Source organism: Phoxinus phoxinus (genome assembly GCF_949152265.1).
Source record: "Phoxinus phoxinus genome assembly, chromosome: 7".
In the NCBI taxonomy this organism is placed as follows: domain Eukaryota; kingdom Metazoa; phylum Chordata; class Actinopteri; order Cypriniformes; family Leuciscidae; genus Phoxinus; species Phoxinus phoxinus.
The window spans coordinates 19961960-20083855 of NC_136882.1; the positions used below are offsets into that span (position 1 = coordinate 19961960).

The 121896-nt window shown below is 40.7% G+C and overlaps 12 protein-coding genes across 12 annotated transcripts; 2 read left to right on the forward strand and 10 right to left on the reverse strand.

Annotated features, from left to right (window-relative positions):
- Positions 1–1351: 1351 nt before the first annotated feature.
- On the reverse strand, positions 1352–2304 carry LOC307001782 (gamma-crystallin M2-like). The gene is made up of 3 exons (XM_079618704.1): positions 2216–2304; positions 1868–2110; positions 1352–1677 (listed from the first exon to the last, which is right to left on the reverse strand). The coding sequence occupies exons 1-3, from the start codon at positions 2225–2227 to the stop codon at positions 1405–1407; spliced, it is 528 nt and encodes a 175-aa protein (XP_079474830.1). The 5' UTR covers positions 2228–2304; the 3' UTR covers positions 1352–1404.
- An 8438-nt stretch (positions 2305–10742) lies between these two features.
- On the reverse strand, positions 10743–11745 carry LOC307001785 (gamma-crystallin M2-like). The gene is made up of 3 exons (XM_079618707.1): positions 11682–11745; positions 11338–11580; positions 10743–11050 (listed from the first exon to the last, which is right to left on the reverse strand). Exons 1-3 carry the CDS (start codon positions 11691–11693, stop codon positions 10778–10780), a joined length of 528 nt encoding a protein of 175 aa, XP_079474833.1. The 5' UTR covers positions 11694–11745; the 3' UTR covers positions 10743–10777.
- An 11621-nt stretch (positions 11746–23366) lies between these two features.
- LOC307002224 (gamma-crystallin M2-like) lies at positions 23367–24334 on the reverse strand (the record flags this gene model as incomplete). The annotated part of the gene is made up of 3 exons (XM_079619594.1): positions 24271–24334; positions 23927–24169; positions 23367–23639 (listed from the first exon to the last, which is right to left on the reverse strand). The coding sequence occupies exons 1-3, from the start codon at positions 24280–24282 to the stop codon at positions 23367–23369; spliced, it is 528 nt and encodes a 175-aa protein (XP_079475720.1). The 5' UTR covers positions 24283–24334.
- A 6558-nt stretch (positions 24335–30892) lies between these two features.
- On the reverse strand, positions 30893–31706 carry LOC307001292 (gamma-crystallin M2-like). Its single transcript, XM_079617595.1, has 3 exons — positions 31643–31706; positions 31309–31551; positions 30893–31200 (listed from the first exon to the last, which is right to left on the reverse strand). The coding sequence occupies exons 1-3, from the start codon at positions 31652–31654 to the stop codon at positions 30928–30930; spliced, it is 528 nt and encodes a 175-aa protein (XP_079473721.1). The 5' UTR covers positions 31655–31706; the 3' UTR covers positions 30893–30927.
- A 21870-nt stretch (positions 31707–53576) lies between these two features.
- Positions 53577–54495, reverse strand: LOC307001295 (gamma-crystallin M2). The gene is made up of 3 exons (XM_079617598.1): positions 54435–54495; positions 54090–54332; positions 53577–53851 (listed from the first exon to the last, which is right to left on the reverse strand). The coding sequence occupies exons 1-3, from the start codon at positions 54438–54440 to the stop codon at positions 53579–53581; spliced, it is 522 nt and encodes a 173-aa protein (XP_079473724.1). The 5' UTR covers positions 54441–54495; the 3' UTR covers positions 53577–53578.
- Positions 54496–59716: 5221 nt separating this feature from the next.
- On the reverse strand, positions 59717–60610 carry LOC307001294 (gamma-crystallin M2-like). The gene is made up of 3 exons (XM_079617597.1): positions 60495–60610; positions 60154–60396; positions 59717–60028 (listed from the first exon to the last, which is right to left on the reverse strand). Exons 1-3 carry the CDS (start codon positions 60498–60500, stop codon positions 59756–59758), a joined length of 522 nt encoding a protein of 173 aa, XP_079473723.1. The 5' UTR covers positions 60501–60610; the 3' UTR covers positions 59717–59755.
- Positions 60611–65852: 5242 nt separating this feature from the next.
- LOC307001217 (uncharacterized protein) lies at positions 65853–81850 on the reverse strand (the record flags this gene model as incomplete). The annotated part of the gene is made up of 7 exons (XM_079617440.1): positions 81776–81850; positions 81329–81571; positions 80900–81171; positions 80232–80251; positions 68344–68372; positions 67994–68236; positions 65853–66125 (listed from the first exon to the last, which is right to left on the reverse strand). Exons 1-7 carry the CDS (start codon positions 81782–81784, stop codon positions 65853–65855), a joined length of 1089 nt encoding a protein of 362 aa, XP_079473566.1. The 5' UTR covers positions 81785–81850.
- LOC307001290 (gamma-crystallin M2-like) lies at positions 71101–71946 on the reverse strand. The gene is made up of 3 exons (XM_079617593.1): positions 71834–71946; positions 71486–71728; positions 71101–71409 (listed from the first exon to the last, which is right to left on the reverse strand). The coding sequence occupies exons 1-3, from the start codon at positions 71843–71845 to the stop codon at positions 71137–71139; spliced, it is 528 nt and encodes a 175-aa protein (XP_079473719.1). The 5' UTR covers positions 71846–71946; the 3' UTR covers positions 71101–71136.
- Positions 81851–94683: 12833 nt separating the features above from the next.
- Positions 94684–96240, reverse strand: crygm5 (crystallin, gamma M5). Its single transcript, XM_079617592.1, has 3 exons — positions 96225–96240; positions 95753–96001; positions 94684–95664 (listed from the first exon to the last, which is right to left on the reverse strand). Exons 1-3 carry the CDS (start codon positions 96231–96233, stop codon positions 95389–95391), a joined length of 534 nt encoding a protein of 177 aa, XP_079473718.1. The 5' UTR covers positions 96234–96240; the 3' UTR covers positions 94684–95388.
- A 5391-nt stretch (positions 96241–101631) lies between these two features.
- crygm3 (crystallin, gamma M3) lies at positions 101632–104102 on the reverse strand. The gene is made up of 3 exons (XM_079617596.1): positions 104020–104102; positions 102397–102636; positions 101632–101966 (listed from the first exon to the last, which is right to left on the reverse strand). The coding sequence occupies exons 1-3, from the start codon at positions 104026–104028 to the stop codon at positions 101691–101693; spliced, it is 525 nt and encodes a 174-aa protein (XP_079473722.1). The 5' UTR covers positions 104029–104102; the 3' UTR covers positions 101632–101690.
- A 4315-nt stretch (positions 104103–108417) lies between these two features.
- Positions 108418–109317, forward strand: LOC307001509 (gamma-crystallin S-1-like). The gene is made up of 3 exons (XM_079618118.1): positions 108418–108546; positions 108637–108879; positions 108975–109317. Exons 1-3 carry the CDS (start codon positions 108532–108534, stop codon positions 109248–109250), a joined length of 534 nt encoding a protein of 177 aa, XP_079474244.1. The 5' UTR covers positions 108418–108531; the 3' UTR covers positions 109251–109317.
- A 1102-nt stretch (positions 109318–110419) lies between these two features.
- LOC307001218 (gamma-crystallin M2-like) lies at positions 110420–111612 on the forward strand (the record flags this gene model as incomplete). The annotated part of the gene is made up of 3 exons (XM_079617441.1): positions 110420–110437; positions 110518–110773; positions 111485–111612. 3 exons carry the CDS (start codon positions 110420–110422, stop codon positions 111610–111612), a joined length of 402 nt encoding a protein of 133 aa, XP_079473567.1.
- Between the last annotated feature and the right edge of the window lie 10284 nt (positions 111613–121896).

Sequence of the window (121896 nt, forward strand, 5' to 3'; positions counted from 1 at the left end):
AAAATTACATAATCACATAATCCATATAAGGATCGCACTGTCAGGGAGTTTGGGAATACTTAATTCATAATTCATACACATAATTCATACACATAAAAACACGAAATTTTTCGTGGAGTCGGGAGTTTTAAATTCAAACATTTTAAAAGAGAACAATACATCACGGTTGTTTAAACCAATGAGCATTAAGCTGTGTGTTCAGCAAGTCGTTTCCCATCGTGCTTTTGATCAGTGCAGTCGATCGAGAGCAACTGCGCGCAACTGCATGAATCCAAAGTTTGTGAACTGGATATGAGAGTGACGATTTATTTATTGGATTAAATTGGTTCAGGTTTGCCGCTAAGTCAAAATGCCACTGACTAAAGGGAGGCGTTTGAGATTTTTTTTCATCATGCGGCAAGATGTTATGTCAGCTAGCTGCATATCGCACCCTTTATTTTCTTAATGCTGTTGTCTGTGACTAATATGTCATAATTATTTATGTTAAATCCATTGCTAATGTCTCGTGTGTTGAACTTGCCTGATTAGTTGCGTCATTAGTAGGACATGTGTACATGCTAGTGTCAAAAGTGACAGCTGTCTGGCCCCTGTAAAGGAGTGTCGTTCTCACTTAATGTACTGTGGCTAAGTGATCGAGCTGCATGCAGTGGAGAAAACACTTGTGTGTGCATGTGTGAAAAAGGTAAGAGACTAGGGCTGTAACGATTAATCGCGATTAATCGAAATCCAAAATAAAAGTTTGTGTTTACACAATAAATGTGTGTGTATTCTGTATAATTAAGTTCTATATATAAACACACACATGCATGTATATATTTAATAAAAATGTGTTATTTATATATAAAATAGTTCTATTTATATATAATATAAATCATATAAAAATATGTATGCAGTATATAAATGCAAATATTTCTCAAATATATACAAGCATGTGTGTGTATTTATATATACAAAATAATTATACACAATACACACACATTTATTATGTAAACACAAACTTTTATTTTGGATTTCGATTAATCGCGATTAATCGTTACAGCCCTATAAGAGACAGATGGATTTACGACTGTATTTCAGTTCTCAGCCAAAAAAGACAGGTCAGGATGAATTTCAGTTCAGTTAAAACCAAATGCATTTTTGTATCGATGATTGTAATTTGATTATTTTATATACTATTGTTAATATTTGTATTTTTAAAATGTTTTTGATTGATGTTTAAAACAATTGTAGTTTTCTTTTTAAACTATGTGCCTGCCCGAAGAGCTACCAGGGATTTTTAAATTTCGCAAAATTTCTTTTGTGGACTGCTCATAAAAATATTATTGCCATTTAATGATGTTTTAAGACAGTGTTGTAGAAGAATTACTTTATTAATTTAAGAAATGCTAGAAAAATGCTAGAAAACTAGTAAAAGGAGTCCATGATACGCCTCATGCTCATGAATCTCATGCCACCCATATTGCTGAAGTTCCTGTACTCTCCAGGCCTGAAGTAGGACATCTTGCCTCTGTAGTGGGGCTGATCATACATGAGCCAGTGGCCGTCCATCACATGACAGGACTGGCAGTGAGACATGCGGTAACGGTCCATGACGTTGTCACAGTCATCCATCATCTCGTACATCTGACCCATGAAGTTCTCCCTCTCGTAGATCCTCATTCTGTAGGAGCCTTTGTACTGTAGTGGAAGAGAAGTCAGTTATGTTTACAGTGTAGCGAAACTCTCTGAAAGTGTCCTTTTTTTGAGATTTTAACATTTTCCTCAATGTCCCAAATTGTTTTATCGGCTCTCAGCTTTGTGTATTTCCAAATAAAAGTATTTTATTAAAAAGTGTTTATTACAAACAACATTTTTTTATGTAGCTCACCATTGGGATCATACGGCAGGACCTGATGCAGTTGCTCATTCCAAACATAGACATGTAGTCAGCATACTCGCCCCTTTTAAAGAAATACTGATTTCCCATGTAGTTGGGATGATCATACATCATCCAGCACCCGCTCTCCACTCTGCAAGAATGACAACGGTTCATGTGGGAGGAGAAGTCACCACTGTCGCCCATACACTCATAAGAGCGACCCTGGAAGTTCCTGTCCTCGTAAAAGATGACCTGCAAATTCAAAGTTGATCTTTTGAGTTGTTTAAAGTGAAAATTAGCAAATCAAATGTTTTTGGTGTTAAACTGGTTGGAAATCTTAGCTGTAATGAAGTTTACCTTGCCCATCATGGTTGCGTTGTCTGATCCTCAGTAGTTCCACAAAGGAGAAGCTGAAACTGATTCTGGTTGTTGACTGATGCTTTCACCCGTACCTTTATACTAGACCAAGACTAAAGACTACACAGCACCTATTGTTAGTCAGTTCCTGACTGTGCAAATTGGAAAAGAGGCCATTCAAGCTGAAGCACAGTATCTAGACCTTACCACTCAAATTTGTCATTCTAGAATTTCTGAAGTTTAAATTGTAATTATGCACTACTATACTATACTAAACACACGTGAAAGAGGTTTTAAAGTATTTTGTTAATTGTACCTCATTACAAAACTTACCTATTGTTTTAGGATTTTTTTATTTTATTTTACTTGAGGACTACTGAAATAATCAAGTTTTTACTAATTTACTTATTCAAGGAAGAAATTATACTTACAATTTCATAATGAGGTCATAATGAATACAAATATTGTTAAATACAATCTACTCTATGAACAGTTTATTTTGCCTGTAGGTAATTGGCAGATAATAAAATTAATCATTTTTTGTTTTGTTAATCAAATAATTAATGTTTATAGTTGTGTAAAATCACTGGACGCTGAACAGACAAGAGAGATGATTCTTTTTATTTTTATTAAAGCATTTTTATGATTAAACGTTTTTATTTAAGATGTATTGTTCTAAAACGTCTTTGAGGTAGGGTTTATTTTTTAGGTTCAAGAAATTCTGTTTAATTATTGAGTTTATTTCTAATAAAAAAAATGCATTTGTTACATCATGCCCTGCCCTCCCCACTCATTTCCTTGCTATTTTCTAGTATATTTGCAGAGTGATGAAGTAGAAGTGACCATGTTTATTTTTTTAGCATAGTTAAATTGAATGCATCCAAATTTTCATAGTATTCATCCGATTTAGTATTATACAGCTAACATTAGATTAGAATTAGTGTGTCAGATCATAGTACTGTACATAGTAGGGCTGACCCCTAATAGGTGACTAAGCGTTAGTGTAACGGCAAGTATAGTCAGAGAAGAGAAGCACAGATGATGTTTAACCATTTATTTTAAGCAGCAGCAGAGAACAAACAAAAAGGTAAATGACTGAGACTTTGAGCCGGTTGAAAGGTGAATTTAAATGGATTAATCAGTCTCTTATCTTTGCTGGATGCTTTGGAGATTGTGTTGGCTGGTTAATGGAAGCACACACAACTTGGTTGCTGCTTGTAGGTAAAATCGTCTCGGTTACTAACGTAACCTCGGTTCCCTGAGATGAGGGAACGAGTGTTGTGTAAGCTGGCTTACGCATCGGGAAAACCCCTTTTCTCGAGAAGATTGAAGCCTAAAATTATCCTTATAATTTGCTTTAATTTAAAACGCACTTGCTGCAGCAAGCAGACCCAGGCGAGACGGCTCGCGCGCTTATTGGCTGTTCTGCGGCAATTGCTGCAACCTATGGAGAGGAACCTCATCTCAGGGAACCGAGGTTACGTTAGTAACCGAGACGTTCCCTTTCGAGAGTACTCTTGTGTTGCGTAAGATGGCTTACGCATCGGGAACCCCGTGTAAAACGCTGTGTGTGCTCACAAAGACTCTATTCATCAACGTCCCAGGGCAAGTGCCCGGGGATCATAAGACGAGTAACTAATGTTTAGGCCAAAAAGGGGGCCTGAACAGGGAGTATGTAGGGGTGGGGCCGAATGTGATTGGACCCTAAGTGCAGCCCATAGAGCAGCCAATAAGCGTGCGAGCCGTCTCGATTGGGTCAGCTTGCTGCAGCAAGTGCGTTTTAAAGGGGTGGTTTACTGCTTTTTTTATTTGCATGATTGTGTTTATGGGGTGCAATATAACATGTCTAAGTCTTTTTTTTTTTTTTAAGCCTTATTTTTCATAAATTTCACCTTTATTGTAAGACGCTTTCTCCTCTGTCATTTGAACGACCGGTTGACTTCCTGATTCTATGAAACCACTCCCTCAGAAACAGACAAGGAACTGTGTTCCTTTCTTGAAAGAAATGATATCTGCGAGGATTTTCAGTCCGGATTTAGACCGTACCATAGTACCGAGACAGCTCTCGTTAGAGTCACAAATGATTTGCTCTTATCATCCGATCGTGGTTGTATCTCTCTATTAGTATTACTGGATCTTAGTGCTGCATTTGACACCATTGACCACAACATCCTTTTAAATAGACTCGAACATTATGTTGGCATTAGTGGAATTGCACTAGCATGGTTTAAATCATACTTATCTGACCGTTATCAGTTTGTAGCAGTAAATGAAGAGATGTCTTATCAATCACAAGTTCAGTATGGCGTACCACAAGGCTCAGTACTAGGACCGCTGCTGTTCACTCTGTATATGCTACCATTAGGAGATATCATTAGGAAACATGGAATTAGCTTTCACTGTTATGCCGACGATACTCAGCTGTATATTTCTTCAAAACCTAACGAAACCTACCAATTCACAAAATTAACGGAATGCATAGCTGATATAAAAAATTGGATGACTAGTAATTTCCTACTACTAAATTCAGAAAAAACAGAGATTCTAATTATTGGACAAAAAACTTCCACACGTAATAACCTAGAGTACTGTCTAACACTTGATGGCTGCTCTGTTAAGTCTTCGTCGTCGGTTAGGAACCTGGGTGTGCTCTTTGATACCAATCTTTCATTTGAAAGTCATGTGTCTAGTATCTGTAAAACCGCTTTCTTCCATCTTAAAAATATATCTAAATTACGTCATATGCTCTCAATGAATAATGCAGAACAATTAGTTCATGCGTTTATGACCTCAAGGCTAGATTATTGTAATGCTCTACTGGGTGGCTGCCCTGCACGCTTAATAAACAAACTACAGCTAGTTCAAAACGCAGCAGCTCGAGTTCTTACTAGAACCAGGAAGTATGACCATATTAGCCCCGTTCTGTCAACACTGCATTGGCTGCCTATTAAACATCGTATAAATTTTAAAATATTGCTGATCACTTACAAAGCACTAAATGGTTTAGCTCCGCAGTACTTGAGCGAGCTCTTAACTTATTATAGTCCTTCACGTCTACTGCGATCTCAAAATTCCGGCCAGTTAATAATACCTAGAATATCAAAATCGACTGCTGGCGGTAGATCTTTTTCCTACTTAGCACCAAAACTTTGGAACAGTCTTCCTACCATTGTCCGGGAAGCAGACACACTCTGTCAGTTCAAATCTAGACTAAAAACACATCTCTTCGGCCTAGCATACACATAACACATTATAGACTTATATAATTAGGCTGCATAGTTTAGAACAGCCGGGACCGGGAACACTTCCCGTAAATCCTGATGTACTTGGTACATCATAATAAGGATGGCGTCTACGCTAATATTAGTCTCTCTGTCTATCCCGAGGTTTACTGCTGTCCACCGGAACCAGTCCGTATCCAGATCTGATGAAGGACCAGCGCCAGGACACGACGACGACGCCGCTGACCTGAAGTGTCAACCAGTCTCTCCTCCTCTCCACTCCGACTTCAACCAACCGGAACTGGACAAATATGTTTGTTTGTTTGTTTATTTATTTATATAGCACAGTTTAATACAACTCACGTTGCCCAAAGTGCTTTACAGTCCACAAATAAACAACACAGAACAAAAGGGATAAATAGAAAAACACATAGCCTAACACACATAGACAATAAGCAGTTTACAGTTTTTTTGCATAGGAATTTAAAAGATGTTGCTTCAGCATTGGTTTGAACATGTATAAGGATGTGACTGATCTAATGGACATAGGCAGGTCATTCCACAGTTTAGGACCTACTCGAGAAAAGGCTCTGTCACCTCTATGTTTATACTTTGTCCTGGTAGTGCACAGCAGTTGTTTGTTCTCCGATCTCAGGGATCTAGGAGGGATATAAAGAGTGACCAGGTTTGACAGATAAACTGGAGCTAGATTGTGCAGCGCCTTAAAAACTAGTACCAGGATCTTGTAGATAATTCTGAAACGTACTGGCAACCACTTAAGTGAAATTAGAAGTGGAGTCACGGCATCATATTTTTTTGCCGACTTTAACATTTTTGCTGCCGCATTTTGGACTTTCTGAAGACGCATAATTGCTCCAGTATCCACACCGAGATAGAGGGAATTACAGTAATCCATTTTTGAAAAAACAATGGATATGATAGCTTTCTCGAAATCAGAGCTAGAAAGAAACGGTTTCGTCTTAGCTAATAGCCGTAGATTGAGAAAACATGACCTCACCACAGAGCTGATTTGCTTGTCCATTTTTAAATCACTATCTAAAACAAATCCTAAATTTTTAACACTAGACTTTATAAAATTACTAAGGGAAGTTTTATTTATGCACTGAATCACGTCAAGTTTTTTTGGACCAAAAACAATGACATCGGTTTTGTTCTCATTTAGCTTCAGAAAATTTGCGGCCATCCATTTCTTAACGTCATTTAGACATGCTAATAAAATATCGAGAGAGTTTGGATTTAGTTCTTTCACAGGCAGATAAATCTGCGTGTCGTCGGCGTAACAGTGAAAAGACACTTTATGTCTCCGAAAAATCTCCCCCAGAGGTAACATGTAAAGGGAAAAGAGAATTGGCGCAAGAATTGATCCTTGCGGAACTCCCTGATGAAGAGGACCTCTTGCAGAATCACGACCCTCAAAACTAACCGAAAAAGATCTCTCTGTGAGGTAAGATTCAAACCACTTGAGCACATTTCCCTTTAGGCCGACCCAGTGTTCTAACCGATTTATTAAAATCTTATGGTCCACCATGTCGAACGCAGCGCTGAGGTCAAGTAAGATTAAAATTACACTCTCACCATTATCCAGTGAAACAAAAATGTCATTTAACACTTTGACTAGCACTGATTCCGTACTATGGCAGGGCTTGAACCCTGACTGAAAAGGCTCGCTAATTGAGTTTGCCGAAATATGTGCTTGTAGTTGCTTAAAAATCACTTTTTCTAAAACCTTCGCTAAAAACGGCAAATTTGAGATCGGTCTAAAGTTATTTGGGTCCTCTATTGCCAAATTTTGCCTTTTCAATAGTGGAAAAACTGTGGCATGCTTAAAATCTGCTGGACAGATGCCCTGACTAAGGCATTTGTTAATCAGATTCAAAACTATAGTGCCTACACTATTAAAAATCTGCTTAAAGAAACGGGGTGACATAGCATCATCTTTAGAAGAAGAAGGCTTAAGATGTAAAACAATGTCCGCCAGAGCTGGAAGAGTAATGAGATGGAATTTGGACCATTCTGTGCTACAAGGCACAGCCAGGTCACTAGACGGAGTCACCTGTTTCTGTATTGTAGATTGTAAAACCTTAGCTTTATCATTAAAAAATTTCAAAAAAACTTCACAGTTTAAGATAGATGGATCAGGATGTCTAGCTTGTCTAGGATTTATAACTGAATTTATTGCCTCAAATAAAATCTTAGGATCATTAAAATGTTTGGTAACATTTACCAAACACTCTGATTAATTCTGAACTTCATACACTGTTCACTCATTGGCCAGAGGAGAACTGGCCCCCGACTGAGCCTGGGTTCTCCCAAGGTTTTTTTCTCCATTCTGTCACCTGATGGAGTTTTGGTTCCTTGCCGCTGTTGCCTTACCTTCTGGCTTGCTTAGTTGGGGACATTTAATATTCAACAATATTATAGATCTGCCTTAAAGGTGGATGATGATGAAATTGTTTTCATGTTATCACTGTGAAGCTGCTTTGATACAATCTGTATTGTAAAAAGCGCTATATAAATAAAGATGACTTGACTTGACTTGACTTGACATGGGCTCAGATTGGTTAGTTGGGCCGGTGTGTTGTAATTGGCTAAACTGCGAAATGCACGTTGTCCGGAAACTTCACGCCCATCACCTTTACGGGCGAAAGTTGCATGTGCTCCGTCAATGTAAATAATGGTGTCAATCCTGCCATACAGTTTGAGCCAGAATCAGACCCAGAAAGCGGCAATGAAGAGAGTCAAGCAGAACCTCCCCAAATACGGCTCTTACAAAATGTTTCTGAATGGAAATTTTTTTTATTATAATTATTCTATTCTATTCTATTCTACTATTATTATATAATAATTTCGATACGCTGTTACTTAAAAATGCCACTGCTGCCACTTGTTAGCTTTTGAGATACGGTTTTCTCCTGATTAAACATTTAATATAACAGATAGAATAAATGACTGAGTAATACCGCAGCTGAAGTTTGCTGTTGCGATTACATATCATTTTTTTTACTTTATACACGTTTGTCTTATACATACAAATAGCATCGAACTAACTGGCTACTATAAACAAACCGCGTTGGCATTGGTTTACGTTCTTGACCAAATCGAACAATTACGTCATAAAGTATACATGGAAAACACATTTACAAAATTAGTACAAATTCAGGTTCAAAATGTTTACGCGTTTGTCATTGACACACGAAATAGCGGCTACTAACGCCAGCGCTGGCATTTGTTTACGTCCTTGATAAAACTAAAACATTACATCTGAAATTATACATGCAAATACATTTAAAATTATTAAGTCTTACTTACAGGTTGTGGCCAAACAACGGCTGCCTCTGGGTTTAAAGTTGGAACTGCTTCATGTTTTAGTCACAGTTTCTTGTTTAATCCGGCATTGAATTCGTGGAGATTCTGGAAGCTGTCTTCCGTAAAATGTGCAGCACAGAGAGCTAAATTACGATTGTAATTTTCAGGAACATAATCAAACATACATTTTAGCCATTGTTGACGAACTACAGCGTCCGTAGGAAGCCGAACACAGAAGACCTGACAGCTGGGTGAAAATCGCGGCACTGCTGCTGACGCGCCGCTCCTGCTTGACGCTCACGCGCTGCTCCTGCTGCCGGTGTGAATGCACTCATTGATTAACATGCACGCCGAAAAAAAACGTGCTGCTCACGCGCCGCTGACGCTTGTGGTGTGGAACCGGCGTCACTCTCATTTAAATGCAAAAAAATTCAGAGACATCCATGATCGTACATCTTTTCACAAGGTTTCTAGGTCTTGCTTGTCATTGCATGGGCCCTATCTTGCACCCAGCGCAATTGACTTTGTACACCCAAGCATGTATCATTCCTATTTTGCACCCGCGCACAGCTGACTTTTCCCTACACAGACGCATGTCGGTAAATTAGGGAATTAACTTGCGCTTGCGGGGGCTGTTCAGCGAAAAGAGGAGGCGTGTTCCGGCGCAATAGTTCCCTGGTGCTATTTTGCAGTTTTAAAAAACAATTCCGCCACTGACCAGGAAAAACCTAGTGCTTGTTTATGTAGCGTGTGAACAACGCGCATAAACTTTGATTCTCTAATCTAAACAGACGCAGCAGTTTTCATTTTTGCAAATCATACATTATTACAAGGAAAAATATTTACACACGAGGGAAATCATTGTTATGTCCATGAAGATGTGGAAAAAATAGGCATAAATCTAGATTACACATTTACCCACATTATTATAAGCCTGTTTAACCGAAGCTATTTTGGGTGGGTTTCTGCCATCCCCATACAATGTCACTTCTCTCGATCTTTTACGGCCCTGACGAGAACGTCGGTCTCCTCGGCTGTGAAGCGCTCCTGTGCGCCTGGCAAATCCGCCGTTATAATAGCAATCCACCATGGAACAAGCGCGCCTGCTCTTAAAGGGAATGTGAGAGGAGCTCTGATTCTGTTTATTTCACGTTACGCCCAAACCACACCTATGAATAATGAAGCTACTTCAGACCAACTCATTTTAGATTTGCGTTGGGTGCAAGAGTAATTTATCCCGGGAGTATAATAGCAAATGCGTTTCGCGTTTGATACTTGCGTTTCAGATCGTTAAAATAGGGCCCCTTATGTTTTAAAGGTAAATAGATTTGGGTGTCATCTACATAAAAATGAAAAGACACTCCATGCTTCCTAAAAATTGACCTAGTGGAAGCAAGTAAAGTTAAAATAAAATGGGAGCCAGAATAGACCCTTGAGGAAAACCACAGGTAACACATCCTACAGATGAAACAGTGCGACCAATACCTACTGAAAAGGTTATATTACTAAGATAAGATTTGAACCAGCTAAGGGCAGTTCCTTGATTGCCCACACACTTTTCAAGGCGTAATAAAAGAATGTTATGATCAACTGTATCAAATGCCGCACTCAAATCTAAGAGCACTAAAATGACTGAGTCCCCAGAATCAACGAATAATAAAATGTTCTGCCGTAAGAACGAATAATAAAATGTTCTGCCGTATGAAATAAGCATTTGTAATTTCACCAGCTATGAGAAACAAGCTTTTTTTCATGCAGTCTGTAGTTTCTCAGTTATAAACAGGGTTTTAGGTTTGACTGGACCTTGTCATTTGAAAGCCTGCATCCCTAATATTTACAGTAGCCAATTATATTTCTATCTAACAATAGTATAACAGAATTCAGTAAATTCTTTGTAGATGTTTAATTTATGAGGTGTTTGTGGGCTACTAATGCAAATATTATTGACATCAATGATTTTCAAGACAGAATGTGTAGTGTTGTAGATAAATTCTTTTATTGAAACATTTGAACACTAATACATGGAATCCATGATACGCCTCATGCTCATGAATCTCATGCCACCCATATTGCTGAAGTTCCTGTACTCTCCAGGCCTGAAGTAGGACATCTTGCCTCTGTAGTGGGGCTGCTCATACATGAGCCAGTGGCCTTCCATCACATGACAGGACTGGCAGTGAGACATGCGGTAACGGTCCATGATGTTGTCACAGTCATCCATCATCTCGTACATCTGACCCATGAAGTTATCCCTCTCGTAGATCCTCATTCTGTAGGAGCCCCTGTGCTGTTGTGAAAGAGAAGTCCATTATTTTCAAGTTTAGCTAGTAGAAACAACATCTAATGTAAACAAATAACAAGAACTGTGTAGTTCTGCCTCATAAATCATTTTGAAAGGATGCTTTGAGTTGATGGATTTTAGAATTGTCTTCTATATCCTGCAAATTTATGACCTACAGGTTTTTGCTTCTTGATTCTAGATAAATATAAATGAAATATTTAATTAAGAAATATTCTAAAATGATAGGATGTGGCTTTGGGTGTATTACAAAACAGTACATTCATGGAGCTCACCATGGGGATCATACGGCAGGACCTGATGCAGTTGCTCATCCCGAACATAGACATGTAATCAGCGTACTCGCCCCTTTTAAAGAAATACTGATTTCCCATGTAGTTGGGGTGATCATACATCATCCAGCACCCACTCTCTACTCTGCAAGAGTGGCAGCGGTTCATGTAGGAGGAGAAGTCACCACTGTCGCCCATACAGTCGTAAGAGCGACCCTGGAAGTTCCTGTCCTCGTAGAAGGTGACCTAAAAGAAAGTTAATCTTTAATGAAATTTTCACTTTATATAAATTATATCAAAGTAATTTGAGTGAAACTGTATGTAATGGGTACTGGAATGAAGTTTACCTTGCCCATCATGGTTGCGTTGTCTGATCCTCAGTAGTTCCACAAAGGAGAAGCTGAAACTGATTCTGGTTGTTGACTGACTGCTGTCACCCGTACCTTTATACTAGACCAAGACTAAAGACAACACATCACCTATTGTTAGTCAATTCCTGACTGTGCAAGTTGGAATAGAGGCCATTCCAGCTAAAGCTTGGTATGTAGATCTCAGTGTTCATATTATTAGGTCTGTATAATTTCTGAAGTTTATCCTTGTGAGGCCTGGCTGTATTATACAGTACATTACAATTGTGCGGTCTGATTATGAGGCCTAATTGTGGCATGACTAGTCTGATGCATATTTTACATAAAACCAGAAAGCAGTTTCTTGATCTGGCAAGCTCTCATCTGATTGGTTGGTTTTACCCCATCTATGTGAGAGAGAGAAAAAAAAGAAATGTAATTAGCCTTAAAATTGAATGATTCAACAAAACCAGGTTGAGACAATAAGTGATTTTGAAGAATGTTTAAATAATACTTTATTCAGACCAATCTATTATTAGTAAGTAGTCTAAGGGATGGTATATTATGCATTCCTTATATTATGAGAGGATGAATTGGTATCCTATAGTACAAGAGCACACAATAATTAATTACTTTGGTAACACTTTATTTCGAAATCGAAATAAAGTGTAACCATTACTTTTCACAATTCCTAACCCTTTGACAAAAAGGATTTGAAAATCTGAAAATCGTATACATTTAATTTAAATGTGTAAAACAACTTCAGTCTTTTCAGCCGCACAATATTTGTAATATTTAGGCTATGTTACAAATGTTCAAAGAATCACAGAAGCACTCAGATTAATTTTTTAAAGTTTGTATATATGAGGGAAAACACTGATGTGTAAAAATCTAAATCACAACATTCCACTCCTCCTAGAGACCTTTAAACAAACAGCTATGCTAATACGATCATTATAAAAGTATTAACATCATACCTTTATTAAAATATATTTAAGGACCTGTGTGAGTGCGCATTGTCAGAATTTCAGTCAACTCGCTCCGTGTCCACTAAAATTAATTCACATACACCGTTTTCTTCAGGTAAATCTTCCTTTAATCCAGACTCGTTAGTAAATTGAACAAATAAAATAAAATAAACAAAATATAATATTAAATCCTAAATATCACGGATGCGGTAAAGAAAACTGTGCGACTCCACTCTATTTCCTATAAAGGACGCTCAACCGCATCACTTACAGTCGCAATTCTTAAAGGGCCAGTGCACAGTTTTAACATATAACATATTTCAATGTAAATATAGAGAATATTTATCTAAATAGTACACACAAATAAAGAAATTTTACAATCAAAACACAAATATTCAAATACTGAAATGCAACACATAATATGCAATAATTGTCACTGAACATAAGCATAATTAGGCTCCTACAACCTGGATATAAGATATTTCTTAATCTAGTGAAAATTCTAATAAATACTTTGACATATCAGTGTGCATCAAGTAATTTTATAAACAATAAAATGTTCTTGATTATATATATATATCTCTTACGAGAGTACTCTCGTACTGCGTAATATCTTACGCTAGGGGAAAAACTCTTTTCCACGAGATATTGAAGCCAACAATTATCCTTAATTTTGAAATAATGCAAAATGTGTTGCGGCAGCATGCAGACATAGGCAAGACGGCTCGCGCGCCTATTGGCTGTCCTGCGGCAACTGCAGCAGCCTATCGAGAGAGGCCTCTCTTCCCGCCCACTACGTCACGTCCCGCCGAAACAGGCGTGGCTTAGGCCTATAAATATAGCTCGACAGGCTGATATACTCTGATTTTCATCTCTTAGAGCGAAGCTCTCGCATCGCTGGATCCTGAGAGGAAGAAGCCGCGCCATCTGAAAAAGCTTTCTGCGGGACGAGCCTTTGCATCTGAAGCCGCTGGTCGACAACTCGCCATCATCTGCGTTTCCTGCCTGGGTGAGGATCACGCAGCTCTCGCGCTCGCTGACAGCGGATGCCCTCACTGTGAGCAGATGCCCATGGTGACTCTGAGGACTCACATGGCATCTTTAGCCGAGACTGCACCTCCGCGGTGCCGTGCCGCGCCGTAAAAAGCGTTGTGCTCAGCAGGCCCCGGAACCTCCTCCAGCCCGCGAAAGCTCGCCGATTCGCCCGCCGGCTTCGCTCGAGTCTCTCACTGACGGACAGCGGCCGCCGTCCGCCGCCACTTCCACCATAGATGACGAAGAAGGAGCCGCGTCTGTGGAGGATGACAGGTGCTTGATTCTGCCATCTGACGGTGAGGATTGGTCGAGCTCTGTGGATCTCGCCTTCTCTGCTCGCCAGCCTTCAGGGAAAAGAACAGGCATTGAAGCAGAGCTAATGCGTCTGCTCACTCAAGGCCGTTGAGAGCCTCTGCCTTGAGTGGTCGACGCCCGAGGTGCCCGTGCACAACCGGCTGGATAGATGTTTCCTGCAAGGGGACCGCGTTTCGCCGTCCTCTAGACCCGCGCCTTTTCTTCCTGAGCTTCATGAAGAAGTCGCGAAGTCCTGGAAAGCCCCCTTCTCAGCCAGAATGCGTACCTCTGTCTCAGCAGCATTCTCCGTGGTAGACGGTGCTAAGAACAGAGGATACCATTCCCTTCCTCCAGTGGAAGAAGCTGTAGCGGCCCATCTTTGCCCGCCCTCTGCTGGACGGCGTGCCAAGATGGCGCTACCATCAAAAGCCTGCCGCACGACTTCAGCCATGCACAGTCGTGCTTACACCGCCGCTGGACAGGCTGCATCTGCATTGCACTCGATGGCCATCCTCCAGATCTTCCAGGTCGACCTTCTCCGTAAACTGGATAAAGGAAGGACCAGAAGCTATCAGCGTGCCGGATTTAAGGAGTGCCACGGACCTAGCTCTTCGCGCCACAAAATCCGCTGCACAGGCCATAGGGCGGAGCATAGCCTCTCTCACCGTTGCAGAGAGACACTTATGGTTGACGCTTTCTGAGATGTCGGAGCGCACCGTGTTCCTCGACACCCCCATTTCTTCTGCCGGTCTCTTTGGATCATCCGTCAAAGATTTTGCGGATAGATTCGCTGAGGTGCAGAAAACGTCACAGGCCATGAAACACTTCCTGCCTAAGCGCTCCAGCTCCGCAGCAGGCCGCTCAAAACAGCCGTCTATTCGAATCTCTCAGCCGCAGCTTCCCAGCGTCAACAGGCCCGGGACCTGAGACCACGCTCTCGCTCTGCTGGCTGCCGCCCCCCTCCGTGTGGGCCCCGGCCTAAGATTGTGATAAAGCCCGAGCCCTCAAAGTCTTCCTAGCCCGCCTAGGAAAACGATGGTGTTCAAGTCCCGCTGCGGCCAGACTTCCACCAAAACTTCTCTCTCGTTCAGTTCCAGAAAATGCGACTGTTCCTGTGTATCTTGCAGTAAACAAGCTGTTACCACAGCCCGTTTGCCTGCACACAAACACCGTTTTTACGGCGACCCAGATAAATCCCATAAAGAGTGTATTTTCTGGTGTTCCGGCCACGGCCGATGGTGTTATGAGTGTAGTAAAAATGTGCACAGCCCAGTGCTCATTCCTACACACAAGCACAGCCCGCCACATTCCAGGGCCCACACACATAAAATCGACTCATGTGGATTGTGCATTAACTGTAGTGAATGTGCCCACGTCCCAGTGCCCACAAACACTACACACTGCATATCTCACGGTTTCTGTAAAAATGAAACCAACACACATTCAGTCAGCTTAGGCCGACGGTGTTTTCAGTGTAGTAAATGTGCCCGCTGTCCCGCGCCCACATTCACTCAGGGCAGGCTGTCCGCTGTGATCAGCGCGCCCCCCGCCTCGAACGCTGCAAGCACGGTGTCTATGTTACAGCATACCGAAGCTCTCCGGTCACCACTATGTCGCGGCATTCAACCCCTAGCTATTCATGCAGGTGCATGGGCAAAGCTTCCCGGGGTATCAGAATGGGTGCTGAACATTATAAAGAGAGGCTATTCGCTACAGTTCGCTCGACGTCCCCGCCATTACGCGGCGCAAATCGAAACTACGGTAGAAAAGGAAGTAGCACTTCGAGCCGAAATAGCGAAACTGTTGAGTAAAGGGGCCATAGAGCCTTTATATCAAGCTCAGAGTGAAGGGGGTCTATACAGCAGATATTTTCTGGTACCGAAAAAAGACGGGGGTCTCAGACCCATTCTGGATCTAAGACAGCTGAACAAAGCGCTTTCGAAACGCCAGTTCAGAATGCTCACAACCAGGAAAATTCTCACGCAAATTCGCCGAGGGGACTGGTTTATGTCAATAGATCTGAAGGACGCGTATTTCCAAATACAAATAGCGTCACGTCACAGGCGATTTTTGAGATTCGCCTTCGAGGGCCAGGCATATCAATACACAGTCCTACCATTCGGCCTGTCCTTAGCACCCCGTACATTCACGATGTGCATGGACGCGGCGCTTGCACCCCTGAAACTTCAGGGCATGCGAGTTTTTAACTACTTGGACGATTGGCTGATTCTAGCTCGAACACGCTTAGAGCTCATAGAACACAGGACCATATTACTCGAACATCTCGAGAATCTAGATCTCAAAGTCAATTGGGCGAAGAGTTCACTGTATCCCAGTCAGGGAATATCTTTTCTGGGCACGGAACTGGACTCGCTGCCTATGACAGCACAACTATCGCCACAGCGCAGACTGAATATTCAGCGCATGACAGAAACCTTCTGCTGCAGCGCTATAGTCCCACTAGAAAGATAGAAAGTTTAAAAAAATGCTGGGTCTCATGGCCTCAGCATCATCAGTATTCCAATTGGGCCTGCTTCACATGCACCCACTGCAGTTCTGGCTAAAAGCACGAGTACCGTGTCGAGCGTGGACCTCCTGTCTTTTTCGCCTCAAGGTCGATCAGAAATGCGTCTCAGCTCTGAAATCTTGGAGAGCGACAGATTGGTACCGGTCAGGAGTAAGCCTGGGCACTTTCTCGAGTGTGAAGGTGGTGTCTACGGACGCCTCCACCTCGGGATGGTGAGCGCTGCTCGAGGGCAGACCGTTCTTCGGCCAGTGGTCAGAACGGGAAAAGCTTCTACACATAAACTACCTGGAAATTATGGCAGACGACAACGCGCTGAGGCGCTTTTGTCCCCAGATCAAAGGACACCACGTCTTGGTCCGTTCGGACAACATGTCGGTGGTGACCTATAAAAATCACCAAGGAAGTATCAGGTCCCGAAACCTTTACAGGCTGACGGAACACCTCCTGGTCTGGGCTCAGCACAATCTGCGCTCGTTGAGAGCAGCACACGTGCCAGGCCACCTGAATGTGGGACCAGACAAACTGTCCAGAAACAATGTTCCGGCAGGAGAATGGTCTCTACACCCGCAGACAGTCCAACTGCTGTGGAAGACATTTGGCAGGGCGAAGGTAGACCTGTTTGCGTCTCAAGAAAACGCTCACTGTCCTGAGTTTTTTTCCAAGAGCAGGGATGCGCTGGCCCACGTCTGGCCCCGCTGCCCGCTCTATGCTTTTCCCACTGTCGCGCTCCTGCCTAAGGTATTAGACCAGGCCTGGTTACCCGTTCTGATGCGGCTGACAAGCACTGTCCCATGGCCAATACCAGTGAGGAGGGACCTCCTCTCTCAGGCAAAGGGCTCGATCTGGCATCCTCACCCAGAGCTTTGGGCCCTACATGTGCCAACTAGTCTCTCCCTATGGAGGATCCCTTTATCATTCTACAGATAAAGCATTGTTGAAAATTCGCGTATCTACCCCGTAGTGATAAAATACAATCCTGTATCAAATTTATAGGCAGGACAAGTAGTTTGTATAGGCTTGGTTTGTAGAGAATTACAAACATGCGCACATATATTCAAACACACATAACTATAGATTTAATTCTTGATGCGCACGTGAGCGCCATCAGTGTTGTAACGTAAATGACTCGGACTCTGGGTCCATGAATTAGCTCAAATGATCTATAGGGAATTTTAACAACTAATCATGAATATGATTAATATATTGCATATTACAGTTACATTAAATTATCGAAATTGAACATAGATTATATGAATATATGAATAATCAATCACAACGTCTTATAATTCCTCATTCATATATCAATAATCTTATTTCAGATCGATTATGAGATAATCCTTAAGGGAAATTAATGTAATTATCAAATCGGTGTTCGTCCAGCGAACGACCAAGATTAATTTATCAATTTCTCAATAAAGTTATCCCTTCTGATAAACTCCAAGGAATATTAACTTTCCGGCCGGGAACATTAATTTTCCTGTGTTTATAAAATTGCAACTACTCAATGTAGTAATTAATAAGAGCTTGGTAGCTCTTGGATCGCTAATCTCATTGACCTTGTATTTTTACAAGCATTTTCACAGAAACAGTCATATAATATGGGTTTAATAAATGCAAAACTACAGAATATACGGACTACACAATATACACTGATTATACGTCTATGTACATAACTTACTACTGAGTCGGAGGGGAGTGCGCGTTCTCGTGCTGAGGCGCGTTCTCTCGTGAGTCCTCGGAGTAGAGCGCGTGCTCTCGTGTCTCCGGAGCGCGCAGATCGCGGGAGATTTGAAGGCTTCTTGAAAGTGAAGTTGCTGAGGAAATTCAGGCTTAGTTCGTTTGACTCTTAGGTGGAAACGAACAAAGGAGAATTTGAAAATGAAAATAAAATACTTAGATAATGAAAATAAAAGGGGACGGAAACTCCCAAAGGAGTTCAGAATCGTAGACTTCACATGACAGGCAGGGATGAAGGCAGGAAGAGCAGAGAGAGTGCAGACAGGGAAGTTCCAGCTTTTGAGGGGAATCCTTTCTCCGCCCCGTTTTCGGGAAGGACAAATCATCTGCCTGAGACTTGCAAGCGGGAAGATTCCTTTGTTTGCTGGGAACATCCTTCTGGCTTGAATTACAAAAGTGTGTGGCTTAAACCTTTCGGCTCCAGAAATATGAAATGTGTAAAACAATGTACATTACTGCATTCTGCTATCAGAATGCGACTAGAATTCGTTAGATTTCAAGATTCAAAATGATACTAAACACATCATGTTCAGATTATATGAAAACAAAGTTACATTATTATGCATTAGTATAGGCATTTAAAGTTTGATTAATACATGCTAATATTGTAACCAGTCCCAAATCGGTCGTGACACAGAAATGGCGACACAGAAAAATATCATATACATTTGGTAAAGTCTTAAATATGATTCCTTTGAAGAAATGTCCTTTGGTGTGTGTGTGCGCTTCTTTGTGGAAGACACGTGGGTGTCCGGTTACGTGTGTGTTGGAATGGGAGTTTGGGGGCTGGTTTCTTTGGCGATCCACAAAAACCTCTTGTCTGTTCAGACAATGAATGAAGTGTTTGGAGAATCACGATTCACTAATTTGACAAGCAGCTGGCCGGATGTCATTGTCGCTACAGTGTTTCTCACAGGTTCGCGTTTAAAGTCTGTGTAGAGAGAACGGTGTCGTCTTAGTGGCCCCTAATTTAATAACAAATTATCCTTTCGACGGAAGTGAATCAATCAAAACTAACTTTAGCTAGAAAGTAACATTATTCAAGAACCGCTATAAAGCCAAAACAATCCGTTACCTTAAATTATACGTTTATCTCTGTAAAGCATTTTTGAAACAATCTACATTGTTAAAAGCGCTATATAAATGAAGATGACTTGACTTGACTTGACATGTGTGGGCCGTCAACGGGTACCCGCTAACCTCCCGGTGGGAGTGTTAAACACGATCATGCAGGCTAGAGCCCTGTCTACTAGACGGCTCTATTCCTCAAAATGGTCTGTGTTTTCTAGCTGGTGCACAGCTCGTGGCATATCACCCCCAGACCGTGGGGTGACGGAGGTTCTCTCCTTTCTACAAGAGCTACTGGATAAGGGCAGAACCCCATCCACGCTCAAGGTTTACGTGGCGGCCATAGCAGCGTTTACTAAATCGACGCCTGGCCAGTCACTTGGTAGGAATGATCTGGTCAACCGCTTCCTTAGAGGAGGCTAAGAGACTGAATCCTCCCAGACCTCCCTCAGTCCCCATGTGGGACCTTTCTACGGTTTTGGAAGCCATGAAAGCCAATCCAATCAATAGATATCAGACACCTGTCTTTCAAGACAGTGTTTCTTCTGGCTCTCACTTCGGTAAAGCGTATAGGGGACTTGCAAGCGCTCTCAGTAAGCGTGACGTGTATGGAATTTAGGCCAAATGACTCGAAAGTCATACTCAAACCAAGGCACGGGTACGTTCCTAAATCCCTCAACACACCGTTTAGGGCACAGGTGATTTCCCTGTCGGCCCTGACGGTCTCTAATGAGGAAAAGGACGCGAGCTTCCTTTGCCCGGTCAGGGCATTAAGGGCTTATGTGTCTCGCTCGACTGTCTTCAGACAGACGGAGCAGCTCTTTGTTTCGGGACTAGCTGGGACTAAGGGACTAGCTGCGTCGAAACAGAGTCTATCCAGATGGATAGTTGATGCTATTGCACTGGCTTACGCCTCTAAGGGCCTGCAGTGCCCGTTAGGTGTCAGAGCGCACTCCACAAGAAGCATGGCCTCGTCGTGGGCTTGGTTTAGTGGGATTGCCTTGAAAGATATCTGTATGGCGGCAGGCTGGGCCTCCCCGTCTACATTTATAAGGTTTTATAACCTAGAGGTTCCCGCCTTGCAGGTTAAGCTGCTTTCGGTCAAATAAATCAGTACTGTCTGCCTCGATGCTATCGGCTCAGAATACTGAAACTGCTTGAGCGCCGCTCGCTGATCGATAAAATAACTCTATGGGCAGTATGTAAGTCCCATAATATTCATCAGTCCAGGCAGAGTTTTTTCGCCCTGGCTGTGTGAAACACTATTTTTATAGTTTGCTCCTTATAGGATGCTACTTATTACGGGAATGATGCTGTTTGAGCCCCTCTTCCCGGACTCGCTGCGAGTCCCTGGTGATCATGCACTATATGAGCCCCGGGCACCTGCCCTTGGGACTTGGGACTTGTTGGATCTCAGCACCGACGGCGTTTTACACTGTGTTCCCCTAGCGTAAGATATTACGCAGTACGAGAGTACTCTCGTAAGAGAACGTACTCGGTTACTGACGTAACCTAAGCACCCCCATTGGATCTGACGTCACGAGAGGCGTCTCTCGATAGGCTGCTGCAGTTGCCGCAGGACAGCCAATAGGCGCGCGAGCCGTCTTGCCTATGTCTACATGCCGCAACGCGTTTTGCATTATTTCAAAATTAAGGATAATTTTTGGCTTCAATATCTCTTGGAAAAGAGTTTTTCCCCTAGCGTAAGATATTATGCAGTACTCGTTCCCTCTCTAGAGAGAACCGAGGTTATGTTAGTAACCGAGTACATATTTCCCCACCAGTGATCCCTAAATAATGTCTACTCCACACTATACATATTTGGAAATAGATTTGGGATAGATGTGAAGTAAATTAAATTATTTTTTAATAATAATATAAATAAGTAAATTTAATTAAGTTTACCTTGCCCGTCTGATCCTCAGTAGTTCCACAAAGGAGAAGCTGAAGCTGATTCTGGTTGTTGACTGACTGCTGTCACCCGTACCTTTATACTAGACCAGGGTTCCTCAATTAGTTTTTACCAAGGGCCAAATTCTGACGACAATATAAAGCCAAGGGCCACCGACCACAATGTTATGACCTCAATGTTTGCTCTGCTATTATTGTTGTTGTTTTGTTAAAAGAGTCACAAATCACAATATAATTATTCTGATTTTATTTATGTTTATTTATTATTTTCTTTTTCTCATTAGTCTTTTTTATTCAAGCAATTATGAGAATTTTTCAGATACAGAAAACTAAAGAACTTTGCATGGTGGATATTAAAAACAAATGAACAAACAACAGCTCTGGATCTCCATGTCTGCATGGGAGTCGACTGATCCTGCTCATCACCATACTCGATCTCTTCTCATCAACTTCCCTAATAGTTTTTGTTAGTTTTAGTCACGTTCATACTCTTTTTTTTTTTAGTCTAGTCAATTTTTAGTCGATGAAAACTGATGACATTTAGTCTAGTTTTAGTAATTGAAAATTGTATTTTAGTCTCTTTTAAGTAATGCAACCCAGTCAATATAGTATTTCAAACAAGGTTATCTTATTATATTTAGGGCTGTGACGGTGGCAGTCTTTTTTACCACCTCGGTGTTAATGGACCAACTACCGGCGGTGGTTGGGGGGTTGTAAAAAAAAAAAAAAACGTTTTATATTACCACACAAAGACGCGTGATATAGCCTACCACTATGTGAGAGCTTTGAGAGGGATGTGGGACACGAGCAGGAAAGACACCATCTCTTTTCTGATATCTTCATGTTTTCTACTTGATGTAAAATGGTCTTAAGAGCGAATTTTATCCTCCACAGGGGCGAGACATTTAGACTGTTTGATATTGCGCTGCTAGAGAAACTGAAACAAAAAATAACCCGCGTGTGTCATAACTTTAGCCTAACTTAACACTAAACTTGCAGCATTTACGTTGTGTCTCGTCTCGTTTTCGTCAGGCGATAAAGGTTCGTTGACGAAGATATTTCGTCATAATTTTTGTTGACGAAAGCAACACTAGGCTGAAGCAATAGCTCTGATGAAATGGGGTTTGATATTATCAGCCTTACAGACAGCACGATCTGTCTATTGAGGAACCCTGTACTAGACCAAGACTGAAGACTACACAGCACCTATTGTTAGTCAATTCCGGACTGTGCAAGTTGGCACAGAGGCTGCTAGTAAGCGTAGTATCTAGATATAAATGACGACAATTAATATTTGGTTTTCCTTTACCCACAGAGGGCCCGAAGACAATTGCTTCAGTCTTACTCTCATTTAAATGCAAAAAAATTCAGAGACATCCAATATCGTACATCAGCTAAACATGCAAGCAAGGTTTCTAGGCCTTGCTTGTCATTATGTTTTAAAGGTAAATAGATTTGGGTGTCATCTACATAAAAATGAAAAGACAATCCATGCTTCCTAAAAAAATAACCTAGTGGAAGCAAGTAAAGTGAAAATAAAATGGGAGCCAGAATAGACCCTTGAGGAAAACCACAGGTAACGCATCCAACAGATGAAACAGTGCGACCAATACCTACTGAAAAGGTTATATTACTAAGATAAGATTTGAACCAGCTAAGGGCAGTTCCTTGATTGCCCACACACTTTTCAAGGCGTAATAAAAGAACGTCATGATCAACTGTATCAAATGCCGCACTCAAATCTAAGAGCACTAAAATTACTGAGTTCCCAGAATCAACGAATAATAAAATGTTCTGCCGTAAGAACGAATAATAAAATGTTCTGCCGTATGAAATAAGCATTTGTAATTTCACCAGCTATGAGAAACAAGCTTTTTTTCATGCAGTCTGTAGTTTCTCAGTTATGAACAGGGTGTTATGTTTGACTGGACCTTGTCATTTGAAAGCCTGCATCCCTAATATTTACAGTAGCCTATTATATTTCTATCTTACAATAGTATAACAGAATTCAGTAAATTCTTTATAGATGTTTAATTTATGAGGTGTTGTTTGTGGGCTACTAATGCAAATATTATTGACATCAATGATTTTCAAGACAGAATGTGTAGTGTTGTAGAGAAATTATTTTATTGAAACATTGGAACACTAATACATGGAATCCATGATACGCCTCATGCTCATGAATCTCATGCCACCCATATTGCTGAAGTTCCTGTACTCTCCAGGCCTGAAGTAAGACATCTTGCCTCTGTAGTGGGGCTGCTCATACATGAGCCAGTGGCCTTCCATCACATGACAGGACTGGCAGTGAGACATGCGGTAACGGTCCATGATGTTGTCACAGTCATCCATCATCTCGTACATCTGACCCATGAAGTTATCCCTCTCGTAGATCCTCATTCTGTAGGAGCCCCTGTGCTGTTTTGAAAGAGAAGTCCATTATTTTCAAGTTTAGCTAGTAGAAACAACATCTAATGTAAACAAATAACAAGAACTGTGTAGTTCTGCCTCATAAATAATTGTGAAAGGATGCTTTGAGTTGATGGATTTTAGAATTTCCCTCTATGTCCTGCAAATTTATGTCCTGCAGGTTTTTGCTTCTTGATTCTAGATAAATATAAGTCTAAAATTCTATTAAGAAATATTCTAAAATGATAGGATGTGGCTTTGGGTGTATTACAAAACAATACATTCATAGAGCTCACCATTGGGATCATACGGCAGGACCTGATGCAGTTGCTCATCCCGAACATAGACATGTAATCAGCGTACTCGCCCCTTTTAAAGAAATACTGATTTCCCATGTAGTTGGGGTGATCATACATCATCCAGCATCCGCTCTCCACTCTGCAAGAGTGGCAGCGGTTCATGTAGGAGGAGAAGTCACCACTGTCGCCCATACAGTCGTAAGAGCGACCCTGGAAGTTCCTGTCCTCGTAGAAGGTGACCTAAAAAAAAGTTAATCTTTAATGAAATTTTCACTTTATATAAATTATATCAAAGTAATTTGAGTGAAACTGTATGTAATGGGTACTGGAATGAAGTTTACCTTGCCCATCATGGTTGCGTTGTCTGATCCTCAGTAGTTCCACAAAGGAGAAGCTGAAACTGATTCTGGTTGTTGACTGACTGCTGTCACCCGTACCTTTATACTAGACCAAGACTAAAGACAACACATCACCTATTGTTAGTCAATTCCTGACTGTGCAAGTTGGAATAGAGGCCATTCCAGCTAAAGCTTGGTATGTAGATCTCAGTGTTCATATTATTAGGTCTTTATCATTTCTGAAGTTTATCCTTGTGAGGCCTGGCTGTATTATACAGTACATTGCAATTGTGCGGTCTGATTATGAGGCCTAATTGTGGCATGACTACTAGTCTGATGCATATTATATATAAAACCAGAAAGCAGTTTCTTGATCTGGCAAGCTCTCATCTGATTGGCTGGTTTTACACAATGTATGTGAGAGAGAGAAAAAAACTTAAATTTAATTAGCCTTAAAAATGAATGATTCAGCCAAACCAGGTTGAGACAATTAGTGCTTTTGAAGAATGTCTAAATAATACTTTATTCAGACCAATCTATTATTAGTAAGTAGTCTAAGGGATGGTCTATTACGCATTCCTTATATTATGAGAGGATGAATTGGTATCCTATAGTACAAGAGAACACACTAATTAATTACTTTGGTAACACTTTATTTCGATATTGAAATAAAGTGTAACCATTACTTTTTACAATTACTAACCCTTTGACAAAAAGGATTTGAAAATCTGAAAATCTTATAAATTTAATTTAAATGTGTAAAACAACTTCAGTCTTTTCAGCCGCACAATATTTAAGCTATGTTACAAATGTTCAAAGAATCACAGAAGTACTCAGATTAAAAAAAATGTAGTTTGTATATATGAGAGAAAACACTGATGTCAAAATAATCTAAATCACCTATTTGAAAATAATTTGACGTTTCTAACCAAGACTAGAAACGTCTATAACTAGATATTCCACTCCTCCTAGAGACCTTCTACAAGTTTTTCATAAATAGGGTGGGAGAAAAAAAAATGTATTCTCCAATGCATTGCCATTCTTATAGTTACACTATGTAGAAATTGTGTTTTTGTCAAACAGCGACCCCTAGAGTCGCTGTGGAATACTGCACTATCGTAAATACCCACCCTGTACACCGGGTACCTGTTCGGTAGGATAGAAGCGTCAGGCATGGAACAGGCACAGATAGACTCCGAAGATATTGACCAGGTAATGTTTCACGATTTCATACAAATATTAGTCTACTGCATACTGCATAGTCTACTGAACTACTGGTGATGGTAATAGGATAGTAATAAGTTTATGTCAAGTGTTAGACTACTTTATAATAATAAATGTATAATTTAATTTGTGTTTTTTGATTGTAATGTAAACATTACAAAATGCCAGATGAGATCAATAAAGTTAAATGTAGGCTACGTCGCATTATTTCATAACATTGGCCGTTATGATGTCATTAGACATGATTATTGCAATCTATCATAATAATTTGCTAATTGTGCTCGTTTACACTATTTACAACCTCTAGGCTTATTTATGTCCTGATAATTATGTGAGATATTGACAACTGTTCTCATGATAATCGCAGGAATCAACGACAACAGCGTCGTCTGATATAATCGATGAATGAAAAGCATCGTAAAAAAATTACATAGCCTACTACAAGCTAGCATGGACGCGGGAACTAGGGGTGCTGCAGATGCTGCAGCACCCCCTGTTGGCAAACTGTGATGACAATAAAATGATAGCTTATAAATATTTCTGGTTGTTGTTTCTGTTCCACGACATTTTGTATGTCACGTTTGGTGTGTGGGATGAAGAGATTGATCATTTTAGTTATTATTTAATTAAAAATTATTTAATTTATCTTCAGTGTGTAGTATTAGCCAATCAGATGTGCCTTGACGCGCCTAAGCAGCACGCACACTCACGGCCCACACACAAGTTGCGCAACTACTACGAGCAGGACAAGCTACTGTAGTTCCCGCCGGCGAACTTGCCAGTACCTTTGGTGTACCGAAATCATCGTAAGGTAGAGACACGGTGTCTTACATCTCTGCGTCTTTTTCCTGCCGCCATGCAGGCCCAGATTTATATAAAGGATCGTTAAGCGTTTAAGAATGTCCCTCGGATAAGACAGATTTGCATAGTCTGTTACTTTGTGGCACTTAGGCCTTTTTTTGCCTTTATGCGGTTTATGAACACTTAATCTACTTGTGGTTGTTTTAAAATAAACATTCCTGCGCGACAGAAATCCATGTCCGCGCGCGTCTGTGCATGTTTCCTAGCGACCGCAGCGCGCGCACATCTGAGCACACCGAAACGCTATTGAGCTATGAAAACATGACGAAACAAAAGTTTGTACATAATACAAATAAACGTATTTTTATTCATTATTTGCTTCTATTGTATTCCAATTTGTTGGCCTTCAAACACCTTAAAATGCACATATGTAGGTCCGAGAAATCCAAAATTTCTCGGGGGAGCATGCCCCCGAACCCCCCTAAGCTGCCTAACAACCCACCCTGTTTTATAAACAAACGCCCCTGCCTGCAGAACTGTATAGCACGGGGAATAAACTGTACTGTCTTTGAATGTGTGTCAGTATCCCCACCCCGCCGCCAGCACCCCCTGTCGAAAATGACTTCCCGCGCGCCTGCAAGCTAGCGCAACAACATACAACATAGAACGCAAACAAGTTTACAAATAAGAGATTTATTTACTAGTCCATCAACAAGATCGCCAGGGCATCGCTGTTGCATCCAGTGCTGCTTTTTAGCTCGCGCCAAGTTAACGAGTGAAAGCCTGAAACATAAAGCCGGTCAGATTCTCTTTTGCTTTTCCTAGTCTCTTCCGACCGCGTTTTCTTTGCTTTTTCCATCATCGAGTATCACGTCTGAAATGCGCACAAGTGTCTTCATGCTTCATATGTTGTTGTTGATGTGTGTGACGTCGTTGCCGTAAAGTCGTGATTCTCGCAAGATTTGTCGGGGGCGCTCCTCTCAAACTTGCATTGCTGTTTTTTCCAGCGGCGTCCCCCCCAAGCTTTACTACCAGGATGATTCGCCCTACTATGAGTTTGTTTACCACCGAAATGACTTTGAAGCTGTTATATAATTTGGCCGTGGGTTGGTTTAAAAAATATTTATTGGATAGAACTCAATGTGTTGCTGTAGATAATTACACCTCATCCATGGTAACAGTCAGGAAGGGTGTCCCGCAAGGTTCTTTACTGGCACCACTTCTTTTTTCTATTTTTTTAATGAATTGGGGCAGGGAATACAATCGGCAAAGCTAAATTTTTATGCTGACGATACAATTAATTATTCCACTGCATCCTCTGTGTCTCAGGCTATTGAAATTCTTAAGGATTCTTTTTATACTTTTCAGCTTACTTTGCTAAAACTGAAATTAGTTTTAAATGTAAATAAAACTAAGTATATTATTTTTACACGCAGCCGTTCTATGTCCACTGTCCCGCCTATTATGACTATTGAAGACCTACATATAGAAAGAGTACCAACTTATAAATATTTGGGAATATGGCTAGATGAGAAGTTACCCTTTGATGTTATTAATTACTTAGTCAAAAGGCTTAAACCAAGATTGGGTTTTCTTTTTCGGCAAAAAAAATGTTTTTCCTTTACAGCTAGAAAGAGAATTATACAAAGTACTTTTTTACCTATTTTAGATTATGGTGATGTTGTTTATATGCATGCTTCTACATATTTATTGAAAAGGCTGGATGGTGTTTATCATGCTGCACTGCGTTTTATAACAAATTATTGTTCACGTACTCATCATTGTTTGCTGTACAACTATTTGGGTTGGTCATCTTTATATCAAAGAAGGAAATCACATATTTTAGTATTTATTGTGAAGACATTGATGGGTATGCTTACAAATGACATTACTAGTCTTCTTTGTTTATGTAGAAAGAACTATATAGCACCAGATCATCTAATGGGATTAAATTAGTTGTACCTAGGGTACACACAGAGCATGGAAAATCATCTTTCTCTTACTATGCTCCATGGCTGTGGAATGAATTTCAAGCCATTGTTCCACTAGAAACAATTCCTCCTTTGAATATATTTAAACATTTACTGCAGTATAAAATGAATGAATCATGTTGCTGTTTTACTTAATTTATTGATTTATGATAACTATTGTGCTTTGACTGTCTAGAATGTCTTATTTGTGTTATATGTTTAAGTGTACCTTGTAATATGGCCATCTTGGCCAGGACTCCCGGGAAGAAGAGATTTATTTTAATCTCAATGGGACCTTCCTGGAAAAATGAAGGATAATAAATAAATAAATAAATACATATTAAGGTACAATTTCCACATAGTGTGCCTTTAAAAAATTATAAAAACTTCAGAATTTATTCTTTCTGAACATATTTTTTTTCTGCATGTGTGATAGAATTGTGTGCACTAGAAACAACCATATACTTCTTGCTGCCAATAACACACAAACACACACACACACACAAAACCATCAGAACAAGTATAGGCTACATATATTTGCATAAGATTTCCTGGTTGAAGTGAAAAGAAGGGCAATTGCTTCTTTGCACAGGACATGGACTGAGAAATGTGCACTTTGCTTGATAATGTGCAGTTTTGCTGGTATTTCAGTGTTTTCTCTTTCAAACAGTCTACAAAGGTATAATTTATACAGTGTGAAGAATAAATTTGATACCCAAAACTCACTCACTGAGAGGCGTCTGCATTTTAATTTCCACATGCTCTTTATACATTCGTTTTAAAGAGTGTCCGCGGCATGTGGCTGTCTATGACTTGGTGTAAGTTGTTGAAAAATGTTAAATGCACTTGCATTTCCAAATGCTTTTATTGATGCAAATTTAATGTAAACAGGTATGTCTTCTAGACAGGACAAAACATATTATATGTTCAAATAGATCTGGGCATTAGTGTGAATGCAGCGTATTGCGGTCTGTGATGTAGTCATTAAAAATCAAAGTGCAATAATGCAGAAGAAAAGATAATTTAATAAATAAAAATAAGTAATTTGTTCAAATTCAACACATATATTTGATATTATTTGTCAATTATTTTAAAAGTTGATTGTGATTCCCAGAATCAGATTCAGATCTTGAGGCGGCCTAAAAATGAGTAACTAATTTTCTTTCCTTCCAGGACAAAAAGTGAGTGAGTGAGCCAGTTGGCTAGAAATATATTTGCTCTTAAAGGCTTTCAAACACAGCATTTCAAAGTAAACAAACAGCTATGCTAATACTATCATTATAAAAATATTAACATTATACCTTTATTAAAATAGATTTAAGGACCTGGATATAAGATATTTCTTAATCTGGTGAAAATTATTTTAATAAATACTTTGACACAGTGTGCATCAAGTTATTTTATAAACTATTACATTTTCTTGATTATATAGGCCTATATATATATATATATATATATATTTCCCCACCAGTGATCCTTAAATAATGTCTACTCCACACTATACATATTTGGAAATAGATTTGGGAAGATGTGAAGTAAACAAAATAAAATAAACATGTAGGCCTACAAAACTGCAAACTTACATGTCGTCACCCTGCTCCTCTACTTTGAAGTGTGATATTATATTCTTTGATATTGTGCAACATGCAATGAAAACTCAGGTTAAAAGAATCTATCAGTGTATTTTAAAGTTACATGTGAAATTCTTAATTTGTTTTATATTTTTATTGACAAACTTGTGAAGGGTTTTTGTTGAGTACTTAAGCAAATATTAGTGGCATTGATGATTTTCAAGACAAGGATTATTGTTGTAGAGAAATGATTTTATTGAAACATTTGAACACTAAACAAATTTTTTTTTCATGCAGTCTGTAGTTTCTCAGTTATGAAAAGGGTTTTATGTTTGATTGGACCTTGTCATTTGAAAGCCTGCATCCCTCATATTTACAGTAGCCTATTATATTTCTATCTTACAATAGTATAACAGAATTGGTAAGTAAATTCTTTATACAGTAGATGTTTCATTTATGAGGTGTTGTTTGTGGGCTACTAATGCAAATATTATTGACATCAATGATTTTCAAGACAGAATCACATTAACAGCTGTCTACATATGCATTTGCACTTTATCTTGATAGGATTATGCTCAATTACACTGCTGACTGTTTAATACAGTAACAACTGTTTACATACGCATTTTGCACTTTATCTTAACGGGATCATGTCAATTGCACTGACGAATGTTTATTTTTAGTACCAACTGTTTATATATGCATTTTGCAATATCGTATTTTTAACTGTAATATGTAATCACTTTTCACTGCACTTTATTCGGATAGCTTGTGTCCATACTTTATCTGTACTATTTTAAATTTATTGTTATACTGTTATACTGCTCATCTTAGCCTAATTATCATTGTATATCTATCTGTAAAATTATATTTATAGTAATAGTCATCTGTTTACTATTAATTATACATATCTATCTGTAAAAATCTATGCAACCATTATATCTTGCACTTGCCGCTATTGCACTTCTGGTCAGACCTAAACTGCATTTCGTTGCCTTGTACCTGTACTTGTGTAATGACAATCAAGTTGAATCTGAATCTGAAACAGAATGTGTAGTGTTGTAGAGAAATTATTTTATTGAAACATTTGAACACTAATACATGGAATCCATGATACGCCTCATGCTCATGAATCTCATGCCACCCATATTGCTGAAGTTCCTGTACTCTCCAGGCCTGAAGTAGGACATCTTGCCTCTGTAGTGGGGCTGCTCATACATGAGCCAGTGGCCTTCCATCACATGACAGGACTGGCAGTGAGACATGCGGTAACGGTCCATGATGTTGTCACAGTCATCCATCATCTCGTACATCTGACCCATGAAGTTATCCCTCTCGTAGATCCTCATTCTGTAGGAGCCCCTGTGCTGTTGTGGAGGAGAACTCAGTTTAATTTAAGTTTGTCAGCCAGATTAAAATGTTAACATGTAAACACAGATGTATCTTTATCTCATATAAGCTTAAATTAAACTTACCATGGGGATCATACGGCAGGACCTGATGCAGTTGCTCATCCCGAACATAGACATGTAATCAGCGTACTCGCCCCTTCTAAAGAAATACTGATTTCCCATGTAGTTGGGATGATCATACATCATCCAGCATCCGCTCTCCACTCTGCAAGAGTGGCAGCGGTTCATGTAGGAGGAGAAGTCACCACTGTCGCCCATACACTCATAAGAGCGACCCTGGAAGTTCCTGTCCTCGTAGAAGATGACCTGAAAATTCAAAAGTTAAAGTTATATATTTTTTTCTACTTTTATTTTCATTTGAATTAATCTTTGAAATTGTAGCTTTAATGAAGTTTACCTTGCCCATCATGGTTGCGCTGTCTGATCCTCAGTAGTTCCACAATTGAGAAGCTGAAACTGATTCTGGTTGTTGACTGACTGCTGTCACCCGTACCTTTATACTAGACCAAGACTAAAGACTACACAGCACCTATTGTTAGTCAATTCCTGACTGTGCAAGTTGGCACAGAGGCTGCTAGTAAGCGTACTATCTAGATCTTAGTCCTTAGTAATTTGTCATGATTTTCTTCTAAAGTTAATATTTGTCCAAATTAAAGACTAGAGCAAGACTAGGTTGTGGATAAAATGTATGTCTTTTATTTATTTTTCTGTACAGCACTTTGGTCCAATTCGGTTGTTTTAAAGTGCTTCATAAATAAAGTTTGATTGATAGATTGATAAATTGAGGTTATATTTTTAAATTAATTTCTTTCCTAGAATAGATCTATTAAAAAAACTATAAAACAAATACAAAAATAATTTTTATCTTTCAACGTTTTAGTTTCCATATTCCCACCTTTCCCACATAGATTTGGTTTGTTTTTGTTTAGTATACATTTTGCAATGGTGTACTTTCTAATTTCTGAGCACTGCTACAAAAGACTATTTCTTGTGAAGCTAAGTCTGTTTTTATTATTGGAAAATGTATAGGTTACAACTGTAACCATGGTTCCCTTGTTCCCTAAGATGCTGCGTCAACTGACGGTATGGTCAAATAAGAGCTGGTGATAAGACAGAAGCCTGTGACACTCCACAAGCCAGATTTTTAACAGAAAAAGTGTCGTTTCCTATTTTAACTGAAAATTTTCTGTTATTTAAAAAAAATTGACAAAAAAAAAACATTAAAACATGGTCTGATTGGTAGTCCTTCAACCAATCAGACCAACGATCCAGGTGACGTACTTTGCAGCGAAAACTGGTTTGGAGCATTGATCAGCGGTTTGTAGGAGCAGCAATGGCATCAAGTGATTTTTGCAGGTTGTGAAAAGTGAGTGGTATTTACACCCTCTAAAGTGATTTGTTTGCTAAACTAAAGAAGCCATTGAGTATGGTCGAGAGGTTAAAATGAATTGAAGTGGATTAAACCTGCCAAGCGCGCCAGGTGGATAAGCCAGTTTGTGATTGGTCCACGCAAATTTGTAACGGAAGAAGAATAGAACAAGGTACAGGTTTCGAAAATCAAATCGCCGGCAGATCGGGCTGCCAGTCGAATGAAACCCCACTGTTTTAGCCTGGTCATTCACACCTCAGAGTTTTAAAAAAATCTCAAGAAATTGGCGTGCAAAGCTGTTGAAAAGTGGGAGTGTATGAGTGAAGACAACCAATAAAACACAGCCCAGATAGTAAGGTGAAATTGATTCAATTTTGAAATTCCATCAGAATCATTTTGGATGAGGTTGAAAAATCAATGCTAAATAATATTGGATCAATGTTGATTTTTGGTCAGCTTCATTTCAACTTGATGACCTCGCGTCAGACGTTTTTTTGACGTCATGACACACGAGTGTCTTGAACTTTCTCAAACCGTCAATTGTCATATTCTCTCACTAGGATGAAAGGTAGGTTGAACTTGGAAATTTGTTTTAATTAATATACTCGATAATGCAACGTGTGTTTTAGAGTTAACCCTTTCGCACGTACGATCACACCGGTGTGATCAGTCTTGGGTGGTCCCTGGAGCGTACGATCACACCGGTGTGATTAGAACGGTCAGCGCATCACGTGATCAACTGCTAAATTCAAATGTGCTTTCGCGCGTTGGCTGGCGCTGAGCCAGAGATGGACGTGCTCGCGCTTGTCATACATCACAACTATTCAGTGTTTTCAACCACATAATGTTTATTTTAGGTTTCAGGGATTTAAAATCACATAAGTACTAGCAAACCAATGAATTTGAGTTTGTAAAATACACACAGATGTCTATGGAAGCGCCAATAATAATCCTTTCCATTATAATAAGACGACATGTTTTATTCATATCAGATACACAATGTGTAAGTAGCTTTACATTTTACCCTATTATTTTCCCAGTTAACCTGCCGTATTTCGTGAGAAGTGGAGGAATTGACGTGTTGTAAATCCAGCACAAACTAACATGGCGCCGCCCATCGCGCATACAGCTCAACTAACGCGATCGTTATAAAAGTGTTTAAACAACCAAACACATCCACATGCACATATTTGACAATCGGAATATCTGTGTTTCATGCTATATCTAACATATTTTTGAATATTTTGAATCAAAAAGAGAAAATTACATAAAAGCAGATCATTCATTCAGCGCTTTGTTGTGTTTGCGCTGTGTCACGTGACAAGCAATGACGCGTCACCATGGAAACGATAAAGTGACAGGTTCTAAATAACGGTCGCCTTGAAAAACTCACGTTGGGGGGTCAGTTCGAATATTTTAAACTTACGTGTGAAAGGGTTAATTAACGTTGTTTGTGAACATGAATACGTCGTAGACTAATTAATATAATTTTTTAATTTGCTCGCCCGTTTGCGATAGGCCATAACGTTACAGGTTAGCGCCAAGCTACGTTACTGAATATTTTTTATTCAAGATGTTGCCTTTACTCTTTTATTTTCTAGAAATGTATTCAGTCTAGACCATGGGTGTATGAGTATAAAATATTTTTTTTAATAAATGCCTCCTGTAGCGTGTATGCAGCGCGACATCATTTGAAATGCTGTGGGCAGGAAGTGTGCGGGGAGCTCAAAACTCTTGAGGCTGTGTGAATTCATGCATTATAATATTGAGTTTAGTTTTTAAACTTGTCTGTTCTTTCATTTGTCTGTCATGCTATCTCTGATGTATGCATCAATTTGTTGCCCAAAATAATGATAAAGTAAAGACAAAGTTGTGGAGTGCGATACAAGAGGAGAGAAGAGACGGAGATGCGTCGAGTCAGCTTTACTCTCCACTTCAATAATAAAGAACTGTACAGCATTGAGTTCGACACAACAACGTTCAACCGGAAACTGTAACTCACTTCCCTTTCCCCTTAAAGGTATATTGCCTTGGTGAATGTCTCTTCAGTCTTATTTGTGGGTCGCCACACAGGCCCCCCCATAATTCACCCATAAACAAGTCTAAACTGAACAGGTACCCCCAACAGAACATAGGACACTAGTCACCAGTGCCAAACAGAACAACCCAGATCCTAACAGTCCCCACGAAAAGTCAACGTATAGGGGGGCGGACCGGGCGGCCATACCGGCTGCGCTTAACAAGAGAGGGGCAAGGGGCTAGGGGCGGGGCAGCGCATGGTTCGAGGCTGCCGCAAGGGGGGCGCCCCCGCCGTGGGGGCAGGGCCAACTGCAGCGGTTCGCCAATATCCACATGAGCAGGCTTTAGCCGGTCTATAGCCACCCGCTCAGGCCTGCCCCCCATATCCACCACAAAGTTCTTAGACCCTCCCGTCAGGACACGGAAGGGCCCATCATAGGGGGGGCGCAGAGGAGTACGATGTCCGTCGTGGCGGATGAACACATACTTGGCTGACAACAGATCCTTGGGCACGTATGTCTGGAGGAGGCCATGGCGTGACGTTGGAATGGGAACGAAAGCGTCAACCATGTCCCGAGACGCAGCACGATGGGAACAGACCACGGGGCCGTGGCATCTGGAAGAAACTCCCCCGGGACGCGCAAAGGCTGGCCGTACACTAGCTCGGCCGATGAGGCTTGAAGATCCTCTTTGGGGGCAGAGCGAAGGCCAAGCATAACCCATGGGAGGCGGTCAGCCCAGTCGCTACCCGTGAGGCTGGCCCTGAGCGCGGCCTTCATGTCCCGATGAAACCGCTCACAAAGTCCGTTGCTCTGCGGGTGATAGGCTGTGGTACGGTGGACCTTCACTCCCAGGACCTCGGCGACCGCAGTCCAAAGCTCTGATGTAAACTGCGGACCCCGGTCTGAGGAGAGGTCGGACGGTGTGACGAAACGAGCCACCCAAGCCATAATAAATGCCCGAGCCACCTCAGCTGATGTAGTGGAGGCCAGGGGCACCACTTCCGGCCACCTGGTGGTCCTGTCCACCATAGTGAGGAGGTAGGTGTAACCACGGGAGGGGGGAAGTGGGCCCACCAGGTCCACGTTCACATGATCAAAACGCCTCTCCGGCACTTTGAAGGGTGCCAAAGGGGCCTTGGTATGACGAGTCACCTTTGCGCGCTGGCACGCCACACAGGCAGCAGCCCAGGACCTGACGTCCCTCCGCAGGCCCGGCCAGACGAACTTGGCTCCCACCAGCTTGGTTGAGGCCTTCACCCCTGGGTGGGAAAGACCGTGTATAGTGTCAAACACCTTACGCCTCCAGCCAGCAGGTACCATAGGGCGCGGTTAGCCAGTGGAGACGTCGCAGAGGAGTGTAGAGTTGGCAGTGTCAAACACCACATCCTCCATGAGCAGTGCCGTGGGAGCTGTCCTGTAGGCTTGCACCTCAGAGTCCGCGGTTTGATCCTCAGCTATAGCTGCGTAGTCCAGGCCCAAGTGGACGGAACCAATGAGCGCCCGGGAGAGGCAGTCGGCAACAAAGTTGTCCTTGCCGGCCACGTGCTGAATGTCAGTGGTATACTCGGATATGGCAGAGAGCTGATGCTGCTGGCGACCAGACCATGGCTCCGAAGACTTGGCCATAGCAAACGTCAGCAGTTTGTGGTCAACAAAAGCCGTGAACCGCCGCCCTCCAAGAGGAAACGAAAATGACGGGTGGCGAGGAAAAGACCCAGGAGCTCCCTGTCGAAGGCACTGTATTTCCTCTCGCTGTCCCGGAGCTTCCTGCTGAAAAAGGCCAGCGGCTGCCAGGCTCCGCCCACCCACTGTTCACACACAGCCCCAACGGCGTAGTCCGAGGCGTCCGTAGTCAGAGCCACTGGGGCGGTAGGAGACGGGTGCGCTAGTAGAGCAACGTTGGCCAGCGCGGTTTTGGCAGCATCAAAAGCACCAGTCATCACCGGGGACCAAGCCAACACGTCCGCCGCCCGGCCCCCACGCAAGGCATCGTACAATGGCCACATGAGCTGGGCCGCATGGGGAAGGAAACGGTTGTAGAAGTTCACCATGCCCAGAAACTCCTGCAGGGACTTTACAGTGCGTGGGCGTGGGAAACTGCCGACGGCGTCCACCTTGGCCAGGAGGGGAACGGCCCCCTGCGGTGTGACGTGATGGCCGAGAAAAGTGATGGATGACCGGCCGAACTCGCACTTGGCCGGGTTGATGATGAGACCATGCTCACTGAGCCTGCCGAACAGCTGCCGGAGATGTGTCAGGTGGTCGTCTGCGGACTCACTGGCCACGAGAATGTCGTCCAAGTACACAAACAGAAACGGCATGTCTCTCAGCACAGAGTCTATAAGGCGCTGAAACGTTTGCGCCGCCCCTTTGAGGCCGAAAGGCATCCGTAGGAATTTGAAAAGGCCAAAGGATGTGATGACCGCTGTCTTGGGGACATCCTGCGGGTGGACAGGCACCTGGTGGTAACCGCGCACCAAGTCCACCTTTGAGAAAATGGTGGTGCCGGCTAGGTGGGCAGAGAAGTCCTGTATGTGCGGCACAGGGTACCGATCGGGGGTTGTAGCGTTGTTCAGGCGACGGAAATCACCACAGGGACGCCAGCTGCCATCGGCCTTTGTCACCATGTGCAGGGGGGAAGCCCAAGGGCTGTTGGAGCGGCGCACAATGCCGAGGTGCTCCATGGTGGCGAACTCCTCCCTGGCGATCGCGAGCTTGGCAGAGTCGAGGCGCCGAGCTCTTGCATAGACTGTTGGGCCCACCGTGGTGATGTAGTGCTCCACGCCATGCTTAGCCACCGCCGATGAAAACGTGGGCGTGGTGATGTCAGGGAACTCAGCGAGAAGGCGTTGGTAAAGGTCCCCTGTGGCAAGCGTGTTTGACAGACAAAGCGCCCCCGTCCCACCCAGTGTACAGGGGTAGGAAGCAAAAGAGAGGGCATCGATCAGGCGGCGGTTTGTAACGTCCACCAACAGCCTGTAAGCACAGAGGAAATCCGCCCCTAGGAGTGACGTAGACACAGCGGCCATGACGAAATCCCAGCCGAAACGCCACCCACCGAAACACACTTCCACATACCTTGTGCCATAGGTACGAATGGGTGTGCCGTTGGCGGCATCCATCGGGGGGCCATGCCCGCCAGCCATGGTGTCCACTGGCTTCGCCGGCAGGATACTTTTTTACTTTTTTACAGAAAACCGCGGGACGTGCAGTGTGTAGTGGTTGTGGGCACTGGATAGTGGGCACGCTCACTACATGTGATGCACAATCGATTTCTTTCGTGCAAACCCTGTGTTGTACGGGGCTGTGCTTGCACGGGTTGAAAAACCGGGCTCTGGTCGCGAAATGGCGGCGACACGAGAGCAGCCGTGTGCTGTAACATGGGCGCCATTGCAGCGTATGATGCGGGGGCGCACTTAATCGAGCGGGCAGCCCGCGCGCGCTCAGCTCTCTCAGCTGAGAGAGAGAGCACGCGGTGCGAGCCCCGTACGGCTCGGCATGTTTGAGAATAAATGTGGGTGCGTGAACGCGGGTACATTTATAGCACTGGGAGTACTGTCTATTAGAACTGACTGACCGTGCATCGGTTTCGTTTCATAGAAACCGTGTGACATGTAGCTTGTAGTGATTGTGGGCACTTGAAAGCGGGCACGCTCACTACATATGATCCACAATCGACATGAGTCGATTTTATGTGTGCAAGCCCTGTATTGTGTGGGGCTGTGCTTGTGTGTACGAATGGGCACTGGGTCGTGGGCATACAGTTACACACATTACACCATCGGCCATGGCCGGGACACCGTGTAGCACTGAGAGTACTGTCTATCAGAACTGACTGACCGTGCATTCGTTTCGTTTTTACAGAAACCACGGGACATGCAGTGTGTAGTGATTGTGGGCACTGAAAAGCGGGCACGTTCACTAACTTACATGTGATGCACAATCAACATGAGTCGATTTTATGTGTGCAAGCCCTATATTGTGTAGGGCTGTGCTTGTGTGTACGAATGGGCACTGGGTCGTGGGCATTACGGATACACACATTACACCATCGGCCGTGGCCGGGACACCAGAAAATACATTTTCAGATTTACCTGGGACGTCGTGAAAACGGCGTTTGTGTGCAGGCAAACAGGCCTTGATGCCGGTTTGGTGACTGCAAAATACACTGGCACGGTCACGTATGTTGGGACTGTGCGAGCGAGACATTTTAGTGAAATCCGGCCGTGGCGGAATTTTAACACTGTAGCTTTCCTCGAAGCAGAAGTGCGCATCCTGGCTGAAAACGGGCTTTCCGGGACTCCGCGATTTCTTCGTGAATTCAGGAAGAAAAAGGCGTGGGTCGTGAGGACGGTAACGTACGTTCCTCTGCAGAAAAGCAGCCATCCAGCCGGTAAGTGCATCGATGCTGGTCTTTCTTCGTCGACGCTCACGAGTGGCGGGGGAGGGGAGATCCTCGGAGCTCGCCCATCCCTCGCTACCCGAAGCGAGGAGAGAACAGCAGTCGTCCTCCACAGACGCGGCTTCACCTTCCTCGTCCATGACGGACGCAGCGGCACACAGCGGCACACAGCGGCCCTTGTCCGTCGGTCAGAGAGTCCAGCGAAGCGGGCGGAGAAGCTGGCGGCAGCAGCGGCGAGCACCTCGTGGTGGAGGGAGGTTCCGGGCTCCGCTGAGCACGGCGCTTTTCACGGCGCGGCACTGCAGCGGGCGGAAAGATGCAGCTTCAGTAAATAAACGCCAGGCGAGTCCGCAGAGTCACCGTAGGCATCAAATCACAGTGATGGCAGCCGCCATTGACGAGAGCTGAAGCTGCGTGATCCTCACCCAGGCAGGAAACACAAGCACGTGGTCCCCGTCGCTGAGCGGGGCTCTACACGAGCCACAGGAGGTGCGAGGCATCTTGAAAGGCATCTCTTTTAGTGGTGGGAAAAAATGTGTGACGCGACGGCGAACACACACACAAAACACACACACATAATGTAAAGGATATTCCACGCCGGAGAAGCGCAGCAGGGAACGGCGGCTGAAGGCGGCGATGAATCAGCGGCTTCAGGTAAGAGGCGCGTCCTGCTGAGGTGCTTGTATCTGACGGCTGTGGCGGCTCGAATCCAGTCCTACGATGCGTGTAGCTTCGTGAAGAATAAGAAAATCAGAGTGGAAGACAGCTATGCTCGTATTTATAGGCCAAGACCACGCCCGTTTCGGCGGGAGGTGACGCAGAGGGCGCAAAGCGCCCTCATTGGTCAAGCGTCACTGGCCTCGCATAGGCTGTGCTTTTCTGGCGGAGCAGCCAATAGGCGCGCAAATTGCTCCGCCTAAGGTTGTATGCTACAGAAAAGCGTTTTACAAATTTTACAAAATTAAGGATTAATTTTTAGGCTTCAATCTCGGAAAATAAATCTTTCCCGTAGCGTCTTTCGACGCAGTACGAGAGAACTCTACGTAAGAGAACCACTGTACACTAACACAAAAGTCGAACTCACTCGCTCATTTCTCTCTACCCGGCCTTTCCAAAACTCCCATAAAGATCATTTATGATTTGTTGATGCATGTTTTATTTTCAGACTAAATTATAAATGCAACCAATGACTGGTTCAGATGTATTTCTTAATTGCAAATCTGACCACTCATTAATACTAATTATTTTAGTTTTGTAAATTTTTATATTTCCCTGTCCTTTGCTATCACATCTGCAAAATCTGATTCCCTAATACAGATTATTTTGATTTTTTTAAATAAGAAAAATAATCACAATTGCTGAAAACCCAATTGCTTCACAGACTGAAAACATTCACCTGAGAAGAGTGTGTCCTGAAGGCCCTAATTTTTTTCTTGAGAGAAAATCCTGAAGACCTCATCAAGAAGTACCTTGTGAGTTCAATGTCTGCATATTCTATTTTGATTTATTTTTCAGAACAAGTCTAAGTGTGTATTTTGTATGATAGCAAAAAGCAATTAAACTTTTTTGTTTTATGTACACTACTTTAGAATAACCAGACAGATGACTGTGTGATGGTGGCCTTGAGCAGCTCACCAGCAGTGTTCATTATTCGGAAGGCAAGGGAGAACTTCGTGAACCACCTGATGACATTGGCTTTGTGATCGAGGGAGTTAAAGTTTTGAATCAACTTCAGCTACATCAGCTTGTGCCCTGCTTCTAGTAATGATATACATCATCAACCTACAAAAATATTAAAATAAATAGCTATACATTTGAATTCAGTGTTTGAACTTAAAGGGACAATAAGTAGCAATTACTCCCATCTTGTGGTGAATTTGTATTTTGCATTCAAAATAATTTTGCTCTCCAGCACCTCGCTTTTTCAAATTCGCTGTGCATCTACGGTAGGCGATATGTACCAAAAAGCTTTGACAGGATGTCTTCTAATAGCACTTCGTCGAGTTTTCCTTCAGGTGAACAGGTGTATTATTTCAAACAAACTGCAACATGACAACAAACAAACGAATGTTACAGTATGAATTACTGCCCAGGGTGCGATTTGTGAAAAAAAAACAATATGGGGGGGGGGATGTTTTGAAACATTGTTATTCATAAAAATAAATCATGAGAACATGAACTTCACTGTAAAACTGTTCAATTGTAAAATCTTTTTAACTGAAGAAGCCTAACGCAATATTTTAAACAGCTTATCTTTCCCCACACATATGAACTGTGATCATGCAATAACGTTAACTTTTCATCACGATGCTGAGCTACAGTGAAATGATAGAAAAGACATTATCTGTGATAGCAATTCGCCTCATTCGCGCAAACTGGAGTAGAATGAGGCTCGCGTCTACCGCGCCGCGGGACCTCAGACGCGCATAAACGCGTCTTTACATTGAAGTCACTCGCGCCAGACGCCCAAGAGTGAGTGAGTAATCATTTTAAAATAAAATTGACTTTAATCAAACCACGGATCCGTGATAAGTTTTGTGATCCGTCTCGCCACTATGTAGTAGCATGATCACTTTGAGGGGAGGATAAATTTATCCCCATCGGGGATAACAATAATTAAGCAGAGGCAGGGAAACATTGACCAGAAAGGGGGAAATCCCACGCATTTAACGTTCTATTTTTGACTTTTTTGGCGACGATGTTTTCTTCTCCCGTGGCTTGGCATATATATGGTCCATAACAATGCAATCCAGACTTTTAAACTTGCCGGTGCAGTTTCAAGCGCCTCTCACTGCTGCGTTTCTGCTGGTTTCGGCTGGCTCTGAACGAAAACGCGTTGTGGAAACGCGTTGGCTTAGTACTTTTTGTCCCTCTCTGCTATTATAGTTTTGCAAGATGGCGGAACTACATGGAAGCCTCCGTGGACCTACCCGTCCCATGTATATAAAGATAATTAATTCTTCATTTATAAGGATAAGTCAGATAATTGGCCGAGGTATTTGTACACCATTGAGGACATATTTATGAATAAAAATATTGATTTTAGATAATAAAATACCTAAAAAGATACTTAGTGTCCCTTTAAACACATTTTTTTTTACTCTAATTTCAAGTTAATTTAATTGATCAAGCACTTAATTTTGTACTAGGACCTACATTAATTGCAACAGTCACATTTCCAGATATTTATGTCCAACCTTCTGCCAGTCATACACTACCGATCAAAGGTTTTAGAACATTGTGCAGTTCTAACTTCCTGTTTGTTTTTGTATTCTTTAGATGCCTTACAACAAGTGATGGCTGAGAAAAAGGAGGCCTCAACTTAGTTTGCTGTTACTGCAAAAATGGCTCCGTTATGCCCCTGATCTGCTTGGGGACATTGCTCGTGGTGTAAACACCGGAGTTCATCAGAGTCTCAATTTAATATGGACATCCTTTTTGCATCAGAAGAGTATATATATATAATATTATAATATAAGTTGTGATTTATATAATATAACATAATTTAATCATTGTTTCTTCAACTTATTAAAATATCTGACTTTACTGCCACTATCTCTTTCTGCTTCTCTATCATATAGCTATAGTGTGTGATTTGCAAAATACCTATCATAGCCTATACATATCACATATCATAGGGTGACGAGACGTTCCCGATGACAGTCCCTGTTCTTGGTTGCCTGTACCTGGCTAAATACAGAAAAAAACTACCTCTGTCTTGTTTTGTTTTTGAAGACACAAAATTAGGTTTTTCAATCAGATTGATAGTCAAACTGGAAATGTCCCTGTTTTCCCCCCTTTTTCGGGGATTATGTTCCCAGTTTTGATCTTGGATGTCTGGTCACTTTATATCATATATCAGAATATTCTATTACTGGTAGGCCCATTATGAATATTAAAATACGCCGTCGCCGAACCATGTGTCCTGTAGCTACATGTATGACCTTTGCAGCAAAAAAACCCATGTGAAAATCAGTTCGGTATTCAGTTCGGTATGATTAATTAAATGCGCTGACAGCTCATTGCACCTGCCAAACAGATTACACTGAGTGGAGCAGGTGACCGGTTCAAGTTGGCAGCCCCACGTCTCGTCAGCGCCAGTAGCGGTCAATTTAGCGTCTACTCTAGGTCTATGCTGCCACGATACTGCCGTGATGTTGCTTCGACTTCGCTTTCCAACCCGGAAGAACGAATTTGCTCGGAAACGCAAAAATAACCAACTTCCACTTAGGCCTATTGCTAAAATTTATAAGTGCTTTTAGTAATTTCAGTGATGTGCAGCCTGTATCTGTTCACTTCTCAATAAATGTGTTTTGGGGTTCCATGACCCTTTAAATTTCCTGTGGTTAAATGCTAGCTTTCTTAAAATTTACTTATTACTAAATTTATCTCCTTATGTGAGGAATTTGACAATTCTCTCAGGTTCAATAAACATAATATCTCTGTGATTGGTTCTAGTTTCTTTTATCTCCACTTGTTAAAGTTAAGCCATTTCTCTCTGAGATGTCTTTGGAAGTTGCAATCCATGCTTTTATTCTGACGAAGCTGGATTATTGTAACTCCCTTTATTAAAGTACATCAAAGTCGCAAATTTCTCATTTACAAGTGGTTCAAAATGCAGCAGCGAGATTTCTGAAATGTAAAACAATGTATGCTTGTCACTACCCTTCTGAAAGACATGCATTGGTTGCCAGATACTTATAGAATCGAGTTTAAAATTGTCTATAAATCTTTATATTAAAGATTTTTTAAGAGTTAGCCTATGTGTTATGGAACAGAGACTCAAGACAGTGATAAAGTAAAATAGAAGTTTCTTTATTTGATGAGCAAAAGATAATTCAGGGGGAGTATGAGCACAACGGTGATAGTAGATTGAAGATGAAATCAGAACGATAACAGAAGATGAAATCAGAACGATAACAGTCTATGTATTGCAGATGGCGTGAGATCATGGATGGATGAACAAATGACTGAGCACACACCACAAAGATGAACTGGTAAAAATCCAATAGAAGACAACAAGGAATAGGAGACGCTGGGGAACAGGACGACAATGAAAAAACTACAGGAATCCAGACTCAACGGGTAAGTAAATCCTTAGCTCAAAATGAGACCACAAAGTGATTTTGTGAGGTGTTAGCTTATATGCAGGTTGGGATGATGAGGGAATGAACTGCAGGTGTGGGTGATTAGTATTCCAATTGATTGAGAATGTTGTGATTGGCTGACGGTGGAGCCTCACTGTTCAGCTGTGACCATGGCCGTGGGCAAACCCTTATCACATGGATTAATGAGCTGATGAGTTGAATCAGGTGTGTTTGATTAGGGAGACAAAGAAAACGTGCAGTGTTTGGGGTCCTCCAGGACAGGTTTGAGAACCACTGGTTTAGAGGAATCAGACGACAAGACTTTGTCACCACAGATCTCGTCTAATCACCCCCACAACAAACAACTCTATGATATATTAATTATATATTTTTTATTTAAAACAACCCAAACACACCTATATACATTTGGATGCTGCATTAAACAAATTCTTGAAAGGGATTACAAAAATATAATAATACATCAACTCCACTGATTCCAAGTGATCAAGGGCTTAGGACGTTCCAATTCAGCCCATTGCAGTTTCCACCAGAAGTGGGCACTCGTGCAACGTAAGCAATGGCGTACATCCGAGTGAACGAGACGGAGGGAAGTTAGCGAGTGAAGGGCATGACAATTTTGGACTGGAACGCAGCACAGGATACATGTGTTACCATCAGAGGGAGGCAAGTCAGTGGTGAGATCCACCAACGCTATCTCACGACCAATTCGTACGAATTTGTACGAGTGATTAAAAGGTGGCTAATTCGTACGAATTTGTACGACCTCACTCGTACGAATTTGTACGATTTGTCTAAACCCACGTGACGGTTGGGTTTAGGGGCGGGGTCAGGAGTAGGTCATTCGTATGAATTCATACGATTTGGGCAAATCGTAAAATATGTACGATTTAGCAAAAAACTTACAAATTCGTACGAGTGAGGTCGTATGAATTGGTACGAATTAGCCACCTCGTAAAATTCGTACGAATTGCCGTGAGATCGGGTTGGATCCACTCCTGGGTGTGGCCAGGGGCCTCATTTATAACCGTTGCGTACGCACAAAACAGGCCCTGAAAGAGGCGTACGCCACTTCCGATGCATAAGTTGTGATTTATAAAAACAAAATTGACGGGAAAATGTGCGCACCTGCACACAAACTCTGACCTATGCGCACGAGTGAATTCTGCGCAGGTTCTGGCGTACGCGCGGTTTTATAAGTCAGATTTTTTTTTTTTTTGCCGTACGCCATTTTTGGCTTTCGGGTGCACGTACACTTTTAGTAAGGATCCCACGCACAGTTTTATAAATGAGGCTCCTGGAGCGTTGGGGAAAAGGCAACGGGTGGAGTTCAGTGTTTCCCCTACAATGTATTCAGTAGCGGCGCAGCGCCGCCGCTGGATTTTCAGCGCCACTGCATAATCTTCACATGATCAGTAATATTACGACATTCACTTACACACTTTAAAAGCACAACAGTAAAGTAGACGCCTCCGTCTCTCTCAACATACTATACGCGACCGTTGCGACGTATATTCACATCAAATGTTAACGCAGAGGAACTGGACACTGCAGTTCACAAAAGTTCATTATTTGCATGTGATTTAAAGCTTTGCCGGTTAAACATGTCATTCACGCGCTTTTCTGAGCGCATACACCCGACGCGCACATGCACTAAAAGCCTGTCAAACAGCGCCTGTTACTGGGCTAAGTTATCTTTCGAGTCTTACTGCGCTAATACTGGCAAATACACACAAGGTTTACATAAACAAAGTTGGTTATGTCTAAAGTGAAAGAAAACAGGAAATGTAGAGAAAATCTGCTTGTTAAATGCGTGTATATTATTAGACGCGTCGTGTTCAGGTCTTAAAGAGACAGTACCCATATAATAGTAAACACGCTGCCGCTTGTCCTTAAAGGGATAGTTCACCCAAAAATTTAAATTATGTCATTCTTTACTCACACTAATGTTGTTCCAAACCTGTATTAATTTCTTTCTTGTGCTGAACACAAAAGATATTCTGAAGAATTTCCACAGGGCTCTCAATAGACGTAGAGTTAACCAGAAATGGATGTACTGGTCAAGAAAGATGAGGGAAATATCCTGGGAAACAACTATTGCCCCACTTCATGGCTTGTCCAGTGGTCCAGGATAGCGTCGGCTGACGTGGCATTGCGTTCCCTTCTGAGGGAACTGTGGGTCACTTTTTGGGTTTGTGTAACGAGGGTAGATGTTGTGGGAAGGAGACGGGAACCGGCGAACATTTCACAACTTAAATAATCATAAAATAAAACAAAAACAAAATGCCTATAAACCTATAACCTATCAACCTATAAACTATGACAAGGATAATCTCAGGTATTGATTAGGTGCTTTATTTAATGTTATTTAATGTATTTTGTGACAAAGATTGATTCAGTCACTCAGTATTTATTTTAATTAGCCTATGCTAAAATGGTGTAATGTTTATGAATTTGATTATGTAGGCTACTTATCCTTTTCAATGCGAGTGCAGTGCGCTTGCAAAGAGTGCTCCGCCTACACGCTCTTCTGATTGGCTGTGATTTTTGATGGATTTCGTCACTTCAAGTATTCGTGTCTTGTCTGGTTTGGACAGAAAAATTGTTTGTTGCAGAAATCGTATTACATCGCATCTGCTTAGGACAAAGTGTTATGCCTGTCCATCCGCAGAATAGGGTATACAAAATGTGATTAGAGAATTGGTGTGACTGTGCAGACTGATACAGGACATGTATTCATAGATATTCTCAGCTCCACTGAGATGACTCAAAATGTCAGTGATCCTTTCTCATTTGCCTAAGAGCACATTAAATGTAATTTTGTCAAATGAATTCGACATTGATAATATAGTTCTGTCAGGACCTCTAACGTCAAATATGATTGACAATTAGCATACAGTTAGGTTTGGCGGTATGGTTCTGTTCTGGGCAAGAACTCCCTGCGCATCCATGCAGCCTAGCATGGATAAGAGCAGGGAGAGCAGCATTAACCCCCCTTAGGGTAAACAGAACAGAACCAACATGAATGTATTACAGATATCATTAATTCAAGAATTTAAAGTACAACATATTTCGATCATTTATTCTGATTCAAAGGGCAATCAGAATGTCAAATGCTGACTGCACAAGAAGAGGAGCTGGGGATGGAGGAGGGTAATTAGCTCCTGAAAAACGCGATAGCTGCTGATAATACTGAAGGAGCTTATGTTTACAGTGATAGGTATTGTATTCCTATAGGTAGACATGGATCAACTGAGAGTCAACTGATGCGAGCTTGACTAATGTGACATCCCAGAACTGACTAAACAGACTGAACTGAACAGACTGATCATATTTCAAACCACTGTTACTCTATACCAGCTAAATCTACCAAATGTTTTGTAGACTACATTTATTGATTTGATAAAGCAATCACATTCTATCACTACATTCATTCACTAGTCAAGTATTTGATGCAGTAATCGAGCATGTGTACAACTTTTTCCACTACACTGTAGATTATTGCACATCTACAAAAAAATGAGTTAGAGTGGAATGACTTGCATCTTGGTATAACAGCCAAACTCAGTAGAGCCTGGTTGCACATATGCACTTGCAGTTTACTTGTCCTCTTTGCTTTCTGTGATGTATTTTGCACTCTGCACAAGAACTGGAAATAAATTGCAGTCCAACTAAAAGTTAAATAGATTTAATACTGAATAGTGGGGTGCATTATAGGAAGTTATGGCAAGCCTCAAAAACGGCAATATCAGCATAGTGCATTAAATATTTTTTTTAAAATCAGTATGTAAAAGATCATCAGAACTGTACAATCTACTTTTTTTCGCTGAGTTGTGCCTGTGAAATAATCTACATGGTTGTCATGAACTGCTCCAAGACACGAAGGTGGAGAATCCAAATGCAGGTTTATTAAGGGGTAATCTAAAGAACAGGCAAGGTCAAACACAGGCAGGCAGTCCGTACAAACAAACACACAAAATAGGCAGGGGTCGGAGGCAAAAGAATAATCCAGGGAACAGGGCAAGAAATCCGAAAACCAAAAGACATGAAAACAGGGAAAACGCTTGGAATTGCAGTGTGACACTAAAACAAGACTTTGCATGGAATGAATGTAAAAACCAGGCTATTATAGGGTGAGTTAAACAAGGTAATGAGAAACAGGTAAATGCAAACAGTGATGATGAGTCCCGGCAGTGAGTTCTGGGAAATGTAGTTTGTGAGAATGACAATAGTCCGGGCTGGAGTGCCCTCTGGTGGCTCTCAAGGGCACTCCAGCTGGTAACCGTTACCATGGTATTGTACGAGCAACTATTCCAATCACAGAATATATGCACTTTTGTGTTTTATGTACAACCATTCACAAAGACTGTGCAAACCACAAACTAAAACTGTGTGGAACAATGATAGTATTGAAACCTTAAAAGGATGCTTCTCCTGCACCAACTGGAACCTCTTTCAAAGTTTGGACTTGGGGGAGGCTGTAGAGACTAGCCTATTACTGATTACATACATTTCTGTAAAGCTAATTGAATTGAATTTAAATTAATATTTATTTGTCATTGTAACAAGTACAACGAAATTAAGTACAGTACTTGTCAAGTGCCAAAACATCTTAAAATACAAAAATACTACTACTGCATACATATTAATACTAAAAGCTGTGAGAGCTGTGAAGTTCTTCCAGAGAGGGGAGGGGGCAACCAGTGATTTTCTGTGCTGCCTTTATGACACCCTGGAGCTTTTTCCTCTGTGCCACAGTGCAGCTTGAAAACCACACACAGAGACAGTATGACAGGAAGCTCTCAATTGAGCAGAGATAGAAGGACGCTAGCAGTTTTTTGGGGATGTTATTCCTCCTGAGAACTAATAGGAAGTAGAGTCTCTGCTGGGCCTTCTTCACTAGCTCAGTGGTGTGGATGGCACAGGTCAGGTCCTCCATGATGTTGACTCCCAGGAAGCGGAAGTCAGAGACCCTCTCTCTACACAGGTTCCGCCTATGAACAACGGCTGGATAACCGTTTTCTTCCTCCTGAAGTCCACAATGAGCTCCTTGGTTTTTGATGTATTGAGGAGCAAGTTGTTAACTCTGCTTCACCCTACCAATTGCTCCACCTCGTCTCTGTAATTGGACTCGTCCCCCCTTGTGATGAGCCCCACTACCGTGGTATCATCAGCAAATTTGACAAAGGTGTTGCTCTGATGAGCAGGGGTGCAGTCGTGGGTATAGAGGGTATAGAGCAGGGGACACAGCACACAGCTCTGCGGGGAGCCAGTCCTGAGGCTGAGGGCCGTGGATGTATGGGGTCCCATTCTTACCCTCTGAGTGCGGTCTGACAGAAAGTCCTTAATCCAGAGGCAGGTGGAGTGTGGTATTCCAATGTTGGACAGTTTGGACAGTTGTGAGGATGGTATTAAAAGTAGAGATGTTCCGATTCCGATACTAGCCGCCGATACCAATAAAAATTCTGGCATCGGTGTCGGCGAGTACTTGTACCCATCTACCGATCCGATACCATTTTCATAAACAAAACTGTTATTATTGCACGCTAGCTTTGCTTAACGCTGCAAATCGGAGATCAAGTCTTCTTCGCTGCTCTAAACAGTGGTTGCCCGCGGCAACACAGGAAGTTGTGCTGTGTCGCCACAAGCAACCACCGTTTAGAGCAGTGAGGAATAAATTAAAATGCACGCGCTAGCAGTATGTCCGCTGTTTGGCAGTATGTCCGCTGTTTGGCAATATAACCGACAAAATTGGCAATATAAATCATCAAAAACGTTGGATTTTGCCGCTTAATTGATCATTTGGAGCCCCGGTACAGTTTGCCTGGTCGCAAATACATCTCTGAAACACCGCTCCCTAAGCTATTCGAGACAGCGCATGAACACATTTCATGTAACGTTAAACTAAAAGATGTGCAAACAATCAGCTTTACTATCGACATCTGAAGCTGCGACGCGACGCGACCCCGTTTTCTTTACTGAGTTTGACAAGCACACTGGGTGGGCACAGTGACGCTGTCATCTATAAGTTTTAAAGAGATTATTTTCTTAAATTATTCATATATATTTTTTTTGATTCCTAGATTTATTTGTTGTACTGTTTTTTTATACAGTTATATTGTAAAACTAAAATACCTTTTTCCGTTTACAGTATTAGATTTGTGGCTGCTCAAGAACCAGCACGTACTAGTCCGATCAGACAATACCGCGACAGTAGCATACATCAACCGACAAGGTGGTCTACGCTCCCGCCGTATGTCGCAACTCGCCCGCCACCTCCTCCTATGGAGTCAGAAGCATCTGAGGTTGCTTCGAGCCATTTATATCCCGGGAGACCTGAACTGTGCAGCCGACGAGCTCTCACGGCTTCAGCCTCTTCCTGGAGAATGGAGACTCCATCCCCAGGCGGTTCAGCTGATTTGGGATCGACTCATCTCACTGGGAGACGACTCGTCTCACTGCGCCCAGTTTTACTCCCTGACCGAGGGCACGCTCGGCACAGACGCACTGGCGCACAGCTGGCCGCGGGGCCTTCGCGAGTATGCGTTTTCCCCAGTGAGCCTTCTTGCACAGACCCTGTACAAGATCAGGGAGGACGAGGAGCAGGTCATATTGGTTGCGCCGCACTGGCCCACCCGAACCTGGTTCTCCGAACTTGTACTCCTCGCGACAGCACCTCCCTGGCCAATTCCTCTGAGGAAGGACCTCCTTTCTCAGGGACGGGGCACCCTTTGGCACCCTCGTCCCGATCTTTGGAACCTCCACGTGTGGCTCCTGGACGGGACGAGGTAGGTTTTAGTACCCTACCACCAGCGGTGGTGGCTACCATCACTTCCGCTAGAGCATCGTCCACTAGACATGCCTACGCGTTGAAGTGGAACCTCTTTGTCTCTTGGTGCTCTTCTCACTCTGAAGACCCCAGATCATGCCCGATCAGTGTTGTGCTTTCCTTCCTGCAGGATGGGTTGGAGCGAAGGCTGTCTCCCTCCACCCTGAAAGTGTATGTTGCCGCTATCGCCGCACATTACGACGCAGTCGAAGGTAAGTCCGTGGGAAAGCACGACCTGGTCATCAGGTTCCTGAGAGGAGCGAGGAGACTACATCCTCCTCACTCTCCTCTCGTTCCCTCTTGGGACCTCTCAGTGGTTCTAACTGCCCTGCAGAGTTTTCCCTTTGAGCCTCTGCAATCAGTGGAGCTTAAGTTCCTGTCAATCAAGACAGCGCTCCTGGTTGCATTGGCCTCCATCAAGAGGGTATGGGACCTGCACGCATTTTCTGTAGACGAAGCGTGCCTGGAATTCAGGCCGGCCTATTCTCACGTGATCTATGGTTCTATGATCTATATGTGCCCAAGGTTCCCACCACTCCCTTCCGGGCCCAGGTGGTGAACCTGCAAGCGCCGCCCCTGGAGGAGGCAGACCCAGCCTTGGCATTGCTCTGTCCAGTACGTGCCCTCCGTGCTTACGTGACAGAACGCAATGTTTCAGGACCTCAGACCAGCTCTTTGTCTGTTATGGTGGGAAGCTGAAGGAAAAGGCTCTCTCCAAGCAAAGGTTGTCTCACTGGATAGTAGACGCCATTGCTTTGGCTTACCAGCAGCAAGGTCGACTGTGCCCCGTTGGTGTGACGGCCCACTCCATCTGGAGTGTGGCCTCCTCTTGGGCTCTAGCGCATGGCGCCTCGCTAACAGACATCTGCAGAGCTGCAGGCTGGGCGACACCCAACACATTCGCCAGATTCTATAATCTCCGAGTGGAGCCAGTGTCCTCCCGTGTACTCGCTTCAACCAGCCGGTACTAGGACCCGCTCAGGTGTCTTCGCTTGCTCGCCATTCCACTCCACGGACTGTATACGTGCGATATTCTCCTCAGGTGAGCCTGATAAGCCCTGAGTTCCTCCAGCGCTGTTGATGTCAACGCCAGAGTTATGCCTCTGGCAGCTTTCGCGTTGGCTAGGTGCCACCATGTGCATGGTTCCCCTTCTAGGCAACCCCCACGTGTGTATTTCCACTGTAAGCCTCTCTCGAGCATGTGTCTTTCCCTTGGCAAGCCAGTCTGCCACCCCTGGGGTTGAAATATTCCACCCTGCGGGCTGGACACCCCAGTGTTCTCCGTATGGACCCCCCTCCGGGTCATATGTGTATTCTTAAGTGCCCCCCCCCCCTTTGGGCAGGCACTGATTGCATATTTCCACTGAGATATGCTTCCCAGTGTACCTTGGTATTCCTGTGTTAAGTAGGAGTCCTTCATCCATGCTAGTCTGACAGGGAGCTCAGACTTACGCAGGGCACTGGAAGACAGCCGAGGTGGCGTGATTGGACTGGGAACCCCATTTCGTCGTCATTCGACGTAACTCGAAGTGACAACGAAAGGAAACGTCTCGGTTACGGATGTAACCCTTGTTCCCTGAGTAGGAAACGGAGACGTTAAGTCTTCCTGCCACTTCCGCTGTACCGCTGGAACAGCCGAGTTCAGCCTTTGCTCCTTCAGGGAAGAAACATATCTGCATGTTGCCGGCGCACTTCCTTTATACCCACGAGGTGGGGCGGAGTTATGCTATGCAAATTCAGCAGACCCATGGCATTTGCTTTCCATTGGCTTGTTTTATTACTGTTCGGAGAGGATAGGCTTCTAAGCGAACCCCATTTCGTCGTCATTCGACGTAACGTCTCCGTTTCCTATTCAGGGAACGAGGGTTACATCCGTAACTGAGACGTTTACCTTACCTGTTGCATCATTGTTTACTTGATCTTTTGTTCACTCAGATCTATAATTGTGGGAACAGATTTCAGATACAATCAGACACAAAGTTGCATAACTCAACTTATTTTACTAGAACTTAGTGCTGAATTTGACACTGTAGATCATAACATTTCTTTGGACAAGCTTGACAATCTTGTGGACGTTAATTAATCATACCTGTCAGATCACCACCACATTGTATTTAAATTAGCTATTTGACTTAACACATTAAAAATATATGGTGTGCCTCATACAGTAGATCAATCTTTGGCCTTTTCAGATGATTTTTAGGAAACGAGGTATTAGCTTTTTGTTGTTGAGGATCTGCACATCAAATTACATTTTTAGTCGGTGGACTACATTCAGTTCTAACAAAGGGTACTACTAGTCATTTGACCAGGAGCTTTGATAAGTATGATATCCAAGTACAGTATCTGTATATACATGGTTCCACTGTTAAGACATGTTATTCTGCGAAAGAGCTGAGTAGCTTGTCATTTGAAATCCAAAATCCTAACATTAGCACCGGATTTATACAAAAAATACTGTAATTGATATTTTTTTTATTTTCTTAATTTGTTTTGAATCATGAGAACTTTGTTTGTTTGTGCATTCTTCATACAAGCATAATGATTTTCAAGACACAATGTTTAGTGTTCTCGTGAAATAGTTTTATTATTAGACACACTGGAACACTAGTACCAAGAGTCCATGATACGCCTCATGCTCATGAATCTCATGCCACCCATATTGCTGAAGCTCCTGTACTCTCCAGGCCTGAAGTAGGACATCTTGCCTCTGTAGTGGGGCTGCTCATACATGAGCCAGTGGCCGTCCATCACATGACAGGACTGGCAGTGAGACATGCGGTAACGGTCCATGATGTTGTCACAATCATCCATCATCTCGTACATCTGACCCATGAAGTTATCCCTCTCGTAGATCCTCATTCTGTAGGATCCCCTGTGCTGTTGTGGAAGAAAAGTCCATTATTTTCAAGTTTGTCAGGCAGAATTAACATAAAAAGTAAATATCTATCAAAAATTAGGTCTGTCTTAAATCAACATACTTATAGGATCCTCTGTTCTTTTCAAATATTTTTCTCTTACCCCCAAAAAACTAGAATTAGTTATCTGATTTTATTGTTCTAAATAAATATTAATTAAAATATTAAATTTATTACAAATAATTCAATGTGGAGCTCACCATGGGGATATTACGGCAGGACCTGATGCAGTTGCTCATTCCAAACATGGACATGTAATCAGCGTACTCGCCCCTTTTAAAGAAATACTGATTTCCCATGTAGTTGGGATGATCATACATCATCCAGCATCCGCTCTCCACTCTGCAAGATTGACAGCGACTCATGTGGGAGTGCATGTCAGCACAGTCGCCCATACAGTCGTAAGAGCGACCCTGGAAGTTCCTGTCCTCGTAGAAGGTGACCTGAAAATTCAAAGTTAATTATTTAGTGATTTAAAGTTAAATATACCAAATAAACTGCATAAGAAGTTAAAATGTGTAAATGGCAGCTGGAACAAGGTTTACCTTCATGGTTGCACTGTCTGATCCTCAGTAGGAAAGGAGAAGCTGAAACTGATTCTGGTTGTTGACTGACAGCTGTCACCTGTGCTTTTATACTAGGCCAAGACTAAAGACTACACAGCACCTATTGTTAGTCAATTCCTGACTGTGCAAGTTGGAATAGAGGCCATTCTAGCTAAATCTTGGTATGTAGATCTTAGTGTTCACATTTTGTTAGGACAAATGGTCATAATTTTCTAACATTTACATTAGTCAAAAAGAATGTGAATCTGTAAAACACTTACCGTAAGTTAATCTTGGTTAATGTTAATCTCTGCATATATTAATATTTTAATTAATAAATTAAGTTATATAAATTGATGTTAAGGGATTATCAACAAACATGAACAATAGTTTATTTAATGAACAAGTGTATGGTGTGTGTGCATAAATTATCATTAATATAGTGAATGCTGAAAAAGTAATTTGAGAACACATATTTCTCTTAACAAATCTAATCTAATTGTAAATGTAATGTAACTATAGGCCTAATTCTTAAAATAAACATGTAAAGTTTTATTGAAACACTTAGTAAACAGAATGTGATACAATCATTGGATCTGAGATATGTGTTAGCGACCAAATATTTAAACTTTTACATCTACAGTGTCAAGGAGCTACGTTGTCTCCTTAGCATTTTAACCCTCAAAGAGCAAAAAAGCCAATAACCATTTATTTCTAGAGTGCACGCTAGTGAGTATATGAAACCACGACCAATATATGGGTTTAACATTTTATTTAAGTTTGTTTGAATGTGTACATCTTACCCGTTGTTCCGCCGGGATCCGCATGGACCAAAGGTTTGGAATTAAAGGGGTGCGGCCTTTCCTGATGTCCTTTATATCGCCTTTTGGGAATTACGGGAAATGTAGTTTTGGGACAATATGTGTTGGGGTTGTGTGATAATCTGAATGGCCCTCATTTATCAATCTTGCGTCGAAACGGGCGTATATGTTGGCGTAAGATTATGCTTACACTCCTCTCACCGCCTGATTCATGAAGCTGTGCGTACCTTTGAAATTCAGGTGTACGCAATACCTGCCCTTGATAAATGCCGTGGCTGAAAACGATCGTCATTAGATTAACACGCCCCCATGTATTCACGTCTCCGCCTCCCCCACGCCCTCATTTTACGCCATGGACACACAGAAGACGGCAAAGAGGAGAAACTTCTCCGGTGGAAATCCAGTTTAAATCGCTGGTTGGTTGAGCAAATTACTTATCACAATGCATTATTTTACAGCACGTGTTTTGAAACTATTAGCGGTGAATTTCGCATGACGTCACATGTAATGGGGTGTACAGTGATGATGATGTGAATAATTGCATGACAATTTGTAATATTCTTATTATTAGTATTATGATTTTGATTATTAATGATGCTTATTGTTATTTAGAAGAAGAATGTCTTTGTTATTATTATTATTTGTATTATTATTATTATTATTATTTAAAAGAAGAAGAATGTCATTTTAATAATTTTGTCAGTCTGAATTATTTTTTGGTCATTGAAAGCCTTTCATTACTGAACCCAGTCCGTGCGCACCTGCCGGGCTTAACTCACAAAAATAAACACTGAAGTTTATCATTTCTATGTTGTTGTTTTTTAATATATCATATCTTTAGTTTGTCAGTGCATTTTGTGGTGTTAGGAATTGTTTTTCTGCGCATTTCAGCACTAACTCAAAACGTGCGTACATGTACACCACCTCCTGAGCTGGCATAGGATTTGAGCGTGCCGTACGCCAACGTCCATATTGATAAATCGCAAAGTCACCGTGGTTTTGGGTGTACGCCAGGTGTACGCTGGAAATTTGGTGTACGCACTTTTCATAAATGAGGGCCAATGTGTTTAAAAAGGTTTATTTTTATGTGTGTGCATGTTTAAGTGTATTTTCATTATTGCTGTAGGGTAAATGTGATTTCTATGTTCATTTGAGATGTGTGTATATATATGTTTTTCTTTTTAAGTTTGAGGATAATTTTGTGAGACCCCTGTAATTATAAAAATGGTTTGGTCTAGTTTTGTTAAAAGGGCTTCATTTTCGGTGGCTGAGTTAGTTCTGGTGAGGGATCCCTGAGAAACATCTGAGACCCAGAACTCAGTAATGTGCTGATGTCCCATATATTAGTCAGTGTTTTTTTTTTTCCCCTTTATTTATCTTTTTCTGCACAATGTGTGGTCAATACGTGAGTGTCGCAGTCAATAAAATTACACTTTGTTGACTCCATGAATGTCTCTTGAAAATTTTATGGAAGAACCCTTACAAATATGTATTGTGTTAAGCAGTTTTACAAAGAACAACAAACTTACGAGCACCCTAACAAGTTCCTAAAGGTTACACTACTTTATAATTTTCAGTTACAGTATGAAATATAATTATGTGCTAGGCTATATCATATCATTCATATTGAATCATATCATTGGTTTAGGAAGATACATGGTTGCCATTAACAGATACTTAAAAGCATAACTTGGATGCTATATGTTTCTGTGGTGTTATTTTTATTGTAACATAGCCTTCACAATAACGCGAGACAACTAGATTGTCTGGTATAACCCACTGTATGTAACAATAATGAATCAAGTAAGGATGTTACAGGCTGTTTTAAGTATTCTTCCCACACCTGTCAACCCTCCCGTTTTTCCCGGGATTCTCCCGTATTTTACCCTGCTATCCCGCTATCATCCCGTTTAAATATTTTCCCGTATTTTCTCCCCAATGGGCGCTAACCAGTTAAGCCGAAATCCCGCCCTGCAGCTAATTTCATTGGTTAAGGTTACAATGACGGGTAGGTTTAGGGATCAGTGTTTGGTGTAGGCAATCAGTACTGTGATTCACATGACCAATAAAATCTTTAGAATCGGCTGCAGGGCGGGATTTCCGCTGAAGTAGTTTGGGAGGAAAAAATAATGCGAAGAAGATGGACGAATCATCCCGAGGATGGACGAACATGAGAGAGATGGCATTGGAGACTATGTAATGTATCATGTATGTAATACAGTAGTGATGGGAAGTTCGAATAATTTTACTGACTCTCTTGTTCGATTTTGTTCATCAAAATGAACGAATTTTTTTTCGATTAATTTTCGTTCATTTAAGGGGCTTTACATGTTTGAATGTACCTTTAACAGGCAAATTCCCAGATCACATCCACCTACGCAATTTTGATCATATTCTGAATTAAGAAATCATTATAATGCAGTCCAAAATTATTTACAGGGAACATAAATAATTACCATGAGTCTTTCGTTCATTTGTCACGTCCAGACGCAGAGTTCGGGATTGTTTCGTCACGTCGCAATGCATTGTGGGAATCATGGTACGGAAGTAGATGTACTGTATAGTAAGCAATAGGTAATTGAAATTGTAACGTTGGTCATTTGATAATATTAGGTTAAATTTAGGTTATTTTAAGGAAAATAGTTCCGTATTGCTGTATTGTAAACTGCTGTAATCGGTCTCACGATCGACAGGGCAAACACCTAATAAATCATGTTAGTTTTCACCATTTTCCTACTTGAAAAAAAACACACAAGGAGACTGGTGTCTGAAATTACAAAGAGGCGTTGGACTCACACAAGTTAACTTTACATTTTTGTAACTGCAGTACTAGTTTTATTTTACTTGTGGAAGAATAAATCATTGCAATACAATCTTGAGCGCATCACAGTGTGTTTATGTATATCTCTGTGTTTAGTCCCTCGTGGCAGCACTTTGTTGGACTGCTTAAAGCTGCAACACCTACCAACACACAATACTGCCTAAATATGTCAGCCTGTCTGTACGAACGATTGTTTTCTCCGCGTTTACTTAGGAGATCTGCAAATCTTGCACCCATCCATTTGTGAACTGCAGGTGAGCCTCCAGTGACTTGAAGTTTTTAAATTGATCGGAGGTGTAAGCGCTCACTCCACAGACCAGGTAGGAGAAAATATCAGGGAAACTGAGGCTTGGTAAACTTTCATAATTATTACACCATACTCTATGTTCATAGGGATCGATTCCACCTATATCCTCAATGTTTTTTTGCGTTGTTTGGCTTCATTATTAAGTTTGTCAGTATACGGTATAACAAACTTTTTTTTGTCACGGCCCATAACTCTTTCTCAGTGCCGGTGGAGACCGGCCGGCTACGCTATTACCTTATTCCAAACCGGCCTTTGCGTTGCCTCTAAAATGTTCGCCGTTACCCACAGTGCACCGTTCCATAACGTTTACGTTCATGAACGACTCATCACTATAATTATGTATTTATTTATTTTAATATCTGCACAATGTATGATTTAGTGTATTTATTTAGCCTGCCTTTGCCATCCAGCATTTATCATGTGTTTGGTGTTTCATATTCAAAACTCATGACTAAATGGATTTTTTTTTTTTTTTTTTTTTTTTTTTTTATGGGCATGCATTTTGGGATCTTGCTTATACTGTAGATTTTGAACGTGTGTCCTTAGCTCTTCATCACAGAAGGAGCCTTGATTTGTGATTAGAGTAAAAGGGCAAAACCAAGTGCACAGCCAATCTAGAACACTAGTACTGTGGTTTATAACCAATTCCTGATTATTCCTACCCCATGTTTTCCTCTGATCTTTCTAAAAATCCTGCAGACAGTTCAATTGCTCTAAAACAACTCTCTCAACATGTTCACAACAAGCTTGTCCTGTACATCATACATTTGTAAGACAGTTATTGATAATAGAGAAAGTCTGTCAATATGTTCAAATAAAATGTAAGAAGAATATAATGGCATTAATCCTATATTTTGATTTGTATTTGCTCAAAACATCTGTTGGACTATGTCCTCAATGTGTGATGTGTTGATGTGATAGATAATGTTAATGTGAAAGCTTGGAAGTTTTAGATTTTTAATAACTTAAATTTAGAACATGTAATGTAGCACGTTTAAACGCATATTTCATGAGTAACCGATGACTTTGTTCATTGTAAAGAATTCATGAAGCATGAACAAGAGAAGATATAAGAAATTTTAACAATGAGAAAATGAGAAATTCAAAGGCATGTGTAGTCTTTAAACTGGTTGGACCTTACTGTATGCTTCAGTCATTTAGAGAGAAAGGGTTGACTCTTCTAGTCCCCAGTATGTCTTTAGCAAGGGGCTTTTTAGTGGGGCAAGTGTGGCAGACTTGACAAAATGAAAAATTATTCACATTTCTCTTAAGCTTGTTTTTTGTGGACTGCTCATGTAATAGTGGCATTAATTATTTTCAGAACACAATGTTTAGTGTTGAATATAAATTATTTTATTGAAACATTTGAACACTAATACATGGAATCCATGATACGCCTCATGCTCATGAATCTCATGCCACCCATATTGCTGAAGCTCCTGTACTCTCCAGGCCTGAAGTAGGACATCTTGCCTCTGTAGTTGGGCTGATCATACATGAGCCAGTTGCCTTCCATCACATGACAGGACTGGCAGTGAGACATGCGGTAACGGTCCATGATGTTGTCACAGTCATCCATCATCTCGTGCATCTGACCCATGAAGTTATCCCTCTCGTAGATCCTCATTCTGTAGGAGCCCCTGTGCTGTTGTGGAAGATAAGTCCGTTTAATTTAAGTTTATCGGCCAGAAAATAAATTTTCTTAAAAGATTTTTCAGTCACAGCCAAAATAAAAACATAGATATATATATGCTTTAATTTTGAGCTCACCATGGGGATCATACGGCAGGACCTGATGCAGTTGTTCATTCCAAACATAGACATGTAATCAGCGTACTCGCCCCTTTTAAAGAAATACTGATTTCCCATGTAGTTGGGGTGATCATACATCATCCAGCACCCGCTCTCTACTCTGCAAGAGTGGCAGCGGTTCATGTAGGAGGAGAAGTCACCACTGTCGCCCATACAGTCGTAAGAGCGACCCTGGAAGTTCCTGTCCTCAAAAAAGGTGACCTAAAAGGTAAAAGTTTTAGTGATTTAAAGTGAAATATATCAAATAAAACGCATAATAAGTTAAAATATGTGTAAATGGCAGCTGGAACAAGGTTTACCTTCATGGTTGCGCTGTCTGATCCTCAGTAGTTCCACAATGGAGAAGCTGAAGCTGATTCTGGTTGTTGACTGACTGCTGTCACCCGTACCTTTATACTAGACCAAGACTAAAGACTACACAGCACCTATTGTTAGTCAATTCCTGACTGTGCAAGTTGGAACAGAGGCCATTCTAGCTAAAGCTTGGTATGTGGATCTTAGTACTTTTAAAGTTTGTTTAAACTTTTTTAGAACTCTGTATTGGTAACATAATTACAGGTGCAAATAATATATTATTTCTCAGATATTTCCCAACTGTGTTATACTCAGGGCCAATAATTTAGCTATGCTAGGCCTTTATTACACGACTTACAGTATAGCCAAATATAGTGACGTATGGTGTAGTTTTATAAAATACAATACTTGTAATCAATAAAAAATAAAACATTCTTACTGACTCTCCCATTTTGGGGGAACTTGCCTTTTTTAAAGATTTCCTTATTGTGTATTTATTGTCTTGTTGAATATAGAATTTAAACTTTAAAGGGATAGTTCACTTTAAAATTAAAATTCTGTCATCATTTACTCACCCTCAAGTTGTTTCAAACCTGTATTAATTTATTTCTTCTGCTGAACACAAAGAAAGATATTTTGAAGAATGTCAGTAACCAAACAGTAGTCTGTACCCATTGACTTCCATAGTATGTATTTTTCCTACTATGGAAGTCAATGGGTACAGACTACTGTTTGGTTACTGACATTCAAAATATCTTTCTTTGTGTTCAGCAGAAGAAATAAATTAATACAGGTTTGAAACAACTTGAGGGTGAGTAAATGATGACAGAATTTTAATTTTAAAGTGAACTATCCCTTTAAGTAAATGGCAATTCTTACGTTTTCACTTCTAAAAAGCATACATTCTGTGTTTTACAGTAATTTTAAGTTTCCTGGCAAAACCATTATTATTATTTTTACTGTATTTTGAAAAGTCATATACAGTGGGTCTTTGCTAATTTCTGCCTTAAAGGTGTTACTGAACAATCCTACCTTAACAACTTTGTCTGCCTATACCATTTATTTTGCGTTTAGCATTCTCTGACTTCTAACACAAGACTAAAGAGGATCTGTGTGTTTGAATTTTCATGAAATTGTGATATAATATATACAATTATAAATTTATTCTAAAACACAATAAAATGTTGTTGGCGAGTCATTTATATCAGTTACACAAGACAGAATACAAGTTTTTTTTTCAAAGTACATTCTAAGAAGTTAGTAAACTTTGTTTAAAACTTTATTGCCAATGCCAACTAAACATATTTCTCATCAATACGAACATTTAAATTGGCTCTAATATAAATTACTGTTACTAACCTAGCATTTAACTTATGTACTGATTCATTGTATGTATTATGTACTGATTCACTGGCCATTATAGTGTCAGAAGTACATTGTATGTTGTACATTGTACTGTATGTTGTAGAAACGTTTGGACAAGTTCTGTTTTACTTGCACTATATTTCAGTTGTAATTGTTATGAAACAAGGCCTTTCTCTTTTAAGCTGACTGTGAGAAGCATTTATTTAATGTTTATTTAGCAGTCTCTGTAGATTTAATCACATTACTGCAGCTAAACATGCTGTAATTGTAATGGGGTAGAAGGTGTAGGACTACAAATTAGATGGACTACAAACCCCATGAGTCAAGACACTATCAAATGAAATCAAACGTTTTGGGCTTCCTCTTTGTGGTACCATGTGCCAAGCAGGAAAAGCTGTGTGGTGTTTTTCAAGGCTTTGTAATAGCAGATGACAAGACCAGTTGATTAATGAGCAGCATATAACTGAATTGTGAAGTGTCCTATTGGAATTGTTTTAATTGGAGCTTCAGAGAAGTAAGCAAATATATTTAAGAATACAGATGATGCGTGATTGGCGTTTACTTTATTGAAAGTATTTGTGGCTTAATGGGGGGGAGAGCGGGGCACAACCTAACGCATTTTGGTTTTGGCTCAATTATTTAAAAAATAATTAGGTTAGATTAATCATTTTTTTTACACAAGAAACATACACATCTCTGCTACAAATGAACACTTAAAGTTTTTTTCTAGGACCTTCCATTTTCGTACAGTTGCACTGAAAGTGACAGAAGTGCAAATGTTACAACTTACCCCATATGCGGGGTTAGTTGTAACAGACAGAGGGGTTAGTTGTAACACTTGTGTGTAACACACATAATTCAGTACTATTTTATCTGTATAGTTTGATATTGTTTGTACATCTGTATAGATAAATATCCATACATCGATCCATCCCTCATCCAATCATCCTTCTATTATGGATCAATATCATGGATAGAGATATAGGAAAGGGCTGAACAGTTTTGCATGCAAAATTATTATTATTATTAATAGTAACAGTAATAATAATAAAAACAAGCTTAAAATCACATTTTAAAGTGTTTATTACATGAAAAAAGGCAATATTTTTAATAAATAAACAAGTGATCAATATAGTAAACAAATCCCATAGCCTACAATATTGTGAACACTTGGCGGCTTAGTTGTAACACTGTGCTACAACTAACCCCGCTGTGTAAAAAATATTTTAAACCTAGCTAACAGTTGCTAGGAGTTGCTGACATGTTTCAAAATGGTGCCAAGTTTCAGCCAACAAGACAGTGATTAAGGCAATATAAAGTTAGATTTGGTGACGTACACACACAACTCAGAAACAGAAAAATATGTATGATGAAAATAAAAACTTAGATGGTGTCAAAACACTCTTTGTCCCGTATCTTCACAAAATATTACCAAAACTTTTCACAAATCCACGGGAGACCGTCTTCTGGCAGCGAGAGAAAAAGAGCGTAAACACAACACGCGTGACCCTGAGTAACTACGTAAAAGGTCCGTGTTACATTTAACCCCGCGTTAGGTTGTGCCCCGCGCTCCCCTATCTGAAGAGATGATTTCAATGTTAAATTGGGTCTTTTGTGTTGAAGTGGCAAAGTTATTTAATTTGTGAGAATTTGTTTTGTCTTGGACCTACACATGACAGTGGGGTTCCCATTTTCTTATATATGGTTTACTCTGTTAATGTGGGGGAACAATTTGTAGTGGTTTGATTTGAGTTTGGAGTGAAATTGTGTTTGTTTTATTTGTGATTGAGTGTGCACTTATTTGCAGAGCAGTTTCCATTGGATATGATCGGGAACCCTTTTGTCTGTAATGGTTAAAATTGTGTTTGTTTTGTTTCTTTGCCATTTTTGATTACCCATTGTGCTACTTTTGAATGTTGTAGAATAAACCGTTATATTTGCAAAGAAACACACTGTGGATGTTGCCCTCTTGCGAGATGATGGGGTTACACAATTTTAATAGTTCCAGCCCTCATAAGAATATTTTAAGACCTACCGGTACACAGAATTGTGAAACTCATATTTGTATTAGTCTTTGCTGTCTATCAGTATCATGCTTTGTTTACATTTTGATAGCCAACAGGGAAATGTCTTTGAACTACATAATGTAGGAGTAGTTAAAATAACAAAAGTGTGTGTGTTCTGGTTTTACCACATTTACATTGAGGACCAAATGTCTTCTTGAGCTTAAAAATCATTATGCATGTGGAAAGCCTTTATCTTCTATGAAAGTCTTCACCTACCAGTGTGTGTGTTTTTGTATATGGTTTGAGAACACGTGTATAATGATGTGGGTTCCTGTGTGACATGAACAAACAATGAACAGTTGGATTTTTACTAACTAAAATGAATAAAGATTAACACATACGGCAACTAATGTATTGCTCATTGTTAGTCCATGTTAGTTAATACATTAAATAATGTTAACAAATGAGACTTTATTGTTAAGTGTTACTGTTTTCTGTGATGGGTAGGTTTATGATTGGGGGGTAGAAAATGTTATTAGCTCACTATACAAACAATTACTTGAAAATATAACAATGCAGAACATTTTCTGTGATGGGTAGGGTATTGGATATAGCGTATTGAATATACAGTAGCCTATGTGTACACTATAAAAATCATGTCTATAGAATGTCCCCATAAAATATTTAAAAAAATGTTCTTTTGCTTGTGAAGTGCACAAGATTTTGTCATGCGTACATGTATGTGCACAAATACACTGTACAGTATGAAGGCACAATTGTACAATTGATGAACTAGTTATTGAATTGAACTGACTTGAGCTCAATACTGGCTTGTTAGAGCTGCAGCTTTGAAACAATCTGCATCATATAAAGAGCTATAGAAATATGCGTGAGTCGTGACAGCTTATAGCCTATGTATATTTAGTAGTTTTATTTTTAAAAAAGTAGAAATGCAAGGGTGAAAATTGTTTTTGTTTCTCAAAACATTGTTTAGATTTCTAAGTGATCAATTTATAAGCGTTTTCACGCATGATGAATATGATTCCAATCCGTTTATTTTGCTATAGTGGAACTATTTTTTCAGACACTTCACAACCGTGTAACTTCCGCTCAATATTTGAATCTGAAGCGTTAGCACACTCCCGACCACTTGATGGCGATAACCGATGTTTATGTCTCGCGGGACACTCACGGTCACAGTCGAGTTCAATTTCATATTACAAGTAACAATTAATGAAGGTTTTGTTTGTTTATTTCGCTTACTCTCCCGGAGCACAGTTGCTCTGCTCGCTAGCCTTATGAGAAACGGAAGCGAGCAAAAATACTACATCGACCAAATGTAAACAGCCCCCTTTCCGTTTCCGGTAGCGCATTTATATTAACGAGCACTCAGTCCTTCAACAGAATTCAATGGGATTTTACAAAATGATGAATAAAACACGACAGAAACTGTATTTCGCAACACTTTTTGTTTCTGGAACATCAACTAACATCACTAATCACTCGGTGAGTTGCACAGTTTTGAAAACTAATGTTAAAGGTTGTTTTAATGACATTTTCGGACATGACAATTGACTCCAATGTTAAATGGGTCCATGGCCAATTCTATTATAGTCAACAACTCGAGAGAGGAACCATTGTCAAAAAAATGTTGTCCACCACTCTTGTTCATCCAAAACAAACTACAATATAGACTCAAGGTGTTAAATACCGGAATTATCCTTTAAGTATCACTTTTAGTGTGTACGCAATAACAAAACAAAAAAAACCTACTACAATCAAATTTGAAAGGTAAATATCTGTGATAGACACATTTTCATATACCTGAAACTCTTGTACTGCCTTGTATACTGCCCTTGTGATGCCTAATCATTATTAAAAAGTGTATTAGCATTCAGCATTTAAATAGATAGTTTTTTTTTGTGATATACTCATTTTCATGACACAATGTTTACTTTTGTATAGAAAGTATTTTATTGAAACATTGGAACACTAATACATGGAATCCATGATACGCCTCATGCTCATGAATCTCATGCCACCCATATTGCTGAAGCTCCTGTACTCTCCAGGCCTGAAGTAGGACATCTTGCCTCTGTAGTTGGGCTGATCATACATGAGCCAGTGGCCGTCCATCACATGACAGGACTGGCAGTGAGACATGCGGTAACGGTCCATGACGTTGTCACAGTCATCCATCATCTCGTGCATCTGACCCATGAAGTTCTCTCTCTCGTAGATCCTCATTCTGTAGGAGCCTTTGTACTGTAGTGGAAGAGAAGATATTTGTTGATCCCAATTTGAGATTAAATGTTACCAAATCCATGACAAAATTAGAAATAAATCAAAACCAACACCATGTTTCTGAATAATCAAATCTTTAACTCTAAATTAAACATTCCTTTAAAGCAGCACTAGGTTACTTTTCAACCTTAATAATATATTTCCAAGTCTCTTGTGATGGTACATCGACTTACAATAGGTTGAATGACACGTCTGCCATAGCCCGACGGGGTCTGTAGCGTTTTTAATCGTACTTTTAAACTTCGGGTTTCGGGTAGTAACCGGCGAACAAAGAGAACTACAAAATTCGACTGCTTTACGGCATATACGTCACTTCCACCATCACCCCCACTTCCTTAAAAATCGAAACTAGCGTTTGTTTGCCAAATGTTATAGTCATAGCCGAAGCAGACAGAAAAGCAAGAAAGCAAAGGTTTTGTCGGAGGAAAGCAACAAGAGGAAACGAGAAAGTGATCGCATTAAAGGCAGAACGAGGATCAACATTGGGCCAGCGTTTCCTCGCTGGCGTGAGCTGGAGGAGGAGGAGGGGTGCCCGATGTTTTCCAGGGATTATTCTTTTTTTTTGAGCGACAGTCCCAGAAAATTCCTATTCTTTCCCGGGACACGAATTGTCCCGTTTTTTTTGTGAAAATATACTTCTAAAGTAGAATTTCCTGGTTTAAAATTAAACCGTTTCCGTCTACCGCTACTGTGTTTTCTTCATAGTTGTGTACAGTAGGCCTACATCCAATCCTGTGTCCGTAAACGGGTAAAAACCATGGTAAAAACGGGTAAAACAGTGGATTGGCCAATGCCAGGCGTTTACTTTTATTTGATTAGAAGCTCAACTTATCGCCTAGCAACTGCCTGTGCTGTCGGTCGGTCGCGCGCGCGCATCAACACACATCCAAGATGATACAGTGTGAGTTTAGTTGCTAGCTAGCTTTTTAAAAACTGTCTATTTACATCTATTGTGTGAAATGGGGAGAGAGACGGACGAGGAGGATAACCACTGTCTATGAGGATAACACAACAAAGTCGGATGAGCCACCAGTGTCAAAGAAAATACTATTTACAACCTACAACTCAGACCCCAAAAAATAATAATAATCTGAATGTCCCGGTTTTTCACAAATCAAAGGTGGCAACCCTATGCTCGACCGATGCGGACTTTCAAATATCAAATGAAAGCCTATGTCTAAACGGCGTGTACAAGTTTGATAGGGGCTACATTCTTGCAAGTAAATATATAAGATGTACAAAATAATATTTTAGGATACCTAACATGTCTGTGATATTTGTTTATTTGTAAACAAATAAACAAGCTATAATGCAAATCGATTTGTAAAATTTGCAGATTCATCTATAGGTAGCTTGATATTATAATATTGACGATATATGGTTATTATCTACCACTCAAACATTGCATTGAAGTATCATATAGATTCAGTAAAACGGTAACGAATAGACTAGGCTACTATAATGACGCTGGCTTGTAAACGTGAGCATCGCGATCATTTGTCGTTTGAAAAAAAAAAAACCCATGAAATTATATTCATATCATGACATGCTGAAATATATGCCACTGTACCTGGATGGAGACATTTCACACGCGACGCAAGCAGAACACCTGCATGTGAACTCCTACAGTGTTCAGGGCTATCATGGTTGTCAACAAATGCACGTGCATGTATGACAGAGTTTACGACAGTAGTAGAGGACAATACTGTTTCCCAACTGTAGGGGGACCCCGAGAGCAAAAAAAAGAAAAGTAACCTAGTGCTGCTTTAAGACAATTGTCCAAAGTGAATTAATTAATCCAAACACGTAAACATTTTCATGGAACTCACCATGGGGATATTACGGCAGGATCTGATGCAGTTGCTCATCCCGAACATAGACATGTAATCAGCGTACTCGCCCCTTTTAAAGAAATACTGATTTCCCATGTAGTTGGGATGATCATACATCATCCAGCACCCACTCTCTACTCTGCAAGAGTGGCAGCGGTTCATGTGGGAGGAGAAGTCACCACTGTCGCCCATACACTCATAAGAGCGACCCTGGAAGTTCCTGTCCTCGTAGAAGATGACCTGAAAATTTCAAGTTATTCTTTTAGTAGTCTATAGCTGTATCTGTGAAATTAAAGTAATGTGAATTAAATTCAATTTAAATTGTTGCTGGAATTAACTTAAATTACCTTGCCCATCATGGTTGCGTTGTCTGATCCTCAGTAGTTCCACAAAGGAGAAGCTGAAACTGATTCTGGTTGTTGACTGACTGCTGTCACCTGTGCTTTTATACTAGACCAAGACTAAAGAGTACACCCTATCTATTGTCTGTCAATTCCTGACTGTGCAAGTTCCAATAGACTCTATTATAACTAAAGCTTTTTATGTAGATCTTAAAAATCACATTTGTCAGGATTCTAGCATTTCTCTTTTTTATTATCAAAAGAAAGAATTTGAAACTCGTATTAGGCTAATGTTTTCATGTTCTACAGTGAAATCAAAAATAGTATAATAATTAGTCAAATATTTAGCGACATTTTTGTTTTACCAAATATAAAAAAATTATTCTTCTGTATGTCAAGCTCTTCCTTTTTGTTTACATTTTATTGTGAGCACATTCAAAAAATGTTATAAAATATTTGTAGCCTAGTACATTTAAAATAATTTCTAATTACTGCAACTCCCCTCGGGTCACAAGGTGAACAATTTTGTTATTTAATTTGTTTTATACCGCAGAGAATTTGCTGTTAGTGTCTTGTGTAGCCTTTACAATCTGAAATTGTTTTGGTTGATAAGTTGACAGCTTTGTCTTCACGGGAGAAATGACAAATTTGGTTTTCACATAGTAGTGTTACAGATTTTAATGAAGAATCTTATGAAATACTTTTTTTAAATAGCATTTTATTTCTTGTTTTTCAAGTTTCCATTCATTTTCATGGTGAGGAAAACAGCAACCAGGAGACTCTGCACAAAACTTCCTTCTGTGTCATAAAAGAAAGAAAAATACGTTATTTTGGAATAACATGAGCTTGAGTAAATAATGACAGAATTATATATTCTTTTATCTGTATAGGTTGCACAATTTACTCAAACAACTTGCATATTTGGACTGTGATTTCATTGCAAGGAGAGAGTAAAGAGAGCATAAGCGGGACATGTTGGACCTACAATTGATTGATATTCAATAAGTGTAAATTAAATGAAGGATGTTTCTGTGTGTCCAATGAGAAAATGAAACATGGTGTTGCATAAAAATGTACAAATAACCATAAATAATGTAAGCCAACTGACTACATTATTTAAAAATCTATTTGTTACATGATTTACAAATAAAATTGGCACTACAATCTCTCTGCTCTCTTCTGTAATGTGAGATAATAAATTTCATGTTCAACGTTGCAATGCCCTGTTGGTTTTCAAATATATATTTTTAAAAGACATTCCTGATCACTGGCTGTGGATTTATAATGTTGCACAGCCAATACAGTGATTTTAAAACTGGCTGATATTTTAAAATTTTAATATTTGAGAGTATTTGAAGAATTGAGCTATATAATGTTGCTGGCTATCTAGTGGTCGACCAATACATCGGCAGCCGATATTTGGAGATTTTTAATTATTGCATCGGTCGATACGTTTTTCTGTTTGGTCAATTTGTCTGAAGCGGGGTTTTATTTTGAAAGCGGTAAAAACGCAAGTGCTTTGGTGAATCCAGCTATTAGCCTGCATATTTGATGCACATATGATCAGTCGGTGCAAATTGTATGCAGGTGCAGAGTTCAGCTGTCACTGGAGATGCACAATCGACAAACTTTAAATCTTTGATTTCAAACTTTGCTGCAATATATCCAGTTGGCCACTATGTTGTAGGCTATGTTTGTCACATTCACACTGTGTTCTGTATGTAAAATTAGTACTACTGTACCTTGTCTTTTGGGAGAAAGAAAATAAATATGTATGTACATATACATTTGTATTCCCAGTTTGCACAGACTAACCAGATAACTGACTGCACTAATTAATCAACAACAACAAAAATCTGTCATCAATCGCGATTAATCACACCTAACATTAAAGTTTTTTTAATATATTTTATTGCAAGACTTTCACATTGAATCTCAAAAATAATGTAGAAACAACATAAAGACAACATATTTTTAAACTAATTGTTTTAATGGCGTCTTTTTAGTAAGCACTATAATGAAGGCCAGTATCACTGATACCAATACTGACACTGATGTCCCTATTAAATAGATTTTTTCCCACACCATTTTATAGCCATTAATTATAGACATTCAACATTAAAGTATAATTGAACGCTCTAATTTTTAACATTTAAAAGGCTTTAAAAAATATACCAACTTTTAATTTAAGGGATCTTAAAACAATCTGCACATATACCCATTGTAATAAATGCCACAGCTGTGCTTTTAATATATCAGGGCTTAACTGGCCCAATTAATAAAAAATAAACAATAATGTAAAAAATAACTTTATAAAGTTATTGTTTTCATTGTTTTTGACCCATGTAACCTTATAGTGGTATCCTTGTTTCAGGTGTTTGTCCACAGAGAGCCGTTCTGTTTTTTGTGCTTATTGTGCTTTAATGGTTTTATAGCGCATGAATGAATGATAGCGTGATCATCATATACTGTAGCACAGCCGAAGGATGACAGAAAAAAATTAATGCTGCATTCATTACTTTAAATTATTATATAGTTAAAATGATTAATTTTAAAATGTGTCATTATCAAATTATTTAATATTCGAAACGAACATCAAAAAAAGAAATATCGGTTCAGCACTATTGCTATCATCTTAAACAGGTCTTTAATAATCAGTGATAATCAATCATTTCAAGCTTTTACTGTGAATTTATGAGTGTGATTAGCTCACATATATTTGTTGTGTACGATGGAAGTGGAATTAATTTTCAAAGCACAATATTTAGTGACATATTATTTTATTGTAACATTGGAACACTAATACATGGAATCCATGATACGCCTCATGCTCATGAATCTCATGCTACCCATATTGCTGAAGCTCCTGTACTCTCCAGGCCTGAAGTAGGACATCTTGCCTCTGTAGTTGGGCTGATCATACATGAGCCAGTGGCCGTCCATCACATGACAGGACTGGCAGTGAGACATGCGGTAACGGTCCATGACGTTGTCACAGTCATCCATCATCTCGTACATCTGACCCATGAAGTTCTCTCTCTCGTAGATCCTCATTCTGTAGGATCCCCTATACTGTAGTGGAGGAGAAGTCAGTTTAATTTAAGTTTATTAATAAAAACATATATATAAAAGCTTTAATTGAGCTCACCATGGGGATATTACGGCAGGATCTGATGCAGTTGCTCATTCCAAACATAGACATGTAGTCAGCATACTCGCCCTTCCTGAAGAAATACTGATTTCCCATGTAGTTGGGATGATCATACATCATCCAGCACCCGCTCTCTACTCTGCAAGAGTGACAGCGGCTCAGGTAGGAGGAGAAGTCACCACAGTCGCTCATGCACTCATAAGAGCGACCCTGGAAGTTCTTTTCCTCGTAGAAAGTGACCTGGAAAATCAGCCTTATTGTTTTAGTGGTTTAAAGTGAAATGTACCAAATCAAATAATTTGACTTAAATTGTAATTTGACAATATTTGCAGAAATGAAGTTTACCTTGCCCATCATGATTGCGCTAGCTGATCCTCAGTAGTTCCACAAAGAAGAAGCTGAAGCTGATTCTGCTGTCACCCGTGCCTTTATACTAGACCAAGACTAAAGAGTACACAGCACCTATTGTTAGTCAATTCCTGACTGTGCAAGTTGGCATAGAGGCCATCATAGGACCAACATACAGTACATGCTTTTGTAATTTTCCTGTCAATTGTTCTTCAGAATACCTCTGACTGTGCCTCTGTGTGAATAATTTACTAGAATTTCTCTGTGTACATCAAAATGTCGAAAGTTTATTAAGCTTTTAACATCTTTTTACCAGTAAGAATTTAATCTGATTAGCACATATGTGTGAATGAAGGGTTCACTTGTGAAATAAAACCCTTAAAGGGCATATTGCAGGTTAGAGTACCCAGTGAGCCAATGTATAGAAACAATAATGTAGAAACTTGATTTAAATATAAACATATACGGTAACGCTTTAGATTACAGCCCGGAAAGTACTGCGTAATTACAATGAAATTACAGTGTAACTTTCGGTAATTACAGTGTACCTATAAAGTACTTATGTGTAAGTATAGGGGAACAATATGTAAAGTCTTGGGAATAAAGGGGTAACAACCAGGAAAATACTGCGTAATTAAAACTAAATTACAGTGTAACTTTCGGTAATTACAGTGTACCTATAAAGTACGTACGTGTAAGTATATAGGGGAACAATGTAAAGTTTTGGAATAAAGGGGTAACAACCAGGAAAAAAAAAAAAATATTTAGCCAAATTATTAAGTATTTTAGAACTACGGGGTACTTATACTATAATACAATCTTACTTTTGGGAGCAATTTAGCGAGTAGGCTACATACACTGCACCTTTTTGTAATGTATACAAATACATAAAGGCTTTTTTCAAATTACGGGGTAGCCTATATATCAGTGCATTTATAAAGTAGGCAAATTTGTTTTTATTGCAAAGGTGCACTGATTAAGTTGTTTCAAGGCAAGTAAAACTATTGCAACTTTTTTTTTTTTTTTAAATGCTGGGGAAATATACTCTTGTTTCATGTAGTTACAGGGTAAGTATGACATAGCGGGCCGTAAATTAAAGTGGTGCTTCTTACCCTCTTGTTTCTTGTAGTTACAGGGTAAGTATGACATTGCGGGCCGTAAATTAAAGTGGTGCTTCTTACCCTCTTGTTTCATGTAGTTACAGGGTAAGTACAATAAAAACACATGTAAACACACAATCTGATATCACTTGGAAAACTTTATTTGAAAAACAACTTATTTTAAAACGGATTTACAACACTTTCTCTTGCTTGGTTTCCTCCTCCTCTTGTTCCTCTTCTTCTTTCTTTCCACTGATAAATCTTAAGAAGGAATCCCATGTCTCTTGCTATTCTGTATTATGTGTTAAAAGAAAATACAGTACAGAAATGTCCTCACCATTTACTCATCTTTTACCCTCATGTCATCCGAGATGTATGAATTTCCTTCTTCAGATTAACACAATTTTTTTTAGAAAAATATATAATCTCTGTGAATGCATAATGCAAGCCCATGTGTTCCTAAAAGTTGACATCAAACAGCACATACAGCAATAACTAAAGTAATCCATACGACCCCAATGGATGAATCAATGTCTTCTGAAGTGAGACGATAAGTGTTTGTAAGAAAAATACCAAATATTTAAACATTTTAAAGACTATCGCTTCCGTTCCGACCAACTGTCACTTGCGCGTGCATGAGAGGGTTGAGTTCACGCTTGACACGCGTGACGTAAGCGCGCCGAGAAACCGAATGTCGATTTTTTTATTTTTTTATTTTTTATTAATGCTCACAACAAAATACAAACAATAACACATAATAATAATGAAAAACAAACAATACAGAAGAACAGAGACGGCAGTTTTCGCGCGAGTTTCACATCTAACTCCCGCGAGAACGTAATGAACGCGTGAAGCTTCACCAAACACGAAGCCAAGCCGACTCTCATGACATGCACTCGCTGGACGCTGGTGACAGTTGGTCGGTAGCGAAAAGATGAGTAAATTACGAGAACATTTCTGGGTGTACTGTATTTTCTTTTAATACATAATACAGAATAGCAAAAGACTCATTCTTAAGATTAGGCTAATCAGTGGAATGATAGAAAAAGAAGAAGAGGAACAAGAGGAGGAGGAGGAAGTAGGAAGCCATGCAAAAACGCATACTTTCTGTCAGGACTTTAGTATTTAAAATGAAAAGTTGATTTTAAAAAAGGAATAAAGAATAATAAGTGTAATATGTTGTAAATCTTTTTTGAAATAAGTTGTTTTTCAAATAAAGTTTTCCAAGTGATATCAGATTGTGTGTTTACATGTGTTTTTATTTTACTTACCCTGTAACTACATGAAACAAGAGGGTAAGAAGCACCACTTTAATTTACGGCCCGCAATGTCATACTTACCCTGTAACTACAAGAAACAAGAGGGTAAGAAGCACCACTTTAATTTACGGCCCGCAATGTCATACTTACCCTGTAACTACAAGAAACAAGAGGGTAAGAAGCACCACTTTAATTTACGGCCCGCTATGTCATACTTACCCTGTAACTACATGAAACAAGAGTATATTTCCCCAGCATTTAAAAAAAAAAAAAAGTTGCAATAGTTTTACTTGCCTTGAAACAACTTAATCAGTGCACCTTTGCAATAAAAACAAATTTGCCTACTTTATAAATGCACTGATATATAGGCTACCCCGTAATTTGAAAAAAGCCTTTATGTATTTGTATACATTACAAAAAGGTGCAGTGTATGTAGCCTAATCGCTAAATTGCTCCCAAAAGTAAGATTGTATTATAGTATAAGTACCCCGTAGTTCTAAAATACTTAATAATTTGCCTAATTTTTTTTTTTTTTTCCTGGTTGTTACCCCTTTATTCCAAAACTTTACATTGTTCCCCTATATACTTACACGTACGTACTTTATAGGTACACTGTAATTACCGAAAGTTACACTGTAATTTAGTTTTAATTACGCAGTATTTTCCTGGTTGTTACCCCTTTATTCCCAAGACTTTACATATTGTTCCCCTATACTTACACATAAGTACTTTATAGGTACACTGTAATTACCGAAAGTTACACTGTAATTTCATTGTAATTACGCAGTACTTTCCGGGCTGTAATCTAAAGCGTTACCACATATACTTATAAAACGCTATTTAAGCTTCTGGAGTCGTTTTTGTGAGAAAATTTTGGACAATGGATCGCAATGACAGTTCGGACGCTGAGGAAATTGTAGCCTAAATGTTTACGCGTATGACGGACCTCAGCCATATAATTATGAGCCTTATATGAAGCCAAGAGAGTAGACAGTCCAGGATTAGACAAAACGGTCAGAGGAGACACATTGAGCTGTGGTGTGAGGAGAACAGGGCAGGGGTCTCGATGAGAGAACAGTGTTAGCTTATAGATGTATTCACGTTAGCCGACGATATAACATGCTCAAATAACTATATTGTACAGATTATTATGTATCAGGCAATAGCAAAGCTAGTATTTAGACCCTTACCTGCATGTGTTGTGTATGTCAGACATTAGGAGACAGTTTCCAGAGAAAGAGGGACATTATAAAGGTTTTGAATGGCCCTATTTGGTGATAATGAATAAAAAAATAATCACAATCACAACTTTCTTACTGTATAACAACTTTATATGTAGAAACAGCCAACACAAACATTAAAATTCGGAGTACAGATTGAAAATGAACATAATATATTATATTTATAATAATAATAATAAGTGTTGGCTGCAGACTGATAACAAACACATAAATGCATTACATTACAAGTTTATGGAGGATATGTTAATGAATTAAATTAAGACAAGGCACATTTTGTAAAACAAATGTATAATAAGTGATCTCTGGCGGATCCGTGAGCGTCATGTTTCCCGCCGGTGGCCGACCCACATTCTGACGGAGGACCGGGCGACCCGATGAAGGAGCCGGGACAGTGTGCACATATCGCCGTCATCATATAACGTTAACTCATTATATCGCCGGGATTATAATTATCATGCGGTCTATAATGAACGCTACACACTACCGCGTTTTTCAAAGCAGATGCAGAAGTGAAGTCCCGTCACTTACCCTGCACAAAACGCACACAAACACGGAAGATAGCACTATCCTTTTTCTTGTTCGGAAACATGTGGACTCGATGTCCTGACAGGCCATAATTCACAATCATTTATCACGATAATTATTCATTGAAATACAATAACCACCGAAAACACACTGAATCACGACCGCTTCAACTGAATACCAACCTACTCTGCACTGAGCAAACGCAGAGCCCGGCAAACGACTCCCCCTTGTGATGTAATATGACGCGATGGTGAAAAAAAGCGTTTTTTCAGCACGGTCAAGGAAACTGTCACGTTTTCTACTAAATATGTGCCCTTATGTCTTGCAAAAAAATGTTTAATCCTGCATTTACTTTTCATATGGTATTTTCATACAAGGTTATATATTAATTCTGAAGAGAAAAAACCCCCCCTGCAATATGCCCTTTAAGGCAAAATCACATAACTATTATCTTTTTCCACAGAACAGACAAGCGGAGTGATACAAATGCATAAATTTCAAGACGTAAAATTCGATTGAAATTTTGTTAATGCGGTTGTCAAAGTTATGTTTAGTTTTATTGTGTTTTGATTTCCTGTATATTCTTTCAGTATAGCATTCTCAGCACCCTTGTTAGTATCCTTGGTTTCTTATGAGTTATTATTACAGTCACTAGTATGGAAAGTGTTTATGTTTCTCCTGAGATTCTCCCACGTATTTCCGTTGTTGGATTAAAAGATAATTTGGAATGAAATCATCCAGAGCCAGTCGCCACATCTATCCCGAGGCCGAAGCATATCGCCTGATCCAGCAAGGATGTAGTTTTGGTGCAAGAGTCCACCATTGAGCCACCAGAGAATCACTGGCACATTAACCCTCTGGGGTCTAAGGTGTTTTCTGGGTCCTGGAGGTGTTCTGACATGCTCTGACATTTGCGCTTATTTCTGTTACTTGTGACATCTTCATTGCTAAAGTCTTATTACACTGTATTCGGAACAAACTCTGCTACAATAATATGTAAGCAGCATGTATGTAAAAGTTTGTAGTTTTGAGATAATGACGTTTATGCGTGGTTTGTGAAAAATCATTGTCACTGAAATAAGGTCATGAAACCCATACTGATGATTTATTCACAAGACTTCTGAAAATTGTATCACGTAGCCTAGACTATTTTCTTCAAAACTATGTGAACATCATCCTGAATACTCATTCAGATAAAACAATATATTGATTTAAAATTTGTAAGACATGTTTTGTGTAAGAAAGCTGTATGCGAGGAGGTGTGAACCAACCATGAATATTGATGTGTTTCACATCTGAGAAAGACAAAGACCCTCCCATAATGGCCCTATTAGGAGCTCTCAGGCACTATCATTATGAGGAACCTTGCACAAAGAATGAGGAGTGAATTTAAAAAAGAAGGGCTTTTTGATTGTTTGGATTTATTTACAACACAACACAATCCAAAGATACACAACAAATGACAAAAAGCACATTACTGAACACACTTAATCTAAAGACAGAGACTTGAACAGTCACACACCTTTGTGCCATTCCTGAAACATAGTACATACCTGTAATTTCCAAGGTGTTCGATTTTTCATTTTATCATGTTCATGTACAGAGTCTCATGTGAATGTTTAAGTCAGCAGGACGCATCTGGTCCCTGTAAAAAAAATAGAAACAACTGTGAACATGCTGATATCAAGATAAACTAGACTGCACGATTTGGGGAATACATTTTAGATTATTCTGGTTCAAATTTAAAATGTACAATATATATACAGTATATAATGAACACCAGGTATGTTGTGGCTTGTAGGCATATACGTGTAGGGCTGCATAAAATAATAATAACGTAACGTAAATCGTTAAAAATGAACACTTCAGAAACACTACACTAGAAAAAAATATATGGATTAACATATGTTACTTCAAATGTTTCCATTCGTTATGACATTATGAAATTAAATTGGAATTAAACCATGAAGCCTAATGTTTTTGACATGTTTCCTACCATGGGAAGGCCCATGTTTTTACTCCAATCTCATTTCATAACGTACATTTTAGTCTGTCACCAGTTTGACTAGTTGCTACAATGTAAAGTTTATATAACAATAACATGCTTACTATTATGAGTGAATGTCTTACCTTAAAATCTTTCTCATCTTCAAATCGCATTCTTCTGAGATAAATCCAAGGTAAACAGTACAGCACAAACACAGTCTTCCAAACTTGATGAAAAGCAGACGAGTATGTTACTGAAGTCTCTGATTCTTTGTTTTGAGGTGATGGGCGTTTACAGTTCTGCTTTCCTCCACGTGGACGCGTTCCTTCACGAGTGAGACTGTAAAATTTCAGTGCGCGTGCGCGGAGAAGATTTTTGGTAACGCTAACCCTAATTTTAAAAATGTCAGTCCTTGTTTAGTATAAACCCTGATTTATGCAACAACAACAACAACAAAAAACTCATAGAATGGAAACGCTTTTTCAAAATGTACCATTAATTTATTAATGGCACTATAAAAAAAATAAAGATAGAGGTGATTAAATAAAAAACATGTAAAACAACAACATCAAAACAATAAGATATCTCAAAACAAAAGGGACACTAGTTACTCCCCAGAAAACCACAACACACAAGTTTCACAAATTAGGCTTGTTGTATGCCACAGTGGTAGTTTTGGCCTGCTTCACTACTTCTGCAGGAGGTTCGTATCTGAAGAAGGGTTCAAGGCTGCTCATTTTCATTGTCATGATTGATGACAGGGTGCCATCAAGTGACAGTCTGTTCCTGGTGTCAATCTTGTTTAGGCCAATAACTGAAAAGGTTCGCTCAGCATCTGCATTTGAGTGTGGCAGGCTCAACACAATCTGGGCAACCTTTGATAATTTGAGGAATTTTAAAATGCCACTTGCCCGATTTGCCAAAACGTAATTTGTACCATGAGCCTATTTTTATTGAGCAATTAGCTAGCCCACATAACGCACGTCAGACAACGTTTGCAACTAGCCTATAGTTGAACTCTGTACTCTCTGACTGCACACAGACTGATTAGGCAAGGCTACGTCTGTAGTGACAACTGACAAGGCAAACTATTTTATTATCTGCTTACCTTGATTGTCATCCAAACTTTCAAACGCACATCAGTGGGCTCCAACTCCGAACCTATGCTCCGAACTCTCTCTGAACTTTTCACATGCAACTGATGTATCAGGTGCAAGTTTTTCAGTGAATCAACAATCAGAGAATACTGCAGTGAGAACGTTGTAGGCAGATGTTACAGCTGTGGGCCCAGCTAAACTTCTCTCCTGTCATTAATACGCTGTGGTCTATTTATCAACAGAAAATTAACAGATTGAGAGGGGGAAAAAATGGATTTTGGCGTGACATTTCTTGCGTGTGTGTGATAGCGTGAGATTGATGCTGAAAGTGTGAGTGTCACGCCAGATGCATGAGAGTTGGGAACCCTGTGTGTCGCAGGGGAAAAAGCTGCACTTGAACACATCGAGAGAACTACGGCTGACTGTCAGCTAGAATGCGTGTTCTGCGCCTGCGTGTAAATGAGACAACGTAAACAAAGCAGTGCGTGCTTACCGTTTTGAATATCAATCCTGCTAAACACTTTCTTTATTCCACTCCGCTCATGTTAATATTGAAATATTTGCCAATGAACACTCAGGTAAGATGACGTAACATTAGAACAGCCTTCTATCTGTGCCGTTTTGACTTCTTTGCTTCTTAGTGCACTGACTCGTTCATTAAGCTGAACAGCCAATCAGAGTTCGCTCATTCACCGATGGCTGTGAAATGCTGTGAAAATGCTTCAAATGAACAGATTATTCATTTGGCAGCTAGTCAGCTCCCCCTGACTAGCTGATATGCTGTCTTGACAGTTTTATGTTAATAATGTTATGTTTCTTAATGTTCTTTTGTTTGTTTCCCTTTGTTTTACAAATATGACCTAATATATGTTGTGTTACTTAAAATAAATGTTTAAATAGCATTTATTTTTGTATTGTGTTATTTTTTATGCTATAAGTGGTGTTAAAATTATTCTGCACATTAATGTCCCAATGTGTTATGATGTGGGCTGCTGTGGGCCAGAAAGTCCAGGGCCACTTTTTGGTCCCAGTCCGCCCCTGGGACAGTCCGTCAGTGGTCGTGGGTGGAGCATGAGAATTATGACATCATAGTGATCAGAAAATCCAAACGGCCTGATAATTGAGTGTTTAGACTTTTTGGGGATTAAAAAAAAGGAGTGAATGGATTTTTTTTCATTGTATAGGCCTAGTGGTTGTGTCCACACACTGCAAAGACACATTTAAATACAAACACCATGTAAAAGTGAATTTTCCATCCGATGACCCCTTTAAACAATCCAGGACAAAGAACTGACAGAAACTGAGAGTTTAAGGGGCAAACAAATGAGCTAACAAGTTAATTAACAAGGGACAGGTGAATAGGATGAATCAATGAAACACATGGGAAAAATGGGTCAAAGGAAAAAAGCCACACATAACCTGAACACAATGAAAACAAAGACAAAACGGAACATAAACCTGACAAATATGTTTTTCTTTCTTCATAATTAAATGTCCCCAAACCGTTGAACTTTAGTGCACACTAATGTTCTAAAGTTTTTTGGTCAGTACGTTTTTTTTTTTTTTAAAGAAATTAATATTTTTATTTAGCAAGAGTGCATAAATTGTTCAAAGGTGAGAGTAAAGATTTAGGTTTCAAATAAATGCTGTACACTGCATCTTATTATTTGATTTAAAATATCTATACATCATTTTATCAGAGAAAATATGATTGAATTAAAAATTATATATTTTACTAAATCATGTGGGGCCTGTGCCCCAGATGAGCCACCTCGGTAAATAGTTGAATAGTTAGGATATACAGTCAAGTCAAGATTTCGTTTAGACATTTTTTTTATTGAAACATTGGAACACTAATTACAGGAGTCCATGATACGCCTCATGCTCATGAATCTCATGCCACCCATATTGCTGAAGCTCCTGTACTCTCCAGGCCTGAAGTAGGACATCTTGCCTCTGTAGTGGGGCTGATCATACATGAGCCAGTGGCCGTCCATCACATGACAGGACTGGCAGTTGGACATGTGGTAGCGATCCATGATGCTGTCACAATCATCCATCATCTCGTACATCTGACCCATGAAGTTCTCTCTCTCGTAGATCTTCATTCTGTAGGATCCCCTGTGCTGTTGTGGAAGAGAAGTCAATTTAATTTAAGTTTTACATCTTTTGAACACTTTTGAGATAAAATGTACAGTATATAGGCTCAAACATGTTCTCTCTCTCATATATTAAAGGTATGAAAACATCTGTCAAATATATCGAGATGTTTATGGAGCTTACCATGGGGATCATACGGCAGGACCTAATGCATTCATTCATTCCAAACATAGACATGTAATCAGCGTACTCGCCACTCCTAAAGAAATACTGATTTCCCATGTAGTTGGGACGGTCATACATCATGAAGCACCCGCTCTCTACTCTGCAAGAGTGACAGCGACTCACGTAGGAGGACATATCAGCACAGTCTCCAGAACACTCATAAGAGCGACCCTGGAAGTTCCTGTCCTCGTAGAAGATGACCTGAAAACATAAAGTTGGTCTTTTATTAATTTAAACTGTTTTAAATATATAAAATAGTTGCATTTATGCCTACTATGTAATTTGATGTACATGTGACATTTATACATTACATAATGTATCTCATATTATCTACACAGTTACAGTTTGTGTATTGTTTTTATTTTCAGTTTGTGAGTTGTTGTAACTTTAGATTGGATGACTTACTCTGCCCATGGTTACAGTTTTCCAAGTTGTTCCTCAGGACTGAGTGGTTGTGCCAGCTACACTGTGTGTTTGAAGTGCTCACTTTTATACCAAAGAATATGTGCCCTGCATTGTGGGTAAGCTCCTGACCCAGCAAAAATACATAGAGGCCTACCATGCAAAGTGAGATCCACAGGGATATTTGTCAGCATGTGGTACAGCTGTGACTGTGCCACACAGTCTCTTTTTTTTACATTGTGCAACGAATAGAAAAAAAATGACTGTACATACGAATTACAAATAGCATTTTTATTAAATATTGTTCAATTGTAAAGCAAGAATATTCATGTTATGAATATCAGCTTGATGCTTTTATTATATATATATATATATATATATATATATATATATATATATATATATATATATATATATATATATATATATATATATATATATATATCGTATCAGTATTGCTTTGTCCTGCTACAAGTAACACATTATATAATTAGATGCAGAATTCATAGCAGAAGTATCAAATGCATTACTAATCAGTTGAAGTTATGTGTTGCATTTGAACCCTCTGGCACTAGTGTGGATTAAATATCAGCTGAAAGAAGTTGTAATGAGCAGTTGTAGTTTGTCAACCTGTACATTAACCTACCCATGTAAATTAATAGTTCACTAGTTTGTCATAAGCAAAAGTTAGACACATGACAGCGTTATCTAGGATAAAACACACAGTATCATGATGTCCCAGTCACGTTCATTGGTTTGAATTAACTGTTAAAAAACCCCAAATTTGAGTGGTAGACCAAGTTGTGCATTTTCACACATCTGCTTACACAGGTCTGTAAGGACTTCCCAAAGGGGTGTGGCCTCAGGTTAGCGAGTTGCATGATATAAAATATAAAATATATATGTATAAACATGTATCTAATTTCATTAATTTCCTTTTATGTGGTTTGGCCTATGTATTCATTCAACCAGTGCTTAATTTGTAAAGTGTGAGGGTGGATCCGGCGACTCAAAACAGGGGTTGGAGGTAACGAAAAAAAAAAAAATACACTGCCTAAGTAGCTTCTCTGACTAAAAAAAACCTAAACAATGCAGTGTGTACATCAGGGCAATGCTTATTTTAATTTCAGAACATGCACTGCATGAGTGCGAAATGTAAAACAAAAAAATGCACCGCAACAATAGTTTTCACAAGCAGCAATTATCCATCGGACAATTAAATTAACCAAAAAACGTTTTTTTTTCTCTGCAAACTGAGCGTCCGTCCAGATTTGCCCAGTTTGAGTGTCCCCGATAAATGTACCTGCTTCATCGCCATCACAATCTCTCACAGATTCAAAGTGCCCATCAGTCGTCTCGTTGTCATCTTCATCTCCATCCCCGTGTGGGTAATCATCATCCCTGCTAGCGACAGGTGCATTAGCAGCATTAATTGTAGGCGTACTTCTGCTGTGTCCACCGTGGTCTCCACATTCTTGATCGGCAGAAATGATTTTTGCTTGTTTGGGATCTGACTGGCCAGCGTATATAAAAAAGTTACCCTGAAAATTCACCTCAAAACGCATCGAAAATGCAAACACAAGATTTTTGTGGAACTTCAATGGGGAATAATGACTAACAAGACAGATAACAACATTGAACACTACACATACTGTACAGTAATTCATTTTTTTTTTTTTTTCATTTAGGCGATTTATTTTCCATAGTGCCGGTTCCAATAAAAAAGGTTCCGGATCCAACGTCGGAGGTGCCGGAACATGTTCCGGCGTGTTCCAGCTCAAATTAAGCCCTGCATTGAACTCTTTTGGATTAAAGTTTCAGACTTGCATACTATGGTTTACCAAAATCATGTGTAGCATGTTTAGTCTCTATAAAGTCCAATCTTCATCCCCCATTTGTTAATTTACATTACATTTTGCTAACTTTGTGGCACATTAGTATTATAAGAATCTTGAAGATTATTTTGTTAAACACCCAATCAAATTACATGTTCAAAGGCCTGCTTGAACAAAAGGTTGTAAAGAAATTCCCTCCAAAGGGAAAAACTTCTTATTGGTTCACAACCCTCCAAAGGGTGTGACATATTCACGGTTTAAAAATCACTGATCACAGGATCACGTGTCTTAGTCTCTTAGTTCTTTCCTGATTTCCTGAATCCTGAAAGTTTTCTAAGGACCCCCAAGCTTGTGCCAGGCTGCGGCCTTGTCTTTCTATTCACCAAAGATCCTCTTTTTTTCTCTCATCAAGACAACATCAGCAAAGATCAACTGGAGCCTCAACAAATTTCATCAGGACAGTTTAATTCAAATGTGCGAGACATGCAAGTATCAAACTTAGTCTTGTTATACATTAAGTATCCTTACCCCTTTTAAAGAACGGCATGTTAGAACTAAACTGATGGTTTACTCAAGATTGTTGATCTGCTGAATTTCAAACAATGCTATAACTTCTTGATTTCCTGTATTCTGCTTCAGCTCTTTTTCCATTGGTAAACTGTATTTATGTCAAGACCACTATCGTCAAATATGATTGACAATTAGCATACAGTGTGGATTGGCAGTATGGTTCCGTTCTGGGCGAGAACTCCCTGCGCATCCATGCAGCCTAGCATGGATAAGAGCAGGGAGAGCAGCAATAACCCCCCTTGGAGTAAACAGAAAAGAACCAACATGAATGTATGCAAATATAATTAATTCAAGATTTTAAAGTACAACATAATTTGAGAATTTATTCTAATTCAAGGGGAATCAGAATGCCAAATCCTGACTGGATGAGAGGAGGAGCTGGGGATGGAGGAGGGTAATTAGCTCCTGAAAAACGCGATAGCTGCTGATAATACTGAAGGTGCTTATATATGTATACGGTGATAGGCGTCGTATTCCTATAGGTAGATCTGGATCAGCTGAGAGTCAGCTGATGCAAGCTTGACTAACTTGACCTGCCAGAACTAAAGCGATGACCAGGAGAATCGTTTCCACGTTTCCTTGTCCAGGTGCAACAGGACAGGACCACGAGCTGTTCCGAAGCTGGATAGGCCGGGAGGTTCAGGAAGGAGGGGCTTCACCACTGACCCCGGCCACACCCACTCATGTGCCTCTGAAATGGGGCCACAAGACGAGCCCAAAGCTTTCTTCGATCTCATTGAGAACTCAGCTGAGGCATGTGGGTGGCGACGAGACCACTGGCTGGTGCGCCTCATCCCACTGCTCTCATGAGAGGCACAAGTGCCACCCCAGTAACTACCCGTGCAGAACCTCCTGGTCTTCGAGCAACATCGTCAGCGCTTCTGGTCACTGGATAGCGAGAGTGGATAAAAATATAAAAAAATCAGATAATGTCTGCCGTTAATAAATTTCGGGGACAAAATCACAGTGTAGAGGTTGCAATTAACCCGCACCTCCAATATCTATAATTTTTGGAAACAAATTGGCTGGCTTTCAGTGAGCATGGGAGGGGGGTGATCGCCCAGGTGGGAGAGGCTGAAACGGGACCCCTGGCACCGCGGCTTGTCGTGAATGTCAGGTGGTAAATCCACCAGCCTCCCCGAAAGCACCTTTGTGCCCTCTTCCTCTAATGCAGGTCCCCTTCGAAAGATTTGAGCCTCATCAGGCCATTACAACGATCTGCACATGGCCATCGCTTTGCATTAGTGTTGGTGGACTATGCAACACGATACCCAGAAGCAGTGGCGCTCCGCAACATTTCCGCAAACAGCATAGCGGACGCACTGTTTCGTTTCATCTCTCGAGTGTGAATCCCGAAAGAGATTCTCACTGATCAAGGCACAGCATTTATGTCATGGACATTACGCAAACTTTACGAATTATTGGGCATTAAATCGATTTGCACCAGCTTCTATCACACACAAACAGATGGCCTGGTGGAACGATTTAATCGCACATTACAAACCATGATTCAGAAGTCCGTTCATGAAGACGGCAAAAATTGGGACAAATGGCTGGAACCCTTCTTGTTTGCTATGCGCAAGGTCCCGCAAGCCTCCGAGCTTCTTTATGGATGTCAGCCCCATGGGGTGAATTAATTAATTAATTCATGAGGCATTTATATAGCGCTTTTGTCACGAGGTGACGAAAGCGAAGCGGAACTGAGTTCCCGCTGGAATTATGTTCCGCCCGGACCGGTGTTACGGTAACACCGGCCCACTTCCGGGTTGCGCGTTATGTCACCATAACAACCCTGATTTGACCGATTGACATCTGGTGCGGAGGATGTGATGTGGCGATCTGCGAGAGGATTATGGAGGCGGGGCAGCTCTATAAAAAGGAAGTACAGAGGCCATGGAAGCAGGCAAGGAAGCAGAGAAAGGAGAGGAGAGGAGAGGAGAAGGGGTGCGGACGATTCTTCCTGTGTGCTCTCCCCTCGGAGGGGGGTGGACTCCTCCTGTGTGTTCTTCCCTCGGATGTTTGATTTCTTCGGATGGGCTTTTCCTTTGGACGTGTCCCTCGAGAGAAGTGGATTTTCCCTTGCTACTGAACTGATGTGTGAAGGTAACTGAGGATTATTGTGGGGTTGGCTGTGCGGCTGTGGAATGGATCTAGTCACGATTAAATCGTCCTGAATGGAGATGTGGGAGAAGGAATGAGATGTTGCTGTGAGAGAGTCAGTGAAGACTAAGCTACGCTTTATCCTTGGAGGACCGATAAGTACCAAGATCCGAACATTGTTTGCACATATGTACCTGCACCGAGACTGAACATTGACTGTAAAGCGAACTAAGCACGAGTGTCGCACCGCTTGGGAGAGCGGGTATTGAGTGAGTCATTGAACCCCTGTCTTTCTCTTCTGAGTGTGAGTGAATAAGTGCTGATTCCCCGTGCTAGTGATGGAGTACCCTGACTGCCTCGCTACTGGGTGTGACCGGAATCCAGCTCGACATGGGAGCTGGCGATCGTGGGGTGAGTGCTGGCCTTAATTCACCGAGTGTGGTTATGCAGTGTCTGAAGTGGAGAGTTTACACGACGATTGCTTGAAGTGGGGTGATAGAGTGGATTGAAAGTTTCATTGTCTTAATTCGCCGTACACTCATCATTCTGAAAGCCTACCCCTGTCTTAATTAACAACCCGGAGCCCAGTAAGAAGAAGTTTTTATTGTTATAACTTGGAGAGCTGTGCATGTTGTGTTGAATCCTGTGGTACAGAAGACGGATCCTTCTGCGGAGACTTCCTGTAACTCCTACGGAGGACAAAGAGGACATTAGCAGCATCTTTCATCGGTTTTGCCGGAGCACCCCTCTCAGCCGTAAGCCCCCACCAACGAATAAAGAGTACGTACCTGTCTTGATCCTTCCTTTTGTCTTATAGACGACTGATCTCTCTGCCGAGACGTCCTGTGGCGCCTGTGGAGGAAAAAGGGGACGTTAGCAGCATCTTGCATCGGCTCTACCGAAGCCGCCCCCTCAGTCGTAAGCTCCTCTTACCTGATTGGAATATACCTACCTTCGGGGTAGAAGGCCCCGTCCGGGCAAAACGGCCGCCTGCACAGTGCTACGTCCCTCCGGCCCTTCGGCAGAATCCAGTTCTGCTGGAACCTCGGGAAAGGAAGACTGACCGGAATACGCGCCCACCTAGGAGGACCGTTGATCGGCTCCGCATCGTGCGACAAGGCCCGTGCGGCCCGAAGAGTGCTTCACGCTTTCCTGGGTGTCCAAGGCCCGTTCCCGTCCTGGTGTGGGGAACACGGAAGAAACTCTTGAGACTTTCCTTTTAGACTGATTTTACTAAATAAAACTTTGTTTTACTTTTATCCTCTTGTCGGTCTGGTTCCTTCTGGCACGCTCCCCGGGGTGGTCCTTGGTCTCAGCAGGGGAGGGCGCAGCCTGGTTACCCCCCCCCCCCCCCCCCCCCGACCTGTGACACTTTCATATGTACTACTGTACACCCAATGCTCTTTACAATCATATCAGGGAATCTCTCCTCAACCACCACCACACTGGATTATGCGATTGCAGCCACAGTACAAAGGTCACCACAGTGTCAGTGTGCTCACCACACACCAGCTACAGGTGGAGAGGAGAGAGAGTGATAGAGCCAATTCAGTGGAAGGGGATTATTAGGAGGCCATGATTGGCAAGGGCCAATGGATGGAGTTTGGCCAGGACACCGGGGTTACACCCCTACTCTTTACGAGAAGTGCCATTGGATTTTTTAATGACCACAGAGAGTCAGGATCTCGGTTTAACGTCTCATCTGAAGGACAGTGCTTATTATAGTATAGTGTCCCCACACAGACCACAGGGTGAGCACCCCCTGCTGGCCTCACTAACACCTCTTCCTGCAGCAACCTAGTTTTCCCAGGAGGTCTCCCATCCAGGTACTAACCAGGCTCAAGGCTGCTTAGCTTCAGTGGGCAACCAGTCTGGGGCTACAGGGTGATATGGCTGCTGGCAAATTGTTTGGGTGTTGGACGTCCTGTGAGAACTTTGGGAGGACGGACCTTCAAATAGCCGAAACGAAATTCAGTATGTGCTGGGCCTTAGAACAAAACTCAGCTATTTATGGAGAATTTGTTACAGGCCCAGGACAAGCAGAGCCGGCTGCACAACAGGGGAACCAGACTATGTGAATTTGCACTGGGAGATAAGGTACTTGTATTGCTTCCTACGTCTAGCTATAAATCACTCGCCAACTGGCAAGGACCCTTTGAGGTCCCACGGTGAGTTGGGGATTTCAATTAGGCTATGAGGTTGTTCGAATGGACAGGAGCGGGGCACGTCAGATTCATCACCTCAACCTTCTTAAAAAGTGGAGTGAGGCGGAGTCATTGATGTTCGCGACAGTAGTGAGCGGAGAGGAATATCTTTTGCCAGAAGTGAGCACCAATGTTCAATCACTCGCTCTGGCACCTGGAGGAGATCACCTCTCGCCCTCGCAGCTCGCTTATGTAGCTAGGTTACAAACAGAATTTGCAGATGTGTTCTCGCCCCCCGCCTGGTCAAACGAATCTCATTCAGCACCATTTCACGAGTTCACACTTACAAATAAGTCAGTTAGAATAAATGGTATGCATTGGCGTGCTGTCTGAGGAGAGAGCTCCGGGCTCGGTTTTTGGTCCGAACACAGAGTACTCCCCCCGTATTCCTGGCTGTGGAAGGAACAAGCCAAGAGTGCGGTGTCAGGGTGGTGGAGGGATGCTGAAACCTGTCAAGGAATGTAGGTGTGTCGACTGAGTGCCTATATGCATCATCTCATGCTGATGGGATAGACATGATGATTGTTGATGACAAGTTAATTGGATTGATTATTTAAACATGCTCCTCCCGAACTTTGTTCAATGAGACATCATATTGAGACCGAGCCGGTCGTGGTGGTGCGCAGCTGGCCGTATCATTTACCTAAAAACAAAAAAATGTGGTTCAGACTGAATTAGAAGTGATGCTAGACACAGCAATTGGGTGAGTGTGGATTATTGCAAGGTGAATGCAGTATTGAAATCTGACGCATATCCAATGACACTGGTTGACAAATTGCTTGACTGGCTTGGTCCACCTCGATTCTATTTGACACTGGATTTAACTAAAGGGTAATGGGAGATTCCCTTATCACCTATATCCACAGAAAAAAACAGCTTTCACAACCTTGTTTGGATTGTACCAATTTGCTATGGGGCACCGGCCACTTTTCAGCGTCTCATGGACCGGATTCTCCGGCCACATGCTGCATATGCCCTTGCCTTTCTGGATGACATTATCATCTATAGAAAAGACTAGCAGCGTCATTTGGAGCATCTGTGTGCTGTTCTGAGAGCACTGAGAGTTGCCGAACTGATGGCCAACCCGAAAAAGTGTGTGGTTGGGAGTGTGGAGGTCAGGTATCTGGGCTCAGTGCATCCCCAAATTAGTAAGATGGCAGCAGTTGCAACCTGCCCAAGACCCATGACCCATGTCTTCACATGACGCTTATGGCAGATGCATGATCATGAGTGGTCGCTCAGCACAGGGTCTGTGGAAGGACCATCGTCTTTCGTGGCACATAAAAGGGGGGTTGGTACTTATTTGAGTGTTGTGGTGCCCATTGAGTCTCCCCCTGTTGGCCACACTCAGTCCTGTTGTCTGATTTATTTTTGTTATTTGGTCATTTAATAAAAGTAATTTATTTATTCATCCACGTCTCTTGTCCTATTAAGGGAAAAATCTGTGCAGCGTATTTATAGGGTATATGTCGAACGTCGCATGACGAAACCGGAAACCTGGTCTCATCGCATCCGCTTGTCATAGAAAGGGTCTTAACAGTCGTATGAACTGACGCCGATATCTATGGAATTTTAAGGTAATCAGCTAACCTACCTATCTCACTTTGTTATTGGCGTTTTATTCTATTTAAATATCTTAACGTTAGTGTGAAGATTTTTTTTTTTTTTACTTTTAAATATCGATCTTCACATGCAAGGGACATTGGTTATGATCATCTTTGCTCGCTCCTTTTAAGTTATCTTGAGTAAAACAGTAAAAAAATGCATGAAGCACATACAAAAGACCTGAACCGGAAGCGATGCCTTCTGTTTTCCGGTTTCGTAATGCGACGTTCGACATATACCCTATTGGGTTGGTATTCCTGGGTTGAGTTCCCAGGTGGTGTAGTCATTACACTGAATTTTTAGTAATTCCTCTTGTTGCCACATTCGTAAGAGGCTGGATCCAAACTGGAGCATCCCGAGGTAGAAACAGAAAAAGCAAATGGAAAATAATTAGCGTAGCTGCTGTTCATATAATTTAAAGCAATTGATAGTAGAGGTTGACCGATACTGGATTTTATCAATACCAATAACTAAGTTGGGCAGTACATTCCAATAACCAAGTAATTACTTGATTGATTAATTTATTATCATTGTGATCTGTGTCTAAGAGTGATAGACCAACACAAGCTCTTTAAGTGATGAGCAGCTAATGGTGAACTTAGCAGAAAACACGTTCAGACACAAACATGCACTATAAACCCATTTCTCAACATGACCTTTTGTAATATAGACATTTATGAAGCACATTTACTATAACCCATTACAGTGTACATGGTACTTATACTTCAACACTTCAATAATATTACCGTAGGCCAACTATTAATACTGAGGTCCTCCCACTAAATTTGACAGTAAATACAGTTGATAACTAAGGCACTAGATAGCACCAGCTGAGTTTGAATGAAACAAGAGAGAGTGTAATATGAGAGACATGGAAGAATTTCCGGCCTCACATACCCAGATGAGTGCCCATTATGTGTTGGTATTGACAATGTCATTATCATGAAATAACTGACCTCACAATGTTGCGACTGCCAAATTGTAATTAAGCATTTTTAGAGAGCTGTGTAATAAATCTATATACTACTTAAAGGGGCTATATGGAACTTTCCCCCCAAAATAAACGTAACAATAGCCTTTTTATTTTACCATTTATGACTCAAACATCTCCTGATGCATACTGACACCGTGTCTGCTCACAGTGGGTGCACCTATAAGCCTGTATCCTATTTTTCCTATTTTCTGTTGGGTCGGATTTTTCCCGCGCTGTCTGCGGATGTGACGTCAAGCGCGTTCATGTTAAACGTTTCAGATCACTCAGAACACTTAAGGTCGAACACTCCTTCGCAAAAGAGACTTGTTCTCAAAGGATTTCCCTGGTTAAATAAGGGTTAAATAAAAAATAAATAAAAAAACTTATCTCAGACAATATATGTATTTGACTGTTCTTACCTCTGTAAACATAATGTTGACCTCCTAGCAGCAGATGACTTGTGAAGTGTGCACGTACAAACGCGCGCTGAGAGAGCAAGCGAGCAGAAAGGAAGAGCAGTTCTGTTTTTGGCCACAGGTGTCAGTCGCGAGTTTAAATTTCAGAAAAACGCATATAGCCTCTTTAACTATAATAATATAATATAAATATAATTTATAACTAAATTCAGCACACAAAAAAACGAAACATCTTTTCATTTTCAACTGATTTTATTTCCAGCGGATTTGATAAAAAAAAGAAAAAAAAAATCACAGACATTTGACGATCAGAAATGGAATAATAAGTCCCTGTACAAAGGAGGGTTGTCAGTATTAAAAGTAACTGCTTTAAGTAATGCATATCATCTTAATGGACTCCACCATAATTCCCAGTTCTTGTTGTGAGATGTCTTTTTCTGCTCAATTTATTAGGATAAGTCTTTCAATTACTTCTTTGACTCACTCAAGCAGCAAACTTTTTTAGAGAACTGTGTGTGTGTGTGTGTGTGTGTGTGTGTGTGTGTGTGTGTGTGTGTGTGTGTGTGTGAATTGGTTAGGGTGGTGGAGCTATGTGCACTTTTTCTTGCCACTGCCCCTCAAAATGTCAGTGCACAGCCCAGGTCCTTATTCATGTATAATTATTTCATTACTATAATACAATTTAAAATATATTTATAATGATTATTATTTTAAAAAAAAATATTTCTAAATCTTTTATTTTTCAAACTAAGAACTTCTCTATCAGACTTCACACAGTTTGTCTTACAGGCGTTAAGTTTCAGGAATAATTTACAACCGCATTTAAATATGGAAGTGAATAAAAAAAAGTATTGTTCTGTGTAGCCTATTGATTTACTAATTATAAAATAATTATTTCTGCCATAATTATTAATAAGCCCCATTTTACACAAATGGTGTTGTTTACAGAATAATGTTAAAGTGTTAAAATATTGGTAATTCTAGCGTCGCGCTCACCGTTTTGATTACATCACATCCGGTCGGCCGGTCGAATACAGTCTAGCCGCAGAAGTTCATGTAGGCCTATTTCAACGCATCCAAAGCTCAAATCGGATCCGAAAATGCGATACGCACATGATCGGAACTCCACGCAGCTCCCGTACTACTCTCAATTGACCTATCGGTAACTTATCACACTTTTGAAACACGCTGGTGAACACGCGCACCGTACGGTGATTCAAAACATGAATACCCATGCCCCTCCTCTCAAGATACCTGGATCAGTGTTAGAAGTATACCCCCAGGCAAATCAACCATTTTTGTAGCATAAACACCATCAAAACGATGAGAGGATCGGATCTTCCAATGTTTCTCTATGGTGCTGAAACCTAAACATGTCCGAGTTCCGGTCCCTGTGCAACTGATACTCACCTACCATTGGCTCATCTGCGTTCGAGGGGAGGGGCTTACCGATAGGTCAATGATAGTCTCAGCCTCAGACGTCACGCCCACGGAACGTTGGCTAAACGGCTGATGCATATGGTACACTTAACTGGAAACACTTCAGGAATGTCGAAGTCGTCATCTGATTGGTTGAATTGTCCGAGTGTCGCGTTTATTTTCGGTCCGCCGGGAAACAAAGCGCAGACGTGTGATTGCGGAAGAACAACTGTTGTGTTTACATGAGTGACAATGAGCATTTATCAAGATCAGCTAAACGTAGGATTCTCAAAAGTATGCGAGGTTCACGGCATAGACTCTTTAAGAGATGTCCAGGAGTTTTGTTTGAGGCACTTAGTGGAGACTTATTGCACGCCGGTCTGTTGTTGTGGGGACATTTCCACGCCCCGAAACATGACGCTGAACGAAACGAACTGTAATTGGTTGTTTGACATGTCGGTCAAACGGCCTTATGGGCGGGCCTTGGCCAAAGAAAGCTACTATGAATTCCAGACCTTCAGCCGTCAGTCTGAAGGTCTGGCTACGCGAGACTAGGTCAATGATGACTTCTGGTGACTTCCGGTCCAACGGCTGTGTTTGTCGTGTGCAGTGGAAAGGCGGTTTCACTTCCGAAATTGTGATGATTGACACAGTGGTAACCATAGCAACGTTTTACCGTAAGGCTGCTTCTCAGAGTGCTTTCTTGCTGTGTTGCCATGCCCACGTTATAACCGTTTTTTGGGCTTGGTTTATAAAGTGATCAAGTTTATGGAGTTGACAGAGTGCAGGTACCGGTCACGATATTTTAGTCGTATTTTCAATATAAAGCATTTTGATTTATTATGGGCTTGTTATTGTTCGCAGTTTTTTCTGGAAAGATCTGACACCACAAGTAAACGGTTCGCTCCGTGCACAATATGGCGACCGTTGACGTTCGAACCCTGAGTGTGCGGGCCAGTACTTCCGGTGAAAACTTCCGGTGATCTGACAGACAGCGAGAGCAAGCGACAACAGTGACCGAGTTCCATTACCAGAGAGATAATTTTTCACAATGAGTGTTTTTAGGATTCAAGAGAGGCGACTTGCCTTTCAGAGGGTGACAGCCTCAGTACTTCATTGTTGTGTGCCGTTATGTACCGTTTCGTCACGTTACAACAAAGAAGTCAGCTTTCATGCATTCCCCGTTGACGCTGCGGTACGGGCTGAGTGGATGCAGAAGATCCGGAGGGATGACTTCAACCCAACCAAATTTTTAAATCCATATAATTTTCAGTGTATTTCACCTGCGTTTCTATGCTTTCTATTACTGCATTTATTTTGTGCAAGTGAGATGAGTGAAGAGCATACTGTTTCATAAATCATTATCTGTCTGGTGTTTATAAGCAGTGCATACAGTATTTTACCACATGTAAAATATACACAAACTTATATTACATTGTTTGTGGTACCTACAGTTAAAAATGTAAATGTAAAATATGTGATGATAATATTGATCGAGCAATTGATGTAAGTAAGTGAAAATATATGCGCAGAATTGAGAAAATTGTATTTCTGGAGATAAATTGTAGCCTATCACAAGGCAAACGTGTGAATGTTCATGGGGTATTTTATTTAACAACTCTAATCGTAGTTGTAACTATATGTATAGTAGCTAACAACACCAGAAGTGTCTATCCGCACACTCGCTGTTCGGAAATCCAACATGGCGGCCACGTGCAACTAGCCAATTGTACCTATTTCCCTGTGATTTCTTGCACCCCGCATACAGAAGACAGACATGTCACTGATGTGTCATTAACAACTAGTTGTTTATTTCGGTTCCTCACACACTGTGTAGAAATTTTGTAAATGTGATTATCACTACCTGCTTTTTCAGCAGTTAATTTGGTTGTGGAATGCAGTTGTCACTCTCTTAAATTACTGTGTGTGTACAGAACAGGATTAGGCACTAAAAGGTGAATTGACAACCGAATTTAGCTGCAGTGTGTACGTAGCCAGATACTGTTAGTCAGTTTCATAATGTGTTTTTATTTCAGCTTATTTTAAGACTTTTTACATTAGACAGATTTAAAGTCTCTTTGTTGTTTTCAAGAAAAAATATATTTTGAACCATTTATTTATCTATATTTTATTTTACTCTCTCCTGGCAGAGAGATCTGTACCAGGTAATGTTCAATAAATAGCCGATAGTCATTGCCCTTTGTTCAGTTTTGGTACAGTGTGTAAATGTAGATTTACATTCCGCAAAAGCAATGAACCTTATCATCACATATTAGATCATTAACAAAATGTAATGTAATGATTTCGATGCATGTAAATCAACATTTGGCAGTACAGCCTTCACCAACAAAATGTATGGTTTTATCATACATTTTGTGCAAAAACATAAGTGATCTTTGATATAAATCCTAGGCACTTTTGATTTTTAATGTCACAGCATTTCTGTTTGGAAGCCACAGTATATGGAAATCACCTGATGCAAGTGTAATTTCCTTTAACATGACTCCATGATGCGTCTGATGGAACCAATTTTCACTGTGCCTAGACCCATATTATTAAAGCTGTTGTACTCCCCTGGCCTGATGTATATCATTCTGCCTTCAAAATTGGGCTGTTCATACAGCAGCCAGTGGCCATGTGTGACATTGCAGGACTGGCAGTCAGACATGTGAAAGCGTTCCTGGATTGACTCACAGTCATCCATCAGCTCATACTTTTGTCCAACAAAGTTCTCCCTTTCAAAGATTCTCATTCTAAACGTTCCTTTATGCTGCAATGACAAAATTATTATTATGTCTTATTTAGTAATTCAAATAATAACATCAATTTATTTAATTAAATAAAAAACACCTAATTACCATAGGGATCATTCTGCAAGATCTGATGCAGTCGCTCATGCTCATACCCATGATCCTCTGGTTATCAGGATATTCTCCTTTTCTCACAAGCATTTGGTGGTTCATGAAGTTGGAGCATTCATAGACCATGAAGCAGCCACTTTCCACCCTACAGGAGCAGCAGTGGCTCAGGTATGACGTCACATCAGGACAGTCACCACTGACCTCATGGTTACGACCATGGAAGTTTCTGTCCTCAAAGAATATTATCTGGAAACAAAACAACAAAAAAAGCATGCTTACAATAGAATGTTACTCTTTGTTCTTTACTTTGCTTGTAAGTCCATTTGAAAATACTATGTTCTTGTTTTCATCCATTAACAGCTGACTTTGTCAAAACAATGTAGATCTTATTTTGGATCTGATCTGGTCTTTGTATTAAACCCATTCAAAACAATCAATAACATTTGTTTTCAACATAGAAAGCCCCTACCTTTCCCATGATTTTGCATTTGTTTCAATGGTGTCAGTGTTTTACTGTGTTGCTTTTATACTCAACTTGATTGCTAAAAATCTATTGACCATTGTTTGAACTTCTTACTCAGCAATCCTATTTTGTTTTTTCAAACAGTCTACAATTAGTTACCAGAACTGTTTGCTCCTGTACCAGCTGTGGCTTTTCTGGTTGTAGGTGGACAGCTGACCCACTTGTGTCTCAGTCAAAGAGAAATTGCCAAAGAGTGGTTTATTGTTGCCTTTCCCTATAGACCTTCAAAGCTAAGGAAGGCTTTTATTGTTTATTTGTTTGTTTTTTTGTCAATCTGACATTGTCAAGCCATGAGTCTTGCCTAGGGAATGCTGGAAACTCAAGAATTACTAGTGCCATAATTCATTATTTTAGCAGATTCTCTTAACAAAGTTACTGTAAGTGTATGAGAGTAAAACTAATTCTTTTGTACAAAAAAATAAATAAAAATAAAGATTGCAAAAAAGTCTTCTTAAGGCTCAAAAATAAAGAAGTTGATAACAAAAGTATTTGCAGTACTTTGAAGAACATTACATGCAGAAATAGAAAAAAACTGAGACAGACTAAATCCAGAAAAACTGTGGCAACATCTCCAAGACACTTGAAGAAACCTTCCTGCAGCTACCAGAAAAACTGTGCAAGTGTACCAAGGACAAAATGAGCTTTGAACGCAAAGCATGGTCACACCAAATGTTGATTTGATTTAACTGATTTGATTTAGTTAATAGTTAATTGAAAAATTAATTATTTATGATGTTATTTTTGAAAGCATCCTGACTTTACATCCTGATATTTTTGCATAATGTGCATAAAACTTTTTCATATGTGCATAAAAGTTTCTTCAAGCATCCTGCAGACGTTGCCACAGTTCTTCTGGATTTAGTCTGTCTCAGTTTTTTATGTTTCTTCATGTAGCCTAATCCCAGACAGACTCGATGATGGTGAGATCAGATCATACCTGCTGTTGTCAGACTCTTTGTGCATGTAAAAATCTCACTGGATTATTACAATTAATGGCAAAATTAATGTTTGGAAAATATATAAATAACTGTCTGAAAACTATTTTTCGGGGTGAAAATACTAGTGTGCCTAAGACTTTTGCACATTACTGTATGGGGCTGGTGCACCGGAGGAACCTTTCCACAGTTCCTAGAACTAATGGCAGAAGAGTAGGGTCTAACCCAGCACACTAGGAACGTACTCGGTTACTAACATAACCTCGGTTTCGTGAGAGTAGGGAACGAGTATTGCGTAGCTAATACTCAGTGGGGAAACTCCTTCCTCGAGAAATATTGAAGCCTACATTTTAAAACGCAGTGCAGCTGCATGGCGAACACAGCAGAGCGTCTAGCTCGCCCATTGGCTGTGCTGTTGCAGCTGCACATTCTATGGCGAAGCGTCTCTGAGCGCGCCAAAATGGGCATGGCTTATGCTATAAGATAACCCCCATTTCCGCCATATGATAGGTTAAAATCGACTGAAGCGACAAACACTGACAGATTGCAATAGTGTGGCAGGCTACGCAATACTCATTCCCTACTCTCAAGGAACCGAGGTTACGCTAGTAACCAAGTATGTTCCCTTTCGAGAACGGTCACTTCGTATTGCGTAACTAATACGCAGTGGGGACGCAATGTAAAACGGTGCACTATCAGCAATTGGCAAACCCAACTGGAGCCTAGGGAGCATCCCGAGGCTCCCAGAACAAGCCATAATAAAAACACTCACAAGGACAGGGACCGGACACAAGTCGGGTCTCATGATAAGAGGGGCTGGAGCGCCTGAACCAGGCTAGCTCTCATAACAAAGTCCTAGGACAACTTATGCTTATGGACGATAATTAGACTGACAAAATCGGACTCTGTCGGGTCTTTTATGGGCAGTAATTATGTTAAACTGACAAGACCAGACACCGTCTTTTTACTTTTATCATATTAAGAGGATTCGAGCCTGCAGGCAAGGAACCCCCATGTTATAAAATTTCACAAATGTGGAAGGCATGGACCAGCCGGCCGCCACACATATGTCTTGAATTGGTACACCACTAGACCAGGCCCACGAAAAACCACGCCTGGATTTTCCAGAGGGGGCCTATTAGGAGGACTGAGCATGCACTTTCTATGATCCGTTTAATGACCTGAGGGATCATAGAGATGGGCGGGAACGCATATAGAGGGCAACTGGGCCAAGGATGGGCCAGTGTGTCCCTGTTCTTCGAAATTAACGTTGCGCAGTGAGTGTTGCTCTTCGAGGCAAAGAGGTCGGCCTCTTCCCTGCCGAAAAAACTCCATATCAGACGGACCATCTGTGGGTTGAGAGACTACTTGCCTGGGGGAGTGTTGTCTTGAGATAGCATGTCCGCACCCAAATTTTAGATGCCCGGGATTTCCCCAGGATCAAGACAGTGTTTCTGCGCTTCAATACCCCACCACCCTCCAGCGAACCCGTGGAGAGGCTTTTCAGCCTCGGGAGTCTCGTTTACATGCGCTTCATTAAGGCACACGCGCGGCGCGCGGTCTCTTGCTCTCTCTGCTGTGCACGCGCTACGCGGTTTGGAGCACAGACTCTGTCTCGCGGGCGCGCTCGCTCTAGATTCCGGGAGATTTTAACTAATTCGCGGGCATCAGTGAGCCGCTATCAATATGCGGGAGACTCCCGGACCTTCCGTTAGACTTGGGATGTCTGCATTTCTATACTGAATTAATTAATATTGGCATTATAATTATTGATTTTTTTATTGAAATAATAGCCCATCCGCGCATCTCTACTACCCGGGCTGGGAAGGTGTGAATTTTGATTAATATGTTCTGTGATAATAAATAAATAAAACGCTATGTGGAATAGCCTATTGATGACTGTCTTTCCTGTTATTGTTATCCTGCAGTGTTAATTTAGTCGGATGACTGACGTTATTCATTGCCAGGAGTCACGACTTCTAGGTGCATTTAAAGGGGGCCGTGTCTGTCAATCAAGCTGCAGCATGTGTGAGGCGCTGCAAACGGCTTTTAATTTTTGGTAACGCATGAGTACTCTAACGCGTTACTTTTATGAATAGATAACGCTGTAACGTAACTGATTACTTTTAATTGATGGTAACGTTGTAACCTAATTAACTACTTTCCAAAGTAACTATACCCAACACTGGTGCCCAAAGGAGGAGGTTTCTGGCCATGACACACAGGTTGCCTGATCTGAGGCCGCCCTGGCCACCCTGTCCAATTTATATATAGGACACCACTGACATGTTGTCCGTGCGGACCAAGACCGGGTGTCCTCTGAGGTCTGGCAGAAACGCCTTCAGGGCTAAACAAACTGCTTTCATTTCCAGGCAGTTGATATGTAAGCTCTTCTCCTGGCTCGATACAGGCTTGCCCTTGTGCAGAGTCCCAAAACCTAGGTTGGAGGCGTCTGTGAAAATCAACTTCCTCCTGGAGGCCACACCCATGGTCTCGACCGACTGGTACCAGTCTCGGGCTTTCCAGGGAACCAGGGCTCATAACAGCTGTGGTTCACCGTAATGTACGGGCGACCTGATCGCCACGCATGGGCTGGCACATGGAGCTTGAGCCAGTGCTGAAAAGGGCACATATGCAGTAATCCTAGGCGGAGTACTAACGATGCCGCTGCCATAAGACAGAGAAGCCTCTGAAACTTCCTGAGGGGCGAGTGCGCACCTACCCTGAAGGAGGCTATCAGCTGGATAGAGAGAGCACGCTCCGATGTGAGCCGCACTCTCATTAGTGTAGAGTCGATAACTGTGCCCAGAAAGGTTACATTCTGGCTGGTGTTATATTACAAATTTATTAAAATGTTTAATTTAGGTTCCAATACAATAGTATATAAACTGAGTAAGTTCTGTACATTGTGTTTAGCATTTAAGGTTATGCAGAATGTCCAGCAAGAGATCCCTGCCAGTCCTGTTCTCTCTATTGTAAGTTAAATGAGTATGCTGATGAGATCAGGACTGGGAAAATTGGCTGACTCCTGTACTTCATTTACATGTCACCTCTATGTAAATCCCTCCCCCTTGAAAGGTATATAAAATACCATGTAAAGTTATCTTAGTCAGACTTGGATGACTACAGTGACGCACAGCGAAGTCCTCGATAAAGAATAACTTATGCTTGAAAGATATCCCAACGTCTCATGGTCTCTGCTTCGACGAAGGAAAAGTTTCCAACACTGGGTAACAGTTTGCTCTTGGGGAAATTGATCCTGAGCCCTAGACATTCCAAATGGCTGGGGAGCAAGGATCTGTGTGCCAATAGTTCGTTCTTTGACTGGGCCATAATGAGCCAATCGTTGAGATAGTTTAGCATGCGCACTCCCTGTTGTCTTAGGGGAGAGAGCGCTGCGTTCATGCACTTCGTAATGTATGCCAGGGACAGAACGAACGGTAGGACCGTGTATTGATAAACCTGCCCCTCGAAGGCGAATCTCAAGAAAGGCCTGTGACCGGGCGTTATTTGAATATGAATGTAGACGTTTTTCAGATCCACCATAAAAAAACAGGGGGGGGGGGGGATTAATTATATCGCCTCTTTTGCTGGAAAGTTTTGTATTTCGACGCGAAGCACGTGAGCTACGTTGCTTCTCACCGAAGTCTCGACCACCTTAAATCGCGGGGGTCTGCGAGCGAATTGGAGCGGATTACCTCGCTTTATAGTGTTCATAACCCAGACTGACACTTCGGGGATGGTTTGTCAGGCCTCGGCCCTTGTGGCTAGGGTTTGAATGACAACTGGGGATGGGCCGCCTAGCATAGGGGGACCTAATACCCTTGTGTTGTGATTTTTGCACATATTCTCTTTGGGGCTGGCTTGACAGGCCGTGGCCCGGTTGGACAGAGATAGAGTGACAACTGGGGTAAGGCCGCCTAGTGAAGTGGGACCGGTTATCCGCGTGTTGTGTGTTTGAAACACTCTTTTTGTGCTTATTGTTTTCAGAGGAGCGTCTTATGACGGGCTCGGACTGATTTGTGAACACTCATGTCTCAATAAACTTTTTTTCTAAGCAATCGCCTACAGCAGGGGTAGTTTTGCAGTATTTTAATTACAGATAATTACATGTACTAAAGTGCTTCTAACATTTACAGTGTATGTATAGTATATCAAAGGTATATCAATTATATTCAAATAAATTTAACAAAAGCATAATGAATGCACACAATTTTGAAAGCATATTCCAATATTTAATGTCAAACTGTTTAAAGACAAATGTAGTGGCAAAACTACTGCACAACAGTATAAAAATCAGTTAATTATATGTTGTATTATGTTGTATTTTCCACCGGTTTGTTTTTATACTTGTGGTATATATATAATGGTAAAAGTATAAGCTGTGTATAGGCCAAAATGACAGACAACAACATAGATGCATTGTGAACATTTTATTGTTTATACTTATATTATCATTTGTTTTTAAACCGTGAATTTAACACAAGTCCATAATTCTTCTAACAGAGCTGAATCGGACGTTGCTGTATCCCATATCCCTGAAGCTCCTGTACTCTCCGGGCCTAAAATAGATCATTCTTCCTCTGTAGTGGGGCTGCTCATACATGAGCCAGTGGCCGTCCATCACATGACAGGACTGGCAGTCAGACATGCGGAAACGGTCCAGAAAGGAATCGCTGTCATCTGTCAGCTCGTACATCTGACCTCCGAAGTTCTCCCTCTCATAGATCTTCATTCTATAGGATCCCCTGTACTGTAAATTGAAAAGAAATGTTTTAATTCAGTCTGATTTAGTGCATGTATGATTCAGCACACTTTAATTCAAATGCACTGAATCATATAACTTAATCCATGCTGAAAAATTCTGCATTGCTGGTCACCAGCATAAGGTATGTTTGCATTTTGGGACTGGCATTGAATGCTGGTTAAGGCAAGCTCACAACTAAAGAACGTTTGACTGGTCATTGACTGATCATTAAGTATGAGCAGGTCAGCGATGTGATCTGATCCCGTTTTAAGCAATCACAGACGCTGCGATATTTCCAAACCTGTTTGATATTATCTCCACGTGATCTTATATCACGTGCAATGCATCAAGGTGGAACTAATCCAACCAATCACAGTGCAGAAATTAAAAATGGAAAAATCTTGTAATCACTTAAAAAAAAAAAAAAAAGTGTTACCTGAGGAACCATGCGACAGGATCTGATGCCATCACTTATTCCCATGCGCATGTAATCAGCATACTCGCCCCTCCTCATAAAGAACTGGTTTCCCATGAAGTTAGGACGGTCAAAAACCACAAAGCAACCGTTCTCCACTCTGCAGGAGTTGCAGCGGCTGAGGTAGGTAGACATGTCAGGGCAGTCACTGCTGCACTCATAGGAGCGACCCTGGAAGTTCCTGTCCTCGTAGAAGATAATCTACCAAGAAAAGTTTGTATATTTAAATATAAGTTGATGGACTCACTGTAATAAATAATAATATAAGTAACTGGCTTTTTTTTTTTTGCATGCAGTACAGACCAGGTATCTTTATATAGAGCTTGTGTATGCAGCAATTTTTTTATAAAATGGCCTAAAATATATTTATGAATTTGTAGGGCTGTAATCAACCAAAGGAAATCTTGGTCGACTGAAGTCCTGAAATTTTCGACTAAAAATCGACTAAAAATGACGTTAGGAAAAAAAGCGTTAAATTAATTAGCTGTGCACTGTGCGCACTGCGCAGTACTTGGTAGCCTTGTTGTCCGCCTAAATGAATTATAAATAAACATAAAAAATGCTAGGCTATTTGCAGTATATTAAATAGTTTTTTACCTAATTATTTTGCACTGAAATGAGTCTGACACACGAGTCTGTCGGCTATGACAGCGTTGCATCACGTGCACCTTCGCAATATCATTCATAGCCTATGATTTCCGAAAATAGTACTGTTGTCAACTAGTGATATCATCACAAGAACTTTTGAGGAATATGCAACATAATTTATACAATTGTTTTTATCATATGTATTATAATAACTGACAGCTCGCAGCAGCTCGCAGAGTGGCTGAACACAGGAGCGCAGCTTCGCGGCTGAGACACGAATAGACTATTAACTTAAAGCTTTACTCTTAAACACAACAGGCACGTCCATTTTAATAAAAAAATAATATTTATTAAACAAACCAGATCAAGAGCAAAAACGAAATAAAGTGCATAACTGAAAATAAAGCATAGGCTCAAAACTAATACAAACAGTGGCACAGCGCATTAATTAGACTACAATCATTTTTTCCCGTTTTCTATAAAATAAAATAAAATGCTGCCACACTGCCGATGTCTTTGTTGACAGGCTATGAATTAAACGCTCTCACAATTAAATAAACAATATTCAGCAAACCTTCTAGTAGCCTACTTTCTTCTATCTGTCTCTCTTCTCCGGTGGGTTGGGCTAATCCAAACGAAGTGAAAACAAGGGGGGTGTTCTGAAGACAGACTGTTACCTGTGAAACAGGGCTGCTCTGAAAACACCCCCATTAGCAATTAGTGCTTTCCACCGGATGAAACGAACGCGGCAAAACTGATGAAACGAACGCAGGAAAACTGATGAAATGAACGCAGCAAACCTAATGAAATGAACGCGCCAAAAAATCGACCAATCAGAATTTTGGTCGAGCCAGAACGTATCGACCAACAATCGACTAATCGACTGGGAGATTACAGCCCTATGAATTTGATATTTCCCATACACAAATTTTTTTTTTGAATTTTACCATATCATAGAGGCATTTGCTGTTTTTGACAGCTTTACCCAATACATACCTTGCCCATGTTTGCTACTCTTTGTGGGATTCTGTCCAGTTGCTGTCTAACTGCTGCCTTTTATACTTTATAGACTGATAATGGTTTTTGTCATTCAAATACCCCTGAACCTGATGATCAAGCAGGTCTGTCATTTTTGTTAATTTAAATTGTGCAATCACAGCCTACATGAAACAAACAGAATGAAAGACAAACAAAAAGAGAGAGCGAGAGAGACACTGCAAACGAGTGTGAAAGAGCAACAGAAATCGGTCAGGCAAGAGTTACCAAGTTTGACGAATTTCTTAAAGTACCAAACATTTTTTAAAGACTTACTTGTTATTGTTATATGTTAGTTAATCATTTTCAGATTTGGATTTCATTACATTAGCGTGTGATATACTGAAACATAATTTATTTTGTTACCATGTATGGTTAACACAGAATTCTATATGCTTTCCCGTTAATACACTGATCTTAAAATTCAGTCTTTGACCAAGGTTTAATCTAGAAATGTGTCTGCTATAAAACTTCATAATAGAATTGTTTAAAGGTGTTGGCAGTCATAATGAAAATCACTTGTCTATTGTCTATAGTTTTTCTTTGAGAATTTAATTTGAGTTTTACATCATCCTGATCCTTGAAATTGTAGACAATATTTAAATTGTCACTAGAAACAATGTTAAATGTTTTTAATAATTTTTTTTTACCTCTAAATCTGTCAAGTGAACAGATTTATACATTATGTAATTTTGCATGAAGAGAGGTGCAGCAGTAACCCTTTACAATACTGTTCTGTCATTAATGAGTCCTACACAGGAACAAATGAGTAACTAGTAACTATTAGTTTTTTGTAAGGTTTTGGATAGTAATGACTGAAGTGTTAATATATCATTCTAAAATAACTAATAATTATTTGGATCAGTATTCAAAACCTTAAAAAACTCAAAAGCTTACAATGACTCCAGTCAAAATTAGGGAGGCATTGAATAAAAAATATTTCATGTCAATATGCCAAAACATTGTAAATGTGATAAACGTCATGAAGTTAAGCCAATGACACTTTCTGGCCCTGTCCCAAATTAAACTCTGAGGCCTTGCTAGTCCACACTTTCATAATGAAAAATGCCATTTTGACTGTTGCGTAAAAGTCTGCTGTATTGCTTGCTTCAGTGAGGGCTCAGAAAAAGTGCACAGTGATGCAGCATGACAGACGCCAAGGGGCGAAGGTGGTGAGACGTCCGACCCAGGTATAGCCGACATACTGAGGGAGCACAGGAGGTGGTACAGAGGGACTGAAGGGAGACGGTGATGACTAGATGGTATGGACGGCTGAGGACTGGGGAAGAGACTGGAGACCCACACAGAAACCAATAAAAAAACTAAGCGTTCAGTATCTCTGTCTGGAGAGGTAGTGGGAGAGGGGGGCTGGGTGGGGTCAGCGAGACAGGCATAAGACAGACTGGTTCAGACAAAAGTAATGAGGGCAGAATAACATCCTCTCCAAACTCAAAATTTAACAGTGCCTCAGCCAACAACTCACTCTCAGTAGCTCGAGGGTGGGCGGGGCTCACTTACAAAGTCCCCTAACACTCCCTCGGCGATGGATGACTTGGCCGGTTCACACAGGCACGCGCTGCTCGGGCTTCGTGGCGATTTGGTCCTTGGTTGTTTTCGAGGACATGGGCTCTAACGTCACGGAGGATTCCCTTGAGCTGCCTATGGTGGGCTCAGGCTGTCGATCCTCGTAGGCTGGGTGGGTCTGGTTGAGCACTGGATTGGGAGTGGTTCCTTAACAGCGAACGCTGATCCACTGGAAACCGGCACTCACTCCACAAATTTGGCGAAGCTACCTCGAGGAGCATCCCCAGACAACTGCTCTAGTGTTGCGGTGTTGAGGCCGTCTGACCAGAATCTCCAGGGGAGAGCCGCAGAGGAGGGACACCAGGTCCGAGAACCATAATCAGCCAGTATGGTGCTTCTAGCAGTAGACTTATTCCGTCCTGGCAGACATTCTCCAGAACTCCAGGGAGAAGAGCAATCGGGGAAAAAGACTACAGAAGTAGCCTCGGCCATGTATGTATCATAGTGTCTAACCAGCAGTGGACGTGCTTCTGCTTGACCGTAAATCTCCCATATATGCTCCACCACCTCGGGGTGAAGTCTCCATTCCCCAGGCCTCAGCCCCTATCTCTACAGGATGTCTGCTCCTACATTCTGATACATTCAGAATCTGGTGTACCAGTTTGCATAGTGGACGCGAACGCAGGTCTGGGAGGAAGTGCTTCAATGCCATGAAGACCTCCATCATCTCCATGTAATTTATGTGCCCCAAAATATGATGACTCCTCCACAGAACCTGAGCTGAGCAACCTTCCATTACCGCTCCCCAGCCGGTGAGAGAAGCATCTGTCGAGAGAGTGACTCGATGACACTAACTCTGGACCCTGGAACAAGAAACAAGGTTTCCTCCATATAACCAAGGCGCGGAGGCACCCCAGCGTGATCTTGGTCATATGAAGTAGGTCCCCCCCTCTGGGAAACCCCCTTGGTCTTGAGCCACTACTGCAGGGGCCTCATGTACAGCAAGCCAAAAGGTATCACGTTGGATGCAGCTTCCATCAGACTCACATTGATAAAGCCTCACAAATAACATGCAAGTATTGAGGTCCCAGACAGCAGTCATTTAGTAATAGCCTATATTCTTTCTTTTTTTTATATACACACCAGTGCGAATATTTTTGTTATTGCATTTCAAATAGGGCCAATCTATAGGCTACTAGGCTTACGTTTTTAAATTACAAAGGGCCTACTGATGTTTTTGTTATTGTATTTTCAATAGTATAGGCTATTATTTGTGCATAAACATATCTGGTTATAGTAAACATACCGTTTGTTTGAAAACAACATATTTTGTCATCCTTGCTGCAAGCTTACAAGAGTGATAATATCATTAAATGTGAAGGGGGGCCCTAAAATATTTTCTTGGGAAAAAGGGGGTCTCAGACATAAAAAAGGTTGGGAACCACTGGGTTCAAAAAGTGAATCCCTTGCAGTCTGAGAGGTGCCAGAGCTGCATCCACGGGTGATAGAGCTAGGCAGAAGAACCCGATACTGGTATGCTTTGCTAGCCTGGTAATACCAAACTCTGCTACTTCGCTTTGCTTCATAGACAGAGTCTGGCATGGCATCATTGAAAAGTGTTCGTCTGAAGTATAAAATCATTGGTTACCCGTAAGCCAATCACGTAACGTTTGGTTATGCGCCAGCTCAGCAGCATCGAACTGCCACTGTAAACAGTGCGAAATAATGCGAAAACGAAACCATCGAGAGAAATACCGGAGTGAACATGGCTGTCAACGACTTTTGTAGATTATGTGATGTAAATCTACGCATCCACGGCACAATCGGGGCCTCTAAACTATTATTTGACAGTAAAGAGAAACAGGAAAATATTTGCAGCCAACTGTCAAAGTTAGGATTAGTTATGTCAAACACAGCTCTTTGTTCATTTCGAGTCTGTCCGAAATGCTGCAACTTAATTGCAAGATTACAGCATGACATGGCAATATTTACGAACTGGAAATTTCCCCAATCTCGATTTCCCCAATCTCAAACTCGGCGCTTAGCGTCTACGTCACGGCTCTCAGCCCGCTCTCTGTTCGTTGATTGGCCGGCTGTTTTCAGGCCGGAGGAAAACTGAGAGACATGTCGATGTCTCAGACTAAGTACAGAAGCGAAATGAAATTGAGCGGAAGTACGAAGTCTGACGTAGTCAGGCTAATGCTTTGCCCCCGAAAAGCAAACCTCAGTAACTTCCTGTTTTGTGGAAGGATGGAGACATGGAAGTATGAGTCCAGGGGGTGCTCACACTGTGGTCTGTGTGGGTCCTAATGCCTCAGTGTAGTGACGGGGACACTATACTGTAACAAGACCATCGTTAACCTGAGGTCCTAACTCTCTGGGGTCATTAAAAATCCCATGGCACTTCTCGTAAAAGAGTATGGGTGAAACCCCGGTGTCCTGGCCAATTTCCCTCCTCCAAGTGGATGCTGGTGGTTAAGGAGAGACCCCTGATATGATTGTAAAGCATTTTGGGTGTAGTAGTACATAGTAACGCGCTATATAGATCCCTCATTCAATTCAATTCTATTCTATTCAATTTAATATCATGGTTGCCAATTGTTGCCAAACAGTTATTTTGCTGAAACTGTGAGTGTGAGGATGCTGTTGGCAAATATTTGAATGCAGAAGATATTTCTGTAGTAACAAATAATCAGCCTGAGCTGACTAAGTATATACCAACAATGTGCGTGTTGTAAAAGCCTGAATATGGGATTCATTGATTGTGGTTGGGATGCTTGGTACTCACAATTTTATTGTTGAACAAATCTATGATCCAGTGCTTTAGAACAATACAGCTTGGATCTTTTTTTTTAATTGCTGATTAATTTTTTTACAACCTGTGCCTTTGTTCAGGACTTATATAAAAAGACTACAGGCAGTTTGCTATCCAACATTTCACATCTGACAATGACGACTGAGAGCGTAAGTGCCTCTTTCTCCCTGATTGTCCATATCCCTCAGTCTGTCATGATGTTTTAGCACAATGTAAACTGTCATTGCTGTGTTTGCCAGATTGTGTTCTACGAAGACAGGAACTTCCAGGGAAGATCCTATGAGTGTAAGGGGGACACAAGTGACCTTCATTCTTTTTTTAGCCGCTGTAATTCTGCAAGGGTAAAGGGGGGCTTTTGGGTTCTGTATGAGCGGCCAAACTACATGGGCTATCAGTATATACTGGCCCCAGGGGAATTTCCAGATTATAACCATTGGATTGGCTTCAATGACTGTGTCCGATCTTGTCGTTCAATCAGGCATGTAAGTCCAATGACACCACACATGATCACTTTGAATTACTCAGTTAACAGTGTGATTGGGTGTATACATAGAAATATGATTTGTATTTCCTGCAGGTAACTGGACATCTCAAGCTGAAACTCTTTGAGAGGCCCAATTTTGATGGCCAAACATGGGAAGTTACAGACAGCACCCCGTCCATTCAGGAACGTTTTCTCTGCAAAGAGGTCCATTCCTGCAAGGTCTATGAAGGTCCCTGTGTGTTCTTCGAGCATGCAAACTACCGTGGCCGTCAGTACTTTCTTGAGAAGGGAGAGTACAGACGCCACACTGAATGGGGGGCCATGCATCCCACTGTGGGCTCCATTCGCCAGATCAGCACAGACTGTTGAAATTAAAACATGTTGTCACAACTACTGAAAAAGTATTGAAACATTAAAATTTTGAAGAGGCATCAAATTATGGGATTTTTTTTTTTTTTTTTGACTGGTTGCCAGTTAGCAGACAATATAATATTGAACCGAAATGCTCTAAACATATGTGATCTAAAAAATTATATTAACACTCATTCTTAAGCCAGTCTTTAATTTATAGTTCCATTAATGACTGCTTTGTGAGTTCATACATACTCAGTGTGTGCAGCTCTTGAGCAGAAATGGTTGCCAAAAGATGTTTTCCATAAGTTAGATTTTAATAAAAATGTGTATTGTAATTTATTTTCTATTATAAAATATTTATTATAAAATATTCTGTTTTCTTTTAAGATAACATTAAATTTACTTTTGAGTGCAAAAGGCTATTTTCAGTAATTCCGTCCACCATAGCACAGATATTTTACCTTAGAATTTAGATTACTGATGATGTAATTTATATAATACACATGATTTAAGTTTAAAAATATTGTATTTAGCTATTTGTACTCAATGCAATGGTATCCTTTTGCAAACTCCTTTTTTAACTTAGTGTGCAATAAATAGCTGCTACCTTGTTTTAATGTTCTGTTTACACGTGCATGTTTGGTGCTTTAAAAAAAGGGGGATCCAAGTCTCATGAAAACACAAGTTTGAAGCCCTGTTCATCAGACTATGTAGGCTGTCATGAAAACATATTTACTTCCTCTTCTGAAAGCACCTTTGTTTAATATGTTGTCATTTTGATGGTAACATCATGGCAGCTTGATTGCCTCTGGTGTTTTGTTGTGCTGAATAAAAGAATCACAACAGATTCAAGTGACAGTTTCACAGTTTCATGTATACAGTCATATATACATCTATGCCAGTACCAGCAGCTGGAAAACAATTTAATTGGCCCAATAAATATTTTCTGGACTCAGCCATTGCAGAATCAAAAGGTCAGGGCTTCATACAATGGCCACTGCATTAATCTACATGAACAATCTAGAAACAATCACAGTATCAGTTGTGATGATGCAATTGCTGAAGCCATTCATATAACAAGGATTTGCCTGGCAGAGCAACTCAGTGTGAAACATATAAATCTCGCTCATTGCCCTTTTAATACACAGCATACAGCAAAAGGAGGAATCAAATTATCCCCAAACATGGACAGAATGGGAAAAGTAAGAAATATTTTGCTTGCATAAACTTACTACGGTCTTGTTTATGGCTTATCTGTGTTCCTACATCTTCTCCCATACAGAGAGTCTTTTATGAGGACAGAAACTTTCAGGGACGTTCCTTGAAGTGCAGCATGGACTGCCCAGAGCTGTCGTCCCACTTGAGCCGCTGTAACTCCATCCAAGTCGAGAGTGGGGCCTGGGTTTTGTATGAGCGTCCAAACTTCATGGGCTGCCAGTACATCCTAACCAGAGGAGAATATCCCGATTACCAGCGCTGGATGGGTGACTCTATTAGGTCTTGCCGCATGGTGCGAAATGCAAGTCATTTGGAGAACCGTAGGTAGGCTATTTTTCCCAATACAGGTCTGTTTTCCTCTTTTCCAGCTTAATCGGTCACCTATGATGGACATATGTTTGACACTAATCATTCAGAAACAGTATTATTGGCCCTAAACTCTGCTAGATGCTGAATTTCTGTCACTGTTTCTGTCAGGACCACTACCGTCAAATACGATTGACAATTAGAATACAGTTAGGATTGGCGGTATGGTTCTGTTCTGGGCAAGAACTCCCTGCGCATCCATGCAGCCTAGCATGGATAACAGCAGGGAGAGAAGCAATAACCCCCTTTTGGGTAAACAGAAAAGAAACATGAATGTATTGCAGATATCATTAATTCAAGATTTTAAAGTACAACATATTTTGAGAATTTATTCTGATTCAAAGGGGAATCAGAATGCCAAATCCTGACTGGATGAGAGGAGGAGCTGGGGATGGAGGAGGGTAATTAGCTCCTGAGAAACTCGATAGCTGCTGATAATACTGAAGGAGCTTATATATGTATACGGTGATAGGCGTCGTATTCCTATAGGTAGACATGGATCAGCTGAGAGTCAGCTGTTGCGAGCTTGACTAACATGACCTACCAGAACTGACGCTACGCTTATTTTTGTTTCCCACTGAATGTTTGTTTTGTGCTTGAATGAGATTTAAATAAAAAAAAACAGTAGGCTATGCATCTGAATTTATTTTTGTGTGATATTTTTGTCTTCTTCGAGCATTCTAACTTCAGGGGACGTCAGTACTTGTTGGAGAGAGGCGAGTACCGCCGCTTTAGTGACTGGAATGCCATGCATCCTACTGTCGGCTCCATCCGCCGTGTTCAGGAGTTGTAGGTTTTTCAGTGTGTAGTTGATTGTTCCTTAACTATTTAATAAAAAGGACACTGAGCCCATTAGCTCCTGTTTTATTTAGAAAAAGTCTCTTATGCTACCAAGGCTGCATTCGCATAACTATCTATCCTCGGTTCCACTTGACCAAGTGTCGAGGTGTCCATGAGCAAGACACCTAACCCCAGCTGCTCCCGACGAGCTGGATGGCGCCTTGCATGGCTGACACCGCCATCGGTCTATGAATGGGTGAATGTGAGACAATATGCAAAGCGCTATGGTGGCCATGGGTCTGTTAAAAGTGCTATATAAATGCAGTCCATTTACCATTAGTTTTTTACAAAATAACTGTTTATTTTATTTTCATAAACTTGAATTTTCAGCATCATTACTTCAGTCTTCAGTGTCACATGATCCTTCAGAAATAATTCTAACATGCTGATTTGCTGCTCAAGAAAAAAATATTATCAAATGTAATTATCAAATGTTGTACTGTGTAACATTTTGGTGATGACACATTCACTGATACACCATGATACATGTGTATGATATTTTTTTTTCAGGATTCTTTGAGGAATAGAAAGTTCAGAATAACAAAATTTATTTTAAATTCATTTTTAAGTCTTTACTGTCATTTTAAAATCACATTTAATGTCTCTTTGCTGAATAAAAGCATGAATAAAAAAAAAAGATCTTACAGACAATATGTGTAAAATATTAGCCAGAATGTTTTTGGTAGGCTATTTATTAATTCTCAACACATAGCTATCAACAGTTTCTGCAGATGATATTACTCAAAACTCCCCTCTGATGGTTTATGTTTTCTGAGTGGTGTCTAACTATACAAAAATTGATTTCATAGAGAAAAAAAAATGTAGCCTACATGGTTTTTTTGTGCACTGTCATGACAAATGGCATTTTACAATAAATTTACATTCAATTAACTGATAATTTAAGTTTCACCTAAACACTTATTAAAACTTTATTTATAATATGCATGACAGATGAAGAATTAGGATGAAATAAATGGCTTAAAAACGGCCTATTCAGGCCTTTTACTATACAGACGCTGAGGTCAGGAATTTTGTTTTTGTTAGTAGTACCTGACCTGCTCGCATGAATATAAATACCACACATGTTTTTTAACAATTTGTATGTTAAAAAGAATGAATGCTTCTATGTTAGCATAGGCAAAGAGCATGAACTGTTGTATGGGCATCTGCAGGTCAATGGCCCCTGGTAAATCTCCCCATACAATAGTTCAGGCCATGTTGATGACTCAGGAGCTTTGCCTGTGCGATTCCAGCATATACCCAAAGTCCACAATGCTGATGCAGACCAGAGAAGATGGACAAAAGTATGTTGAAACAAAAGGTTCACCAGCAAGCACTTTTTCATTGATGGGCCCACAGAGCAGCATGTCTCTGTTGGTCCAGATTCCTCCATAGGCATCCAGCACTGAATGGAAGGATAGTTCACAAAGTTCACTTGCTAGTAGTTGAGCTAGTGCTTTTTGTGCTAGCATGAGAGCACCCTCTTGTGGCAGTCATGTTTAAAGTACTCTTATTTTCTGTGATTAAATCAGCATCTCCAACAACAGACTGCTATTGTTTCTGTATATCTGCTTTCTGTATTTCAGATAATTGTGAAGTAATAAAAAAATGTAGTATGTAATGTAATTTTTATGTATTACTTACCACTGCATTCTCACTAAATTTGGGTAAAAACAGAACGGAAGCAGAATAGTGTCTATGACCTTTAATGTTTTTTTTTCACAATTCTTAATACTAATTCCTAATAGTGACTAAAAGAAATGCCAATATTGAATGTTTAGATTAAAGAAATGCAACAGTGGATTTCAGAGGGCAGTCATTCTTAATATTGTTCACATAGCAGAACCCATTTAGAAAATCATTGATCAACTACTCCAAATGATTTTGGACTGTACTGAGATGAACATAATAACGCTTCAACCTAGTTTACTGAGAAGACATTTACAGAGTTCAATGCAGCCGCTGCTGAACCTGGGGGGACACCTGGTGAACTGAATCGCATTGATGAGTCTGATCGTCCGAATAACCCACTGAGACGGGCTGGTAAGCGCTAGCCAGGCTTCCAGACACTGTGCAAGGGGGACCAGAGGGACAACAGACATGCCCGCAGTGAGGCACAAGGGCCCGCCTCAGAAGACACAGCATCCCAGATTTAGGGCCTTTATCATACTTTGTCGACCACCTTCATCTTGACCAGGTTCAGCCAGAGATGGCATTTTTGAACCACTAGCATGGACATCGTCTGCCTAAGAGACAGCGCAGTGACTTTTCGTGCCCTGAGGGTGAGGTCCGTCGCAGTACGCAGCTCCTGCATCAACCCTGGGTCAGAACTACTTTCATGTAGCTCTTTTAGGGCTTTGGCCTGATATACCTGCAGAAGGGTCATAGCGTGAAGGGCAGAGCTGGCCTGTCCAGTGCCACTGTAAGCCTTGGCCGCGAGAGCAGCCGTGAACTTACAGGCCTTGGATGGGAGATGCGGACGACACCGCCAGGTGGCAGCATTTTGTGGGCATAACTGCACCGCAACTGCATGCTCCACCTAGGGGATCTCCACGTACCCTTTGGCCGCCCCGCCATCGAGGTTAGTGAGAGCGGAGGAGGCAGCGGAGTCTGGCAGAGAAAGGTGCCTTCCATGACTTTGTGACCTCCTCGTGCACCTCCGGGAAGAAACAGGAGAATCCTTGTCTGCCACTGAGGTAAACCAGACGCTGGTGAACCTGGGGGGCCACCGGGCAAACTGAATCGCAGTTCCAAGTCTGATGAGACTGGTAGAGACTGGTAAGCACTAGTCAGGCTTCTAGACACCGTGCAAGGGGGTCCAGATGGAGAACAGACATGCCAGTAGTGGGGCAGCGCTGTGTAGCACAGGGTCCCGCCTTGGAAGGCACGGCTTACCAGTTTTGGGGCTGTGAGTGTAGTGGAACATTTACCTGGCTCCACGGTTCTCGTGAGGGAGAGGGTGGAGACACGTGAGAAGGGGTTGTGTCCTCGAACTGCAGAATCCTGCCTGAGGGGGATGAGAGGGGAAAGGTGTAATACACCCTGTATATTAACTGAAGTGGCTCTCTGCTGTGCAGAAAGACCAGATCGGGGAATAGCAGAGGGGAGTCCACCTTTTTCAAGGTATCTCAGTTTTTATCTCAACATCTTGCTGGTCATCTTCCTGCAGTGGGTGCATGACTCATCAACGAACGCCACCTCAGCATGCTTACGGCCCAGACACGTGAGACAGAGATCGTGGCTGTCAGACGGGACCAGGAAACGACCACATCCAGAAAAGATCACATTTTGTAAGTCAGACATAATGTCGAACGTCACTGACTGATAGGGAATACAAGTTACATTGTTTCACATTTATTGACTGACACCTGTTCCCATTTTGAGAGAAACCGGGAGTAATGTGCAGAGGCGTTGTTGTGTGCTCTGTGTAAACATGTTGGTTATTGTAGTTCTAGGCTACATGCATTTACTCATCTCACATGCACAAAAATAGATTCAGTATTCCTAACAAAACCAATAAAAACAATGAAATGCAAACTCAGAATATTATGCAAACCTGCATTAATTAAATATGTTAAATAAAACAAATATTCTTTATGTATTTATTCTCACTTTATTAACCAATGTCTGCTGTTGACCTTCATCGAATTCAACCATAATGAAAAAGCAAACATTTATTTGGTTAAAAATCACATTTTTCTTTCTTTCTTTGTACATTTTTATTGCTGAAGTAAAAGTGGTGAACTTACTTCTCCTGCATCCTATAGGCTGTGTTTAAGTTAACTTTTTACTAACTTCTAACTTCCCTCTGTCTCGTTCACTTGGATGTACATCATTGCTTACGCTGCACGAGTGCCCACTACTGGCGGAACTCTTGCCAAGTGTTTAAATAGAACGCCCTAAGCCCTTGATCACTTCTGGGTAAATTAAGCGCGAGCACTATGAGTTGCTGTTGTGCTGATCTGCCTGAAGTGGACTGACTTCACTCAGTCAAAATCAAGGGGTCGAGGTTCAGTCCAAAAAAACTTCCCTTGTCAACTTGTAGAAGTTGAACCAACTTCAAGATGATGGTGGGGATTCCCTCGAGGGGAAGTACTTAGGGAAGTTTGCGAATGTATGTCGGCATGAGGCTTACTTATTTCACTTTTGGTGTGAAAGGGCCATTACATTTGCCAAAAACAGAACTTTTTTTTAATTAAAAAAGTAAAAAGCAAGCCCAGCCCAGGTGAAAGTAACACAACACATTACTTTCCTAAAAAAGTAACTAAGTGACGCAATTAATAACTTTTTTAAGGAGTAAAGCAATATTGTAATGCATTACTTTTAAAAGTAACTTTGCCCAACACTAATTGGTGGGTCCCCCTCTGTAGAAATCGCGTTCCGTGGGGCACCGCGATACAGCCGAAAAGGGCACTTTCACGATTAAAGGTGCACGCCACTGATCAGGATATGCTACGGCTGCATCCCAATTCGCCTACTTATACTACGCCCTAAAAGTATGTACTCTTTTTGTGAAGAAAAAGTACATACTTTTGAGTGTGTAGCAAAAGAGTAGGCAAGCTTTGGGACATACTACTTCGTCATCTTTAACGGACAGATCTGTGTGCATCCTGTCAGTAAACTGCCCTGTCAATCATCTTGTCAAGTTAAAATCCTCCATTCAATCTTATTTAATTTCCTACCGTTTCGGAGAGAAATGTAGTAGCACGCTCATCTGCCAGTCGCGGGTCTTTATGCGGAGACTCTCCTCATGTGTTTGCAATTTGAATCTAATGATGCATTTAAAAGTTAATGGCTAAACGTGTCGTTAAAAAAGTTCACAAGCTGCTGCAGATGCAATATAATGTAGACAACATTGAATAAATACATTTTCGTTAGGTTAGATACTGATAATTAATCACTCAAACCCCTTTATCTAAACCTCTCTACATAACTGCCGGACTCGCGCGTCCTCCATGTTTGTGTTTTTTTTTTTACACTTTTCACTCGTGTTTGTAGTTCTAACCGAATCCTTGTTAAATGGGTTGGCGCGATGGGTTGTGGGCAATATCAGCCGTTAGAGTGCGCATCGATCTGACCGGAAATAGTAGACCATCCAGGTGTCTTTGGAACACTCATTTCAACATACTGTGATTTGGGACAAACTAATTCTACTTTCAAATACTATTTAGGACGGATAGTTTGCGAATTGGGATGCAGCCTACCTCTTCTGTAAGATTTATCAGCTGCTACCATGTGGTACAGCTATAAATTAACAAGTTGGCAAAGTATGTGCAGGTGTTAATTACCTGACAGTTGTGATTGGGAACTGCAAGGTCATTGTGGAGACACCCCTGCTGCAATGTTATAGCACTTTTAAAAGATCAGTTGGATGTGCCAAAACTTTCTTCACTCAAACAAAGACAAACAAACAAAGACAAAACTGAAGTCATTGCGTTTGGAAACAAAGATGAAGTTCTCAAGGTGAATGCACACCTTCACTCTAGGGGTCAAACAGCTGAAAATCAAGTCAGGAATCTTGGTGTGTCTCTAGAGTCAGATCTTAGTTTCAGTTGTCATTTCAAAGCAATAACTAAATCAGCATACTAAGACTTAGAGAAACTTGTACACGCTGTCATCACCAGCAGGGTGGATTATTGTAATGGACTCCTTACTGGCCTTCCCAAAAAGACCATAAGACAGTTGCAGCTCGTACAGAACGGATTCTGAGCAGAACCAGGAAATATGAACACATCACACCATCCTCAGGTCTTTACACTGGCTCCCAGTTACATATAGGATTGATCCTAATTTTAAAAAAAAAACCTAAAAAGTAAAAGTTTGATTTGTCTGGTCCGCGTTGTTGTTTTTCCCATATGAATGAAATTTCACGTCTTCTTATTGCTTTCAGAATCACATTCCTTCAGGACTATTTTTAAACCTCTGAGTCAGTAATACAGGTCCACAGCTGAAAGGAATTACTTTAATCCTATGAAAAGAATGTAAAAATAAACTTTCCAGACAAGACAATTGCCTTGTAAGGAAATGGCAACAGAGTTCAAGGGGAATGAGGGGGCAGGGGTTAAAAAAACCACATCATATTTATCTATACAAAAGCCATCTAGTTTCTACAGTAATAATATTTGAAGAGTTGCCTTGGGCACTGTAAAATCCAACAATGCTGTTCAATGATAAAAAGAAAGATGTTTACAGTAGATTCTGAAAAGAGGCTTGAATAGTAATTGTACATCTGTCTTTTGTTTTCTATTAAACTATAAAACAGGCAGTAGCGTAATCTTGAAGAACAGTGTTCTTTAACCTCTTGCAGTAAAGCTCCTGGAATAGGCACAGCTCATTAAAGTGCTATATATTAATTGCCTGTATCTTAACACCTCTCTCTCTCTTTAGTATATGTGTGCATTAATTATTAAACAAAACCTCTTTCTTGCCTGTATTCCTTTGAGATGCTTAAGATTTAAAAGCGGTAGATTTGCACTAAATATACAGACCTCTCATAGTAACCACTAGCGTGTATAAAATTATAAAACATACACTCTCCAAAACCCCAACATATTAACTATGCCTAAATATTATATAAATTACCCTTAATAATTCTGTCCAACACGGCTTATTAAGATACTGGAGAAAAGTAGGATTCATTATTACATGGGTAGTCTGGAGGGGTGACCTGAAGGCAATATCACACCTTTCTAGTGATGACAGACAGACTGGTGGTACACCTGGGACAGAATGGCATGCTGGGTCCTTAATTATGGGCCTCTGCCTGAGGTTCCTTAGATGACCCACCTAGTGCTGCCATAAATATGTTACAAATATCTAATGATGCCTCTGAATCCCTAAATAATGACACCCCTCCTACTGCACTTTATTCCAGATCTTCATAACCATCAGGGATTGGGAAGCTGAGGAAGAACTGGAACTTTAATATTTACTTGAAATTTTCATCAACAAACATGTTAATTAGTTTATAGACTAAAGATGAGAGACTTCTATGTAGGGATTTGGATTCACTCGTGCCTTTTACTTTCACCATAGGAGGGCAGCATAGTATTTAGAACAATACATGTCCAGTGGTACATCATTTTTCCTTTTATTGTATTATTATAATTGTTGTTAGAATTTGCATTTTTACTTAGAGATCCACACCATGCATTTCAGTCTGGTATACCCTGCAGCATGAGGAAGACAGAAGAGTCAGTGTAATATAAAACGCCCAGGTAGCCAAACAGATGTGGGCCAACAATGGCCCAGATCCGGCAAGTCGGAAGAAATAACTCGGCCCAGTTGCGGTTGCCGGACTCTGGTGAAACACGGCAATTAATGACGCACCGGAATCGGCCCTATTGTCCATATGACTTCATTTTAAAAACGATATTTATTCCAATAAATCAATTTATTTATCTTTGTTTGTTTTTTGAGTTATCAATAAGTAAAAAGTGTATATATTTTTGTAACTTAATATTTTCTATAATAAAATTAATTTAATTGGACTTCACCATAAATTGATTTTACAAAACTAATTTTAAAAGTTTATATCAGACGTAACGTTAAAAAGACACGATCCGCCCACCTCCTGCAGCGACGGAAGAACAAGCCCGGGCAAATCCTTCACTCAAATCTGTTTCTTTTCTAGGATTTTATTTAAACAGGATTTTCCACAGAGCCAGATAATTTATACTTCACGTGCCTGCCCTCTTAAAACCATTCCAGGTAAGTGACTTATCATTCAGTTTTTCCTGACACTACTCACTTCTGAGAACTTTTTGGAAATTGTGGACTAGTAGACTCACTTTTTTTTGCTTTGTATAAAACTCTAATGTTGCTAAACATTTGCTGTCTTACAGGTAAACAAGGAGTTCCGAAGATGTACTGCGGTTCCCCTGGAAGCAAAGTTTATGTCACAGCTGGACAAGCACACCCCAAAACGGCTAGAGCTCTTTAGTGCCAAGGGAGGAGCAACTTGTCAACACATCAATAACTTGTTAATGGAACTGATAGGTGGGGCAAAAGTGGTTACAAAGTTAAAAGGTATACTATTAAGTAGTTTGTTTTTCAGTTATCTTGCTTATATGGGTGTTTTGTGTTTTGTTAATTAGACAGAATTTAGAATTTTTAAATAATTCTAAATAGTCTCAAGTATTATTACTATTAATATGATATAATTAATAAAAAAGAAAAACTAATACAGACCTACAGTAATAATGACATTACAGGGTTGGAATGAATTTACCAACAAGAATAATTTATTCATTATTGTTCTATTAACTAGGACCCTATTAAGTGCCACTGCAGTGAAGAAGAGAGATGTCACTCTGAGATGTCACTCTGAAATGCCTCTTTGAGTATATGAGAGAGAGTGGACAGGAGGTCATCTCTAAATACTGTCTAAGTATTGTCTCAAAGCAGGTTTGGGTCAGTCTGGTGAACAGGTTTAAGTTGTGCTGACTGTTAATGTGAACTGACTGAACCAGCATTTGGCAGATAGTGGTGGAGTATTTGTTTTTCATTAACAAATTAGATTGTTTGTCTTAAATACTTGATCTTTTATCTCAAAGGGGGCTGCAGAGACCACTGTTCATGAGGACCTGGAAATGAAGAATATGAGCATGTCTGCCATGAGCCAGATGCAGTAGAATCATCATTGAGGGAATACCAGTCCTTGCCAATCTTGGAAATCTGGCCAAAGCATGCTTACTGCTTGGGTTGACATATGTACCTAATGTACTTAATTATGAGTATCCATCCAAGCTTTCCAAAACATTTGAGGTGTTTCAAAGACTTTCAGTGGGACTTGATACACTGCGCCCAAAACCAAGACCCAAGTTCATGACTCTGAAAAACAAGCTCCTTAGGCACTCAGACATGACTGTCACTGCACTTGTTATTGTGTAATATTATGTACACACTGTACTATAAAGGTGTTTTACTAACAAGCAATTTATAAGCTGAGGTCATGCTTTCTTTGATACATGAATACAGATGCTCTTGATTGTTTATACTGTCCAGCTCATTTTGAATATGGCTTGTGAATTGTTACAAAAGTGCATGTTGACTTCATTTTAAAATGTTGTTGTCACGGTTCCCCGGGTTTCCCCTGTTCCTCACCTGCACACACTCTCACTAATTATGATTAATTCACAGCACCTGCATCTCATCACCTTACTCTACACACCAGCACAGGATATAAGCCTCACTCTGTCTGTACTCTGTGTCCGGTCTTTCGACGTCTGTGACTCCGTGGCTATACACATCTAATCTGGTTCCAAGTTATCTCGGATCGCGCAGCAAGTATCAGTGATTGTTTCTGTTCCTGTGTGGATCTCGGATCTCGCAGCAAGTATCCAGTGGTTGTTTCTGTTCCTTCGTTGATTCAAAGACTCTGATTACCCTGATTTCAACAAGAGCTGTTCCTGAAGCCTCCCAGTATCCCGGTGTTGCATCAGTGTATAAATAAAGCCTGTTAAACGTTCTCTTTGTGTCCTCGTCCATCAGTGTCTGTGACAGACGTCCATCAGTGGATGTGACAGTTGTAACATTATGCATACACAGTGAAAAACTGTGAATGTGTTCCACTAACCTGCACTTTATTAGCTGAGGGCATGCTTTCTTTAATGCATAAATACAGATGTTATTGATTGTTTATTTGTCCAGCTCATTGCTACTGTTTGGATATGGCAATGATATAATAAATGTTGGAAATTGACATAATAGCAACTAATTATTTGAAGCCGTTTACATCCAAAACAAAGAAAGGGCAAATTGGTCAAAATTAATAAATCAGGACATTAACTAGTATTATTTTTTATTCATTTAAATGTTACCTATTTAAATTAAGTCTAATGTGTATAATATGCTGATATTTTTTACTTTGATTGTACTCAATTTACTGGCTTTTTCTGAAAATGCTACTTAATCTTTTTGCATACATTGAAATGCATATTATTAAGTTGTCCTTACTCAAAATATCAGTTAGTTCACTAAACTTGCAAAAAGTAGTTGGAAAATGTTGTCTTAATTTTATTGAGTTAGATCCAAGTAACAGTTTTAACTGTATACCAAAAACAAGCATTTCGGTTCTTGCTGCTAAGAGTCAGTTGTTACTTTGTAAGGAAAACATACTGATGAAACCCTTTTCTCTCCAGCTCACACGCAAATCGCAGGGATTTAGATTCATCTTTATCATTTGGATTTTTTAGTCCAAAAATTGTCTCATGCCCCTTTATGCAGGTTGTTACGC

Coding starts and splice junctions, on each gene's coding strand:
- LOC307001782 (XM_079618704.1), bottom strand. Junction 1,678..1,867: donor CCTGCCGTATGATCCCAATG/GTGAGCTACATA, acceptor CTTCCACTACAG/TACAAAGGCTCCTACAGAAT.
- LOC307001785 (XM_079618707.1), bottom strand. Junction 11,051..11,337: donor CCTGCCGTATGATCCCCATG/GTGAGCTCCATG, acceptor CTTTCACAACAG/CACAGGGGCTCCTACAGAAT.
- LOC307001292 (XM_079617595.1), bottom strand. Junction 31,201..31,308: donor CCTGCCGTATGATCCCCATG/GTAAGTTTAATT, acceptor CCTCCACAACAG/CACAGGGGCTCCTACAGAAT.
- LOC307001295 (XM_079617598.1), bottom strand. Junction 53,852..54,089: donor CCTGCCGTAATATCCCCATG/GTGAGCTCCACA, acceptor CTTCCACAACAG/CACAGGGGATCCTACAGAAT.
- LOC307001294 (XM_079617597.1), bottom strand. Junction 60,029..60,153: donor CCTGCCGTATGATCCCCATG/GTGAGCTCAAAA, acceptor CTTCCACAACAG/CACAGGGGCTCCTACAGAAT.
- LOC307001290 (XM_079617593.1), bottom strand. Junction 71,410..71,485: donor CCTGCCGTAATATCCCCATG/GTGAGCTCAATT, acceptor CCTCCACTACAG/TATAGGGGATCCTACAGAAT.
- crygm5 (XM_079617592.1), bottom strand. Junction 95,665..95,752: donor CTTGCAGAATGATCCCTATG/GTAATTAGGTGT, acceptor TTGTCATTGCAG/CATAAAGGAACGTTTAGAAT.
- crygm3 (XM_079617596.1), bottom strand. Junction 101,967..102,396: donor CCTGTCGCATGGTTCCTCAG/GTAACACTTTTT, acceptor TTCAATTTACAG/TACAGGGGATCCTATAGAAT.
- LOC307001509 (XM_079618118.1), top strand. Junction 108,880..108,974: donor CTTGTCGTTCAATCAGGCAT/GTAAGTCCAATG, acceptor TATTTCCTGCAG/GTAACTGGACATCTCAAGCT.